At 50.4% G+C, this 140,689-nt stretch overlaps 7 protein-coding genes across 7 annotated transcripts in view; 1 reads left to right on the forward strand and 6 right to left on the reverse strand.

Annotated features, from left to right (window-relative positions):
• Nucleotides 14,618–27,840, forward strand: LOC100525573 (keratin, type II cuticular Hb5-like). The gene is given in 9 exon segments (XM_013984607.2): nt 14,618–15,040; nt 16,787–16,995; nt 18,405–18,465; nt 19,373–19,468; nt 20,660–20,824; nt 21,065–21,190; nt 22,556–22,776; nt 26,652–26,683; nt 27,668–27,840. Coding segments are annotated over 9 exon segments (1,485 nt in total). The 3' UTR covers nt 27,820–27,840.
• On the reverse strand, nt 33,594–41,112 carry LOC100524022 (keratin, type II cuticular Hb5). Its single transcript, XM_003126159.5, is given in 10 exon segments — nt 33,594–34,588; nt 35,038–35,069; nt 35,825–36,045; nt 36,451–36,576; nt 36,831–36,913; nt 36,916–36,994; nt 37,921–38,016; nt 38,141–38,201; nt 38,735–38,943; nt 40,581–41,112. Coding segments are annotated over 10 exon segments (1,521 nt in total). The 5' UTR covers nt 41,001–41,112; the 3' UTR covers nt 33,594–34,394.
• On the reverse strand, nt 52,741–61,374 carry KRT84 (keratin 84). The gene is made up of 9 exons (XM_003355397.4): nt 60,788–61,374; nt 59,386–59,594; nt 58,726–58,786; nt 58,169–58,264; nt 56,934–57,098; nt 56,690–56,815; nt 55,966–56,186; nt 55,173–55,204; nt 52,741–53,832 (listed from the first exon to the last, which is right to left on the reverse strand). Exons 1-9 carry the CDS (start codon nt 61,337–61,339, stop codon nt 53,513–53,515), a joined length of 1,782 nt encoding a protein of 593 aa, XP_003355445.3. The 5' UTR covers nt 61,340–61,374; the 3' UTR covers nt 52,741–53,512.
• On the reverse strand, nt 71,200–86,418 carry KRT82 (keratin 82). The gene is given in 10 exon segments (XM_005652548.3): nt 71,200–72,527; nt 72,530–72,550; nt 73,112–73,143; nt 73,484–73,704; nt 75,714–75,839; nt 78,771–78,935; nt 79,854–79,949; nt 80,556–80,616; nt 83,543–83,751; nt 85,948–86,418. Coding segments are annotated over 10 exon segments (1,542 nt in total). The 5' UTR covers nt 86,353–86,418; the 3' UTR covers nt 71,200–72,321.
• Nucleotides 90,414–102,024, reverse strand: LOC100621351 (keratin, type II cytoskeletal 5-like). The gene is made up of 9 exons (XM_003355393.5): nt 101,499–102,024; nt 99,516–99,724; nt 97,088–97,148; nt 96,188–96,283; nt 94,629–94,793; nt 93,829–93,954; nt 92,871–93,091; nt 92,013–92,047; nt 90,414–90,624 (listed from the first exon to the last, which is right to left on the reverse strand). Exons 1-9 carry the CDS (start codon nt 101,976–101,978, stop codon nt 90,437–90,439), a joined length of 1,581 nt encoding a protein of 526 aa, XP_003355441.3. The 5' UTR covers nt 101,979–102,024; the 3' UTR covers nt 90,414–90,436.
• On the reverse strand, nt 103,891–115,018 carry LOC100525745 (keratin, type II cytoskeletal 75). The gene is given in 10 exon segments (XM_003126168.5): nt 103,891–104,580; nt 106,574–106,608; nt 108,227–108,447; nt 108,576–108,701; nt 111,030–111,194; nt 112,008–112,103; nt 112,722–112,782; nt 113,720–113,934; nt 114,426–114,578; nt 114,581–115,018. Coding segments are annotated over 10 exon segments (1,653 nt in total). The 5' UTR covers nt 114,923–115,018; the 3' UTR covers nt 103,891–104,341.
• LOC110260665 (keratin, type II cytoskeletal 6A-like) overlaps nt 135,446–140,689 on the reverse strand; it is a 5,433-nt gene continuing 189 nt past the window's right edge. The window contains exons 1-9 of the mRNA XM_021091687.1: nt 140,281–140,689; nt 138,855–139,069; nt 138,452–138,512; nt 138,199–138,294; nt 137,908–138,072; nt 137,310–137,435; nt 136,331–136,551; nt 136,079–136,113; nt 135,446–135,964 (exon numbers count right to left, since the gene is read on the reverse strand). The exon at nt 140,281–140,689 is cut by the window's right edge and continues 189 nt beyond it. Of these exons, the coding sequence (XP_020947346.1) occupies nt 135,723–135,964; nt 136,079–136,113; nt 136,331–136,551; nt 137,310–137,435; nt 137,908–138,072; nt 138,199–138,294; nt 138,452–138,512; nt 138,855–139,069; nt 140,281–140,689 (1,570 nt within the window). The 3' untranslated portion in view covers nt 135,446–135,722. The remainder of the gene's footprint in view (nt 135,965–136,078; nt 136,114–136,330; nt 136,552–137,309; nt 137,436–137,907; nt 138,073–138,198; nt 138,295–138,451; nt 138,513–138,854; nt 139,070–140,280) is intronic.

A 140,689-nucleotide genomic window follows, 5' to 3' on the forward strand; every position in this document is an offset into this window, starting at 1 on the left:
AGCAGCCGGACAGGCGGCCTCCTTCCACCTGGGCTCCAGGCTGGATTGGCCCCTGCCCTCACCGTGGGCTATAAAGGCTCTAGCTGAGCCCCAGGCTTGTTCAGGGGCCAAGGCCTGCGCACCGACCTTCACACGGCTGGCCTGTGCCTGGAATGATGACCTGCCCGCAGCTCCAGGCTGAGATTCCTGCCTCTGTCCCTGGAGCTGCGAGCACCTCTGGGCCTTATTCATAACTGTATGGTTTTCAAGTGGCCACCTGCTGGTCTGCCTGGCCTCTGACCCTCGGAGGCCCTGACACTTGTCATTTCTTCTTGCTTAAATATCCATGGACCTTTGTTTTGAGATTTTTGTCTCTTCCTCATGGATTTTTGATAAACAACTCTGTAGTGAACATTCAAAGATAGATCACGCCCATATCTGCTAATTTCTTTCTTTCTTTCTTTTTTTTTTTTTTTTTTGAAGGCTGTAGGTTCCCAGGCTAGGGGTTGAGTTGGAGCTGCAGCTGCCAGTCCTATTCCACAGCTACTGCAACACCCGATCTGAGCCACGTCTGTGACCTACACCACAGCTCATGGCGATGCCGAATTCTTAACTTACTGAGAGAGGCCAGGGATTGAACCCGCATCCTCATGGATACTAGTGGATTCATTACTGCTGAGGCACCAAGGGACCTCCGTCTACTAATTTCTTTAAAATAAATTGCTGGAGGTTGAACCGCTGGGTTTGAAAGGACTGTCCTGGCCGGGCTGTGCCAGTCTACCGCCTGTTGGCCGTGGAAGTGGGGAGGCTGCTGCGGTGAAATAGAGGATCTGAGAGTCAGGCAGTGTGGCTGCAAATCCCATTTCTGGCTCTGACTAACTACGTGACAAGTGAGTCCATTTCTGAGTCCCTTGTGTCTTTGTCTGCGATGTGATGATTAGAACATTGGTTTCCTGGGCCTCCGTGAGGGTGGACTGAAATGGGGAATGTGAACCTGCATCGCCTGCGAGCCAAGACGGGGACTGCTGCGCCTTTGCCTGCTTTGTTCTCCAAAACCTTGCTGCCTCCAGGTTTGCCTTCTGGCCTTGAACTTGGAACACACTGAGTCCTGTGGACTGGAGCTGATAAAACGTGGCATCTTCACATACTCCACAACTGTCCCTGTCCTCCAGGAGCTGACCGCTTAGTCGGGTAGATGGGTAAATAGGTACAAGTTCAATGGGTGGTAGATGCAGTGGTTTTTCAAGGCAGTTGGGGATTGTCGATTTCCTCACCGGGTGAGCCTTGTCTGTTTCAGGGGAGGAGCGCAGTGTGAGCTGGTGCCATCACTGGAGGCTCTGTAGGAAAGGTCAGACTTGACCTGGGTTTTGAAGTTTAGGAAGAAGTTAGGGAAGACGGAAGGGTGAGCCTTGCCAGGAGGAGAGTGGCTGAAAAGCACAGGACTATGCAAAGGGCTGGATGAGCACTGGTGGAGCTCAGAGGACGTCAGACCTAAAGGATGTACTTCCAGTGAAGTTCATCCAGTGACGCCTGGGAGGAAGTCAGGGATGCCCACTTTCAATGCCATGCCTGACAAGCCAGAATTCCTGGCCAGGAAAAGACATACATGCAACTATGAGAAGAGAGAAGGCTGGCATTATTTCTAGACAATGAGATGAGCTACAGAGAAACCCCAATACAAATCAACCAATAAACTCTGGAAATAATAGGATGAGTAGAGCAGTGCTGCTAGTTACAATGTCAGCTTAGCAAATTAAAAATGTTTTTCTTTCTTCTTTTTTTTTTAAGGGCTGCAGATTTGGCATATGGAAGTTCCCAGGCTAGGGGTAGAATAGGAGCTACAGCTGCTGGCCTATACTGCTGGCCTCTGTGACCTATGCTGCAGCTTGTGGCAATGCCAGATCCTTCATTCACTGAGCAAGGCCAGGGATAAAACCACATCCTCACAGACACTGTGCTGGATTCTTAACCCCCTGAGCCACAATGGAACTGCAAAAGTGTTTTTCCATATGAGTGACAACCAACTAGAAAATAAGAAGAAAAATGAAGATACTATTCCCAAGAGTGATAGAAACAGTGCAGAAGCTGTGATATAGCAACAAAGTATGCGTATGATCTTTGTGGAGAACAGCGTAAGACTCTATTACAAAAAAATACAAGAAAGCCTGATTAAGTAGAATTACATCATATTCAGAAATAATTTGACCTAACGTCCTCAAGATATCTGTTTCCTCTAAATTAATGTATAAGTATAATGCAAGAAACTTCCAGCTGAATTTCTTTTGAGGAACTTGATAAAATTAATCTAATTTTTATGCGAAAGGATAAAATCCATTTATAATAAAGTGGGTTAAGAAAAAGGAAAGCAAAGAGATTGAGAATTAGAGATTCAGAATAGTAAAAAAAAAAAAAAGTCTAGTTTCTATGTAGGTCCGGTATATGGACCATTGGAACAGAAGAGAGAGCTCAAAACAGACCCTTTAATGTAACATAAACTTGGTGTTTGATGATGGTGGCAACAATCAAAGGACTATTTACTCAGCTGGTGAGAGTAGTAGAAATAGACTTATTGAATGAAAAGCATAAGGCTGGAGTCCAGTTTGTACCATATGCCATGGGAGACCTCAGATGCCCGAAAGGACTGGACATAACAGTTTAAAGTATAGGAGCTCCCGTTGTGGCTCAGGGGTAGGAACCTGACCTGGTGTCCGTGAGGATGCGGGTTTGATCCCTGTCCTTACTCAGTTGGGTTGTTTCCAGCATTACTGCAAGCTGCGGTGTAGGTCACAGATGCAGTTTGGATCTGGCATTGCTGGGGCTGTGGTGTAAGCCAGCTCTGACTTGCCCCCTGGCCTGGAAATTTCCATATGCCACAGGTGCGGCCCCCCCCCCCCAAAAAAAGAAATAAATAAAAGATAAAAACATAAGGCACACAAAGAATATGTAGGAGAAAATCCTTGTGACTTAGGAGGTGGGGAAAGACTTCTTAAGCAAACCTTAAAAATCAAAACAACACACACAGAAAATTCAAACCACAAGATAAGAAATTGAACAAGATAAGAAATTGATTGACATGATCACATCAAAATTAAGAATTCTAGTTCTAATTCTAACAATGTAAAGAAAAAGTTAACAGAGAGTCAATAGCCTGGGAAAAGCTTAATATCTACAGTACAAGTGCTCCTGCAGAACAAGTGAAAGACCGGAAACGCAGGGGAAAAGTAACCAGTGTCTGCATAGAGAGTCCCCCAAAGGAAACGACCAAAGAGCCAACAAGTGCATAAAGGATGCTCCTGCCAGCCCTTGGAAGATGCAGACTAGAACCACGAGGTAGCTTTGTGCCATCAGAATGGCAAGGATTAGAAAGTGGGAGCTACCAGCTGTGGGTGGAGAGTTGGGAAGATGGGGGCCCTTGTACATGGGGATGGGAAGGTGGCCAGTGTAGACGTTCTGGAAAGCGAGGTAGCATTATGCGGAGGATTTGGGCCTGCGTAAACCCTAGGACCCAGAAACCCCACTCCAGAGGGAAGCCCAACCCCACATCTGAGAGCAGATATCATGCAAGCACAAGATGGTTCGTGGAGGCGTTGTTTCTGGCAAAGGATGTGGGAGGCAGCCTGGAGGGCAGAAAAGATGATTAATGTGTATTAGGGAAGTTGGAAGCCACAAAATCCATGTACTTAGTGTTGAATTAAACAATGTCAAAATCATACCATTTATGTAAATAAAACAGACACCCTAGGAATTCTCTTGTGGCACAGCAGGTTGAGGATCTGGCATTGTCACTGCAGCAGCTTGGGTTGCTGCTGTGGCATGATTCGATCCCTGACCCAGGAATTCCACATGCCATGGGCATGGCCAAAAAACAAACAAACAAACAAACAAACAAACAAACAGACTCTTTACAAAAGCACTGCTACTTCACTATTCACAATAGCCAAGACAGGCAAGCAACCTAAATTTCCATAGACAGATGAATGAATAAGAAGATATGGTATATATACACAATGGAATATTACTAAGCCATAAAAAAGAAATAAAGCCAGTTGCAGCAACATGGATGCAACTAGAGATTATCATACTCAGTGAAGTAAGTCAGAAAGAGAGAGAGACAAATATCATATGACATCACTTATATGTGGAGTCTAAAATATGGCACAAACCTATCTACAAAACAGAAACCAACTCGCAGACATGGAGAACAGGCTTGTGGTTGCCAAGGGGTTGGTGGGGAGGGAGTGGGCTGGGCTGGGAGTTTGGGGTTAGTAGATGCAAAGATTACATTTAGAATGGATAAGCAATGAGGTCCTGCTGTGTAGCACAGGGAACTATATCCAGTCTCTTTGGACAGATCATGGTGGAAGATAACAAGAAAAAGAATGTGTATATGTATATATGACTGGGTCACTTTGCTGTACAGCCGAAATCGAGACAACGTTGTAAACCAACTATACGTTAATAAAAAATATATGCAAAAGCTCTGTTACTTACTTTACACTAATAAATACATATTTAGGGACAACATGCTCTACAGTGGGTGTCTTTGACGAAGAGAATGAGAGGAGGGATTAGAAATGAGGGAACTGATGAATGAAACAGAGAAGGGGCTTCTGTGGGCTGGTGAGAACACTGTGCCAAGAACCGGTGAGTGTGATGGACTCAACTCTCTGCCCAGGAGGTCCGAAAAACAACAACAACAAAAAAACCCAAAAGTAAAACCAAGAAAGTGGAAGGACCTAGGAAATGAGAAAGAGAGCTTCCTTGGGGCCAGCCTGAGGACTGGGCTGAGGAGCCTTCCAGGCGAAAGAGCCTTTGGTGCCTGGGGAGATGTGTCTTGGAAGCAGACTTTTAGGGAGCTGAGACTGTCAAGGCATAGGCAGGACCGGAGGAGAAAAGCCTGGTACACAAGTTCTGTTAGGAAGTTAACACATGGGGGTGATGGCTGCAGGTGGCCTGGGGAAGGTACATCACAGGGTACTGAACACTCAGAGGGAGGCTGCTAGGAGAGTGAGAAATCCAGGCAGGGCAGAGCCGGGAAAGCCACACTTTTTATCCATCAATCTGGGAAGGCTTCCTGGAGGAAAAGGGCTTTCCCCATCACGGCACTGGGGGCTTTTGGAACCAGGCTAGGGTGCCCTCTAGTGGGGAAGCGTGGTAGTCCCGGCAGTCCAAGAGCTTCTCTTAGGGCACCTCTGCCCCAGAGCAGTGACTCACACAGCCGCATGGGCTTGTCTGAACCACAGAGCTCAGGGTTTCGGTCTGTGAAATGGGTTCTACGTCGTGCAGGTGTGATGCAGCTGGACGAAGTCCTGGAACTAGACAGAAAAGGGGCAATTATAGGTGTTTGGGGGCCAAGTTTTCCTCCTAAATGACTCCTGAAATTTCTCCTTCTCTGGCAAGTCTTCTGAGTTGTTGGAGTTGGGAACTCTGGAGGACACTGGGTCCCATGGTGCCCTCTGGGCAGCTGGCTGCCTCCCTGTCTCCTGGACCAGGTGGGGCAGCCCTGGAAGTGGCCTTTAAGTAGAGCCCAAAGCTGAATGTCCTATAGTGCTTGTGGGTAGAGATGTCTCACGTGTCCCCTCCACACCCACCTCAAGAAAGACACCTACCCCAAGAAAGACACCAAACCTTCCCTTCTTCAGGACTCCTCACAGGTGCCCTTGACCTCCATGGGGTATTGTCTTGGCCAGCAGTGTCCTTCCAGCAGCAAGGGGGCTGAGACCATGCACTCTTCCTCCTGTGTAGTCTGAGCAGCAGAGGGCAAGGAGGGGCCACGGCTCTGGACACTGTGTGTCTGTGGGTGCTGCCTTCGGGTTCAGGAGCTCCTGGAGTCTGCGAATGGGCTGTCCCTGCTGACCACTGCCCCTGTCACAGATTCAGAAGTAAAACAAATGCTGATTTTTAAAGCTACTAAGTTTGGGGGAGGTTTATTACACAACCATAGTTACTGGAAGAGACATCTTGGCTGGATTCCATAATTTGCAAACATTCTAGATTATTAGACTTTTTTTTTTTTTTTTTTTTTTTTTTTTTAGGGCCATAGCTGCAGCTTATGGAAGTTCCTGGGCTAGGGGTCAAATCAGAGCTGTAGCTGCTGACCTATACCACAGCTGTGGCAAGGCCAGATCCTTAACCCACTGAGCGAGGCCGGGGATCAAACCCTCATCCTCACGGATACTACTTGGGTTCTTAACCCGCTGAGCCACAGTGGGAACTCCTCGATTATTAGAATCATCTTTATCCAGAATTTCAGATATTTTAAATTTACCGTAAAATTTCAGCTTTAAGCTCTGCTCAAACCCTCTTTTCTCTTCTCACATCTAAACTACCTCCCCAGTGCCCGGCCAGCCCGCTTATGGCTCTCATAGCTTGGCTTGGTGGGGCGGTATCTCTCATCACATACTTCCACCTCCTCCTTTTTGGAGCTTTTCAATATGTGTTGCACCAGGGGGAGGTATTGTCAAGAGACCCCTACCCAGGTGGCAGCTGGAGGGGGTGCAGGTTCCATGACCATCTCTGTAGTTGGGTGGTAGCCCCACAAGCCTGGCATTTGAAGATTGAGGTCTCCCAACACTGGTGCTGCCTTGAGATGCTTGGCCACCTCTGCTCTCCACGCTGCTGGGTTCTGGCAAGAGTGTGGCCCTTCCACTCAGTTGTCCTCCCAGACCATCTTTGGGGTCTGTGACCATGACGACCCCATGAGGCCGGGCCCAATAAGTAGCTGCCTTAGAACCTGGGAACTATCATCCTTTTTTCACAGCTTTGGGACTTGGCTGACATTCTAGGGCCACACACACAAAAAAATGCACTGGATCCCCATTCCACATGCAATATCACGGTGGATACCTTGGTTTATTTGTTTATTTATTTTCGGCCTTTTTAGGGCTGCATGTATGGCATATGGAAGTTCCAGGGTTAGGAGTCAAGTCAGAGCTGCAGCTGCCGGCCTACGCCACAGCCACAGCAATGCCAGATCCGAGCCACGTCTGCGACTTAACCCACTGAGCGAGGCCAGGGATCGAACCCTCATCTTCATAGATGCTAGTCGGATTCTTAACCCGCGAAGCCACAATAGGAACTCCAATACCTTGGTTTATTGCAGGTCTGTCTCATAGCTCTTTAATGGCTCCTTCACCCTAGAAATCAAAGCAGCCCTTGTCTCCATCTCCGGTCAGATGCAGGAGACTCGATTCAGTTCCCCCAGGCTGTCCTCCTTCTTCCCCAATGATGTGATGTCGCGAGACACGTTTCTACAATCTTTTCTTAGCCTCTTTGCTTCTATTTTCTATGCTGAAAACTCCACCTTGTCCTGCTTTACTTTACCCCGTCTTCTTGCTTGAAAAACAGTCGCAGTGCTGGTACATGACTTAAGCTTAAGAACAAAGACCTAAAGGCATCAGTTACTCATAGGGTCCGCTGAATGAGGACTTAATGCGTTGGTCTAGGCACGCAGACCTGTGCAGATAGGCACGCCGTTTGCCCAGCATGATATGTCCTCTAAAGAATATGAGGAAGATGAGCCTCATGACCCCAAGGGGTTTATGAAGGGTCGTTAGCAGGATATGCATTAGCAAGGAGAACAGAGGTGCAAACCTAGGCACGCCCGGTTGCTACAGATAGGCACGCCTTCTGCAGAAGCACGACGGTGATTCTCTAGATGCTATGCATAGATAGCTGACGCCAAGCTTCCACAATGCTAATGATTGTTAAATGCCTAAAGGTCAGAATAAAAGCTTAATCAGCAACCGGCGATGCAACTTTTAAAATAACTTAAAAAAACCTTTATCCTGCACTGACAGCCCCCTCCTCACTGGACATAATCCTCAAGAGCACAAGAAAAGCAGTGTGGTTTCTTGAGGTGGCGCTCCTGGTCCCTGAGACCTTGAGTCCCCCGGTTCCCTCCTTTATTTAAGATAAATGTCTCTTTGTCTTGTTTTATGTTAACTTTTCCCCTTAAGTTTCACAGCACTGGTTCTTCAGCCCCAACCTGCTGAGCTGGTCTTGGCGCTGTGATATTCTTCTGATGACTCCAGGCCCCAGAAGCCCTGCTCCTGCCCCCACCCGCCCCCGCCGCCCCCCAGCCTTCAATAGAACCGTGTCTCGGCCCTTCTCGCCCCCATTCCAGGTTCTTATTCTGCGCTGGGCTGTCTATCCTCTCCCCATCTCTGGATGTCTCACTTAGCTTGAGAGCATCTCAGAAGCGGGGATCCAACCCGCAGGCAGGAACGTTCTGCTGATCTGGAATTGTGACGGAAAGAGGGGTTAGCTTGAGTAAAACTTTAAATACTTGAAGTTCAGCCCCAAACTTCTGCGCGTGTGGAGACATTTCTGTTGCTGATCCTGTTACATTAAAGTGCATCGCATGCGACATGAGGTTGATCCCATGGCTCAGGGCCACAGGGACCCCGGTGCCATCCTTCCTTCTGCAGAGTCGGGAATGGCTGAGAGAGCAGGTGTGTGGCTGTCCTTGTGCCCCACGACCAGCTCAAGGCCTAGACAGAACTGGCAATTCCAGCTCCCGGCTCTGAAGCCAGGGATCTCCCCCCCCGCCCCCGGAGTCGCTGCCTCATGTCACAGCAGCTGGCAGAAGAATGTAGCGCCTCTCTAGTGTGATGCTGGTTCACAGACACGTTTAATGAGACCTGCATACTGACCCCAGGAATAACTTGTCCCTGTGCCTAAGGACCCCATGGTCTGAGCTATTTCTCGTACACATTGGCGACTGTTTTGTTTTTTGTTTTCTCTTCTGTCTTTTTGTCTTTTCTAGGGCCGCACCCACAGCATACGGAGGTTCCCAGGCTGGAGGTCTAATTGGAGCTGTAGCCACCGGCCTACACCACAGCCACAGCCATGCCAGATCTGAGCTGCATCTGCCACCCACACCACAGCTCATGGCAACGCCGGATCCCTAACCCACTGAGCGAGGCCAGGGATTGAACCCACAACCTCATGGTTCCTAGTCGGATTCATTAACCACTGAGCCATGATGGGAACTCTGTGGCAATCGTTTATTGAGCACGCAGTATGTCACTGAGCTGAGTGCCCCTATGACTGTCACATCAAGCCCAGGCAGGGCTGGGATCAGTGTCCAGATGCTTAGGGAAGAGCAGAGGACATGCTCTCACCCGCTCTCTTGTCTTTTTTGCTCGTTCCTGCTGCAAAACTGCCCCTTGCCTGGAGAGATTGTTTATATAAGACCCCAGGGAGATAGAGTCTTCTTTATACAGGGTGCCTGGTTGGAAAGCTTTTTTGCAGAGGCATTAAGTGCCAACCATCATCCCTGTGGCAGGTGGGGGACATGCTGAGTGCTTGCATTAAACCAGGAATAGGGGCAACTGAGGACACGCCCAACCTCTGCCCGCGCCCCGGCTCTCAGGTCCAGCCTCCTCAGGACAGCCAGCCAGCCTGGTATGAGGTTTAGGACACTGGCCTTGGGCACCAGACAGACCTGGCTCTCCCCTGAGTTGTAAATTCCCCGCTTGTTGGGATGCAACTCAGGACTTAAAGAACAGTTGATTTTATACAGGAGAAATAACTTTTTTTTTTCTTTTTTTTTTTTTTTTCTTTTTAGAGCTGCACCTGCTGCATGTGGCAGTCCCCAGGCTAGGGGATGAATCAGAGCTGTAGCTGCTGGCCTATGCCAGAGCCACAGCAACGCCAGATCTGAGCTGCGTCTGTGACCTACACTGCAGTTCATGGCAACACTGGTTCCTTTAACCCATGAGCGAGGCCAGGGATCAAACCCACCTCCTCACGGATACTACTCGTGTTCATAACCCGCTGAGCCACAAAGGGAACTCCCAGAAGAAAGAGTTTCAATGGAAGGGGAGAAAGTCTCCCTGTGAAGACATCAATAAAAAACCCCATGGAGTTAAGGAAGGAGGTGTTTCAGTGAAAAGGAAAGAGGAAAAGAAGCCAAACTGGATGAAAGCAATCATCTCATCCGGAGGATGGAGGCGATGCTGTAAAAATGCAGAGTATAGGACTTGAATATTGTTGAGTCAAGGATTTCATGTATGGGACACCTGCCAGGTGCGTAAACAGAGATGCTCAGAGCAGAGTGTCTGTGATTCTTGGGGTCCCTCCTCGACAGTTCTGTCTTCCCAGCAGAGGAAACCATGCCTTCCTGCCTTCCTGCTCCAGGAGGCTCTGGTTTGTGGTGTGACAGTAAATAAACCTATAGGGGGAAGAGACCTCGCCCCTTGCCATTCCACGATGGCAGCGGAGGAACATTTCTGAACATACTCATCATTTACCAAGCTCTAGAAAAGTATAGTTTAAAATTAAATTTCAAGAAATGATGGTATGGAAATTCCCATTGTGGTTCAGTGATAATGAGCCTGACTAGTATCCTTGACGATGCCGTTTTGATCTCTGGCCTTGCTCAGCAGGTTAAGGATCTGGCATTGCTGTGAGCTGTGGTGTAGCCTGCAGATGCAGCTTGGATCCTGAGTTGCTGTGGTTCCTATTGGACCCCTAGCCTGGGAACTTCCACATGCCAAGGGTGTGGCCCTAAAAAGCAAGAAAGCGGAAAAAAAAAATCGTAGGACTATGTACTCAGAGACCCTATGAAAGAATAGAAAAATGAAATTCTGACAATATTGTCACAAATAATTTTAATGAAAAGAGAGTTAAGCATTCAAAGAAGTGAATGTTGCTAAAGAGAGAGGGATTTGAACTCAGATTTTAAAAGGCTACCGTCACAGTGATTTGAAGGCAGGTCACATCATTTCAATTCCAAAGACAGAAAAGTAGGTTTGCTCTTATTTCCCCCAAGCAGTGCTTGGGGCAAGAAGCAGCTCAGATACACACAGGTAAAGAATGGGACATAGTAGGGAATAGGCTTGTTGGTGGGGAAAGAAGGCCCAGCGTCTCACTGCCCATCTGTCTGTCTGTCTATCTGTCTGTCTATCTATCGACCATCTATCAAATAAGTATCTATTATCTGAGTATCTATCAACCTGTCATCTAAGTATATCTATCGATTGATCAAATAAATGTTTATCAATTTATCTAAATATCTATTAATCTATCACCTGTGTCTATTATCAATCAATCAATTTGGTAAGTAAGTATCTATCTTCTAAGTGTCTATATCTATCTATTATCTAGGTGTCTATCAATCTATCATCTAAGTATCTATCAACCAAATAAATATCTATCAATTTATGTAAGTATCTACTATTAATTTGTCCTCTGTCTTCTGTCTGTCTGTCTGTCTATCTATCTATCTATCTATCTATCTATCTATCTATCTATCTATCTATCTACCTATCTATCAATCAATCATCCCACTAGTGTATTTAGCATGGGACCAATGGTGTGATGGGTTCTAAAAGATTCCAGACAAAACAGGAGGCCCATGGCTTCCCTTGGAAATGTTAGAAGGCATCTGGTCCAAGCGTTGCCTCTTCAGTTGAGAGCACCGGGGACCCGAGAGGGTAGGTGACTCATGCCAGGCTGCAGAATCAGCAGAGCCAGGATGAGTATTTGGGGGGGCTGACCTTGGCATTTTCCTCACTGCATCACTGCTTTTCTTTGTTGTGAAAACAGGTTTACCCCCACGAAAGCATGGAGGCATCCTTGAGTCCCCCCCTTCTTTCACATCTTATATCCAATCTGCCAAGAAACCTGGTTGGCTCTTTCTTCCAATCGCATCTAAAGATGGTCACTTTCACACCTTGCAGGGCTTCCTCCCCTGTACACTCCTCCACCTGGGGTCCTGCAGGACCCACGGACGCTTCTCCCTCCTTTCTCTGTTGCCTCCCTTGCTGTCTGTGTGTTTGGGGATCATTTAACACATCAGTGCATGTGTGTCCTCTGCGCAAAGCCTCCCCAAGCTCCGCACTGTCCTCAGTAGGAGCTGAAGTCCTCGCGTCACCCACTGGCCCCCAGGATCCCTGTATCTCCCAGACTCGCCTACGCTCACAACTCCCTCTTGATCCTCAAACCACACCAGCCTCCCCACTCCTGGACCAAACACACCAGGCCTGTTCACACCTGGGGCAGCTTCCCTGGCTCTTCCTCTGCCCACGTGGCTCGTTCCCTTATCTCCTTAAAAATCTGCTCTCTGTCACCTTCTCAGACCACCCTGTTAAAACTGGCCCCCATTCTCTCCACTCTCCTGATTCCCCTTGTCCTGCTCGTTTTCTTTTTTCCACAAGACTTATCATCATCTAATATATAATATATTCGTCTATTAAGGTTATTGTCGGTCTCCTCCCCAGGAATGGAAACTTACAAAAATATGCATCTTTGTGTTTTATTCTTGGATGCATCCCAAGCTCACAGCATCCCAAGCTCCTGGCACGTAGGAGGATCTCAATAAATACTGGTCGAGCGTTAAGCAATGTGCAGAGACCAGCACGAGGCAGGCCCCTTCCAGAGCATCCGCTTTGAATTCTGGTTTCTGTTTTGCTTCCCTTGTTCAGTGAGTCCACGTGGAGAAGCAATGCAGCCTTCTAGCCCAGCAGTCCCGGTTAGTGTGGGAGCTGTACCAGCAAGGGAGGCGGCAGCTGTGTGGCCAAAGGAGTCAAAGACTGGAGTTAAGCTGTTTCCGTAAGCTTAACTTACAGAAACAGTTTGTGGGGTGTCTCTGCATCCTATAAACTTGGTCACCCTTGGGGCTCTGTCTTCCAGAGGCAGAAACTGGACCCTCATCTCAGACCCATGCTCCTGGGGCTCGTCCTGCTCCCTCTGGATCCATCCTTGCCCATCGAGTGGGATTCTATCCTCTGTGCTTCCTGCTGTGAGGGGGGGTGCATGCATGGAAGTGTGTGTGTGTGTGTGTGTGTGTGTGTGTGTGTGTGAGAGAGAGAGAGAGAGACAGAGAGAGAGACAGAGAGAGACAGAGAGAGACAGAGGGAGGGAGAGACAGAGACAGACACAGAGAGAGCGACAGAGAGCAGAGAGACCTTATTCTCTTTTCTACTGTTTGGCTCTTTTCTTGTGCCCTCTCCCCAAGCCCATTTCCTGAAGAGGGAGCTCCAGAAGGTCATACCTTCTTCTTGGCTTCACGCACAGAGATTCTTACAATGAGCTCTTTCCTCAAGGACTGGGGAGCTGAGAGCTTTGGCATCATAGTAGTCAGGGCTGCCTGCGGCGTTCTCCCGGAGTTCCCGCTGTGGTGCAGTCGGTTAAGAATTTGACTGCAGCAGCACCGGTTTGATCCTCGGCCTGGCGCAGTGGATTAAAGGATCCAGCGTTGCCATAACTGCGGCACAGATTCAGTCCCCGACCTGGGAACTTCCATTTGCAGTGGATATAGACATTAAAAAAAAAAAAAAAAATCCAGTGGCACTCTCTACAAAAGGCAGGTGCTTTCTCCCCCAAGTCCCATTTCCATCCTGCTCTTCTGGGCTGTGGCATCTTGGGAGGTGGGATGGGAGGCCAGGGCTGAGGACCTTGATTTTTCCAGGGGTCTCAAGCACTGGGCAAGTTCTCTGGTGTCGAGCTTGCGTCGTGGCTCCGCCTGGCATCCCCCTCCTCTACTCTGTCTGCCGGACCTTCCCTTCCTCCAGGACCTGCCTTGCCGCCCACCTCCGTTGGACCCCCTAGCCCGCCCTGAGTGAGCGGCCTTCCTCAGAAAGCCAGGAGCACTCCTGTTGCCTGACTGGTCCTCTTGCCTTCTCTTGCCCTTGACCCTTCCTGCTTCTATCTGGTCTCCCCAAGGAATCCAGATTCCTCAAGGTCACCTCTGTCCACCCCCCTCCTTTCCCTCAGTATCTGGATCTGGATCTTGCTCTGGTGGGACTTTAGCTCTTGCCCGAGAATGAAGGCACCTCCTCCAGGCTGGCTCCCGGGCCTGGCACAGTGTGGAGGGTCAATTGTCGTCCAGGGACTGGATGGAGAAGCTCCTATTGGCCATGCCCTCTGGTGTCCAGTCCATTCAATGCAAGCAGAGCTTCCTGAGGACCTGGTATGTGCTGATTCCCGTGAGGCTATAAAAGCAGATAAGGCACGATTTCTGAATCAAGGGGGCACTACTGGCTCCGATAACTCTACTATAAGACGGGATGACACTGTGCAGTGAGTGACTTGCGTGACCCTGTGATCACCTTCCTTCTGCTGTTGGAAGGGAAGAATGGCGGGCCAGCCAGCAGTGAGTATGATGCCAGAACCTTCAGCAGCAATGGGGAAAGGCTTGAAGGTGTCCACTGGTCATCCTGAGGGATGCACCAGGAGTCCTGGGCTCTGCCTGGAAGGACGGGCTGCCCAGGGACCTTCGTGGGACACGGGACCCTTGGAGTCTCAGGAAGGTGCCGGCCCAAGTCTCCTCTTGCCTGTGTGGGATAATGAGCTCAGGTCTGCTCGCCGGGCTGGAGGGGAATTGGGGGCTTCTAGATGTGTCTAGACCTGTGAGGTTGAAAGGCAGGGGCAGGTTTATTGTGACACAGGGTCTCCCTGATACGCCTATTAAAGGAGGCAAGTTCCAGCTTTCCTCTGGGTCTGCCTAGCGGGAGATTCCCACGCTCGTAAATGGCCTTAATAACTCTCTTGCCTTTTATGTTGTCGGGAGGCCTGTCGTCTGCCTGATAAAAGGCAGGAGCACGTGTGGTCTCCAGCATGGGACCTGCTGTCCTTCCGTCCTCCCCGCGTCCCCATCCTGGTCCCCCACACTGGCCTGCTGAGCAGAGGCATGGCGAGCCGTTCCTGTCACATCAGCTCCGGCCATGGGGTCAGGAACTTTAGCTCTTGCTCGGCTGTCATACCCAAGCCTGAGGCTCACAGCTTTGCTGGTGGCCTGGCCTTCTGCAGGGGCAGTCCAGGTGGCCCTGGCTACAGGCGTCTCGAGGGCTTCAGCAGCCAGAGCCTGTGTGCACTGGGGTCCCCACGGATCGCAGTGAGTTGTGCATGGCCTCTCTGCAGCGGGGGTAGCTTTGGCTACCGGGCAGGGGGCCTTGGTGGCCCCAGCCCGCCCTGCATCACCACTGTGTCCATCATTGAGGGCCTCCTCACACCCCTCAACCTGGAGATCGACCCCAATGCCCAGTGTATGAAGCAGGAGGAGAAGGAGCAGATCAAGTGTCTCAACAACAGGTTCGCTGCCTTCATTGACGAGGTGGGTGTCTGGGTTGTTTCCTGGGGCTGTGGCTTAGGAAACGTAAGGGCCTTGGAACCCAGTGATGGACTGAGGTCCAACACTTGGAATCCTGCCCTGCTGTTGATTAGCCCCGAGCACACGGACCCTGAATCAGGGTCTTGATTTTCAAATGTTGCCTAGAGACTCCAATGCAGTCCTGGATGTGAAACACCCAATGGAACCAGAAACACTTTCTGGTGCTCAGTGTGTGTCTGTGGCCCCATCTTCTGGATCTCAGCCATCACCCAGTAAGGGGGTAGGCGGCCTGGGTATCTCTGCTTAGGCTGGTGTCCGACCCTCTCCTAGAGGAGATGGTGCCATTCTCAGTGTGGGCAGGGGAGCCAGGACGCAGGGGAGCCAGAAGCTCCCTTCTTCTTCCATCCTGGTTGAGAGACTTTGGAGGAGGCTGAGAATTTCCAGGACTTCAGGCCCAAATACCTTCCCTGACTCAACACTTACACAGATGAAAGATAGAGAGTTGAGGTGTTTGTGTGGTGGCTCAGCAGGTTCAGAACCCGACTAGTATCCATGCGGATAAAGAATTGCTCCCTGGTCTCCCTCCGTGGGTAAAGGATCTGGTGTTGCTGCAAGCTTCGGTGTCGGTCACAGATGCAGCTCGAATCTGGCGTTGCTGTGCTGTGGTGTAGGCTGGCAGCTGCAGCTCTGATTCGACCCCTAGCCCGGGAACATCTCTATGCTGCAAATGCAGCCCTAAAAAGCAAAAAGCAAAAAAAAAAAAAAAAAAAAAAAAAAAAAAAGACAGTGACTTGAGAGACTTAAGGAGGAGAGCCATGGAGGTGCCATTGAACTGTACTTCTCTGATGTTGCAAGATTGCCCGTCTATGGTCAGAGCGAGGCAGAGTCACAGGGGCTGCCTTTTTTCATCGCTGCCATAAAAGTTCACAAATTTAGCAGCCTAAATTCACACAAATTTATTACCTCATGAAGCCAAAATCAAGATGTCAGCAGGGCTGCATTTTCTTCTGGAAGCCCTGGGGAAGACTTTCAGGGGTCAGGCTTTGGGCAGAACTGAGGTCCGTGTGCCTGGGTGACCCGGGTCCCTGCTCCTTCCCTGGCTGGCTGCTGAAGGTTTGTCTCAGCTTCTAGGGGCCATCATGTTCCTAGACTCATGGCCTGGTCTCTATCTTCAAAGGTGATGGAGGTCCAGAGCTTCTCGTGGTTCGGATCTCTCCTCTGCCTCCTTCTCCTAAGCATTTCTTTCAGTCTTCTCCTTTTCTTGTCAGCTTTAAAAGGCCCATGTGATTTCCTTGGGGCCACCTTAATTTTTCAGGATACACTCTGATTTTCAGATCCACCTGCAAAAAAAAAAAAAAAGGCAATAAAATGTCCTTTTTGCCATGTAATGTGACATTTTCATAGGTTCCAGGGACTGGGCTATGGGCATCCTCGAGGGTCCATTTTTGGGCCTACCCCACGTGGTCTGGGATATTTTCGCAGGATCAGATGTTAAGTCATTCCGTACAGCATAAATTAATCACAAATAAATTGCATGCTCTTCCTGGGAGAAGGGATGGGGTGATGTTGGTAGTTCCTTGGGGAACAATTGTGACCTGCCCTTTCTGACTTTGCCAAATAATGTGGCCTCTGGGGGAAGGTCATGGGATCTGAAGATCAGGGGCCATCCCCAAGGGCAGAGAGAGCTCTGGGGGACCTGGCCCCTCCGGGGGCTGCCCCTGAGTCTCTTTCTCCCACCCTGGGTGGCAGGTGCGCTTTCTTGAGCAGCAGAATAAGCTGCTGGAGACCAAGTGGCAGTTCTACCAGAACCGAAAGTGCTGCAAGAGCAACCTGGAGCTGCTGTTCAATGGCTACATTGAGACGCTAAGGCGGGAGGCCGAGTGCGTGGAGGCTGACAGCGGGAGGCTGGCCTCCGAGCTCAACCACGTGCAGGAGGTGCTGGAGGGCTACAAGAAGAAGTGAGTGTGGCTGGGCTGGAAGTGGTTATAGATGTGGGGTGGGTCTTGACTGGGCTCACACAACTTTCCTGGAGGTGGAAATGGCTGAAAGTCAGGGTCATTCCAGGCTACCTAGTAGGTGGTACTGCTTTATCGGTCTGCTGTATCTTTGCTTTAGCTTCCAGCTCTTGCAGCCCTATCCTGGCAACTGGGCAAAGATTTTCAGGGAAGAAGAGCTCCCAACGTGGGAGAGGTGGGTCACACCATCCAGGGCACAACCTGACCCAGAGATGGAGAGAGAGGAACAAAGGAAGCAGGAGAATGGCGAACAGTTGGGCTGGGAGTCAGTGCTAGGATGGGTGGAAAGGAGAGGTGCTGGGAGAGAGACCTTGAACATGATCTGGCCCGTGCCATTCAAGGCATCTGATGACCCTGGATAATTTTGTTGATTCTGCAGATAAGTCATCTTGTTCTGCAAGGCTCCGCAATTCAAAGGCCCATGTAAATCTCTAGTCTGGCTGTTACCTAGTTTAGATTCAGTGGGTCCCTGTGAACTTGCTCTTCTTTACCTGGTAGGTACAGACAGAGTGCAGGGTAATTTTGGCATAATCTGTCCCGATAACTTTACTGGGAAGTAACTGAAATCCTGGTCTTGGGAGATCAGGCTTTACTGTCCAGATGGGTCCAGCAATGAGTTTTCTCTTCCCCTCGGGGAAGGCAAACTTGGACACAAATTCCGTTTGCCGGTGTCAAGGTCTGTCTCCCGCTCTAGGGGTGTGAGGGCCGGTGATGACAGGGCTCAGACTTTATAGCAGCCCCAGTTACCCCTGTCATTAAAAACTTGTGAAAACCGTGCTCTGGGAACTCTGATCTTCCTTGTCAGACTGGGCCAGGGCTGCTCCAAGGATAAGAGCAAGGGAACAGGCCAGACTGCTAGAGGAGGGCTGTGGAAATGCCCCCAGTGGTCTGGGCACTGTGGGCGGCTTCCATGAGTTCAAGGCCTTGGATGTTGGGGGAGGGGGGATGACCGTCATGGGGCGGGTTGGCCCTTGTGTACAATTTCAGGGTCGAAAGACTCCCCTGCCCCGGAGCATCTGTCTTTCGCTCATCCCACAAATATTTACTGAGTGCCTGATCACACACCAGGCAATTTAATCCGAGATGCAGAGAGATTCAATGCCTCATCTGAGGGTTTGCAGTGACATCAGCCTCCGTTTGAACCAGAAACCAGGCACCTGGACTCCGTACCCAGCATCCTTTTAGTGGGTTCTTTATGGCTGAGAAACAGAAGTCCAGAGAGGCCAAGCCTCTTCTCTGAAGACACACAGAAAGTCAAGGGCTGAACCAGGGAGCCATGAACACCTAGGGCTCCCCTGGCCAGCCCAAGGCCCTCATCCCCGGGGACCTCCACCTGTGCCCTCTCTCTGCAGGTATGAAGAAGAGGTGGCTCTCAAGGCCGCAGCTGAGAATGAGTTTGTGGTGCTGAAGAAGGTGAGTGACTCTTCCCACAAGGGGAGGAATTACATCTTGGATGCTGGATGCTCTGAGGCTGGGCATCTTGCCAAGGTCACAATAGTCTGGTTGTGGCAGCCAGGCCCTCCAGTCCCCTGGCAAAAGGAGGCTGGCCCGTGGGTCTGGCTGTTAAAGCCAGCTTGGCCCCGGTGCAGGAACCCAGACTAGGCTGATGGAGGCTTCCGAAGAAGGGACCTCATCATGCTGCTGTGTGGCTTTTTGCAAACTCCCTGATTAGCTGAAAAGGTCACTTTCAAATCATTTTCACTCTCCTGAGGACATTGCCTCCCAGATTGGGAGGTGTTGACTTGCTAGTGACTGGATGAGCTGTGGCCTCATTCAGTGCAAATACAGATGAAAACACCAGAGGGAAAATCTGCTGATGGTTTCCCTGTGGCTTCAGGATGTCCATGCTCTTTGTACATAACATGCTGACCAGATGCCTTATTTGTTAGCAACCACGGAGCAGAGAGAGGGCTGGTAGAAAATCTGCCAGAAGAGGTGTGACCTTGGCCTCAGGCAGGAGAGTCAGCTGCATGAGTGTTGGGTGGTGCCAGATCTGGGTGCCAAGGACCACCTGCTGGGGACGTGCACCCCTGGCTCTGCAGCCACCACGTGGTCGTGCTCTGTGGGCTTGGTGGCAGCAGCCTGACACCTCGGGCTGTCGTGCTAAGGCTCCTTGCTCCTGCAGGATCCCCAATTCTCGAGGAGCTAGAGAGAAGGGGTCAGGCTTCTCTCCACTTCCTATTCCATCGAGGGGTCCCACTGAAGTTTATGTGATGGGAGAGTGGGGGGCTGGGGGATGGCTTCAAGGTTCCCTACAGAGTGCAGAGGTCCAGGGGCACTGAACGTCCCTGTGCCCTGCTCTCCTGTGTGTCCCCTTCAGGACATCGACTGCGCCTACCTGCGCAAGGCTGACCTGGAGGCCAACGTGGAGGCGCTGAAGGAGGAGATGGGCTTCCTGCGGTCCCTCCATGATGAGGTGAGTGTCCCTGTCCATCTCCGGAGGAGCAGGTGGGGGAGGGGACGAGGGGGGGTTTCTTGGTTTTTCTGCCTGGTTCGAGGAAAAGTTTTACCTTCCTTATTCTTCTAGGGCCTTAACATTCTTTCCTTTTGGGACCAGAGGAGGTTCTTCTCTGGTTCAGGTCTCCTTTCAAAATGGAAATGGGTCATGCCCTTCGTTTTGGGGATCAGCATATACACGAGACCATATATGAAATATACATAACCAACAAGGACCCACTGATTGCACGGGGAACTACACTCAGTGTTTTGGAATAAGCCATAAGGGAAAAGAATCTGAAGAGAAGATAGATATGTATGTCTAACTGAATCACTTTGCTGCACACCTAAAACTAATACAACATTGTAAATGAACTATATTTCAATTAAAAAAACCCCAAAACAAACAAATGAAAAATATTCGAAAGACTGTGATTCATTGCCTGTCTACACAGCACAACGTGAAGATTTGCTATGGATATAATAATCGTATCTTATTAATTTGGGTAGTGTGAAAATGCAATTAGAAAACCCAGGACTCTGAACCTATCTGTAATCTGGTGCATTAGATTTATGCAGATAGTCACAGTTGATCTGGGTAGTTTAGGCCCCAAGTGGAGGGATCCAGTTTGTCTCTATCCCTAGAAATCTACCTCTGTGGATTCAGGCATTAGTGGAATTCCTCCTTATTCCTTGCCTTGAGGTCAAGGTCCAAAATCTAGCCTTTTATTTAAAAATTTATTTTTTATGTTTTATTTTTATCTTTTTTAGGGCCGCATCTGTGGCATATGGAAGCTCCCAGGCTAGGGGTTGAATCAGAGCTACAGCTGCCAGCCTACACCACAGCCACAGCCATGCCAGATCCAAGCCACGTCTGTGACCTACACCACAGCTCACAGCAATGCTGGATCCTTAACCCACTGAGTGAAGTCAGGAATGGAACCCGCCTCCTCATGGATACTAGTTGAGTTTGTTAACCACTGTGCCACGATGGGAACTCCAAAATCTAACCTTTTAGTAAAGCGGCACTTGAAAAAATGTCCTGGCTTGCCAGGAGTTTTCTAACTTCTTTTCTGAAGTTTCAGCGTTGGGGCTGTTTTTTGGATTATCCGCGGAGCTGGGAGTCAGAGGGGGCTTTGGAGCGGAAGGCCCTGGTTTGTGTCCCCTACAGGAAATCTACCTCCTTCAGTCCCAAATCTCTGACACGTCGGTGGTGGTCAAGATGGACAACAGCCGGGAGCTCAGCATGGACTCGGTCGTGGCCGACATCAAGGGTCAGTATGACAATGTCGCCAGCCGCAGCCAGGCTGAGGCCAAGTCCTGGTACCAAACCAAGGTGAGCTGGAGGGTCGGGCTGCCCTACAGGGCAGAGAGGATCCTCGGGAAGCTGGAGCTTCCCCTGGAGATGCACCCCTGCACTCAGGGGGGCTGCTGCGGAGGTCTGGGCAGAGCAGGGGCAGCAGGCGGGACTCTCCAGAGGAACAGGGAGCTGGCTCTGCGTAGCTGCATCCCAGCCCCTTCTTCGGCCACCTCGAGATCATCAGCTGTTTCCCCACGTCTGTCTCCCAACCCGCAGTGTGAGCAGTTCAAGGCCACGGTGACATAGCAGGATGAGACCCTCCGCAGGACCAAGGAGGACATCAAGGAGCTGACCCGTGTGATCCAGAGGCTGACGGCCGAGGTGGAGAACACCAAGCAGCAGGTCAGCGCACTGCTGCTGCTGCGGGTCTGCTTTCTGCTTTCCTCCCGCCTGGAGAGGCTGCTGCTAACTTAGGAGAGGCTGCTGCTAACTTAGGAGAGGCTTATATTTTAACCATCAGCATCTGAAGGACCAACAGCGCACAGGATGTTTAGGGAGAAGATTCATCTGTCTGCCTTTGAATTCTGCTCTCATTGTCCTCCGTGTCCTTTCACTGTTTCTCTCTCCTAAATACACCTTAGACCATATGGTTTAGGGTTGTGCTTGTCTCCTGCTTTCTCTGTCCTCGCCTCTCTCTTTCTAAAAATGGAGGTATATTGATTTTCAATATTATATTAGTTTCAGGTGTATGATGCAGCGATTCAAAATTTTTATCTATTATGCTCCATGTAAAGTTATAAAATATTGGGGATGCTCACTGTGAATTTGATGTGCATTTCCGTGAGAATTCGTGAGGTTGAACCTTTTTTCACATACCTGTTAGCACTTATATGTCTTCTCTGCAGAAATGTCTATTCAAGTCCTAAGCCCATTTTAAAAACTGGGTTATTATTACCATTGTTATTATTATTTTGTTTTTGAGCTGCAGGAGTACCTTACGCGGAAGGAACTTACAGAGGGAGGAGCTCTATTTAGTGTGTGGGGTGTTGTCATAGGCATTTCTCCCTACACGCTGACCTCAGTGGGCCAAAGAATGAGACCCTGGGCAGAGGCCTCTGAAACCCTGGGCTTGGCACTCATCAGCTGGGTAGCTCAGCGCAAGTCACAGCCTCTCTGAGACTCAATTTTTTCATCTGCATAATGGGAATAATGATGCCTGTTCTGACAAAATCAAGAGTAATGTCAAGGTCAAATAAGATAATATTTTCCAAGGCACAGAAAGTGCCTTGGAAACACAACAGTATAAAAATAGAAGATAATATCACAAATTACCTCATATTAGCAGTAGCCCTATTCTAGCGCTGATATTTCCTCTCCCTAAAGGCTCACTATGGACTTGAGTTTTACAACAGTGGTAACGAACCCAACTAGTATCCATGAGGACTCGGTTTGATCCCTGACCCCACCCAGTGGGTTAAGGATCTGGCATTGCTCTGGCTGCGGTGTAGGCCAAGCAGCTGCAGCTCTAATTTGACCCCTAGCCTGGGAACTTTCATATGCTCTGAGTGCGGCCCTAAAAAAGAAAAAAAAGAAGAAAAAAAAAAAAAAGAAGGAAGCTCTAAATGGCTGTGATTTCCCTGCCAGGTTCATTTAACAATGGACCGTTTTGAATGGAGATGAACTAGGATGACCCAGGTCAGGGAGACCCATGAGAGTTCCCACGCCCACATCTTTCTTAAGCTCCTTCCCGCCCCTCCTTCCCCACAGCGCTGCAAGCTGGAGGCCAACGTGGCCGAGGCAGAGCAGCAGGGCAAGGCCGCCCTCAATGATGCCCACTGCAAGCTGGCGGACCTGGAGGCCGCCCTGCAGAAGGCCAGGCAGGACATGGCCTGCCTGGTCAAGGAGTACCAGGAGGTGCTGAACTCCAAGCTGGGCCTGCATGTGGAGATCGCTACTTACCGCAAACTCCTGGAGGGCGAGGAGACACGGTGAGAACGGGGCTCAGGGCCTCTTCTCATCCCCACTTCCGGGGAGACAAGGGCCTTGTTGACGAATCTCCAGGCAGAGAGCTTTCAAACAGGGAGGTCGCTGGAGACCTAGAGAGACCAGCCGTTTCCCCATTCCCAGATAGGAAGAAGCTGAGGCTCCGGATAAGGGAAGGGCTCATCCAAGAACGGCCCTAGCCTCCTGGCTGGCGTTCCAGGGAGCTTTCCCCTCCTGCACGGGGACCTCCCGCAGCTCCTAATGCTCATTCCCAGGCAACTACTTGACCTGCTGGTTGAAAGGATGTTTTGGTGGTCACATCTCAGGGGGTTGCGAGAGCTGGAATCATTCAGAAGATTTGTGAAAGGCCATTGGATTGGGGATGCGCTGACAAGGCTTCCTACCCACCCAGAGAGTCGGGTGTCCGGGACCAGCGAGTAGAGCCTCCTTGCCCAGCTGGGAAGACCTGAATCCATCCTCTGGTGATGGGGTTCAGTGTCCCAGGGACGCTGTCATGGGCTTCTCAGGGGAGGAGGTAGAGTTGCTGAGGGGGGCAGAGGGGTCAGGAAAGGGACAGGACACTTCAGGCTGTACTGACAGTTTGAGCCAAGAAGCGATGCCAAGTGAAGTCAGCAAGGGAGGATTTGCAGTGTGGGTTTACCTCTCGGATGGGGCCTTGGCCTCTCGCCTTGAGGTACCACCTCATTGCAGTCTTCCAGCTGGGTCCCATTGTGGGGAGCAGGCTAGCCTGGGGAGTAGAGTATAGAGGTTAAGATCATGGGCTATGATGGAGTTCTTGTCGTGGCTCAGCTGGTTAAGAACCTGACTGGTATCCATGAAGATGAGGGTTCGATCCCTGGCCTCGCTCGGTGGGTTAAGGATCTGGCATTGCCGTGAGCCATGGTGTAGGTTGCAGACATGGCTCGAATCCCATGTTGTTGTGGCTGTGGTGTAGGCTCACAATTCAACCCCTAGCCTGGGAACCTCCATATGCCACGGGTGCGGCCCTAAAAAAAAGAAAGAAAAAAAAAAAGATCGTGGGCTGTGAGCCAGATCACCTGGGTTCAAATCCCAGCTCTAGCTCAGAGCCTCTATGGTTCAGTGTCCTAATCTATGAGACAGACAATCAAAGAACCCACCACTTCAGGCTGTTGCAAGGATTCACTGAGTTACTGGGACGTAGTAAGTGCAAGTAGGAACCGGTGATTATCAGAATGAGACTCTCTCTAGCCAGGGTGGCCATCCACGGAAAGTTTCCTTACTAACTTGGTTAGGGTTAAGAATCTGACAAGAGTGGCACCCAAGGCAGCTGGCTGTGCTGCTGGATTTGCACCACAAATCATGGTACACTTTTCTGTCCATTTCCTGAGGCCTCTGGATAAGCCACCAGCACTGTCTTCTCCTTTGCACCCATAAGCTCTTAACCCACTTGCCAGCATGCAGGGAGGCACTTGGCATCCTTTCATTACTGTAATAGTCACCAGCATGTTAATAACTCAATCATACAATGAATGATGCATTGTTCCCTATGCGTGAGGTTGGAAAAGGTGGTTTAGTATATTGTCTTTTGCGTGGCATTTTTTTTTTTCTTTTTAGGGCTGTATCCATAGCATATGGAAGTTCAGAGCTACAGCTGCCAGCCTACACCACAGCCACAGCACCTCGGAATTTGAGCTACATCTTCGACCTGCACCACAGCCCATGGTAACACCAGATCCTTAACCTACCGAGTGAGGCCAGGGATTGAACCAGCATCCTCAATGGGCCCTCCCTGTTGTCCTTTTCATGACCTTTACCTCGTGCATATGGCATGTGTAAATGGATTATGTAAGTCATGCTTGTTGCAGAAAATACAGAAAAATAAGAAAATAAAAGCAGGTGTAATCACTCAGCTTGGAGATAGCTGCTGCCAGCATTGTGACTCAACAGGTACCATAATTGGCTAGAATATTCCAGAAGGGCACCATTCTGAGGCTGTGGCAAAACCAGCTTCATGTGGCAGGAAGGTGAGCCAGAAGCATATTTCCCCTGAGAAGCTGTGGAGGGGAGAGGAGCTCTGAGTCAGGCCAAATGAGTGAGAGTAGAGTTTTGCTGGACTGGAAAAGTTTTGAAACTGGACTGGGAGTTAGCAAAATGGGGGGAGAGACATAGAACAGAAAATACCGGTGGGTGCGAGGGAGCTGGGAGAGTTTATGGAGAGTGTAAGATCTTGGAATAAATGTCTCATCATTGTGAGGTGTTTCCATAGTGTTCACAGCAAACACTTACCTTGGAATTACTGTTCGCCAGGCTTTTTATGCACAGAATTTGCAAAAGTCCTATGAGGTGGTGTTACCATCTCCGTTTTATTTTTATTTTTATTTTTTTGCCACATCTACGGCATATGGCCCATGGAAGTTCCCGGGCCAGGGACTGAATCTGAGCCGCAGCTGTGACCTATGCCACCGCTGCAGCCTAGCCCACAGCTGTGACCATGCCAGATCCTTAACCCACTGTGCCACAGTGGGAACTCCACCATTCCCATTTTATTTATTTATTTATTTTGATAGGCAAGACATAGATTTATTAAAATAAGATGCTTGTGAGAGAATGCAAGGAGGCTTTGCCCATTCGCATTTTACAACTGAAGAAAATGAGGCACAGAAAAGTTAGATGACTTGCCCAAGGTCACCCAGTAGGTAGCTCAGACAGGTTTGAGCCAAGGTGGTCTGTTTCTAGGCTCTGAACCATGAGGCCTCCAGCCTCCCTTTGAATTCGTCAAGTCGGGCACATGTGTGAGATAGCATTTATTTGTTATTTGGTCTTTTTAGAGCTGAACCCATGGCATATGGAGGTTCCCAGGCTAGGGGTCTAATCAGAGCTGTAGCTGCCAGCCTATGCTAGAGCCACAGCAATGCCAGATCCAAGCCACATCTGTGACCTATACCACAGCTCCTAGCAATGCTGGATCCTTAACCCACTGAGCAAGGCCATGGATTGATTCCACGTCCTCATGGATACTGGTTGGGTACCTTACTGCTGAGCCACAATGGGACTCCTGAGATAGAATTTAAACCACGGGATTAAACATGGACCCATTCGGTTGCTGAGCAAGCTTCTTCCTACCCAGCAGTGTCCAGTTAGGCAGCAGGAGCTCCCATCACCTATTCTTTGTCTTTGCTGGAATTTCTAGGACCCCACATCATCCCACCCAACCCACCCCTATCTTTTAGTACCCTAAGTGTCTGTGGCTGAGAAGCAAACAGGGCACACTGTGGCCTTATGGATCCTGCAGGCTAACATTGCCCTGTCCTTTGGGGATCCCAGGAGGCAGTACTAACACCGATGCCATCTGCAGATAGGCAGGCAGCTGGCCCCTGCCCCTCATCTCTCCTCCCCTCCTTCAGGATGGAGGAGAACTGCCATGTCCAGCCCTGCAGGGAAACAGGGAATCCTGGAAGAGGGACGGTGCAGTATAACAGAACACGCAAGATGCTCACGTTGAGAAAGTGGGGGACCAGAAGGCACTCTGCTCCGCAGAACAAAGGCGCCTAGGCTTTAGCCCACATGATTTTCCTTAAGGAAGGTGATGAGATTATTATTAGTGGGATTAAGGAGGGCGACAAGATTGGTGAGCAGGGACAGGCATAGGCAATAAGATTATCTTCTTAGTGGTATCATAGGAGGTATCCTTAGGACGTAGTGCAGCTGTTTCTAGAATAGCATGGTTATTACATAAGTCCTTTATCCTGTCTTGAAGGAGACTCTGTCCTTTAGAACTCTGTCCATAGGTATGTGTCTTCTGCCGAGTCCAGCTGTTCCGTGGTCTCCAACAAAGAACAAGCCTGCCCCGGGAGCAGAGGAACTAGGTTCTAACCACTCACTCTCTTCTCCCCTGCAGGTTGTGTGAAGGCGTGGGCTCGATCAACATCTGTAAGTTTGTGTATGGGGGGCGGACATGATTCTTTGGGTGTCAAGGGTCTTCATGTCAGGTTGCATCTAGCTGGGGACTGAACCTCTGTCCACTGGGCACTGAGTCAGGGAGATAGGAATGGAGAGAAATGGATGGTCCGAAACATCCGGCCCCTCCATGGATCCTTCTGGAACACCTGTGAAGCCTAAAGGGGCAGATTCTGACCCCCTAACTGGTTCTTCTAAAAGCAACCCAACTCTTTCAGCTACCCAGAGTACTCCTCAAGTGGTCCAATATTTTATGAGAAAAAACCATGAGATGTATATGGTGATCAGATGGGGCCACTGAAGGCATCTCTTAAAACTCTCTCTTTAATAATTCAGTGTGTATACAGACCTGAGCCTAGAGGTCTATCTATTCCCTCACCTTTCCAGCAACCATATTTCTAGAAGATTCCTCTACTGCGATCAATCAGTTTTTGCCTAACGATTTCAACATTTCACCATTAGTCACGTAGAATTAGGTGTCCGCCTCGCTAACCACACTCCTTCAGGAAGAAGATGGTGGTGGTTTTAGGTTTCCCTGTAGTTTTTTTTTGTTGTTGTTTTTTGTTTTTTTGCCTTTTTTTTTCTAGGGCTGCTCCGCACCATATGGAGTTTCCCAGGCTAGGGGTCCAATTGGAGCTGTAGCCACCAGCCTATGCCACAGCCACAGCAATGTGGGATCCGAGCCGTGTCTGCAACCTACACCACAGCTCACGGCAATGCCAGATCCTTAACCCACTGAGCAAGGCCAGGGGTCGAACCCGCAACCTCATGGCTCCTACTCGGATGCGTTAACCACTGAGCCATGATGGGAACTCCTAGATTTCCCTGTAGTTTAGAAAGATTTCATGTCACTGGCCCCCTCCGTGGATGAAGAGAGTTAAGTCACTGGTTCTAAAAAGAATTCTGGGTCGCATGATCTGGAATGAAAGAGTATTCTGACCTGGCATCTCCTTACAGGTGTAAGCCACTCCCAGGGTGGCGTGGTCTACGGGGGTCCCGGTTCCACGGTCCCTCGTGGCCTGGGCAGCATGTCCATCAGCAGTGGTGCCCTCTGTTCCTCCTCTGTAGTGGGGGCCTGTTCCAGTGCAACATCTGTGCAGTTTGCATAGTGGTGGGTGGGACTCTGGATGGATGGGGTCTCCCGGGGGGTGAGGGTGGAAAGTGGGGAATGGGGAAAACTTGGGTTGCTTAGGCCCAAATGTCAGCTTAGTGATGGTCCCTTACTGGGAACTAACTCTCCAGTGTCCTCATTGGGGTTCTGATTTACTCTTTGAGACCAAACCCTGGGTTTGGCATTCCTGCCAGCTCCACTGGGCTGCCCCTCCCTGTGGTCCAGGAAGGGATGTGAAGGCTTTTTGAAGCAAATTGCATAGTCATTTTCTTCCCCAACTAACTTCAGGTCAGCAGACATTTACTGAGTGCTGATTGCACACCAGGCCCTCAGGTCAGGGACCCGGGTAGGGGATGGCAGTGTGTGGGTTCACCCCTGTGCTTTGCCCTTGGACGAGGGGCCGTGCATGTTCCCTTAACACTGAGCGGACAGCAGGGAAAGTGGAGCTGGGGCTCTGGGGAGCCTCTCCTTTGATCTGAGAGATTGTATGTTTCCAGAGCATCTCCAGATGCTCTATGTCAGGAGATGACATATCCCCAGATGCTCTCTGCTCATTTCCAGATGCCTGTGTCAGGATGGAAAGACTGAGGCTAATCTACACACGTTTCTTTTATGGGTGGTTTGGAATTGTATTGTGTTTCAGTGATTCCTGCGTGGCTTCTTTTCTCTTTTGGGGTGCGTGATTAAAAGTCCATGGCAAAAGTTTTCTCCTAGTAACCAAGTCCATGCCTGTGCCCTTCGTTTTTCTCCCCAAATGTTGCTGTGCTTCTCCAAGTGTGGTCCGTGGACTACCACCAATGTTGAGATTCCCCAGGGGGGTGGTGGAGGGACTTGTTAAATAGGCAGATGCAGAGCTTTATCCAGAACTACTAAATCAAGAATTCCTGGAGTTCCTGTTGTGGCTCAGCAGGTTAAGAACCCAACATAGTGTCCGTGAGGATGTGGTTCGATCCCTGGCTTCACTCAGTGTGTTAAGGATCCAGCGTTGCTGCAAAATTGCATCCATAGATTGCAGACCAGGCTCAGATCTGGTGTTGGTGTGGCTGTGGCGTAGGACCTAGGTGGACCCCTGGCCCAGGAACTTCCATAAGCCAAGGTGTGGCTGTAACAAGAAAAAAAAAAAAGGAATTCTGGGGATGAGCCCAGGAATCTGAGTTTAAACAAACTCCCAGGTGATTCCTTTAAGAACTAAAAATTGAGTCACTGGTTTGTGTGGGCGGGTCAGCTAATTCTGGCAGATTCTCACAGGATCAGATTCATCTTTTTTGCATTTCTCCTTGGACATTGTTAACAGGTCAGAGCCAGTCTGGGTCACTCCCACTGGGTGGAATGGGGATGAAGACAGGAAAGAGGAGAGGGGAATCTGTGTTCACAAGCCTCTGTTAAGTGTCTGGCACATCATAAAAGTATTTCATTCATGGCTCATGGCAATAGTACTATCTTCATTTTACAGATAAGGAAATTAAGGCCCAGAGAAGTTAAGTAACTTTACCAAGGTCACACAGCTATTCCAAGATTTAAACTGGAGTCTAGGGAATGTCACTCTTCATATACTTGCCATTGCCTTGTCTCAGTTGTTCCTTGGGAGTAAAATCCTGGCTCCTCAGAATGCTCCTGGATGAGGGGTTCTAACTGATCCTCCTTTACTGATTCTTCAGAGACAAGGGATGGGAGGTGACATAAAGGAACCTCCTGGAAGCATTTGTAGAAACATCTCCCCACAGCCTCTGCTCTGAGAACCTTGAACAGACCTTATTATGGGGCGGTTTACACATGCCCCTTATGTGAGAATCCAGAATTAAAACTCAGATTTCTGCCCTGATGGCCTGGACAGAGACGACTCAATGGGGAACTCTGTCTCCAGCCTATTCCTGGACTAACAGGCCCCAAGAAGTCCCACCCACCAGGGAAGTTCGTTCAGAGTCCCCTCTGATGCAAGGGGGCGCCTCGATGTGATGAGATGGAGAGAGGGGTTTCTGGTGGGCAGCCTTCTTTCACTTGTTTTCAGGAAGACCTCTTATTTCTTCTACCTTATTTGGGATTGAAAAAAAAAAAGGATAGTGAAAAAGACCTGACTGGGTAGAAGATAATTTTGCCACAAGCATACACATCTGATCTCAAGACATAGCAAAACCTTGGCGTGGGTCTCCCTGGCACTGCCATCCCTCGGATGCTTTCAGAAGCTGTCCCCAAGAGGCACCTTGGTCCCCTGGGACCCTGGGAGGACCTAGATCTTTTTTAGTGTGGTTCCCCCCTAGTCTCAGCCTCCTGGGCTTAGAGGGTCCTGCAGGGGCTGCGTCCTGGGCACAGCACAGTCTGGATCCCACCACGGTCCAGCAGGGGAGAGAAGCAGGTTCAAAGGGCCACCAGGTCTGCTCTATGGAGCAAAAGGAGTTGTACCAGGCACCTGGCACCCCAGGGTAGGGCTGGGGAGGGGGCGGTGGTAGAAATGGGGGAGGGTCTACCTTTTGTTCCGACGGTGATGCTGGAGGATGTGGATATACATAGTTGTGCTTCTGGTGGTTCCTTTTTTTTTTTTTTTTGAACGAGAAAGGTTTATTGCAAGACCATGCAAAGAAACAAGTGGCCCTTGACCCTCCCCATCCCCAAACTCCCTGAAGTGTTTCAACAAAACATTTTTATTTTTATTATTATTTTTTTTATTTTTATTTTTTTTGCAACAAAGCATTTTTAAATGCCAGGTGAGGGCGAGGTGTCATCCTCTGAGGGTCGCCCCTGGCCACTCCTTTCCCTTGCTACTCCCCTCTTCCCTTCATGGTCCCCTAGCACCAAGGGAATAAGAACAAGTAATGCAGGAGTTCCCGTCGTGGTACAGTGGTTAACGAATCCAACTAGGAACCATGAGGTTGTGGGTTCGATCCCTGGCCTTGCTCAGTGGGTTAAGGATCTGGCATTGCTGTGAGCTGTGGTGTAGGTCGCAGACACAGCTTGGATCCTGCGTTGCTGTGGCTCTGGCGTAGGCCGGTGGCTACAGCTCTGATTCAACCCCTAGCCTGGGAACCTCCATATGCCACAGGAGCGGCCCTAGAAAAGGCAAAAAGACCAAAAAAAAAAAAGAACAAGTAATGCAGACCGTCACCCCAGACTCCCAGAGGGTCCCTGCCCATGTCCAATTCCACTCCAAAGAGGGACACACTTTGTGATCTCCTTGGTCTTGGGTTGATCTGCATTTCTCACCTTGCTTGGCTCGGGTAACAGCTCCAGGTTGTATTTCCTGAGATCCCAAGGACTGCAGTGGGGATTGGCGACCCGGGGAGTGGGGGGGGGGAGCAGGAGAAGGAGCGGCCTGGGGGTGGGCATTTGTGAGGATGATCCAAAGCAGAGGGGATTTGAGACTCGGTGGAGGTCAGGCGAGCACGTGGAGAAAAAGCCAACGAGCCGGGTGTTCAGGCAAGAAGAAAATTTATTAGAGGGGCAAGGGAGAGGGTGACGGACCCTTGAGAAGAGCCAGTCCCTGCCCTTCTCATGGGGCCTTCTTATACCCCGAAGATGGGCAATTGGATTCCTGGAGGCGGGGGGAGGTTAGTTTCTCTTTCGTCTGCAGCTGGACTCTGGTGGTCACGTAGTCATGAGAAAGTCAGAGGTGTGTGGTGTCCCACGGTGATGGGATTGGAGGGTCTTGGAGTCTTGGAAAAGTGGGCACCAGCGGTGAAAACAGGATGTCGCTTGAGCAAGGTGGAGAGTCTCATGGGTCAACAGAAAGAGCCGTTGCAACAATGAGCTCCCATGTAGCCCCTAACAGTGGAGGAGGGCTTGCAGCCTCTGAGAGGAATGGAGGAGACTCCAAAGCCCAAGCTTACCTGACTTTTTTTTTTTTTTTTTTTTTTTTTTGCTTTTTAGGGCCGCACCGTCCACATGTGGAGGTTCCCAGGCTAGGGGTTGAATAGGAGCTATAGCTGCCAGCCTACACCACAGCCACAGCAACATGGGATTCGAGCTGTGCCTGAGACCTACACCACAGCTCACGGCAACACCGGATCCTTAACCCACTGAGAGAGGCCAGAGATTGAACCTGCATCCCCATGGACACTAGTCGGATTCATTTCTGCTGAGCCACAATGGGAACATGGGAACTCCCCCATTTTTTTTTTTTTATAATAAAACTTTAATCCTCAGTTATTCTTGAAGCATACTCTTTGCTTTCTGCAAGGAACAACTCTTTTATCAGGAGAGCACCGTGGCAGCCCCAGAATCCTTTGAAAATAGAAGCGCTTGCTCTGCATTTTTGATGTTGGCTGCCAGGAGGGTTGGGTAGAGGTTTCATTTTTATAAGCTGATGGCACCTCGGGCTGCCATGCACACAAAGCATGGAAACTTATTAAAAACCTATTGATATCTCCCAACTCCTGGCTGTTTGACTTATCAATGCGTGGTGTATTTGGGGGCATCAGATTTGGCATTTTAGTTATACTTGGCCCAGAACCACGGTACCATCAAGGTGATGTCCCCAAGCACAGACTCAGTCCAGCCATCCAGAACTGCAGGGAGTCGCAGAGCTGGAAAAGGCTTGTCTCACAGATCCCCAGACTGAGGCCCACAGCATGGAGGCCACGTCTTGCCCAATATCTTACTGAGACCAGGCAGACTTGATGCTCAAATTTTGACCTCTTAACTTTTCAACTCGGAAATTTAACCTTCCCTATAAACGGATTCCATTCCTAAATGGAATGTTGGTCTATCGTGATTATAACCATGCTCTCGGGGCACAGAGGTGGGAAAATGAAGAGGAAACAGCAAGAACCTTGGGAGGAGGTGCATCTGGTATGGGCCGGCAAACCTCAAAAAGCAACAGCCCGAGCACTCTGGAGATGGAGGCGCTGGCAGCCTCCAGTGGAATTACAACCCTTTGGGCCTGAAACGAGGATTCCTCAGAATGCATAGGGCCTTAACTTTCCTCCTGGGGACAAGGTGGGGAAGAGGGCAGCAGGGCCGGCCGGCAGGGGGACATCTGCCTGGACTAGTGATGGCCAGTCTGTTCTAATGGGGAAATGGAGCTGAGTCCAAGAAGACGGATGCCTACAGCTCCTGCTCTACAGCTACTCGAGTTCATCCAACCATTCCCAGCCTGATATGTTCTGGGGCCCCATCCTGGAATGCAGTTGGGGGGTCAAAGCCAGGAAGAGGGACTTCCTGCTCTCCAGGAACTTCCACTTGATCCAGTGTCCAGATGCACCCAGCGACCTCCCTGGCTCCAAACCACAAGGGGAGCACTGAGATCCTCTGGATTTGAGGCCCTGCGGGGCAAGAGGAGATGTGTGTGTGGGGGGAGGTAAGCAGGGAGAGAGAGCACTGAACAAAGGCAAATGGGAAGAGGGGTGTGGGATGGCCTGTGTGGCCACGTGGGACGGTCTCGGGAGGCCTCAGAGGGAGGACTTGTCTCCATGGGGTGGAGCCTGCGTCTGGGAAGATTAGCATCTGGGTTGAAGGGTTGCACAGGGCTAGGAGCAGGTGGGGAAAAGGACTGAGGGCATACACTGGGAACTGCTTTGAACCAGGTGGTAGGGATGAGTGCCAGGAGTTTGGGATGTGGTGTGCTGGGGGTGGGGTGCGTGGGGGTGGGGAGAAAGTGGTCACGTGGGAATCTGGAGCTATACAGTCCAGGCCTGAGGGGCACTGAGTGGGAGTCAGGCTAGGGAGGTGGACGGGAAGAGGCGGAATCACTGGAGAGTTGGGAAAATGCGGCTCGGGGCTGGGAAGGACTGGCCACCTGGAGAGGGTCAGAGCGGAGACATTATTGTTCACAAGATCATGTATCTTTGCATCGCAGCAGCATTTATTGAAACACAGATCAGGACAACCCAGAAGGCGAGGCACCCACAGACAGTCATAACAAGAGGGAGACCCAGGAAGTGGCCTAACCTTCTCCATCCCATCCCCTCCGCATTGGACAGATTCCCTCTTGCACCAGCAGGGGGCGATCTGGAACAACCATGGAGTTTTCTTTGAAATGTGTCAAGGTGCACTGAATAACAAACCTGTCCAAAGTCAAAAGAATTCTCCCCATAATGGGCCTCTCAACTGGGAGGTCACAGGAGGCATTTGGCTGGAACAGGTTAACTCAGAAGAAGGCAGCCATTCAGAGGGACAAGCAAAACACAAACAAAAATGACCAAGGGGCAAGTGCTTCCTTCCTGCAAAGACCTTCGCAGCTGGGAGAGGGGAGCTGCTGGGGAGGGTGGGTTCCTTCCTGATTATCAGGTTGTGGGAGGCCTGGCTGGATGGTTAAGCTTATTCCTTGTGCCAGGGGAAGACTAAGCTTCCATGATGTCCAGCCGCTTCAGATGACTGGTAGGGTCCCAGAGAGCTTGGTGAATAATACAAATTGGCCGCAGGTATTTAGAAATCAAATCAGAGTTGAGTGACAGGGCCAGGAATGGCTAACTGAAGCCTGGAAGAGAACCAGGAAACAACTCCCTAAAACATGAGAAGGTGGCGGAGAGCAGCGAAGGGTCTTTCCCTCATGGGAACACATGGAAGATTCTGGAAGCAAGCACACCTTTTCCATTCACACACCACTCTGTGCTGGGGGGACACAGGTGCGGCCTCCTGACTCTATGCAAAGCGAACCGACCGGCTGCTCCCGCAGCTGAAGCTGGAAGCGCGGGGCTGACAGGGGGCGCAGGAGTCGGGCGCCATCACCGTGATGCTGCCGCCGGTGGCCACGGGGCCAGAGGTAATCTGGCGGCCCGGGGTGGTGCTATAGGTGAGGCCTCCACTGCTGACTCCGCCGCGGGAGCTGCTGACGCCTGTGGGAAGAGAGGGGACATGGAGGGCTCAATGGCCTGCCATGATGTCACCAACCCCAGGGCAGGTCCTAAGCGGCTCCTGTATTACAGGAGCTTTCTCCTCCTCGAAGGGATTTAGTGGTTCACGACTCAGGCCCTGTTCCTCGCGGCATCTCAGCCCTTCTATAGGGCAGCGGGGCGAGAAGAAAGTGAGGGCCTCCAGACCCAGAGGGGCCAAGCTGTCCCATCCTGTTTCCCTGGCCTGCAGTTCACAGATACACCAGTGGAGGGCGCTCAACTCTGCCTTCGGCTGAGTGCTCCCTGTGAGGAGCGGGAGCTGGGGCTGATGGGGGCATAAAAGTTCTCCTCCCAGGCCAGGAACATTCCAGGTTCACAGGGTTTGGCTGTCAGGTTCAGATTCGCCCACGAACAGAGTCATTTTTCTAGGAGGGTTTCAAGCAGGTACTTACAAACGTTCACGGAGCCCACGCCTTCGCACAGCCTATGGAGAGAGAAGCTCTGTTAAGGCTGGGCCCTGAGTTGGGGTCTTTGAGGCAGATGGTTGCTTGGGCACAGGGGGGCCCTCCTGTGCACAGATCCAACCTCTGAGAGGCAAGACGCATTCCCCCAAAGTCTGCATTAGATGCTCGCTTTCTTTCTTTAACCATTTTCTGACCACAGAGACAAAAGACCCTCTGCTTTTCCGCAGAGGTGGGTCAGATGTTGAACTCCACTGGCTGCTTCCAATCTCAGTGACCCGGCCCGCCCTGGATAGCGCTGATCAGGCTCACAGAAAGGAGGGTTGAAGCTAACACAGCAGCGGGTATGAACGGGCTTGGGGCCAATGAAGAGCTGCAGCACAGAGTGTCCTTACAAAGCACATGCCTTCTGGGCAGGCCAGGCTGCAGCCTCCGGTAAGAAGCTACTAGAAGGATGATTTTAGAGGCACTGGTCTTGGGTTCAGGGCTTGGCTCTTGGGCTTATTAGCTGCGCGGCCACAAGAAAGTCGTTGAACACTGGGCCTTATTTCCTTGTCTTTGGATGGGAAAAACAATACTTACCTCTTTGGCTCGTGAGGATTAAAATGATCAGTTAGCACAGGCCTGGCGCATAATAGCCTTCAGTAAATTATTGTTGAAGCTTGGCCTATTCGAGCAGTGAGCAGAGATGCAGCTCACACTTGGGTTCAGGGAAATACACTCCATAGAGGACCAGGGCTGCCTCCTTCTAGACCCCCAGTGTCTTCCTTAGCCCCACCTGTGCTCCTCGCCCTCCAGCAGGCGCCGGTAGGTGGCGATCTCGATGTCCAGGCCCAGCTTGGAGTTCAGCACCTCCTGGTACTCCTTGACCAGGCAGGCCATGTCCTGCTTGGCCTTCTGCAGGGCGGCCTCCAGCTCCGCCAGCTTGCAGCGGGCATCGTTGAGAGCCGCCTCGCCCTGCTGCTCAGCTTCAGCCACGGCAGCCTCCAGTTTGGCCCGCTATGGGAAAGGAGATATGAGGATGAGGATGAGAGAGAGAAAGCACAGTTTGACTCACCTGAACTGAGGGAACTGGGGGAGGGCTTCCAGAGAAAAGGTAGGTTAACTACCTAGGACGGGTAGTTAATGGGACTATGAACCTGAGTGAGGAGATGGGCATTTTTCACCATCTCTCCTTGGTTGGTTGTTGCTGGGTGGCCAGAGAAGGGACATCAATGATATGGCTCATCCCAGCTCCAGTGCTGTGTGAAGTGGCAGAGCCCCTGTCACTGCTCAGGACCCCTGCTTTCTCACGGGCACACTGCGAAGCTTGATTAGGGCCAGGTCTTTGCTCTTCTGGGGGGCAAAGGGCCCAGTGCTGCAGTCTGCCTGTGCTGGGTATTCAAGCCCTCCTGGAACGCATACCTGGCACTTGGCATTTTCAATCTCGGCTGTCAGCCTCTGGATCATGCGGTTCAGCTCGTTGATCTCCTCTTTGGTGCGGCGCAGGGTCTCCCCGTGCCGGACCACCGTGGCCTTCATCTCCTCACACTGGGGGAAGCAGAGATGTGCTCAGGATGGGACACCCCATTCATTCAGGACAACATGGATGATAGTGCAGGTTGTGCAGTGCTCAGCCTGGGCAACCATACATGGCAGCCCTACTCTGCCACCCAAATGGAAATCTGTCCTTTTCTTACCATCCCTAAAGATCCAAATCTCCAGACAAAAGAAAGCTTTGCTAACATACACCTTCCACCCTTCCCACTGCCATGTCTAGGAGGCAGGTGTCCTAGGCCACTCACCTTGCTGCGGTACCAGGACTCAGCCTCAGCCCGACTGCGGCTGGCAACATCGTCGTACTGAGCCTTGATCTCGGCGACAACACATTCATGTTCAGGTCCCGGCTGTTGTCCATCTTGACGATGACGGAGGTGTCTGAGATGTGGGCATGGAGGATCTGGAGCTCCTGGGGGGCCAAGAGCCAATGCTTTTGGTTCTGGTGCCTGGTCCTGGCCATGTACTCACCCCTGGGGTCTGTGTCCACTCCCTGGAGGGGGCACTGGTCATGCACAACACATGACTCCTACTCCCCTCTATTTGCACACAGCTGCATCGTAGGACAATAAAGCCAGAAGGGGCTCTGGAGGCCAGCTGGGGACAGTCCCCGACTAACAAATGGGGAAACTGAAGCCCAGTATGTGATAAAGGCCCGATTCAAAGTCATTCATTAGGGAGAGTTCCCTCCGTGGCTCAGCAGTTAATGAACACAACTAGCATCCATGAGGACGTGGGTTCAATCCCTGGCCACCCTCAGTGGGTTAAGGATCTGGTGTTGCCATGAGCTGTGGTGTAGGTCACAGATGCAGCTTGGATGTGGCTGTGGCTGTGGCTGTGGTGTAGGACGGTGGCTACAGATCCTATTGGAGCCCTAGCCTGGGAACCTCCATATGCCGTGGGTACGGCCCTAAAAAGACAAAAAGACAACAACAAAAAAGTCATTCAGCAGGCATTGAATGCTAGGACTTGTGATCTGTCCAGGAATTAAGACCCTTCTCTAACTGGAAACCCCTCCTGTCCCCCCCCGCCTCCCATCCCTCCACACATTCGCTTTCATATCCATGTAGAGACCAACATACAGGCACACACACTGCAACACACAGGCTCACAGGTGCAGAGAGGCCCAAATGCTCGTGCACACCACAGCCCTTGGAACTTGTGTGCACGTGTCTGTGACAGGCATGCAAGACACCCCATTACATGTGTGTACATGCATGTTCCTTACATGCTTCCATCACTCGAGGGGCAAACATGCACACGACCACCCTCTTCCTCCTCCCCGGGTCTCCACGCCTCCCCTCCCCGCTTCCTGGCTGGTTGGCAGGGCCCCCTCACCTCATCATAGAGGCGCTTCAGGAAGCTAGACTCCTCTACCAGGGCCTCCACGTTGGCCTCCAGGTCTGACTTCCGCAGGTAGGCGCAGTCCACATCCTGGGGGGGGGGGGGCGTGTGTTTGGGGGGGAGGCCCAGGGAAGGTTCCTGTGGGGGGTGTGGTGACCTCCCCCACCCACTGGAGGGTGCCCCTCCCTCCTGGCCCCATGACCAGCCCCCTCACCTTCTTTAGAACCACGAACTCGTTCTCTGCCGTAGCCCGGAGAGCCACTTCCTCTTCATACCTGGGCGTGGGGGAGACAGGGGCGGGAGCTGAGAGATCAGGGCTTGGCAAGCATCCCAGCTCCGGGGCAAGCTCTTCTGGGGGGTCCAAAGGGATTAACTCTGTAAACGTTTTCCTGTCCTCTCTTTGGTCTATCTTGTGTGATGTTCGTTTGCTAGCCCTGTCCCAGCCTGGCTTATTCCACCCCAGCGCTGCTGCCTCTGCCATGAGATCAGGCAATGCACACTCTGTCCTCCAGGGACAAAAATCAGCTGTGCATCCGGGATCCAAAGAGAGCTGGTGTCTCAGACAGGGAGGAACAAGAGAGCTGTAGAACCCCGCTGGGTTTCCTTGCTCCCCCAAAGCAGCTCTAAGACCCACTGGCCTCCAAGCAGTTGAGAAACCTACCGTCCACCCTCTTGGGAACTGGGCAGCCCGGGTGGACAGACGCAGGAATCTTAATGAAGGTGCTTCAAGAGGGTTGTGGGCGGAGCCTTCCAAACCCCGCCCCCTCCTGTTATCACCCCCCCCCCCGGGGGGGGGTGTCCCACTCACTTCTTCTTGTAGCCCTCCAGCACCTCCTGCACGTGGTTGAGCTCAGAGGCCAGCCTCCCGCTGTCGGCCTCCACGAGCTCGGCCTCCCGCCTCAGTGTCTCGATGTAGCCATTGAACAGAGGCTCCAGGTTGCTCTCACAGCAGCGCTGGTTCTGGTAGAACTGCCACTTGGTCTCCAGCAGCTTGTTCTGCTGCTCAAGGAAGCGCACCTGCAGCCCAGGGTGGGAGAGAGAGACTGAGCTCGGCGAGGAGCTGCGGTCCCTGAGAACTCTCTTTGCCTTGATGCTCTCAGAATAGGGCCGTCAGAGGACTGGATAGCTGAGCCCTGGAGTGCCTTCCACTCAGGGAGCCCTGCTCCCAGCCCCCTAGAAAGGCACTGAGGGAGTGACTGCCCTTGGACTTGAGGTCAAAGGTCTGATTCAGGTTCCAGGTCTGCCACTGTAAAGGAGCAGTTTTTAAACTCTGGGTGTTTGCTTTTCTCATTTTTAAAACAGAGGTGATAACAGTACCTTCCTTAACGTTGTGGAGATTTTACAAGTTACTACATGTAAAGTGCTTAGAACAGTTTCTGACCCACATTAAGTGTTCAAGCAATTTAACTATGACCTTAATTACCAGTTATACTTCATTTATTCATTTATGCAAAAACACTTATTGAATATTTACTCTGTGGTGCCAGGGATTACTAAAATGTGTGCACGTGCATGTGTGTGCGTACACACACACACACACACACACACCACACACACACATCTTTGTCTTTGTATGTATCAATTTCATTCAATTCTTCACCACGTTAAGATATTATTTCTCCCAGAGTACAGAAGGGGAAACAGAGACCCCAAGGTGTGAAATGACTAGCTCATCATCTCATAATTAGTAAGAGATGGAGTCAGGATCTGATGTCCCCTGAGTCCCCTTTACCTACCCAGCACAGTTGGTCTGAGCAGCCCACGAAACTCCCTCAGCCTCAATTTGCTATTCAAAAAATGGAGATGATAATATCTGCGCCATTGGGTCATTTTGAGGATTAACTGAGATCACTAAAGAGTAAGTGATAGCAGGAAGGTGTCTTCTGTTGCCTCCTTGCCCTCATTCCAGACCTCAGAGTTGGATCCTGTCTCCTCTGCCAGAGTGAGACCTTGTGGGGGAGTGGGGGGGGGGGGGGGTGGGCAACATGAAGGGAGAGGCAGAGGTGGCCTCTTTGGAGGCATCCATGGCAGTACGAGGTTTCTCACATTCTGCTGGGCCTCTTTCCCCATTCCCAGCTCTGCATCCACGAAGGAGGCTGCCAAGCCTGGTTGGTTCATTGTCACCCTTCCCCGCTTACCGCTGTCCTCGGGAAAGAAGCTAATAGCTAACATTTATCAAGCACTTACTATGTGCCAGCACGTTTCAGGCATAAGCGCATTAATTCTCACACCAAGCTTACCAAGCGGCTTCTGTTATACAGACAAGCAACACGCGGCGGAGGGGCGGAGCCAGGATGGGGCTGCAGCGTGGCCCCAGCCACTTCCCCGGGGGTCCCATCACCTGCCTCTTACGCTCCCCACCGTCCCCCACTCTGCCAGCACCCAGTGCTCCGTGTTTCAGCGGCCGCTCTGACAAGCCCACGTTGTCCCGCCTCGGGAAGCACACACGCTTTAGACCACAGACTCCGTTTCTGGACCACACTGGGCCCCCGGTATTCTTTGCTGGATTCGGGTGAGAAAACGATCCTTCCGCCTGTTTGATTGGTACCTCTCTCCCTCTCCCGGCTGCGATGCTGGCTCCCCTACAGATTGGGACCTTCACGAGGGGAGGGCAGCGCTGGGGCCATCTCTGGACCATCCCAGGCCTGACTGACCTTGTCGATGAAGGCAGCAAACCTGCTGTTGAGGTTCTTGATCTGCTCCTTCTCCTCATGCTTCACGCACTGCGCATTGGGGTCGATCTCCAGGTTGAGGGGCGTGAGGAGGCTCTCATTGACGGACACGGTGGTGATGCAGGGCGGGCTGGGGCCGCACACGCCCCCGGAGCGGTACCCGAAGCTGCGGCCACCGGAGCCAGCGCGGAAGCCGCCCACTGCTATGCGGGGCCCACAGGAGCCCAGGGCGGAGACGCTGCGGCTGCCGAAGCCCGTCAGTCCCCGGTAGCAGGACACCCCTCGGTAGGGGGCGGCGCTGATGCAGCAGCGGCTGCCAGTTTTGGGGGCCACAGCCGAGCACGAGCTGAAGGTCCTGGTGACCCCACATCCCTGGCTGATCCTGTAGGAGCGGCACGACATGGTGTTGGTCTGAGCGGATGGAGGCTGAGTGAGCGGGGATTTCGAGAGTGGCAGATGCGCTGCTTAGGAAGCTTCTGGCCCCTCTGATCCTCGTTGGTCCTTTTATTGGTGGGGAGAGCTGGGGTTGGCTGCATGAAAGGAGTGAAAAGCCATTTTATGTTGTTTATTGGCTTGGGGAGTTTGCCAAGTAACTCCCCAGGGACTCATCTTAAAGGTGAGCTCAGTGGCGACTCCGGGCCTCCGTAAACGTATTGAAGATGTTATTAGGTATACTATGTGTTTGCACTTTTCATCTTCAAAGCTCGTTTACATACATTAGGTAATTAATTTTCTCTCAGTCTCCTTGTGAGATGGCCTCAACCCACACCCGGAGACGGACTTGAAATCCCCGGCAGTCTGGCTGGGTGTGGGATAGAGGCTGGGGCCGCGGTCCCCAGGGAGAAGTTTGGGCGGGGGCGGGGGTGGGGTCGGGGTGGGGGGAGGTCCCAGGCTGGTGAGACCACCAGGGGTCATTATCTCGGTCCTCCTGGCTCCAAACGGGATACATTCTCAAGGAAATGGTGTTTCAGGGGCTGATGGATCAGGCGAGCCCAAACCTACTCAGGCAGCACTGGTTGGAGGTGGTTCCGGTCCAGAGGGTCATTTTGACCACATTCCCAGAGGGCTGGGGCACATGGTCTCTTAGAATCTTTTGGATTCCAGCCTAGACGTTTCTATCCTGGAGCCTTCATTTCTCACCCACAAAACTGCAAACCACTCACCTCTCTGTGGCCACAACAATGGCCCCTTGTGGATAATGAGGAGCCTCCCTTTAGCCACTTTCTCCCACTTGGCTGAGAGGCTGGGAGAACCCTGTCCTGGGACAACCCAGCTGCTATGCGCTTGCTCTGGACACCATCCGTTGGCTGTTTGAGAAGAAACGGGTCCTTTGAGTCTCAGCCCCAAGACCACTAGCCTGGAAGGGGGGGAACTCATCCTGTTTGTCACCCCCAGAATTGTCACCCCTAGAAGAACATTCAGAGACAGGGGTGGGAGGAAGGTGGCTTTTCTTGTCCAAGGACACTGATTTCTTGGGAGGAGAGGGGCTCTGGAATCCTGGTTCCTTCTAACCTCCTGCTTCTCTATGTGTCCTGGGGCTGCTTATCAGGATAATGATGGCTATTCTTTAATATTCATTGAACACAAAGAGAATGTGATCTTTTCCCCCAGGGAGGCCAGCCAGGCACCTGAAGGGTTAGGAACTTCAGAAGGAAGAGCAGAGGAACTTCCTCTGAGAGTCACAACCCCTCCAGGGAGCCTCCCAGAACCAAATGCTGTCGTGGTGTCACCATTCTATGAATCCTGCCTCAGATGCTCCATGTTCTGTCCTGGCTCTGCCCTTGTCCCATGGCCAGACCCACGGAGGTCATTGCCCAGCAGCAGGCTGACTGTCTTCTCTCTTCGCATCCCACACCTGTCCTTCTGAGCAGGGCAGAGACTTGGGGAGGGCAGGGGCAGGTGGCCTCACCAGCTGGCCCCAAATAATCTTCAGATCATAGTCACTCATGCTGAAGCAGCTAGTTTAGCAACCTGGATGATGGCATCCAAGAGGAAACCTGGTTTAAGTTCAGCTTGGACACTGCCTAGCTGTGTGGCTTTGGGGAAGTTCCTAACTTCTCTGAGCTTCTGTTACATTGGCTGTAATGGTTTTTTTTTTGTGTGTGTGTGTGTTTTTTTTTTTGCTTGCTTTTTAGGGCTGCGTTTAGGGCATATGGAATTTCCAGGCTAGGTGTGAGATAGGAGCTGCAGCTGCCGGCCTACACCACAGCCACAGCCACACCAGATTCGTGCTACATCTGTGACCTATATCGCAGTTTGTGGCAACGCTGGATCCTTAACCCACTGAGAGGCCAGGGATCCAACCCACATCCTCATGGACACTATGTTGGGTTCCTAATCTACTGGGCCACAGTGGGAACTCTGTGGGATTCATTCTCATCTTCCAGTGTTGTTGGGAGGTTTAAGTGGACGGCACACAAGAATGTGCTTAGAGGACCAAAACCTTCTGTATAAAGGAAAGGGACCCTTGCTTTCTGTTAGAAATACCCCTCCCACCCCCTGCACCCCTCACCCAGCAGAGGGTGGGCCTGCGCCTTGCCCCGCCCGCCTCCTATGCACATTTATGATTTCTTTATCCTTTCAAGGCTGCTTTTAATATTTTCTCTAACCTGATTTCACTAGTATAAAAATTCGGGGGTGGAATCTGGGGAGCACAGGAGATGGTTTCCCAGCCACCACCCTTCAGTGGGGCCCTGCTGGCCTGGGTCCAGAGATACGTTCTTGTGTCTTGGACAGTGAGCTCAGTGGCAGTGGTGTAGACCTAGAGTGTATGGTGGGGTCAAGAGAGATCCAAGCCCTTAGAAATGGAGGGGGGGGGCAGTGAGCATGGGAGGTGGATGGGTTCCCCCCTCCCCACTCTGCCAGCCTGGAGAGCCCCTTTCTCAACTCCTGGAAGCCTCTACTCTCTTCAATGGTTGAGAAGAACAGAGGACCCATTTCTGCCTCTTGGTAGCAGAAGGGAGTGGAGGCTTTGTCCCAGAGGGACGCTCCTGTATCAGCTGCCCACCCCCTCCATGTCCTCAATGCACACGCACATGTGTGTGCACTTGCACACACACACACACACACACACACACACACACTGGCACACACACCGAAGCCTCCACTCAGCTTGGGCCTGGGCACTGAAAATGTGGGGAGGAGGGGGAGCAGGGCAGAAGGGAGATCTGGGAAAACCGCACTGCTTTCAGAAATAAGCTGCCCATTCAGGAGCAGGAGGACTACTTAGATGGAAGGTGTGAGCCCCTGGGTGGGTGTAGCAGGAGTGAGGGCCGGCCCCGCCCGGTGCAGGGATGTGCTGGGTGAAGCTGACATCACTGCAGGTAGTGGCTGCTTGGGGAGACTGTCCACGTGGTGCTTCGGATTGAAAGGGCTGGGCTGGAGAAGGAAGCTGAGCCTTATGGGACTGTTCCCAGGTCGCATGGGGCAAGTAAGAAGCTCACGGACCAGGCCATTCTGGCATGATGCCCCCCGGCTCTGTGTTGACCCACAGGACCTGGGTCTGTGCCACCTGCTTCTACCCACGGGAGGTCAGAGAGCCCAGAGCCCCAGCCCATCTCTCCCCAGCACCCAGCACGCTGCTTAGCGAGACCAGAGCTTTGTCTGGGTGCTGGGGTGGGAGCTGGACCTCCCTTACTGGCCTCCTCCTCCTTAACTGCCCCCATGTGCCCTATGCATTCCCGCACCCCTTTCCCTATGCTCAAGTCTTCTCCCCGGTCACGCCTTTGCCTGGAATGTCCCAGAGCAGCCGGCCACCTCTTCCAGGAAGGCTTCGTGGACTAGTCAGAGGGAGGCTGTGATTTCTCCTCTGCTGTCTCAGCACACAGCTCATTAAATGCTCTTCCCAGGGCTCCCCAGGTTACTCCAGTTAGCCCCTCCCACACCCTCTCCTCCAGGGCTCTGGCATTCATCACCTCCTTTGCTTGGTCCTGTCCTCTCCCGCCCCCACACCCAACCTCTGGGAATGAACCCATGGTCCTCCCATAATTTAAAAACTCCCGGGAGGCCACTTCTTCCAGGAAGTCTTCAAGAGCTAATTGGGCGAGCGAGGTTTTTCTACTCCACCCGGGAGTCTCAGGCAGTTTCTATGACTCCCTCTGAATTTCTCCGTTCCTGGGATCCAGCTCTTGGGGTTCCCCAGAGGCCTCGTCACTCACACTCACATGAGTGGAGGAGGGGTCTCTCTCCTCCCTTGTGTGGCCTAAGTTGGGATGCTTGCTGGGGGCACGTGCTCGTCCCACCCCAGGGGCTCACCCCCTCCCTTTCCTTCTGTCCTCTCTACTGAGTGCTTAGAATCTCCCTGCTGCTAGCGGGGCTTCCTGGATTAGCCCAAAGACAGGGGAGTTCTGATACCGTCCTGTCTTGCCCTGTCTGCCCTTAGAGCTGCTGCCTGTTAACCTTTGCAGTTTTGCTTTTTTTTTAAAGGGCCGCATCCACGGCATATGGAGGTTCCCAGGCTAGGGGTTGAATTGGAGCTGCAGCTGCCAGCCTATGCCAGAGCCACAGCAACGCGGGATCTGAGACTCATCTGTGTCTACATCACAGCTCAGAGCAATGCCAGATCCTTATCCCACTGAGCGAGGCCAGGCCGGATCCTTATCCCACTGAGCGGGAATGGCAACCTTTGCAATTTTGAATACACGTCTGCCTGGGTTCTCAGGGACCTTCTCACTCTCATTCCAGGCTGACTGGTTCTCTGGGATTGACCCTGACCACTCCCCATGGGCAAGGCCAGTCTTGAGCAGGTCCTTGGTTGCTACCCCTGCAGTTTCCTCAATTGGGCATCGCCCATCACCTTTGCTGGTCTTCTCCACACTTTTATTATGCGCTCAGATCTATGCCACCTCCTGGTGCTGGGACACAGCCCTTGAGGGGTCTTTTAGCCCAGTGACACTTTCTCTGGCCTTTGCAAGACTTGGGTGTGACTCAGGAGCCTATTTGAGAGGAATGAGGTTGGAGCCACAGGGAGGCGCTGGAGGAACACCAGCCCCTCCCCAACCGTCTGGGGCCCTGCACTGCCTGTCCCTGTCATCACCTCTCTCACCTCATCCCCGTGCTCTCAGCACCCACACTGGTCTCCCATGGCTCCTAAGACGCACCTGGGCGCTCCTGACTCAGGGCCTTTGCACTGGCTGGCCCTTGTGCCCTGAATGTGCTCCCCTCTGCCATGTGGCTCACTCTGTTGCCACCTGTGGGTCTTTGCTCAAATTTGGCCTCTCAAAGAGGATTCCCTCTCATTTCTTCCAAAAATGGCAACCTCTCTTCTCCCTCCCAGAGTGTGCTCCACCCACCTTATTTTGCTCTAATCTACTTTTTTCCCATAGCACTTAACACTTTTTCTTTTTTTTTTTACACCACCGCCACAGCATCACAGGATCCGAGCCACATCTGCAACCTACACCACAGCTCAAGGCAACGCCGGCTCCTTAACCCACTGAGCCAGGGATCGAACCTACATCCTCGTGGATACCAGTCTGGTTCGTAACCCACTGAGCCACACTTAACACTTTCTAACACAGTCTATGATGACTTGTTTATTCTATTTCTGGATTATCATCAGTTCACCTCTCACCCCAATAAACTCCATGGAAGTAGGGATTTTGTCTGCGTTGTTCACTGATGGTTCCCAAACACTCAGGACAGTGTTGGAAATATAAGCGCCCGGTAAATACTAAAAATTTTTTTTTTACTGTAGCTGATTTACATTAGTCTATCAAATATTTGTTGACTGGTTGAATATGTAAATGAATGGATATCTTGGAGACTTTGGATATATTATGTTTGGCAGAAAATGCCACCTGTGCACAGCCTGGCCCTTGAACTCTGTGGAGCACATTTAGTTTGAAAACCATGGGGCTCAGAGCATGGCTCTTTCCTGCTTCGGGCCTGTGATTTTCTGAGCATCTGTGGAACAAAGACCAATAGAAACAGAATGGTGAAAACTGTGTGATGGTGGGCTGGTCAGTGAGGGGTGGATTTCTTTTCTTAAAGTTGCTAGCCAGTGTTGCAATATTTCATCCTAAACACAATTTTGGAGGGGAAAAAAAAAGTTTTTAAAAGACTCTTAGCTCCCCGGAGCTGCCATATCTTATCAGGGAATTGAACATCCCTTCTCTTCCAGGGAGCTGAGGAAGTTGGCAGCCAGCAGAGGGCAGCAAAACCCCACAGGTAGCCCCACAGAGGCTCGGTCCTGCCAGGTTGCAGGAGCAGAAAGGCTAGGGAAGCTGCCTGCCTGTAATCTCCACAACTCTTTGAAACAGGAACTGTTTTCCCATTTTACAGATGAGGCAAGAGGCTTAAGATGAAGTGACAGACAAAAAAGCATGGTGGAGACAAGCATGGGTTCTGGAGTCAGAGTGCCTCTGCTTTGACCTTGATTTTGTCATCTGTCCAAAGAGAAATAAAGTGCCTGCTGCAAAAGATTGTTGAAAGAATCACTACATTAAAACATGAAATGCACTTGGAACACTGCTCAGTTCAATCCATGTTGACTATTAGTCTCGCCTGCTATTCCCTTTGGTCTCATAGCTGTGAAGTAGAGAACCTGGGATTTGAATGGGGGTCTGGCCACATCCGAGTCCACAGGTTTGAACCTGGTGTTATCTTTGGGGGAGAAGAGATGTCCTAACACCACTGCGTCTCCCATCCGTAAACATTGTATACATTTCCATTTATTTAAGTCTTCCTTGAGGTCTTTCATCATTGTTTTGGAGTTTTCGGCACACAGATCCTTTTTAGAGGCTTATTCCTAAGCATTTCATTTCGGGGTCCTTTTGTGTATGATACTTAAAAATGTTTAATTTCCAACCATTCTTTGCTAGTATAGAGAAATGTGATTAATTTTCATATATTGACCTTATATCCATTACCTTACTAAATTCTCTTATTGTTCTAGTAGGTTTTTTTTTTTTTTTTTAAGCTTCTTTGGGATTTTCTGTATAGAAAATTAGGTCTTCTGAAAATAGAAATAGTCTTATTTTTTCTTTACAACCGACTTGGCTTTTGTTTGTTCTTGCCTTATTTCACTGGGTAGGCCAGCTTCTGTAACTCCAAGAGTGGTGTGAGCTGATCCTCTTTATCTTTTCCTAGTGTTAGGGCAGAAAGCATTCAGTCTTTCATCATTAGTATGTTGCCAGCTGTAGGGTGTTTATTTATTTATTTATTTTTGTGCCATTTCTTGGGCCGCTCCCGAGGCAATGGAGGTTCCCAGGCCAGGGGTCGATCGGAGCTGTAGCCACCGGCCTACGCCAGAGCCACAGCAACGCGGGATCCGAGCCGCGTCTGCAACCTACACCACAGCTCATGGCAACGCTGGATCGTTAACCCACTGAGCAAGGCCAGGGACTGAACCCGCAACCTCATGTTCCTAGTCGGATTGGTTAACCGCTGATCCATGATGGGAACTCCTAGGGTGTTTATATTTGTCTTGCTTTTTTTTTTTTTCTTTTTTTGGTACTTATTTATTTCGTAGATACCATTTAGGTTGAGGAAGTTCCCATTTATTCCTAGTTAGTTTTTTTTTTTTTTTAAATCACTAACAGATTTTGAGTTTGGTAGGATCCTTTTGTGCATCTATTGAGATAATCATATGATTTTTTCTTTTCAGTCTGTTGATGTCATGAACTTACATTAATAGATTTTTGAAAGCTGAACCAGTCTTGAGTGCCTAGGACAAACTCTCCTTGTCCTGATGTGTTTTCCTTTTATTTGTTGCTGTTTTCAGTTTCCTAATATTTTTGTTGATGGTTTTTACATTTACATTCATGACAGATATTGATTTGTCATTTTTTCTTTTCTTATTATGCCTTTTCTGGTTTTGGTATCACGGTGATGCTGGTCTCATAAGAGGACTGGAAGTTTTCCCTCCTTTTACATTTTCTTAAGGAATCTGGAATGAGGAGTTCCCGTCGTGGCGCAGTGGTTAACGAATCCGACTAATGACCATGAGGTTGCCGGTTCGATCCCTGGCCTCGCTCAGTGGGTTAAAGATCCGGCATTGCCCTGAGCTGTGGTGTAGGTTGCAGATGTGGCTGGGATCCAGTGTTGCTGTGGTGTAGGCTGGTGGCTACGGCTCCAATTCGAACACCAGCCTGGGAACCTCTGTGTGCTCCTAAAAAAAAAAAAAAAAAATCTGGGATGAGTTTTTCCTTAAATGTTTATCAGAATGCAGTGAAGGCATTGGGCCTGAAGTTTTCTTTGTTGGAAGATTTTAAACTACGCAGTCAGGTCAATTCCTTTAGTAGAAATACAGCTATTCAGATAAGACCGGCTTATTTATGGGTTTAATGCAAAAATGCAGGGCCCCCGTTACAAATTATTATAATTATTATTTTGCTTTTTAGGGCCACACCCACGGCATACCGAAATTCCCAGGCTAGGGATTGAATCTGAGCTGCAGCTGGCAGCCTACACCATAGCCACAGCATTGCTGGATCCTTAACCCACTGAGCAAGGCCAGGGATCAAACCTGCATCCTTATAGATACTAGTCGGATTCGTAACCTGCTGAGCCCCAACAGGAACTCCTTAAAAATTATTAAGAATTTCAAGATGATAGCAATAGTTATTAAACCATGTGTGGGGACTTTCTACAGTTTGGGACCCTTTGCGGTTGCCCAGGACACACACTAAGAGTTCTGGCCACAGTTCTGATGTGTGGTGTGTTGTGTGGGTGCAGTGGGGGGATTCCCTCACCAACAAGCAATTCTTGGACCCTAGCTGGGCATCCCACAATTCAACTCACTTCTAACACTCTCCTACCTGGAGACAGCAGCAGATTCTACAGGTAAAGGATTCCGTCCTACAAGACCGCCCCCCCAACCCCGTTTTAGATGCCAGCTGCAAGCCCAGGTATCAGGTAGACTCCTGGCTCTAGATTAGAACTTTCAAAGACCTCCAACTTGGGTTTGATGTATTTGCTTGCGCAGTTAACAGGACCCAAAGAAACATTCTACTTACTCGAGGACCAGTTTATGATGAAAGAAATAACTCGGGAACAGCCAGATGGGAGAGAGCATAGGGCAAGAAATGGGGAAGAGGGCAGAGCTTCCATGCTCATTCCAGATGCACAACTTCCCCCACAACTCCATGTATTCACCAACCTGGAAACTCTCTGGACACAGTCCTTCTTTTTTTTTTTTTTTTTTTTCTTTTTAAATGGAGGCTTCATTACATAGTCATGATTGACTGATTCAACCTCCAGCCCCTCTCCCCTCCCTGGAGGTCTGGGGTTGGGGTGGGTGGTGAGACTGAAAGTTCCAATCCTCCAAACACATGGTTGGGTCCCTTGGCAACCAGCCCCCATCCTTAAGTGTCTAAAAAGGGCTTTATTGATATCACAAAATGCAACATTGTCACTCATCACTTAGGAAATTCCAAGGGAGCTCTGTGCTAGGGAGGGGACACAAAACAAATATGTATTTCTTATTCTAAATCCACATCACTCATGCCCAGAAGCATCCCTGTCTGGGTTATCTGTTTTTTTCTTGAAGGAGCTTTGACAATTTGTATCTCTAAGGAATTGCTCCATTTCATCTAAGTTCCTAAATGTATGGGTTTTCAGTTGTTTATAACATTTTTTTTTTTATTATCCTTTTGATTTTGTAGTGCCTGTGGAGATATCCCCTCTTTTTTTTTTTTTTTTTTTTTGGCCACACCACAACATGCGGAAGTTCCTGGGTCAGGGATTGAACCCACACCACAGCAGCAGTCCAAGCACTGCAGCGACAATGCTGGATCCTTAACCCTCTGCCCCATAGCAGAAACTCCCCTCTTTCCCTCTTAAATTGATATTTCTCATCCTCTTTTTTCCCCACCATCAATTTGGCTAGAGTTTTTCCAATTTTATTTTTCTTCTGAAAGAGGTAGTTTTTGGTTTCTGGGTTTAAAATTTTTTGTATTATTTTATTTTATCTTTTGGTCATGCCTGAAGCATGTAGAAGTTCCCAGGCCAGGGATCAAACTTTCGCCACAGCAGTGAACTGAGCCACCACAGTGACATTGCCAGATCGTCAACTTGCTGAGCCATCAAGAAACTCCTGTTTCTGTTTTTTCAGTTTTTAATTTCTGCTAAGAACATCTCCCTTTCATTCACTTCAAATATGTTTATCTTTATCTCATGGAACATAGTTATAATCGTGCTTTAAAACTTTGTGTGACTACTCCAACGTCTGTGTCATAGTGCCCCACAGTCTCTTGAACAGGGGAAATTTAATATAGATAATATTGGGAGTTGGAGTCATGAGGGGTTGGCTAGTGAGAAATCAAGAGACCTCTAAAGAGCATAGGAATGACAGGTGTAAGGATCAGCCACTACCATTAGGCTGCGCTAGAGATCCCAAGGAAAAGCCATGGCCGAGATGCAGACCTTGTTCAAGAGGTACAGCCACTGCTTACGGGATTCCAGGAATGTCACTTGGTGTCACACCAGTGGAGCTTTCTGGAAACCCACTTACCAGAACTTACCAGAAATCCACCCTCTGGGGTGCTGTGGAAAGCTTTGCATGAAGAAGTGTCTTGCTGAAGACACCCTGCATGAAACGGCCCAAGGCTGTCACTGGAGGGGCCGCTGCTTTCACTGCACCAGCCTGATGCTATAGCAGCCACCTGCACCGCAGGAACCTGGAGCCAGGGAAGCTGCCCAGAGAGCACAATGGAAGGAAAGTCCCCTCCTCCGGCAATGTCTCTCCCATGTCTGTTGAAGTACCTACTGACAAGACTTAACATCGTTCCAGCTGGCAAAAGAAAATCCTTAAAGGGACCAGGTCCATTTTCACAGAGTAGGCAACAAGGGTGAGTTTGGAGCTGAGTCAATAAAGAGATAACTGGCACAGGGCAGACATGGGTCTATTGGAGGAGAGCTACAGATGGGGCCATATGGTTGTTGCCGCCTGAGGATTGTGTATGACTGCACGAGGTAGATGGGGTGGGAAGTCAGAAGCCGTTGAAAGTAGGAAGGCAGGTGGTTGGTGAGTCCAGGGTCAGGCAAGCCTTGGACTGTGAGCAGAGAGCGCCTGTAGGTTCTCAGGTTGCTAGCTGAGGTCTGGGAAAGGCGGACTTCAGAAAGATGGAAGATGTGCTTCATGCTGTCTAAGAAGGCGGGGAGGCAGGCAGAGCAGCAAACAGTCACTGCTCTGAGATATGTGCCTGAATGAGGCTATGCCCAGCCAGTGCAGTGTATTTCTACCCTCTGTCCTGTCGTCAGACTCAACTCCGGGCCCATCCCCAAACTGGGCACACTCTCTCCATCCACTTGATTTTTGCATGTGCCGTTGCCTCTGCTTGGGACACTTCCTCCTTAGTATGGCTAATTCATCATCCTTACCTCTCTGCTGGGACATCACATCCTCCAGGAGGCTTTTAATGATGCCCCAAGTTTGAGCTGGGTCTCTCCTCTGTGCGCAGTAGCGCTGACTCGACTCTTAACTCAGCACTGAGCATATTGAGTCGAGATCGCTTGTTTACTTGTCTATTTATCAGGCTGCCCTGTAAAGTCTTTGAGGTCCAAGGCCAAATCTCACTTACTGTTATTTTTCCCGGCAGACCTGGCATGTAGCGGCTGTTTGCTGAATGAATAAACGATGAGAGGCTGAAAGTGGCGTACATGGGGAGGGGATGGTAAGGGTGTACTCAGGGGTCATACACCATGTTAAGAAGTTTAGGCTATTTCTGGAAGGCAAGGGGGAGCCACTGGAGGGCTGTAAGCAGGGGAGAGCCATGATCCGTTTTCTGTGTCAGAGAGATCTCTATAGCAATAACACAGAAATATGTTGGACAGGATCAAGAAAGTGGACAGAAAGACTAGGAGGCCCCTGCATGATCCCAGAGGAACTGGGGAGGCATGGACCCTGGGGAGCTGGTGGAAGTGTTGGCCTAGGGGCTGGAGGGCAATGCGTTGCGAGAAGCAGGTGGCTTGGCACTTGTTTTCATAGCTATTGCTGTGTCTCCTCTTCCTCGCTGAGCTCTGAGCCCCTCCAGGGACAGGCCTGAGCCCTCTTTCCTTGGGAACCTCCTCTGTCCCAGACACCACCTCTGCCCTCTGCAAGTCCCTGGCGGGGGGTGGGGGGTGGGCTAGTGGCGTCTAGGCGACCATGTCCCCCATCTTCAGCATGATCGAGAAAGAGAGGCCAGAGTCCTAGTGATGTCAGCATGGCAAGTTTATTGAAATCCCATCAACACAAAGAGCAGTACGAAGAGGGACCCGCCCCAGCCCAGGCCTCCCTGGAGCTTACAGACACAAACCCTCCTGCAGGGGAAAGGGCTGGGCCTCCCTCACACCTCCAGCAGGGGTGTGGGGGTGTGGTAGGGCCCACCTCTCCATCAGCACCCACCCACCGCATGGACTCACAGGCCAGGGTTAAACCACCAACCCAGGAAGAGAGGCAGCCAGCACATGTGCCACTCGGAGAAGACCCATCTCTGGGGATGCAGGGATCCCTGGGGCCAGCAAAGACGGGGGATCCTTCTGGGTCAGGAAGAGAGGGAAAGAACCTTCTCCTGCCAGGGAAAGAAAGGAAGGGGAGGGAGGCAGAGGACAATGGGCCGAAGACATCGGCTGTGTGGAAAGTCCACCCTCCACTCTCCATGTTCATCCAAAGCTGGGATGCGGTGGTGCCAGACGCGTTCATTTGGCGATGCAGTGTTCCTTTCTCCCCCAACGCTCTGATTTTTGAAATTGTATTGAATCTGCTTTTCTTGAGGCTGTGGGACTGGGTGGCGAGCAGTAACCCAAAGGAAGGAAACTGGGAATCGGGGAGAAGTCAGACCGCAGGACACGGGCCAGGCAGAGCAGCCCTTGGCTTCTTGGCAGGAAGAGTAGGGAAGAGCGGCCTCGGGCCAGAGTCAGGGCACGCGGGGGACAGAAGCGGGAGGTACGGAGACGGTTCCTCTGGGGCGGCGGCTGGCTGCACTCGGCTCTCAGTACTTGGTCCGGTGGGAGGTGGTGGTGGACACGAAGCGGACGCTGGCACCGCGGCTGCTGCGGCCGCCGCTGCAGCTGCTGAAGCCGCCCTCGGTGGGCAGCGGGCAGGGGACGCTGGGGGCGCAGGCCTCGCCCACCAGCACGGAGCCCCCTCCGCAGCCCGCGCTCACCCGGGACCCGCCCACGCTGGAGCTGCAGAAGCCGCTGGTCCGGATGCTGCTGCCGCCGGAGAAAGCGACGCCGCCGCGGGAGAGGCCGGAGCTGGTGACCAGGGCATCAGGCCCGCACACCACGCCGCCCCGGGAGCTGCTTACGGCTGCGGGAGGGAAAAACCATCATCAGAGAGGCTGTCTCATCGACTGGGGGGAGGCAGGCGGGGTGGGCCGGTGGCTTCAGGGGGCGTGACCTGGGTCCAAGTGGTTCCTACTCTCTACACAGTCAATACCCATTTCTCTCTTCCCTTGTCCGGGGACTCAAAGACTGGGACTCCCCTAAAGTCAAACATTCAGACTAAAGGTGGGAGAATTCAGCCTATTCCCCAGGTTATTGGCGTAGAGCTGGCAGCCGACTGTCAGTTATATGGGGCCGAATTAGGGTTGGGTTATGTGGGCAAGAAGTGAGCTGGATTATGCAGCAGCTGGAGCACAGCCTCCATCAAGCCAGGGGCTTCTCTTCCAATTCTATCATGCCCCTTAGTGGTCCCCACATTGCCCCTCACCCCCGGAGCCCCTTGTCAGTTCCTCCTGATCCACTGATGGCTCTGCTCTGCAACCCCCCCCCCCCCTCGTTTCCTTGCCCCTCCATGACCCAGCACCTAGTCCAACTCAATCTTGCTTAGACCAGCCCTCCATCGGTGGAGAGCTCTCCCTTTCTCCTGTCTCCACTTACCAGAGTCCTTCCTGCCCTCTGTGACCCAGCCAGCTTAGCACTCAGCTCCCCACCACAGCTGTGTATATTTGCACTTTTGGATCAGAAATCTGGATTTGAATTCTGGCTGTGCCGCTAACTAGCTTTGTGACTCCTGGCAAGTCATGCATTTTCTCTGATCGAGTAAAAGGAGGATGCCCTTGTCTAGTCCTCACCTGTTCCCCGCCCCCCTCCCCCCGGGGCTTTGAGGGTTAGGTTGACAGTGGATAGGATTCCTCTCTAGAAGAAGCTAATTCTGAGAGCAGGGGCTGGGGCTTGCCTTCACTGCGTCTCTACCCTGCAGAGCTCAGGACAGACTCTGCATGCTATGGGCTCAACTGATACTTTGGCGGTAGCGGCGGTAGCAGCAAGGGGACTTGCGTTCAGCCTTGTCCCATCCCCTGCCATCTGGAAGGGAGGGAACTCCCTGGCACAGGCCTTTCTATTCTTTCCCTGGTCTTTGCCCTCGAAGGACAAGGCCACTCAAAGCAAAACAGCTGACTCTCTTCCAGAACCCTCACGCCCACCAGGCCCTGCCAGCCTTTGTGATTGCTTAGCTCTGGGGAGGCAGGCTCAGACTTCAGCTAAGGGGATGCTCACTGTCCAGGGGCCAGAGGGTCCCTGCTGCCCTGGCTGCCATGACCAGTGCAGCCATGGGCTTCAGAACCCCTGTGTGGGCTTGAGTTTATAGGAAAGTTGAAGGGCCCTAGGAGAGAAATGTGTGAAGAGGAAAAGACTGAAGGTTCTTACATATGTCTACTGGTCCAACACCTTCACAGATCCTGGAGAGAAAAAGAAGCAAGTCAGTTGACAAGCAGTGTTGCTGAAAACCTGTGTACTATCAGAGGGTCTACTTGGCTGAGGGGACCCATGGACCAGTGATTCTCTTCCTTAGCTACACGAGCATCTGGGAAGTTTTGAAAAACTCCATGTTCCTAGACCCTGCCCTCAAACTATTGAATCAAAATATTTGACGAATGTCTTCTTTTACTATTTTATTTTATTTTACTTTATTTTATTTTATTTTATTTTATTCCTTTTGTCTTTTTAGGGCTGCACCCTTGGCATTATGGAAATTCTCAGGCTAGGGGTCAAAGTGGAGTGGCAACTGCCGGCCTGCGTCACAGCCACAGCAACATGGGATCAGAGTCACATCTGTGACCTACACCATAGCTCACAACAACACTGAATCCTTTAACCCCCTGAGCAAGGCCAGGGATCGAACTCGCATCCTCATGGATACTAGTCGTGTTCGTAACTGCTGAGCCATGACGAGAACTCCCTTCTTTTACTTCAATTTATTTTTAACACGCTAACCAGTCAAGTAGAACTCCCTGAGATTATGGTTCAGACTGTCTACAAACTTGCACTTAGAGGCACGTTAGAGCCATCTTCTAATCCCCTGCTATGGGCAACTGACTAGGGTTTTCGGAAAAGGTACTGCTACCTCTAGAGAGTGCCCATGTCAGCAACTCCTCACCTGGTCCCCATCTCCGCTCAGTCTTTCTAAATGCTGGACGTCTGCAGCCCTGAGAGCACTTACCGGATCTCCTCGCCTTCTAGCAGGCGCCTGTAGGTGGCGATCTCGATGTCCAGGGCCAACTTGACATTCATCAGCTCCTGGTACTCACGCAGCTGGCGCGCCATGTCCTGCTTGGCCTGCTGAAGGGCGCCCTCTAGATCTGCCAGCTTGCTCTTGGCATCATTGAGGGCCGCCTCGCCCTGCTGCTCCGCCTGGGCCACCGCGGCTTCCAGCTTGGCCCGCTGCAGGGAAGGCAGTTTGCATGTGGGCTTTGGCACCACCAAAGGGGATCCCCAGGTGGGGCTAGAAACACTGCCCCCCTGTGGGTGGGGTCACAGCTTGGTGCCAAGGCAGAGATGGAACCCATGTAGACTGCTTTCCTCATCCTGTAGTTTGAGGTCGCCAGGAGGTGGAATATTCTTTTCTTCAGTTTCCATCCTCACTGATTTTTGCACTTACTGATTTCTGCTGCTCTAGGATGCAGGGGATCCAGCGTATAAAGCCATTCTTTCTGCCTCACCTGCCCCTCTCAGTCAGCCCCAGGTCTTTCCTTCTATATGGGAGACTCTCTTTCCCTTCCATGTTTTCCTCCTCCAGGAAGTCTTCCTGGACTAATTCCTCCATTTCTCTTTCTGGGTCCTGGTGGGCTCCCCCACATCACATGACTCGGGCTCCCCAGAACTTCAGGCCCTGCCTCCCCAGAGCTTGGGACCCTCTGGACCTTTTTGTCTTTCCCTTTGCCCACCTGAGCCTTGGCGTGCTCGATCTCTGCCTTCAGCCTCTGGATCAAGCGGTTCAGCTCATTGATCTCATCACGAGTGCTGCGCAGGTTGTCACAGTGTTGGCCAGCTGTCACCCGCATCTCCTCATACTGGGGGTGGGGGTGGGGGAGAAGGGTTCGAAGGTTGGGTCAAGTCCACAGCCCACTGTCATCCATGAGTCTTACCCCAGGGCTTCCCACACCCCTTCCCCGGCACCTTCCTGCCCACCTTGGTCTGGTACCAGGACTCAGCATCAGCCCGACTGCGCCTGGCAATCTCTTCATACTGAGCCTTGATGTCGGCGATGATCCCGTCAACATTCAGGTCCCGGCTGTTGTCCATCTTCACGATGACGGATGTCTCTGAGATGTGTGACTGCAGCAACTGGATTTCCTGTGTTGGGGGATCAGCGAGACAAATGGGCTCAGAGTCCCATCATTGGCTGAGGCTCTACCAACAGGGTCCCAGGGAAGTGAAGTCAGGAGAGAGAGCATCGTTTGTTCGTTCAGGGCAAAGCAATAGAGCAGATCATCCAAGCCAAAGGCAAAGAAAAAGATGTGGCCAGACCCTTTCCATTGGACTTTAAACCCTTCTTATACACTCAGAGACATCCCTTTTAATACCCTAATTTGCTTAGGGGACTGTTAAAACCATGAGGGCCTAGGGGGTTGGTGGAGGGGAGAGAGAGCCCTGCTAAAGGATAAATTTTCCTTTGGATAACCCACACAGTGGCTGCGCCACTCACAGATCATTGAGAACCAACAATATTTTAGAATATGGTAGTCTAGGCATTCCTATATCCCAAGTCCTTAATAGAACTGGGGGTGGGGGGTGGGGAGGGCTGGGAACTGGCCTGCAGGTGAGGGTCCCAGAGGGAGCTTACTTCAGCCTTTCAGCTCAGAGCCAGACATTCAGATCTGATTGGCTCTAACCAGACCAAACCGTCCTTAGAAAGAAGCAAAAGCTAGCTAGTTCATTTGACAAATCAGGTAACCATTTTTCTTCCATCTCCTAGCAAATCAGTTTCTCAGATTCTTCTCATTGGTAGACAGGAAGAGACCTTCCTAGAACCCAGTCTTTACTTATTTATTTATTTTTGGCCACACCTGTAGCATGTGGGCCAGGGATTGAACCCGTGCCACAGCAGCGACCCAAGCTGTGGCAGTGACAATGCAGGATCCTTAACCCTTAACAAGAGAACTCCAGACTCCAGTCTTTAGATTGGCCAATAAGGAATTGGCTCATAGATCCAAGGAGCTTATTCTAGACCTAAGTCAGGGCACGAAGAAGCCTGCTCTCCTTACCTTCTCCCTTTGTAGATCAATATGTAGAGGGTATAGATTTGATGCGAGGAAAGATGTATGATACCAAATGTTAGAAAATACACTAGTCCAGCAAAGCCCCCAGGGAGTCCACGCCATGTACGGATCTCCTTGGATGGCTCAGAAGGAGTGAACCCTTACCGCCATGTATAGGGTTTTCAGGAAGTCAATTTCCTGAGTCAGGCTATCCACGTTGGCCTCCATATCAGACTTATTTAAGAAAGCTGAATCCACATCCTGCATCAAAGAGAGAAGGATAAAATGCTCATGACTTGTGCACTGTTTAACCTCTTCACCTAGAGGAGATGGGTAGGAAGATCAGGGATCCGCACAGGGCCAGGCCAGGTGGGATGGCTGGGAAGGTCCTTGGGTGGAAATCCAGCTTAATAACTCTTCTCCTTCTCCTTCACACAACCTGAACCCGCCAGGGATGTTGGACATTTCCTGATGCTTATTTAGAGGCAAGAAATCTGGATCATCCAAGACTCTTAAAAAGTCATCTTTTCAGACCTCTGCTTTCATGAGACCTAATCCTAAGTAATTAGGGGCCAAGTCAGAACTTTGAAGGGAACCTGTTGTGCCTTAGGGTGTCCGCTGTGTGTGAGTAGTCACAGGGCTGCCTGGGCAGCATCCTGGGGTCTTGAGAACATTTTCCTGGCTGGGGGAGAAGTTTGCCTGGGCCTATGTCTCTCTCTTACCTTCTTCAGAGCCACGAACTCATTCTCAGCATTGGCCCGGAGCACCACCTCCTCTTCATACCTGGATGATAAGGAATAAGAGAGTAAATTCTCACTCTGAACTGAGAGCCAGTTATTCCCCAGTCATGACCTCTTGCGACCTCTGTGCTCCATCAAGCCTGGCTCCCGTTGCCACCTGCATGTTCTCATCCACTGTGTCCCATCTTTACAGCCTTTTATGAGTCAGTGGCCCTCAGTTTCTCTAAATCACTTTTACTTTCTCAAAGTGGATGTGGGGTTTGAAAATCTGAACTTTTTCTGTGCTCCTTTGCTGGAAAATCCTTAGGGTCTTTGCACCTGACCTCAGAGGAAGTGGGACCCAACTATGGCTGGACCTGGGCACTGTTCTCAAAACCAGGGCTCCTTTTTCTGGGGTCGATTCACTCATTTCCACAGGGGGATTAGGGACAAATCATAATCAATTCCAGTTCTCCTTTTCCTCAGGACCCACAGAAGGAATCCTTCTCCCATACATATCAGAGCCCCACCCCTGTCTTCAGGCTGGGGATTGAAACCAGCATTCAACCCTAATCCTTTCAGTGGCTCTCATCTGAGTTTGGCCCCTGCTTTGGGGACCAGCCCATGCCCATCCTTGGTCAGTGCTGTGCAGAAGCCACTCACTTCTTCTTGAAACCCTCAAGGACATCCTGCATGTTGTTCCTCTCAGCTTCTAACCGGGCTCGATCGCTGCTCACTACATCCAGCTGGTGCCGCAGGTTGGTGATGTAGTTCTCAAAGAGGGGCTCCAGGTTGCTCCTGGTACCTTTCTGCTCTTGGAGGAAGCTCCACTTGGTCTCTAGAAGTTTATTCTGCTGCTCCAGGAAGCGCACCTAAATCCACAGGGGCAAAGACATGGCAATGGAAGCACTCCATAGAGTCACCTCCGTGTCGGCTAGTTGCTCAAATGGCCAGAGGTGACTTAACACGTGGTGACATTGTTCCTTCCTCTGTTGACTTGCATTCCTCCTCTAACTCAGTAGGACCCAGCAGAGCAGGGCTATGACCCCTCCTCGTGCTCAGCCAGGCTTAGCTACAGACAGAAGCTTTTGAACCCAAGCTCTTCAGTACCGTTTTCCCCGCAACCTTCTGAGGAAGGTGAGGGATGGTTGACTGGGAAGTTGGAGATTGAGTCTGCCTGAGCTGAGGTTTGCCTATATCTGAAAATGGATGTCAACCATCCCTGGCAGGGAATGAGGAGCAGAGTAAAGTACATTTGAGGTGGATGTGCATTAAGTGAAAATTTCACATCATTGGTCACACCCATCACCCCAGATACCCTATCCACTGAGGCTGATAGAGCTGGAGGAGAATGTAGAGAACATTTGCTCCAGCCCTCATTTCAGAGTGAGGAAACTGAAGCTCACAGGGTTGAGTTCCTAGACCCAGACACAATCAGAGCATCCATCTCCGTGGAGACATGGCATCCGGGATGTCAGTTCCACCTCTATATTCCTCACATCAACCTGAAGATCACTGACCACCAGTGGTTGTTCCAAGCTCTTTCCCTCCATCTAATTGACTCTGCTGAATCTGGATACCCCACATGGGAGAGGGGTATGAATCCTTTGTTTTATACGAAAACGACTCAACTCCATTCTCCATTTCCTTAAGCTGGAATGGCTACCCAGCCTCAGGAACTATGAAAACTTCAAGAGAGCATGAGGAGCTCAAAGGATAAAACCTCTTAAATCTGGACCAGCCAATACCTGGTGAAAGATATTTCTAAGTGACTAGGTGGAAGGCCTTAGTTTGTCCAGATGTCTTTAGATTTAGCTGGATGGTCTCCCTCCTCCAGAAGACACTGCCACTGTTTTAGTCTATTCCTCCACACAGTGCTTCTCAAACTCATCCTTGCTTTGCCACAGAACAACCCAGAAATCATACTGCCATGTCTTTAGTTGATGTCTGAAGGATCTGAGGTCAAGGTCTATGCCCCAGCATGGACCAGGTCTTAAGGGAAAGAACACCCCAATGCATTTAGCTCTCACCATCCCAGACCCAGAGGCTGGGCTGTCCCACGTACCTTGTCGATAAAGGAAGCAAATTTGTTGTTGAGGGTCTTGATTTGCTCCTTCTCATCCCTCTTCACCCTCTGGGCATTGGGGTCAATCTCCAGGTTGAGGGGGGTCAACAGGCTCTGGTTAACAGTCACTGCTGTGATAGATGGGGCTGCTGGCACTCCAATTCCTCCAACTCGGTAGCCAAAGCCAGGGCCACCGAAACCATAGCCAAGGCCACTGCCAGCTCCAAATCCCAGACCAACACAACTGCCAGACCCAAACCCCAGACCAGCGCCGCTCCCATCACCATAGCCAAAGGCCATCCCACTGCCAACACCAAAGCCAACTCCACAGCGGATGGGACGAGGGCCCACGGCTGCTATCCGGGGTGAGCATGATCCAAAGCTGATGACACTCCGACTGCCAAAGCCACCAAGACCCCGGAAGCTGGGCCCACTCCTGCAGGAGACAGAGCTGGTCCGGAAGCGGTTCAGGTTCTGGTGGGTCATTGCTGAGCAAGAGCTGAAGTTGCCCACACGGCGACCAGAGCTAACTCTGTAGGAGCGGCAAGACATGATGGCTTCCTGCTTGAGAGCAAAGCGGAGCTGCAGAGTGGGGTAAGCTGAAGCTGGGAGTCCCTCTGAGGCTAGTCGATCCCTCTTGCCCCTTTTATGTGTGTGGGGATCTGAGGGTTGGCCCCATAAAAAGGAAGAAAAAGCCATTTGGAAGCATTTATGAGCTTGGGTAGTTAGCAGAAACTCTTCATGCCTGTAACCTACTTCACAATGAGCTAATCTCAGACACACCTATTCTCCTCAGGATCAGGGCCATAACATCCAACCTATAAACATTAAAAACATATAAATGCATAAACATTATGGTCCTATTTTTCCTGCAAGTCCTCAGTAATTGCCATTATGGGGACATTAATTTGCTTTGGTCATTAATCCAATAGACTTTCCACTTTAAGTGTGGCTAACCACCAGAAAGTTAGGATGGCAACAGCTCCAGCGAGAGGCTTGTAAGGGAGGCATCTATATAGATTCAATCCCCTACATAGATGAGGGGTGTGCGGAAGGGAGGCAGGGTCTGCATAGCTCCAAGTAAGAAATGATGAGCCTATAGCTTATTGCATCCCTGTAGATGGATTAAACAATCCAGAAGCCATTTGCCGTGTTTTATCTATCCTCTATGATCTGGTTTCACTTTTTGCATAAGAACTGAATAGTTAGTAAAGCTCATTTGGGTTAGTGTAGATACATGTCTGATTTGAGACACTCCAAGTAGATTCATTCATTCACTCAATCATTAATTCATTCAACAATTACCAGGTGCCCACTCTATTCCAGGTAATGTACTTGGTGCCAAATGGACAGAGATAAAAAAGATGGTCTCTATCTTCACGGTGGCAGAGGGAGATTAATCTTGAGGACTTCCACCAGTCAATACTTTTGTGGCATAATTTGAGGCTGGAACATGCAATGATGTGGCCTTATATCTGTGTGGAAAGCTAACCACACGATTTTGAGCTCCCCCCTCCCCCAAATACACATTAAGGCTGATCTACAATCCTGTCTGTACAGGTTCCTTGCCTTCTTGATGAATCTTTGGTTAGGATGGAGAGACACAAACCAATAAGCAGCTGGGTGGAAAATGAAAAGTTCTAAGCCACTGTGTATTGATATCATTGTTATCAATATTCCAGATATTTCAGGACCCAGAGACAGGTGTTTGCCTTTTGTAGTCTAGAGAATGACATGATGTATCCTGTTTGTCTGTGCCTGGGGAAAACGTGTGTTTGGATGCTTACTTGGGATTCTACTTGGAAGGATATGTGCTTTTGACTGGAGCTATCCAGCTCGGGTCTTCACTATTCTCTTCCGCTCCAATCTCTATACCTCTTTCTTTTCCTTGTCTTACTGCATTAACTAAGATTTTCAGTTTGGTGTCGAAAAGGGAGCATCTTTGCCTTAGTCCTGATTTTTAGTGAGAAAGCTTCAAGTTTCTCGGCAATAAGTGTGATGTTAGTTGTAGTTTTGTTTTTTTTTAAATCAAGTTGAGGAAGTTTTCCTCTGCCCTAGTTTTACTACTATTTTCCATAAATTCAGCTATCAGGTGTATTTCCAAAGAGAGAAGAAGCAGAAACATAGTTATAAGAGAACGCTTCTTGGGAGTTCATGTCGTGGCTCAGTGGAAATGAATCTTAGTATCCATGAGGATGCAGGTTCCATCCTGCCTTGCTCAGTGGGTTAAGGATCCTGAGTTGCTGTGAGCTGCAGTGTAGGGTGCAGATTCAGCTCCAATCTGGTGTTGCTGTGGCTGGGGTGTAGGCTGGCAGCTGTAGCTCTGATTCGGCCCCTAGCCTGGGAACCTTCATATGCAGTGGGTGTGGCCCTAAAAAAAAGAAAAAAAAAGAATACCTCTCATGAAGATTGCGCAGAGGCTTCCATGTTGCTAAATTCAGTGCTCTGTTCTCAGCCTTCAGTTAACTTAGCAGGATTTGACATAGTTGCTCATTCCCTTCCCTCAAAACGATTTCTTCTTTTAGTTTCTAGACACCACGTTCACCTGATTTTCTTTCCGTATTATCGACTGCTTCTTTTCAGTCTTCTCAGCAGGCTTCTCCTCATATCTCCAGCCTCTACACACCATAGTGTTCTTGGGCTCAGCCTTTGTATCTGCTCATGTCTTTATCTACACTTGTTCCCTTGGTGACATCATAGAGCCTCATGACTTTAAATGCCATCTATCCACTGATGACTGCCGAGGTGTATCTCTACCCTGGACATACATTCTGGGCCCACATATATATTTCGGTCAACATCTCTATCTGGATATCAATGAGGCACCTCAACTTTCATCTGTCCAAAACCGTTCTCCGGATCGATTGTTCCTATGAAATACATTCCACTTGCCAGATTCACTATCCCTGCCATAGTTCAGGCCAAAAATCTGGGAGTCATCTTTTATTCCTCAGCTTTTTCCATATCCCACATTGAATCCATCAAAATATATCTGGACTTCTACTGCTTCTCACCACCCCGCTGCTACCATGTTGGCCCAAGCCCATCACTCCTCACAGGGTCTCTTGAAGTGTTCTCCCAGCTAGTCACTCTGCTTCCTCCATTGCCCCTTCTGTCTTTTCTTGACACCACAGTCAGAGCGGTCCTTTAAAAAACATGGCAGGTTGTGCCATTTCTAAGTGAACTCCTTCCAGTGGTTTCTCATCCCACTCAGAGTAAATGCCACACAGGATTCTACACAGTCTGCCCTCCCTTTTCATGAACCTCATGTCCTTCTGTCCAGCCTACTGCTTACCCTGCTCCAGCCACCTTGGCCTCCTGTGTGTCCATCAAACAGGTAGGAAAACTGCTCACTTTCCCATTTGCTTTTATTTTTTTTTCCCTGTTGGGAGCTCTTTTCCCTCAAATAGCTACATGGCTGAGTCCCTCACCTCTTCCAGTTCTTTGCTCATAGGTCACCTTCTATTTAAAGCCCTCCCACCGCCTTCTTAGCACTTCTTACCATCCCAGATCCCCTCCTACATGGATTTACTTATTTATTGTCGGCTTTCCCATATAATATAAGCTCCGGGCACTGCTGTCTATTTTTTTTTTTTTTTTTTTGGCTATACCCGTGGTATATAGAAGTTCCCAGGCCAGGGATTGAACCTGTGCCACTGCAGAGGCAACACCAGGCCCTTAACCCACTGTGCCACAATGGGAACTCTTGCTGTACTTTTTTTTTTTTTTTCTCCTCTGTGTCCCCTGCTTGGGTGAGTGGGGCACATGGTAAGCATGTTACATAGTTTTGTGGAATGAATGAAGACCCTGCAAAGATTAAAAGCAGGAGGAAAGGGGGAAAGAAGCAGGGGGCCAAAAAGAAGAGGAATTTGGGCATTTGGCTTCATAGGTATTTCAGGAAGAGGAGACTCCAGTTTCCAACATGGACAAGAATGTCCCTGAAGGTGATGATGGTGCAGAAACTCAAGAGCTCAGTGGGGCCCCACCCAGTTTGCCCTGCAGCTCCAGCCTCTTGGGGTGTGAGTCTGGCTGCTTGGAGGAAAGGGCGTCCCCCTCCCCTGAGGTCAGGCAAGTGGGTCCAGGAGACTAGGAAGGGGACTGAGGACACCTGTGGAGGGGAAAAGGTGAGGGGAGCAGGAGAGATGGCATGGAGGACACCGCAAGTATGCTGGGCTGGGGACAGAAGACTTGACCCAGCCCTTGGAGTCAGATGGACCTGGGTTCAATCCCAGTGTTTTGTTTTGTTGTTTTGTTGTTCTGTTTTTGCTTTTTAGGGCCACAACCATGGCATATGGAAGTTCCCAGGCTAGGGGTCGAATCAGAGCGGCAACTGCCAATCTACACCACAGCCACAGCCACATGGGATCCGAGCCGCACTTATGACCTACACTACAGCTCACAGCATGCCGGATCCTTAAGCCACTGAGCGACACCAGGGACTGAACCGCATCCTCATGGATACTAGTCGGATTCGTAACTGCTGAGCCACAACAGAAACTCCTCAATCCCAGTTTTGTCACCAGTCCACAGTGTGACCTTGGCTAGTGGTGCCGCAAGGGTTCGGCAGTGGCTGTCTTTGGGGGAAGGCAATAAGGGGTGCTTGTCTGTAGAGAACGTAAAAACAATGATACATCCAACTAAAAGTCTGTCGCCTTTTATTATCACTGTGCAAATGCGTGCTCTCCATGGTATACCAGTGACCCAAGGAAATTGTTTAACCTCTCCAAGCCTCAGTTTCCTCATCTGTAAAGTGGAATTATAACAACTGCGCAGGATGTCAGGGTTACACATGAAAGTGTCTGGAGTGGATGCTGTGTGGTGCCTGGCATGGTTATTGTCCTTTATGTCTTTCCTTTGCTCTCCTTCCTCCCTCCATCCATCTTTTCTTCCCTCTGCCCCTTCCGGTCTCTTTTTTGCCCAAATCCCCTTTTCACTTCTAAGCTGTCATCTCTGTTCCCGTCCAGCATCCCACCTCCCTCCCGCTCTGGTGGCTGTGGCCTCATTTCCCCACCAGCCATTTCTGGGGCTGCCCCGCGTCTCAGGCTGGGCTGGGTGGGGTGGGGGTAATTGAGCCCAGTCAAGCATAACCCCTGTCCTGGGATGAGCTGTCGCCATCAGCCGTTTATAGTTCTGAGGCATTATTTCGCCAGACGATGCATAACACAAACTCAGCCGTTTGTCAGGGGGTGGCAGGTGGGGAGATGGGAGGAGCTGCCCTGGAAACTCTGAGCTGGGGCTTTTGCTGCTCTGACAGTTTCTTCTTCCTGTTGGGAGTCAGGCTGGATGTAATCCTGAGATCTGCTGGCTGAGCCCAGCCTCGGCTCCTCACTGAGCTAATGTAGACCCATTGCTGGCTCATGGAGATGCTATCGGCATGGGGGGTGGGGAGGGCTGCTGAGGTTGGGGAAGGTGGGGAGGAGGGTTGGGAGGGGAGGGGGCTGTCCTGGTTGGCTGAGCAGAGCCTGGGAACCCTGGGCATGCTGCGACTATGCGTGAGTGTGTGTGCGTGCACGTGTGTGTGTGTGTGTGTGTGTGTCTGTCTGTCTGTCTGTCTATCTGTGTCTGTGTATGTGTGAGCGTGTGGGAGGGAAGGAGGCGGACAGGGAAATCCCAGGTGATGAAAAGCCTCTGCAAAAAGCCGCCTTCTTCAGAGTGTTTCCGTTTGGCCAGGGGACAAGTTTGGGCTGGAGAGAGGCACTGGGAGGTGTTCAAGCTGAGACCTGCCCTGGTGACAAGAGAAGCTCAGGAGTCCCGCAGCAGCAGGAAGGAGATGATGGGGAGAGGCTGAAGCCTTCCAACCCTGTCAGACTAATGATGCTTGGACAGAATCTGGACACCTCCCAGGACAGACAAACCACCCCCTGCTTGGGCGCATCCCACCCTTTCAGGCAGAATGATTTTTTTCAGGTTCAGCCCAAATGCCTCACCTGCCTACACAGTTATCACCGTCAGGGTGAAATGATGCTGCTTGTAGGCGTGCAGGTCACTTTGCTTCAACAAACCTTGCTGATGTGAGCCCGGCATCTAGGTTAGGTGTTGGGACCTTCTATCGGACTTGGTAACCCTAAATTCTCCTCCTCTGCTCACAGTTCCATTTCTTTCTTTCTTTTTTTTCTTCTTTTTTTATGGCCACACCCAAGGCATATGGAAATTCCCTGGTGGGGGATTGCATCCAAGTCGTAGTTGCAACCTATGCCACAGCTTCCACAACCCTGGATATTTTAACCTACTGTGCAGGGCTAGGGATCAAACCCACAGCTCCACAGTGACTGGAGCCACTGCAGTCGGATTCTTCTTCTTCTTCTTTTTTTTTTTTTTTTTTGTCTTTTATCTTTTTAGGGCCGCACCTGTGGCATATGGAGGTTCCCAGGCTAGGGGTTAAATTGGAGTTTTACCTGCCAGCCACAGCCACAGCAATGTGGAATCTGAGTCGTGTCTGTGACCTGCACCACAGCTCATGGCAATGCTGGGTCCTTAACCCACTGAGTGAGGCCAGGGATTGAACCTGCGCCCTCATAGATGCTAGTCAGATTCATTTCCACTGAGCCACAACAGGAACTCCTGCAGTTGGATTCTTAACCCACTGCACCACAGTGGGAACTCCCACAGTTCCATCTCTGCTGCCATGTCCCTCAGTCCCAAGTCGAGAGTGGCATTAGTGGGTCCTCTTGGGGCCGCTGATGGGACTGGAACTAAGAAAGGGTCCTGGGGAGCCTGGGGGAGAAGCAGAGGGCACCTGAGGGAGGGGGCAGTGGGGTGAGGAAGGGCCTCCTGGTGAGAAGAGGGACCAGGAAATGGTAGATATTCTGGGGAGACAGATGCAGAAACAGGGGGCTCCCTTCTGGGTCCTCCTCCACTCCCCAGGCCTCCTTGGGCCGTACTCCATCTGTCCTCACGGGGGCGCTCTGGAAAGGGCTGGGATCTGGATTCTGGAGGCCCAGTGGATGCAGGAGGCCTCACGCAGACGGTTCTCCCTTCCTCCCCAGGGCAGGGCTGGGGCCTGAGCCTCCCTGTAATGCCAGCACCCAGTGCAGGGCGGGTCCCTGGAGAAGCTCAGGAGATGCTTCCCTGCGTGAGTGATGAACAGCCAGGCCACCACCAGGAGGCACTTTCGTCCTGCCTGCCTGGAGTCCCCGTCTCCCTGGGGAGACAGGGAGGTTGCGGGCAGGGCTGCACAGCATTCAGGGGGATCCCCTGGTGGAGGCCCTGGAGGGGCGCCCCAGGGCCTCTAGCTCACGTCCAGGTCTGAGCTGGGGTGCCTCACTATTGGACTGTGTCTGCCTTGTGGGTGGTTCCAGACAGGCCTCCCTCCCCCAGGCGCAGCGGGAGGTGGGGGGCAGGAGGGGCTGGACCACTTGGAATAGGAATTCCCAAATCGATGGTGGGCAAGCCCACCTTGCATGAGGATGGGGGAGTCTTTCCCCCTCTCCTCCTTTGCTCCCCTGAGGTGTTCCTGGGCCTGGGGTGGGTTGTCATCTACGGGTAGAGGGTGGGCGGGCTCTTGGAATCTGGGCTTTTGCTGACTCCTGGCCAGAGTGTCTCTGTAGTTTCTAGAGCTTTAGTTTTTTTTTTTTTTTTTTTTTTTTGTCTTTGTTGTTGCTATTCTTGGCGCTCCTGATATGAGTTCCAGGCTAGGGTCAATTGGAGCTGTAGCCACGCTACGCAGAGGCAGCACGCAGGTCCGGCGCGTCTGCACCTACACCAGCCCGGCCGCGGATCGTTACCACTGAGGGCAGGATCGACCGCACTCATGGTTCTGTCGATTGTTAACTGCGCACGACGGATCTAGAGCTTTAGTTTTAATCAGCGAGGAGCTTGGATGGCTCTAGGCCTAGGTCCAGAGTGACAGGGCTTCAAGTGGGAACCAAGGCTGTGAGGTCACTGTTCCGTCCCCTCCTTCCCTGGGTGTGGATGTGTGTCCCTTACATGGCCGGCCTCACCTGCCTGACTCTGCGCACTCAGGCTCACAGTTGCTGATCCCTAGCCTGTAGCCCCCTCTGTGTTTCCTTGCTTCCTCTCAGTCCTGCTGGCCTTCGGGCTCCAGCTTGCCTGCCCCTACTCTGGGGACTCTCCCAAGGCCTGTGACTAGGGTAGGACCCTTAGTCATGTCCTCCTTCACAACAAACCTTCATCTATAATTTCTTTTTATCTTTTCTTTTCTTTTTTTTTTTTTTGGTCTTTTTTTGCCTTTTCTAGGGCCGCTCCTGCAGCATATAGAGGTTCCCAGGCTGGGGGTCTAATTAGAACTGTAGCTGCCAGCCTACGCCACAGGCACAGCAATGCGGGATCTGAGCCACGTCTGTGACCTACACCACAGCTCACGGCAACGCCGGATCCTTAACCCACTGAGCAAGGCCAGGGATCGAACCCGCAACCTCATAGTTCCTAGTCGAGTTTGTTAACCCCTGTGCCATGATGGGAACTCCGCATCTATAGTTTCTTGTTCCAGGTCTGCATCACCGGCCAGGCTGCAAGCCCCAAAGGCATGCCCTGGGCCCAAGGCCCCATTTTTTAGAAACAGCTTTATTAAGATGTAACTCCCATATCATATAATTCACTCACTTGAATTGTGCAATTTAGTGATTTTAGTATATTCTTAGATATGTACAACCATCAGCAAAATTGATTTTAAAAATTCTTATCACCTCATAAAGAAACTTTCAGCTGTCCCCCGCCCCCCTGCCGTCTTCTCCTTCCTGCAGCCCTAGGCAAACACGGATCTACTTTCTGTCTCTGTGGATTTTCCTAATCTGGAATTTCATACGAATGGAATCACAGAATATGTGGTCCCTCTGTCTGGATTCTCCATATTTTTCTTTCTAGGCCTGCACTTGTGGCATATGGAAGTTCCCATAGGGGTTGAAATGGAGCTGCAGCTGCCAGCCCACACCAGCCACAGCAATGCTGGATTCGAGCCACATCTGTGACCTATGCAGCAGCTTGCCACAGCACTGGATCCTTAACCCACTGAGGGAGGCCAGGGATCAAACCCACATCCTCATGGACATTACATCGGGTTCTTAGCCTCCTGAACCACAATGGGAACTCCTGTCTGGCTTCTTTTATCTACCGTATGTTTTCAAAGTTCATTCACATTGTAACCTGTATTGGGACTTCACTCCTTTTTATGGGTGAATAATATTTCATTGTGTGGAAAAACCAAAATTTGATTATCCATCCATCCATTGATGGACATTTGGGTTATTTCCATTTCTTGGCGACTGTGAACTGTGCTGCAATGAAACTTCACGTACAAGTTTTTGCATGAATGTATGTTTTTCTTTCTCTTGTGTATAAACCTATGAGTGGAATGGCTGGGCCACCTGGTAACTCTGTCTACCATTTTGAGGAAAAGCAAGATTGTCTTACAAAGTGGCTGCACCAGGTTACTGCCCCCACCATGGATGGGCTCGAGATCCTGTGTCTGCTGTCCCTCCTGGTAGATCTGCCCTGACTGGGGCTGCCTTGTTTACCACTGTGGCACCAGCCCCTGGGTGGCCTGACCCATAGTAGGTGTTTGATAAATATATCGAGTGAGCAAGAACATGAGCGGATGGGCCCTTTGGACTCTGTTGCCTGCAGATCTGTAATCCTTGTCCGTTCAGACCCTGACCTTGCAATCTTCTCTGGGAACCTCCCTCTGACCCCTTGCTGGGCATTATCATGAGTTGCTTTTTCTTGTCGCTCCCATCTTCCTGGCTTTCATTACTATGACTCCTCTGTGGGGCAGAGTCCCTCCAGGGTTCACAGGATGCATAGTCATTTCTGTATAACCAGCTTCTAATGCAGGCTTGGCACAGGAGCCATACCCTGAGTGGGTATGGCTTTGCCCCAATGCTTAGGGGACAGGAACCACAGGGGGTAGTTTGTGGTGGTGGGAGGGTCGTTATAGGGGATCAGTGAGGCAGCAAGGGAAGGTATCAGGACCCCACAGAGGGTGGAACCGATGCCACCAAGTCTCATCTCTAGGTCCCTCTCCTTAGCTGGGCTGCTGCCCATCTTCCCTGCTTTCCCAGGCCTGTACATGGTACACACAGTCCAGAGGAAGGGAAGGCAGAGCCCGGGCTTGGAGGCTGCTAAGTACAGATGTGATAGGGGGTCCCATGGACTTTCTCTAGGACACGTGCCAGGGACCATGTGGTAGGGATGCCTATGGGGAAGAGACCCGTGGTTTTCAATGTGCAAGTGACTTGCATGCTCTTGGGGTGCGATGTGCAGGTTTTAAGCGTGATCTGTATGGATCCGCATTTATTCCACAGGCTACTTTCCCATCACTCATATGGGGTTTTCCATTTTGTGTAATAACCTCCATTTCCGCTGCCAACTCCCTGATCCTCCAGCCCCCAAAGGCTGTTCATCAGTCTCCCCTCATTGCCCTTCACAGAGCGGGGTGAAGAATCCTGATTCTGGTAGCCTGTGAACAGTCAGTTTATTGGGAATAGACAAGCCCAGAGGCTCATGGCAGAGACATGGATCCCTGGGTGGGTGAAGCTTCTGCAGGTACAGTGCTGTGCAGGGGTGAGGGGATGAAGGGGGACTCTGGGGAGGTGGGGTCAGCCCAGCACCTCCTCTTCCCCCAGGGCCCATGAGCCAGAGCCCCCACGTCTGCTGAGGGAGCCCTGCATCACTGGAGCCAGGAAGACCTGTTTATATCAGACCCAAAGCAAAAGGAACTCCAGGGAGAAGGAGCAGGACAGGGTAGCCAGGTACAGGGGGTGGGGGTGGGGTTTGATCCCATTGAACAAATAGTGTCAGCTCTTGATTGTCCCTTTGTTCAGTAAATACTCCCTGTCCTTTGCCTTTGTGCTGGGCATTTCTCAGCCATCAGGTGCCAGTGTGAGCTCAGGAAAAAATATGTATTTTCAAAAGGGCAAGTGCCACACACCTGAGCAGGTAAATTTACTGCCCAAGACCACTTCTTGATTCTGTGTGCCTACCATTGGCAGGTCCCAAGTGATCCTGAAATCCTGGCACTTGGCTTTGGGATTCGGAATGGGATTTTGAGGTATCTCCTTTTGATACTTGCAATCATGCATGTATTAGGTGGGCGTTAAAAGGAGTTCACGTTTCTTAGGTGCCTGACAGCGGAGGTAAGAGAGATGGGAAGTGTCGGGGGTGTGGGAGGCTGGATGTGTAAGGAATGTTCCATGAGATCATCCACAAAGCGGACTGTGATGTGATGTGTCCCTTTGGCTTTCTCATGGGGAAGAGAAGGGCTTGGGGGCCTCTGCCCTTCTCTTGGTCCCCCTAGAGCCTGACTGTGAGCATGCCAGGGATTCAGGGTGGGGGTGCCTTTTCTTTCTGTGCATCCCACCCCTACCCCAGGGCCTAGCTCGGGGTCTGCACACAGCTAAGTGAAAAGTGACCCTTGGAAATACCTGAGCGGCAGCTCCCATGAAACCCAATAGAAACCTTCAGTCAGTACAGGATGGCGGGATTTTGGAAGAGCCTTGTCTTCAACCCTGGTGGGAGGGCAACAACCCTGGCTGGGGGCTGGTGCCCTGTCCCCTGGGCTTCCAGCTTCTGGGGCTGTCCTAACACTTGTGGCAGGAAGGGCTGCCCCCAGTCCCGACCTTCACGCTGGAGTTCCGCCCACTCCCACAGCTGAGCAGCCCCTGGGGCTCGCAGGGGATGTAGAGTTCACCGGTGCCCACGATGCTACAGCCTCCGCTGCTCTTGAGGACACTGGGGCCCCCTGGACAGTACACGGGTGTGCTGACCACGCACGGCTCGTAGAGGACGCGCCTTTGGAGCTGCTCACAGCTGCAGGAACAGGAAGGGAGGCTCAGGGCCCTGCACCGTGGGCTCTAAGGACCCTCCCTGAAACATCTCAACCAGGCCCTGTGCCTACCTGCTGCCACTCACCCCTAAGGACACCCCCGTCCCAGCTACCAAAGCCACGTCTCCCACACCAGCCACATTAACTGCTGGAACGTTCCCCACGTGTTTCTCCTCTTTTCCCTAGAGCTCTATCTTCTGCGTCACCCTCTCTGTTTCTATTTGTCTCAGGCTGCTTCAAGTCCTCTTTCTCCAGAAAAGCATCTCTCTGTCTCTACGGTTCCTGGTAGCTTCTGGGATCTGAAGCACCGGGACCGTGCTGTGTGTCTGCTCCTGGTTCTGACTCCCATAGACTCAGGTGGCCCTGAGGGAGAGCCTCTCCATCTGCCAGGAGCTCCCAGGCAGACAGAACTCTTCCTTTGGGGTGGGAGAGGCACGCTAAGGTTCGGGCAGGAGTGGTGTGGTCTGTCTGTACTGGGTCGATCAGCATCCAAGACCCCAGCTCCGCTCCTCCCAACGCCACCCCATGACGGCTCATTTACTTACAAATATTCACGGGCCCGATGCCTTCACACAGCCTGGGGATGAGAGGAAAAAAGAAACACAAGGGAACTCACATTATCACTGGGTCACCATGCTGTACAGTACAAAATTGACAGAACAGTGTAAACCAGCTATCATGGAAAAAAAAATAAAAATCATTATTAAAAAAAAGGAAACACAAGAGAACTGCATCAGGGAACAGGCCAAGGACTGCGCGGCACGCCCCTCCTCCTGTCTGCCCCACGGATCCTGTCAATGAGGAGGGTCTGCAGACTGCATGCCGCTGTGGATTCTCCACCGCTGTGATGGGCAGCGGCAGCAGCAGCAACCAGAGGGCAGGAGAATAGACACACCTGGAGCCCATCCTTGACTTACCTGTGCTCCTCGCCCTCCAGCAGGCGCCGGTAGGTGGCGATCTCGATGTCCAGGCCCAGCTTGGAGTTCATCACCTCCTGGTACTCCTTGAGCAGGCAGGCCATGTCCTGCTTGGCCTTCTGCAGGGCCTCCTCCAGCCCTGCCAGCTTGCACTTGGCATCGTTGAGGGCCGCCTCACCCTGCTGCTCAGCCTCAGCTATGGTACCCTCCAGTTTGCAGCGCTGGGGAGAGAGGGAACAGAAAGGCATTACTGGGGGCCCCGGAGTCCTGGGCTGACTCTCAGAAGAACATTGAGAACATGGTCATTGTGAGATAATAGGAAACAATATATATTGTCTCTGCCCTGGTTCCTGGCACAGAGATCCCCCCCAAACCTTGTAATTTCCTAAGTGATAAGCACACTAGGAGCATCCTTTGTCTTAACATTGGCCTTTGACTCTAATTTCTGACACAGAGTCCCTAAATCCCTTAAAATTTCCTGGGTATTGGCAATGTCTTTGTTTTAATAGGATGACACTAGGTGGGCTTCTGGGTGGGGGCTGGTCACCAATAAGGCCAAGCCATGATTAGAAGCTTGGAATTTTTCAGCCCACTCTGCCATTCTCTGGAGACAGGAGAGGGGCTGGAAATGGAGTTAATAATTGATCATGCCTATGTGAGGGAGACTCCATAAAAATCCCAATAGTAGATGATTTGGAGAGCTTCTGTGTTGGTGAACAGGTATAGGCCTGGACATGAAGCTCCATCCCCTTCCCACATATCTTGCCTTAACCATCTCTTCCACCTGGGTGTTCATCTTTATCACTTATCATATCCTTTTATAATAAAGTGGTAAGTTATGTGAGCTACTCCAACAAATTAATGGAACCCAAGGCAGGGGAAAGAGGAGTGTCATGGAAACCTCTACTATATAACCAATTAGTCACAACCTGGACTTGGGATCGGCATCTGAAGTGGGGGCATCATGTGAAACTTGGGGGCCAGGCCCTAAGCTGTGGGATCCATTGCTATTTCCAGGGAGTGACATAAATGAGTTAAATTGTAGAATACTCAGCTGGTGTCGCAGAGCTGGTTGGTGTAGGAAAATCCTCCACACCACTGGTGTCAGAAGTGGGAATGTGGGGCTTTCCCATTGTGGCGCAGTGGAAACGAACCCAACTAGCATCCATGAGGAAGTGGGTTCGATCCCTAGCCTTGCTCAGTGGGTTAAGGATCTGGCATTGCTGAGAGCTGTGGTGTAGCTTGCAGGTGTGGCTCGGATATGGTGTTGCTGTGGCCATGGTGTAGAACGGTGGCTACAGCTCCGATTCAACCCCTAGCCTGGGAACTTCTGTTTGTCACAGCTGTGGCCCTAAAACGCAAAAAGTGAAAAAAAAAAAAAGTGTGAATGGGGTTGTGGGAGAGGAATGGAGGGACACAGGAGGAAGAGTGAGTTTTCCTACAGTCTTGGTTACCTGCCAGATTCAACAGTGCTGTGGGTTTCACCCTAGGATTGTGACATTTGGTTCCTCTGAGGGCTTGGGCCCAGTTCTCCTGGCTATAATACCTGAGGAGATATGAGAGTTTCACCTTAGATATGCCAAGAAATTTCTTTGTGGCTAGTAGATTTTAAGCTCCTGCTTGGTTTCCACTAGCCTAGGAGAATGGAGCCGTCTGATTTTATGAACTCTGCAGAGTCACCTTGAATTTCAGGATCGTAGAATTACAGAATCTTGGTTGGAAGGAGCCAGGAAAGCATCTTTTCTTATTTTTTTTCCCCCTTTTAGGGCTGCACATGCAGCATATGGAAGTTCATAGGGGTTGCATCAGAGTTACAGGTGCAAGCGTATGCTGCAGCCACAGCAACACAGGATCCGAGCCGCATCTGCAACCTAAACCACAATTCATGGCAACACCAGATCTTAACCCACTGAGTGAGCCCAGGGATTGAACCCTAATCCTCATGGATACTAGTGGCTTCGTTACTGCTGAGCCACAATGGGAACTCCCGGAAAGCATCTTTTCTATACTCCCATTTACTGGAGCACCCTTGCTGTCTCATCTGATGAAAGTAGGTCCCTTGCCTCTGCTGGGGGTCAGCTCTTGTAGAAAGGGCTGTCTCCTTCTTATGGGAGGTAGCACAAGTGTATTCCCTCTATAGCAGGGTTCCCGGCGGGGGTGGGGGACGGATGGGCATGCCCCTCACAACCAGGACCAGCCTGTGATGGGGGTCAGCCTGTGATGGCCTCACCTGGGCTTTCACATTTTCAATGTCTTGCTGCAGCCGCTGGATCAGCTTGTTCATTTCCAGGATCTCGTTCTTGCGGTTGCGGAGGTTGTCACAGTGGTTCCCAGCTGTTAGTCGCAACTCCTCATACTGCCGGACAGACTGGGAGGTCAGAACCTGGGCGCTGCTCTGTGGCCCCTCCCAGCCCCCTTTCCCCACTGTCTTGAGTCTCTTCTCGCCTGATTTCCTGGCTCAGGTGCTCTCTGGATTCTTAGGCTTATTCTGTTGCCCTTCCTGTTCCATTGCCGGGCCGTTTTGGGGTCCTTTTCCAGGTTGCTCTTTATTCCCTTCTTACCTTTAACCTTCGGGCTTATTAAATTCTCTAAGCTCCAAGCTCCTTCCTCTGTTTAGGAGTTCTGTGTCGCATCCTTTTCTCTCTGCCCCAGAACTTCCCTCCCTTTTGCTCCATCCTGCTCTGGACCTTGGGGGGGGTGGTTTCTGTGCTCAGCCTGGGGCACCTAACAGACCAAGGACTGAGGAAGCAGCAGTCTGCCCCCCAGGGTGAATATGTTTGCACATTCTCATTCAAAACAATTGAAAACACAATGCAACATTCCTCCCTATCTTGGCTTAACACTTTTTTTTGACCTTTGCACTTTGGATCTAATTTCTGAATAGTATGTTATGGATTACATTAATGGATTTAAAAATATTAGCCAGCTTTACATTTCCTGCATATAATGGATGGGAGTGTTTTGCATAGAAAATGCAAAACAAGGGATAAACACAAATTACTCTCTTTGGTTATTGTGGGAAAGCCTGTAGTGCAATATATCCATTTTCCTCTTCTTCAAACAGAAGCCCAGATAAGAGATATTTCTTATCAATGAGGTTTATGGCCATTGCTTGGTAGGGCTTCCAGGAAAGCAGTTTAAAGTCAGGGATGACTCAACTGGCATGTTCCTATTGCCCTCTGTTCTTCCTTCTGCCTGGAATGATCATGTGATATTGGTGGTATTGCAGCCATCTTGGTACATGAAGACACCATGAGGATAAAAGCAGTGTGTTAAGAATAGCAGAATAGAAAGCTAGAAGGAAGCTGTGTTCCTGATGGTGACTTGGAATGCTGGTGTTACTCTGGACAGTCTATTTCTGTACTTCAAGATATTTGAGAAAAAAGTAAAAATCAAATTTGTTTTAACTGGGAATTCCTGTTGTGGTTCAACAGAAATGAACCCAACTAGTATCACTGAGGATGCGGGTTCAATCCCTGGTCTCACTCAGAGGGTTAAGGATCAGGCATTGCCATGAGCTGTGGTAGGTCGCAGATGTGGATCAGATCCTAAGTTGCTGTGGCTATGGCATAGACTGGCAGCTGCAGCTCCCATCCGACCCCTCTTCTGGGAACTTCCATATGCTGCAGGTGTGACCCTAAAAAAGACCAAAAACATTTGTTTTAACTACTATTATTATTATTATTGTTGATTTCTGATCCTCATAGCTAAATACAATTTTTTTTTTTTTTGTCACACCCATGGCATGTGGAAGTTCTGGGGCCAGGGATCAAACCCATGCAATAGCAGTGACTAAAGCCACAGAAGTGACAACACCATATCCTTAACTGGCTGAGCCAACAGGGACCTCCCAAATGCAATTTTTAAATAATAAAGTTATCTTCTAGTTCTGACTTAGGAGGATGGGAAACTGTGTTGTTTTCCTTGAGGCCACCACAGTGATGGGTGGCTCAGGAGAGCAACCAGAGGAGGGGACAGCCGGAGTGAGCCCTGGCTGTGGATGGGCCAGAGACTGAGTCATAGGCACTGACTCTAGGCCAGTGTCTGATACCTTGATCACCAAGAATTTCCAGACAAAGTCAGAGCATTGCTGGGGGCACTCCCGGAGAGGGAGGGGTGGGAGGCATTGCCCTCAGTAAATAGTCCAAAGCACTTTAGCACAGCTCAGCAGCTCTGCCCCCCGTGTCTCCAGCCTCATTGCCTTCATGGTGCTTCCTGGCCCGGGGCACTTCCCTTTCATCCTTCTTTGGCCTGGCTCCTGCTGGCTCCCGCTGGCCCTCAGCTGGACGTAGGCTGCCCCCCTGCTCTGTGTATTTCGATCCCACTTGGCCTCCAAGATCCGATCAAATGCCAGAGCCTCTGCCTTTCCAGTTGCAATTTATTGCTTCCATCCTGGTCATACTCCCTCAGCCTGCTGCTCGACTTCCGCTACCTCGTATTTCTGTTTGGTTGGCAACAGGTTTCTTTCCTGTGGGCTGTGATCTCCTTGAGGACAGGGATGGTCTGACTTCGTATCCTGTGGTATCACGCACCCCAGGAAGGCCACCCTTCCCTGGCACCCTATTAGAAGCCGTTGCCACCACACTCCCTACGCTTCACTCTGACTTATTTTCTCTGTAGCATGTGTCTAACTGACATCCACGGTACTTCTATTTTGTTTATCTGTCCCACCCATCCTCTAGAATAAAAGTGACATGAAGGCAGGGATGGCTGTCTATCCTGCTGGATCTCTGGCATCTAGGAAGGTGCTTAGCAGGATAGATGCTCAGTAAACAGTTATTAATGAGTGCGCGAGTGAATGAATGAATGGTGTTTTTCACAGACGGGGCAGCTGAGACTGAGATGATCATATTTGTTAAATCAAATTGCCCTCAGGGGCACCGACTGCCCTCCCGGCAAGCCCCTAATTACCTAAATCTGGGGTTACCTTAATCACTGTTTTGGCTCTACCATTAGCAGCCACTCCATGCCATTAGCCTCCTCCCACGCCTTGAAGCCTGGAGCCCTCTTTGCCATCATTGCCAATGAGCACTCCTTGAAGGCTCCTTAGAGAAGTGCTTCCTGAGAGTCTGTGGGTGAACAAAGCTGGGGAGCTCGGATGACAGGCCTGGGGGGTTTCTCACTCACCCTGTGGGGACCTGGCCTGGGGCCAGGCAGGAACAACAGGGGCTGGGGTTTATGGGCTGCCTGTCCCTATTCGCTCCTCACCCACTTCCTGGGGGAGGGTGGGTCTGAGGTTCCCCCCGCACCACCTGCCTCCCGCCACCGCGCCCTTCCTGGGCCTTACCCGGCCCTGGTACCAGGCCTCTGCTTCCGCTTTGCTGCGGCTGGCGATTTCGTCGTACTGGGCCTTGATCTCGGCAATGATGCCATCCACGTCCAGCTCCCGGCTATTGTCCATCTTCACGATGACCGAGGTCTCTGAGATCTGAGACTGGAGCAGGCAGATCTCCTGGGGGAGGGGGCCGGGGGTGAGGCGGGGAGAATAGACGGGCTCTTTTGAGGATAAAGTGGGGTTGGGAGGGAGGAGGACAGGCGGAGGTCTGGCTCTGACCTTCCCACAGTAGATTTGCCTGGGCTTTGCTTAGCGGTCCTGGCCTTCGATCTCCAACCTGCTCCTCATCCCCACGCTCCACGTACACAGAGACCCAGGATGCAAGGTCCGGACTTCTGGGAGGCTCACTGCCTGAGAAGCAGCTGTCTCGCACTTCTTCAGGTGCTCCCTTTTTTATTTATTTGTTTGCTCTTTTTTAAGGGCCAAACATGCAGCATATGGAAGTTTCCAGGCTAGGGGTTGAATTGGAGCGGTACCACAGCCACAGCAACACCTGATCCGAGCTGTATCTGTGACCTACACTGAAGCTCGTGGCAATGCTGGATTCTTTCTTTCTTTCTTTCTTTTTTTTTTTTTTTTTTTTTGTCTTTCTAGGACCGCACCCATGGCATATGGAGGTTCTCAGGCTAGGGGTCTAATCTGAACTGTTGACGCTAGCCTATACCAGAGCAACAGCAATGCTGGATCCAAGCCGTGTCTGCGATCTACACCACAGATCACAGCAACACCAGATCCTTAACCCACTGAGCGAGGCCAGGGATCGAACCCGCAACCTCATGGTTCCTCGTTGGATTCATTAACCACTGTGCCAGACGGGAACTCCAACACTGGATTCTTAACCCACTGGGCAGAGCCAGGGATCAAACCCACATCCTCATGGATAACAGTCAGGTTCATTACCACTGAGCCTCAGGGGGAACTCTAACATGCTCACTTTTAAGTCAGCTTGTCCTGAAAGTACCTACTGACAGGAGCTTTCCCACCCTGTCCTCCCCACAGCACTGTCCCCTGGCTGACACCTGTAGCTGTAGGTACCTCATCATACAGGCTTCTCAGGAAGTCGAGCTCCTGGATCAGAGCCTCCGTGTTGGTCTCCAGGTCAGCCTTTTTCAGGAAGGCCGTGTCCACATCCTGCGGCCAGAGCAGTGACAACCATAACCTAGGGCCACCCCTTCTACCAGCGGGGCCACCTCCCAGGCAAGCTGGGGGCAGGCAGGTGGCAGGTACAAGTCCCACTGTCCTCAGGCCCCCGTGGAAGTGAAGGGGTGACAAAGCCAAGGATGCAGAGAGGGGTTCCCAGCCCCAGGACCCCACGCCTGGGCCTGGCCTCCCGATGGGGGAAGCCTGAGGGAGTGGGGTTCAAGGAGCTTGAGGGCAGCTCCTCAGAGCTCCCCGTGTGGACCCAGGACCGGGAAACACCAAGCTATTAGAGGGAGCATCACAGTGGTTTTCCTCTTTGGGGATGTGCATCAGAGTTTTGTTTTTGATTTGGCAATTGCTGCTTCTCCAGCTTCCTGGGCAGGTGCAAAGACAACCCTTCACACGAGCTGGGAGAAGGAGGCCAGGCCACTCACTGCCCTTCTGCAAGGGGTGGAGCCTGGCCCCCCCTCTCCCAGGGTTGAGGGGCTGGCACCGGGGACTGCAGGCACCTTTGGACCCAGTTCAGGGCTGAGTGGCCCCAGGCCTGCTGGGCCAGCTCAGGGGGGCCTTCTCCCTCTCTGGGCCATGTTTTCTCACCTTCTTCAAGGCAACGAACTCATTCTCAGCACAGGGCCGCAGGGAGAGCTCCTCTTCATATCTGGTGGCATGGACAGGAAAGAAATGTTTTAGCTGCGCTTGGAAAGGTATTGGCATCAGTTGAGGGTAGGAGCCTCTGTGGGTAAATGTGTCTCTCACTGACTGACGGCCCCAAGGAGGCTCCAGGCCACATTCTCTGGGAAGTCCTTCTTTTTTTTTGTCTTTTTAGGGCCGCACCCACAGCGTATGGAAGTTCCCAGGATAGGGGTCAAATCAGAGAGACAACTGCCCTCCTACACCACAGCCACAGCACATGGGATCTGAATCGAGTTGTGACTTACACCACAGCTCATGGCAACGCCAGATCCTTAACCCACTGAGCGAGGCCAGAGATCGAACCCTCAACCTCATGGACACCAGTCGGGTTCGTAACCGGCTGAGCCACAATAGGAACTCCTGGGAAGTCCTTCTTAAAGCTACCTTTATTCTCTCTTGCTGCTGAGGAAGCTTACTTCATCCAGTGGTTTCCCCTGGGGAGGTGGTGAAGAGGGGGCTGCCTGCTGCTGGCAGAGCTGTCTTTCCTGAGTGGTTCTGAGAATTGGCTGCAGTCGCCGAAATCCCAGCCAACCCTGGGCCCCTTCTGGCCAAGAGAGTTCTGAGCCTGGGCTGTGCCTGGAGCTCACTTACAGAGGTAGCAATTACCCGCTTTACCAGATCCTCAGAGACAGCCCGGCTACTTCCTCTAGGCTCCACGGGAGCTCCTCGCCCACACACTGCCCCCCAAGGCAGTGGAATCGGGGTCAGGGGGTTCCGTCTGCCTGGAATGACTCAGTTTGATGAGCAGTTCAGTTTGAATGGTTCAGTTTCGAACCATTCAAAAGCTCCCTGTGCTTCCTGACGCCCATTCACCAGAACTCTGGCTTGGTGCAGGTGCTGGACACCGAGCCTGCTGCCTGGGTTTCAATCCCAGCTCTGTCCCATGCTAGTCATGTAACTGTGGGCAAATGACTTTGGCCATCACCCAAGTTAACATCCGCAAAGCACCAGGCCAGTGCCTGGTGCTGGAGAATGTGTGTTTGCTCTTATTGCTAAAATACCATCTACTCTCAGCCTTCTCCTGTTGCCACACCTTAAAAATCCAAAGTCGTCATCTTGAGCTGCAAAACAACTCCTGCCCATCTTGTGTCCTACTCATCAGGAAAAGCATCACCCCTGCTTAGAGGGCTGGCCTCACCCCACCCTCGACCTTGCCACATCTTGCCCATCACAGTCTGTTTAAGTAGTCTCCTCTTGTTTGACATGGTCTGATCCTTCCTTGTCACCTGCTCCTTTTCCATATCCTTTTCTGAGGTCTATTCTGGACTCCTCCTTGATACGAAACCACTGGAATGAAACATAACCTTCAAGGCCCTAAGCAAAATGACACCTCCCCCAGGAAGCCTTCCTGGGTTCCTTCTGCTCTCTCACTCCCTTGGAATTCCTCTCTCTTTGTGCCTTGTAACATCTTGTACCTGTTGGTGCGAATGCGTGGAGGTCTGTGCTGACTGGACCGGGGCATCTTGAGGGAAGGAACCAGACTTTCCCAACTTTATCACAGCCACACTGCCCAGCACAGCGTCTGTCCCCCAGAAGGCATGTGGCTGACACCTGCAGCGTGTGTCCCCTGCCCTGCTTCATGGCTTCATTCCACTGAACCTCGCTCACAGCATATTCACACTGTCTCTTGTCAATGGAGATGCAGCTCTTCTAACCCTTCCCCTGCAACACAGGAGATCCATCCAGGCCACCCAGGACCACGAGGCCACTGATCTGGGCCTTAGCTTCTTGCAAGAAGCACTGAATCTACTGGCCTGTGAGCTCCTTTAATGTATGCTTATCATTGAACTTCTGCTGTGTGAGTCGGGTCTGGAGCTGCCCTTCCGGAGGGCAAGTCTAGGCAGCTACATAACCTTAACCACAAAGAACTGAAAGGGAGATAGGGAGACAGGAAGTGATGGTAAGAGTGGGTGGGGGCTGGTGGTGATGACTTCCGGCTGCTGTGATGGGAGGAGGCGGAAAGACAAAGGGGCTTATCAGGAAGAAGGAACTGTGGAAGCCCAAGCTGGGACGGAGGAGGGTTTGGGGATCTCTTTGGGGAATAAGAAGTGTTCAGGATCTGGAGAGCGATTGATGGAAGCTGAGGCAGAACTGGTGGTAGGGCAGAGCCCTGGAATTCCGGGAACGGCAGGAGAAGACTTGTTTTCCATGAAGAGAGGAAGGAGGTGGTGGGAGGGAGATGAAGACAAATTCTCTATTCTCTAATAACTTAGATGGGAAACGACACTGAGAAAGAACGGATGTATGTGTATATAAAACTGATTCACTTTGCTGTACCCTTGAAACTAATGCAACATTGTAAGTCAACGGTAATCCAATACAGAACATTTAATCTTGACACAAATTCTAAATTGAGACTTCCTTGGACATACTAGACTTAAAATCAGCCTGCCTCTCAACTCTCTTGCTGAGAACTCTCTACTTTCATTTTTATTTGCCTGCTTGTTTTGCTGTTTGTGGTTTTTAAAATTAGCTGTGTGGCATTTTATTTCATTTTTTTTTTTCTGTGTCGTATTTGAGAGTAAAATAAAACTCCTAGATTTTATTTATGATTCTAGACTGCAGAAAATCTGTCCATTTTGTAAGTTTAAAATTTTCTAGTTGGATGCAAACAAAACAAAACAAAACAAAACAAAACAAAAAAACAACAAAAACCTCCCAGTAAAACAATTACCTAAAAAAAAAGACACAAGCCCCCAATCTCAGCCCTCCTACCATGTGCCAGGTGGGCATCGTCCTCGATGTTCTGCCTACATTATCCCACATAATTGTGCTCCCACACGGTGAACTAAGTTTTCGGCTTCCCACTTAATAGATGGGACATGGGCGCCCAGATTGTTTGTCACTTGCCCTAGGCACCCCCCCATGAGGTGGCAGCAGAGCAGACTCACTTTTTCTTATAGGCCTCCAGCGTTTCCTGGACACTGCAGAGTTCCGACTCCAGCCGGGCCCGGTCCCCGGCCACACAGTCCAGCTGCCTCCTAAGAGCGCAGATGTAGGCCTCGAAGATGGGCTCGATGTTGTTCTGGCAGCACCTCTGCTGCTGCATGAAGTTCCATTTGGTCTCCAGGAGCTTGTTCTTCTGCTCCAGGAACCGGACCTGCCGTCAAGAATAGGATGTCATGGAGGGATGGGGACCACGGGGACCGCAGCTGGCGAGGCTAAGTGCTGGTGGTGGGGGCAATGGAGTCCGTCTGGACTCCCACTTCTGACACACTTCTGCTTCCTGCTGCCAGGGGCTGTGTCTCTGTGTCTCCCCTGCCTGGGGCACCTCATGGGACCCCACCTCCCACCCAGGGTGGCACATTGCAGTGGAAATAGCGCTTCCTCAAGAGGCCTGGCTGTGTCCTCCTACCAGCCCTGCCTGCCTCCCCCGAGCCCTGTAACTTGGCATCTCAGCCCTTCAAGCCTCACTTTACTGCCTAAATGTCCCACTCTCGGTCCTATGGGGAGATCTTTGCACACCTTCCTACTAGTGTAAGCTGGTGTGTATGCCGGGAATTGGGGTTTCTTCGATGAGAGCCCAGGGGTGCTCAGGGGAGAAAGCTCAAAGCCTTGGTCCTAGCGCCCTGAGCAACTCTGTCCCATCCTGCATGGCTGAGTCAAAACATGTCCCTGTCACAATGATGTGGCCGGCAGCTGGCCCACCTCCTTTATTTTCTTGGCTTGGAAACTGGGGTTAGGAGAAGCTGAGCGATAGCTGGGCCATAGTCACTGGCAGGGGACATGCGGGCTCCAGTCCTCACCCTGGGATTTTGCAGCTTGCTCACCGTCTCTCAAGAAAACGGTGGAGAGAGTAACGTTGCCCCGTGTGTGTCAATGACCACATCACCAGGAGGCTCCCAGCCTCCCAGAAGGTGCTGTGATGTACCTGCTGTCGGGCCCATGTGGTTGGAATGAGTTTACAACCACAACTTAATGAGATTTCAAAGGCTTTTAACAGTTCCCACGTACTCAAACTAGTTCCTTTAAGGAGCACTTTTGCATAGATTACTTCCTGTCATTCTTCCACCATCACTGTCCCCTCCCCACCCTGGGCAGCAGGGTCCCCAAGGCTGGGGGGTAAGTGGTTTGCAGAGGACCTCAGGGTGACAGTCAGGAATGGAGCCAGTACCAGGGTCCAGATCTCTTGACTGCCAGCCCAGGACTCTGCCCTGAACTTGGGGTCACCAGAAACATTAGCTCAGCGCTTGGCATGTATCCTCACCCCAGGAGCCTCCCTGGGGTCTAGGGACAGGCCAGGAGCAGCTGAGGTGACAGGCCAGTTCAGTGCCTTCCAAAGGCAGCATCACCCTTTACTGAAGCCCTTCAGAGCTGTGGCTCCAGGGTTGACAGATGTAAGATTTTGGTCATGGCTACTTTGTGTCCCCAGCTCTGGCTGCTCCACCTTCTCCTCGTCCCAGCCTGAGCTGATGGCATATTCCAGGATCACAGTGCCAAAGGGTCACTTCAGCCCCAAGGGTCTCAGAAGCTGGTTCCTTTTTAAAGGCTCATCAAGAAAGGCAGGTGTCTGTCTCTTTGGTTGCTCCTTTCAGTATATAGCATTGCTTTGGAAGTTCCTCCTGTAGTCTAACCTCAGGCCCCCTTGGTGATTTTATCAGATGATATCCAGAGAGAGAGGACATATTAAAAAAAGGACTAGCAAGGAGTTCCTGTTGTGGCTCAGGGGTAACCAACCTGACTAGTATCCATGGGGATGTGGGTTTGATCCCTGGCCCCGCTCAGTGGGTTAAGGATATAGCATTGTCGTGAGCTCTGGTGTAGGTTGCAGACATGGCTTGACTCCCTCGTGGCTGTGCCAGTAGCTGCAGCTCCAAGTCGATCCCTAGCCTGGGAACTTCCAAATGCTGCGGGAGGCCCTAAAAAGCAAACAAAAACAAAAACAAAAACAAAACATGATCTAAGGAGGTTTCAGTGATTAGGAGTGAGAGGCTAATGGATCCACCATGACGTCTTTTTTTGTGTGTTTGTGTGTCTTTTTAGGGTCAAGCTTGAGGCATATGGAGATACAGGCTAGGGGTCTAATTGGAGCTATAGCCATTGACCACCTATGATACAGCCACAGCAATGCCAGATCCAAGCTGCGTCTATGATACACCACAGCTCACGGCAATGCTGGATTCTTAACCCACTGAGTGAGGCCAGGGATTGAACCTGCGTTCTCATGGAAACTAGTCAGATTTGTCTCTACTGAGCCAGGATGGGACCTCCCCACTATTGTCAGTCTCTCCCTGCTCCCCTGGGGCAGCTACAAGGCACTAACTGCCTCTCCGGACCCTTGGGCGAGCCCTCTTACCTTGTTGATGAAGGAGGCAAAGCGGTTATTGAGGCATTTGATCTGCTCCTTTTCATCCCTCTTCACCCTCTGCACCGACGGGTCGATCTCCAGCTCGAGTGGGACAAGCAGGCTCTCATTGATTGTGACGGGGGTGATGCAGGCAGAAGGCCCGCAGGCGGTGCCCACTCGGTACCCAAAGCTAGGCAGGCCACATCTGGAGGCGACCCGGGGCCTCCCAAAGCCCACATTGCACAGGCTCCGGGAGCCGAGGCAGCCCAGGGCACGGAGGCCCCCACTGCCCCCGGGCCGGCACAGCCCCTTGCTCACTGCATAGTGGGTGACCATTCGAGGGAGGACGGCAGAGCAGGAGCTGAAGCTCCGGCTGCCACATCTGGAGCCCTGTTGGAAGGAGCGGCACGACATGGTGGGAGCAAGAGGCAGAGAGACGGGGCCCTGGCAGAAGGACGGAGGTGGGAATGATTAGGTCAGCTCAGCCTCATCCTTTTATCTGGTAAGGGATGCAGCGCTGAGCTGGGCCAAACCCCCAATCACCATGAAATCAGGTTAATGAGCTTGGCATATGGGTAGCTGCTAAGTATCGCAGTGGATAATTAGGGTAGCAAAGAGCACAGAGTGGGAGCCAGTGGTCAAGGCTGGTGGGTCCCATAAAAATCCTATTTGTCCTCTTTCCTTGTTTATGGGGGTGATGAAAGGGGCCAACCAGACAGATGTGTTTGGCCAATTCCATGGCTCAGCCTCAAGGAAAGGGAGAGTTGGGACTACATACCCTTTCATGGTGGGAGGTGGAGATGAATTATATACCCTGCTGCTCTGAGATTAGAGGCCAAATTAGATGTGCTTGAGGAGGCTCTAGTCCCCCAAGGCTGTTTCTATGTTTTTCTGTGGATGCTCCAGGTCTAAGCACCCTCCAGCAGCTCCTAGGTGGTCCTGAAAGCGCCCAGCGACGGAGGCTTTGGGCGTGAGAGAAGCCTCCCTAAACAGGCTGGGCCCTGGCCCTCCTCAGGCCAGCCGGGGTCCTGGCTCTGGTTCAGCCACCCCCTTTCCTTCTAGGGCTGCTGAGCTAGAAGTCTCCAGACAGACTCCTGTCTCCAGAGCCTGGTTAGTCCTGGCTGGAAGGGACTCAAGTAGAGGTGCCTTGCGCTAGAGGAGGGGAGGGGTGGACACTCTTCCCACAACTCTTTGGGCCCTGCATGGCTGTGGGCATAACTGACACCATCTTGGCCTGTACAATTCCTCCTGTCCTTCTGCCCACCCCCCAACTCAGGACTGTACTGTGTGGGAAAGTACTTCCCTGTCATCAAGGGCTTTGTGGTTCATAGATACTGTTTTCTAATCATTGGGTCCAGATAGCCCCTCTGCTCTGTTAGTCCTGTGCAACCATGAAAACCTTCCCTGACGTATTCCCGGAGCCTGTGACTTACCCATTCATAAATTTTGACTTAGAAATGCATGTCCTATTTCCAAGCACTGACCCCCACCCTGTACCCCAAGTTAACTATACAATTGTCCCAAGGGTCCTTCAGGGGTACAGAGTGCAGCTTCGAATGCTTCTAGATTGTTCACTTGATCCCACCCCAGAAGTAAGTTACATGGTTGTAAATTGATCCCTTGATTATATGGAGCTGCCTGCTTCATTTTTTTGTCTTAAGATACTGTTTCAGTTCAATAGGTACTTTTCATTCCCTCTATCCTCCAACAGCACCCCCGCCCCAGATGGGGATGGATGTCAGGTATTAGGTCAGGGTTCCTTTCCCTATCTCCCTGCCTGAGTCTCCCTGAGGTGGACAGAACTTGCTCTGGCCCAAGAAAATCTCTGGGGATGGTGTTGCTTTTAGGAGTTGTTCAGGTGGATGCAGGATACAGTCTTTCTCTCCAGAACCCAAGTCACAACTCTCTGGAGATGCTTGAAGCCCTCTTCCCGTTGTCATCTCTCCCTCTTTCCATCAGTCCCATCAGTGAAACCACTGCTGTGACCAACTGGTCTTTCCCTTCTGCCCTGTGACCTTTTCCCAGGTCAAAATCAAGTCAACATTTTAATAGTATCATTTATTAAGTGCTTCTTCTGTGTTGGGAGCACCCTGTGCTCTACACCTGCTATCTCATTTAATTCTTCTGGTGACACCATGATGTAGTTTCTATTTTATAGATAAGGAAAGTGGGGACCAGAGTGGTTAGATAACTCCCCAAGCCACATCACTTATCTGAGACAGACTGGGATCCAATCCATCCTTTTTGATGTCACCATGACTGTTACCTTCTTTCTCAGCTTCCCCACCTCTGGATTAGGAGACTGGAACACAGACATTTCTTGTGCCTGGCAATTCTCAGTCTAAGTGTGACATTGCACACTGTCCCCTTATGCATTGCCTTGACTTTGGGTCCTGGAATGCTTGGGAGGGAAGACCGGGGCTTGGAGAGATAAGGGGTAGAACAAGAGACCATAGCTGATGATGAGAGGCAGAGTAGGCGGGGGTCCTGTGGCATGGTGTCAGGGGATTTTCACTCTGCCCTAGAGTAAGCATTGTGGGTGAATGGCACCTGCTCACAGACAACTCCATTTCCAAGGTCATCCTCTGAGCGTGGGATAGGACATAGACTCAGTCAAGACCTAGAGAGCTCGGTGACCTTTTATTGCAGCGATTTCAGGGAATTAGGCAGGCACAGGGAGCAGGCAGTTCAGAAGGGTTTGAGCTGTCGGAAGGGGAGTGACATTTTTTTCTGAAATTGTGACCTCTCCTTGTCCTGATAGGAGCAGCACGGCAGCCAGGCTCTCTTGCCTTTGGAGTACATTTTGGTCTCAACTACATGGCAGATGTCTTGAGGGCTTACAGCTCTTTGGACTCCATGGGGAAACCACCCCGTGAAGGCCACTCGAAAAGATCTCTGTGTCTCCCCCACTTCCTTACTGCACCGCCACCCCACCTCTGCTTCCTTCAAGGGGCTGAGCCACAAACCCGTTCAGGGGGAGGAAAAACAACCCCCTCTCTCTTCCGGGTCTGCTGTCTTGGGCTTTCCGTGTGGGCAGAGAATCTGGTGAACTGCCTTAAAAGAGTTTGGTTCTGGCCAGGGCTGGGGATAGGCAAATCCGCACTGTAGACATTTCAGAGACAGAGAGATAGAAAAGGAAATGTTGAGAGATTGAGAACAGGAAATATACTGCCAAATGGATGACTGGGAGAGGAAGAAAAGAGAAATAAAAGAGAGGAGGGGAGAGGATGGAGAAAGGAGACACACAGGGTTAGAAGAGGAGGAACAGAAAAAGAGAGCGGGGAATTCCCATCATGGTGCAGAGGAAACAAATCTGACGAGGAACCACGAGGTTGCAGGTTCGATCCCTGGGCTCGCTCAGTGGGTTAATGATCTGGCATTGCTGTGGCTATGGTGTAGGCTGGCAGCTGCAGCTCCAATTTGACCCCTAGCCAGGGAACCTCCACATGCCTTGGGTGTGGCCCTAAAAAAAGAGACAAAAGACCAAAAAAAAAAAAAAGTAAAAGAAAAAGAAAAAGGGAGTGAGGGTGAAGAAGGAGGTGGAAGGCACAGGGTAAAAAGGAAAGTAAACCATGGCTGAATCAAAGGCAAGCGGAAACTCTGGTGCCTGGAGGATTTTTTGGAAGGACTGCTTCCCAAGGCAGTTCTAATACAGGCTGATGGGGTTCCTTTCTTTGTTGTGTCTGTTCCTTGATGGTCTGGGGCTATCTTTCCTTCACTGTCACGTGAGCCTGGCTTCCTGCTGGCTCATCCTCAGGACCTTTCTGATTGGGATGGCAATTTCAATATGGTCTTGAACAAGGCGGATGTGGAAGGGTGTAGCTCTGGACTCTTAGGGAACGTAGCCCCAGGCCACAGGGAAGTGTTGGGTTGTGGATAACGTTGTTCCATTCTAGCTTGAGTAATCGAATTGGTCATATTTTGAAGGGCATTGATTTCTCGTTCAAATATTCGGACGTCAGGAGGGGGCTGGGGAAGTGGCTGGAGGCCCTGCAGGGAGGAGAGGGAGGGCAGTGAGGAGGGACTCTGTGGGGAAGGGTTTGCCACATTGTCTCAGGCGAGGGCACCTGCAGGAGAGGTGTTCTGTCGGTGGTGGGAAAGCAGAGACCTGAACTGCACTCAGCTTCTCTGGGGGCACTAGGGTCAGTTCTAAGCAGCCCCCAAGAGGACTGTGGTCGCAGACAATCTGGGTCAGACAGGAAGAAGCCACTGCAGGGAATGTTCCAGCCCAAGTCTTGGCATATGGCATTTAGAACAGTTGCAATGGGTGCCCGTGGACCCTGGAGGGCTCTGGGATGACCAACAAGTGGGGAACTTTTGCGAGGACCTGTCTGGAGGTGGAGGGATGGACGAGGACTCGCAAGCCACTTCCCTGCTCCCTGTGCCTTCCATTGATTCTGTGCATGGGGGTCAGCAAAGCGGTGGGTCTTAGGGCTGGGGTGGGGGCGGGGTGTAGAGGGGAGGCAGCCGGGTGGGGATGGGGGTGCAGGAGGGCCCTTTAGCTCCTGTAGCTCCTGGTGGACGAGGTCTTGGAAATGATGCGCATGCTGGAGCTGCTGCCGCTCATGTTGCGGCCGCTGGTGGAGCTGAAGCTGCCTCCGCTGCTGCCGTAGCTGAGGCCGCCCCCGGTCATGCAGAGGCCACCGCCGCTGCTGTAGCCTGAGCCCCCCGAGGAGGAGACCACGGCTGTGGAGAGAAGGCACAGAACCCACTGGCAGGCTCCTCCCGGGTGTCTTGCCCAGGGGCTCCCAGGGGACCTCGAGACCGCATCACACGCTGCCTCCACGTACACAGGACGTGGCAAGGGTCAAAGCTTTCCCAGCTGTGACCACACTGGTCTCCTCATTGGACCTGAGTGGATGCCTTTACTGCCATCACTCCCAGAGTTCCTGCTGTTGCACAGCGGAAATGAATCCGACCAGGAACCATGAGGATGCGGTTTTGATCCCTGGCCTTGCTCAGTGGGTGAAGGATCTGGCATTGCTGTGAGCTGTGGCTCCAATTAGACCCCTAGCCTGGGAACTCCATATGCCATGGGTGCAGCCCTAAAAAAAAAGACAAAAGACAAAAAAAAAAAAAAAAAAAGATCATCACTCCCATTGATAGAGGGGAAAACAGAGGTGCCAGTGGGCTGCCAAGGTCACATCTGCCAGAAACACAGGCTTTGGGGCCCTGTGCTCGTCCCTCTTCTCTACCTGGGCCTCCCAAGCTGGTGGGGCATGAGGCTCCATATCATGTGTGGGGATCCTTGGCTCCCAGCCGGGAGGGGCCCGGAGGCCATCCAGGTGAACACCCTGGACTGGAATCCCCTCCGCTGTGTCACCCTGAGGCAATTCTTCAGCTTCTGCTCCAATCCCCTCAGTGATGGGGAGCTCACTGCCTCGGGGTACAGCTCTCCCAGCCTGCCAGACACTCGAAGACACCTTTCGCCCTCCCCTCTCAGTGTCCCTTTCTCCAGGTGGAGCATCCTTGTTCTTTTTATTCATTCATTTACAGCCCTATCCTGGCTATCCAGCCTCCCTTGCGTGGTCTGACTCAAGTAGGGCTAAGGGAACTCCACCTCCCCCTGCTGGGGACATCATCGCGCTCCATGGATGCCGCAGGAGCCTGCTGGTCCTCCTGCGGGATGGCTCCCCCCGCCCCCCGACTTCCCTCCTGGCACCTGAAGCCAAGCCCTCCTGCTCTACTTGTCCAATTAATTTGCTTCAATTCTAAATGCAAGTCTTTAGCCATCGGCTGTTGGATAGCCTCTTGTTAGTAGTGCGAGTTTGAATTCCTGCCAGAACTAGTTGAGAAATGAAATCAGGCATTCAGACTGGGAGCCTATTGCTCTGTCCTGTAACTGGTGTCCTTGGACCTGGGTGGAGCATTTCTGTGACCTCCTGGGGGAAGTCACCATGAGCCTCTCTTCATCCCCCTGAGGTCAAGGACCAAAGAAGACAGGGATCCCTAGGAGGATGTTAATGGTGTCCCGCCCCAGCTCGCTCACTCTCTGTTCACCAAGTCCTTGTTAGGGATGTTATTAGTTTCCGTTTTACCTCCCACTTTTCTATCGTCCCAGGACATTTACTCACAGATGTTCACGGGTCCGACGCCTTCTCCTGTGAGTCTGTTGCAGAAGGAGAGAGAAAGACACATTTCATTTGCTGAGAAGTTGGAGAGCCCTGGGTTCTTCATATTCAAAGCCATAAGCACAGAGGGTTTGCTGTGTGCCAGGTACTGTGCTTAACAAGCATTTCAGGAGTTCCTGTTGTGGCTCAGCAGAAACAAATCTGACTAGTATCCATGAAGATGCAGGTTCGATTCCTGGCCTCGCTCAGTGCGTTGAGGATCCGGTGTTGCCATGAGCTGTGGTGAAGGTGGCAGATGTGGCTCGGGTCTGGTGTTGCTGTGTCTGTGGCATGGGCTGGTGGCTACAGCTCTGATTCGACCTCTAGCCTGGGAACTTCCATATGCCTTGAGTGTGGCCCTAAAAAAGCAAAAAGCAAGCAAACAAAACCCCATGTGTTTCATTCATCTCATCAGTTGTAGGAAGCTAGTATGGATCCCAGCACAGAGATCAATCAAGATATTATAGAGAAATGGGGACAGGGAGGGGCAGTCAGTAGGCATCTCTGGGCAGACACGGAGCCCTGGAGCCTCGTCTCAAGTGCGACCTCATTTGTTACGGAGCCTGGGCAGAAATGGCCCTGCCAGTGACTCTCCGGGTAGTCATGGGCCACCTCTTCCTGACACTTTCACCCTGGCTCCTGCTCTGGGTCCCACAGGGGCAATGGGAGGGAGCAGCTGCAGGACGCCTCCAGAGAACAGCTACATTTGAATCCCATTTCGGCCCTGGGCATATCTATGTGGGGCCTGACACTATGGGGCTCTTGGCCTCTGTGTTCTGGTAACATCCATTTGAACCATGGTAGGAGGAGAGGGTCGCCCACCTGCACTCCTCGCCCTCCAGCAGCTTGCGGTAGGTGGCGATCTCGATGTCCAGGGCCAGCTTGACGTTCATCAGCTCCTGGTACTCACGCAGCTGTCGCGCCATGTCCTGCTTGGCCTTCTGCAGGGCGTCCTCCAGCTCGGCCAGCTTGTGCTTGGCGTCCTTGAGGGCCAGCTCCCCACGCTGCTCTGCGTCAGCAATGGCAGACTGGAGTGTGGCACACTGCCGAGAGGACACAGGCATTTGTGCAATCATCCACGGGGAACGTAGCAAGGTGTGGGCTTTAGTTTAACAAATAGGGAAGAGCTTCCTGAAACAGACTTCATGCAAAGGAGGATGGTACTTCATCATCTTTAAAAAGAAGATTAATCTCTGTTCCCTTTGGATAATCTGTGACTTAACCTGGAATGGAGAAATGATTTTGAAGGGGGTGTCCTTTTCAAGGCTGAACTTCTCTGGATTGTGGGTAGGTAAAGTGAGTCAAAGATTTGGGCTTTCTTTTCTTTTCTTTTTTTTGCTCTTTAGGGCCATACTTGCGGCACATGGAGGTTCCCAGGCTAAGGGTCGAATCAGAGCTACAGCTACCAGCCTAGGTCACAGCCACAGCAACGCCAGACCCAAGCCTCATCTGTGACCTACACCACAGCTCACGGCAATACCAGATCCCCAACCCACTGAGAAAGGCCAGGGATCGAACCTGCATGTTCGTGGATACTAGTTGGATTCATTTCTGCTGTGCCACAACAGCAACTCCTAAGTTTTGTATCTTTCCTAGAGGAATTGGTGTCGGGCAGATCTCAGAAAGAAGGCCCTGATGTCCCCAGGGGAGTGGGAGGCTGTCCATTTACATTCCTGGATGGTCAGCCATCTGGGGAGGCTTCGCGGACTGAATGAAGACAGGCCAGGTCTGCCCAGAGGCAGGGGCATGGATGGGATGGCCCCTGGGGGCTCAGCCCTACCTGCTTTTTCAGGTTGTCAATCTCAGAGCGCAGCCTCTGTATCACCCGGTTCAGCTCAGAGATCTCCATCTTGGTGGAGCGGAGGTCGTCCCCGTGCCGGCCGGCCGACCGCTGCAGCTCCTCGTACTGGGAGCAGGAGAAGCAGGAGGCAGGGATGGTCAGGCCAGAGGAGAGAAGGCGGTGAATTCCCAGGGCCCAACAGGCTCCGAGGTGCTGCCCGGGGGCACTTCCTTTTGCCCCCAGCCCTCTCCATCACTCCATCTCTTTATCACCTCTTGGCTCTGCCCTTCATTCTCCATGTCTGCAGGCTCCACCCACAGCTGGCCCCTTCCTCTATCCCGCCTTACAGGCCTCTTCTCCAGCACCAGACTTCTCACTCCCACAAACTCAGCATCCTGCAGAGTTGCCTGTCACTCTCTGATTTTAAAGCTTTTTCATACCTCTTTTCCTTGGCACTAGGTGTCATATCCAAGGGACTCCCTAGCCCACCCTCCCTCTCTCACCCCTGCTGGCATTGGTGGCCATCCCTCTCCTCTCTTCTGTAGGGCATTGGAGGTGTGTCCATCCCTCCCCCCACCCGCCCCCATGGCAGAAGGACAGACCACCTCTTGCCTTTGTCTGGCCCCTCCCCCAGGTCCTGATGGTGCCATCTGAAGAGTGCTCAGAACAGAGGGGGAGCCCCAAGCTGAACTCAGATCCCTTTGACCCCATCTGACTGGGAAGACAAGGCTCTTATCTAATCCGCCTTTGAGGCCCCAGTTCTCTACCATTGTTTCCTGAACTTGACCTTGATACCTCACCTTGATCTGGTACCAAGACTCAGCCTCAGCCCGACTACGGTTGGCAATGTCCTCATACTGGGCCTTGACCTCGGAGATGATGCTGTCTAGGTCCAGCTTGCGGTTGTTGTCCATGGACAGGATCACAGAGGTCTCGGAGATCTGGGCCTGAAGCTGAGCCAGCTCCTGTGAGAGGGCCCAGAAGGGAGAGCTGAAGCAGGGTGTGTGTGTGTGTGTGTGTGTGTGTGTGTGTGCGCGCGTGCACATGTGCATCTATGCATGTGTATTGGGAGACTGACCAGGCCCGCAGAATAGACTTGGCATCGAGGACCTCACTAGCACCCTTAGGATGGAACAGCCAGCTTAGGTCTGAAAGGGAGGTCACTGAATTTATCCCCATTCTCTGTCACCACCTCATCTGCACAGAGGGAGCAGCATCTCAGGTAATTCTCCAGAAGTCACTCCCATTGTCAAGGGCATGCATCTTGCTGTGACCTGTCAGTGCTGTGATGTCTCATATTCGAGAAAATGCAGCCTTTCGCCCCAAATAAAGACATTATTGTGGGAAAGAAAACTGAGTCAGAAAGAGCCAGAGAGATGTGCTGCGTCCAAGCCCCATTTCCCAGCTTTGCTCCGCCCTGCTCCTCGGGCATGGGAAGTGAAAACCAGCTCGAAACAGCAGAAAGACCTGAAAAATTCAAGTCTTGGATTTGCCAAGCAGGTTAGATAGCATCTCTGTGTCAGAGGGACTAGTCATCGTGCTGCTTCCCAGGATTTCTGTGAGCACGAAATGCATTCATGTCCGCCAAAATGGGTTTTGAAACAGAAAATGCACAATTAATTTGTTAGGGATTATTTTTCAAAATCATCTAAGGCAGGGGTTCCCAAAATGTGACCCTTGGACCAGCAGCATCAGTACCACCTGGGAACTTGATTAAAATGAAACAATTTGGGCCCCACCCTAGTCTTCCTGAGTCAAGACTGGTGTTCTAACAAGACCTCTAGAAGATTCTGATGAGCTATAAAATTTGAGCTCAAATCTATGTAAAAATACCCCCTTTCTTTCTTTTTTGGTTCCTGCATTTCCTGTTTCAAGAAATTGTTATTTTTTGTTGTTGTGATGCAATTTGTTTTTTTCCAAATAGTTTTTCCTTGTAGCAGACCTAGCTGGGTCAGCCCAAAGGTTTGCTATTCGGAATTGGAAGCCAACACCACCCTGGTGAATAAGCAGAGAAAGCGATGCCTTTTTTTTGCCCCAAGTCTGTCAGATGGTCTTGGAAGCCATTTGAAGACATAGATCCATGTTCCTGCTCCCAAAACATGGCCAACTTCTGTTGGGCATCAAACATGTGTAACCTCATGGGCGTGTCATCTGTCCTCACCAGGCCCAGCTGCAAGACTCAGTGCACCTGCATTCCCACCATAACATCTCTGATCCCATCTCTACTACTCCCCACTCGCTTACTCCACTCCAGCCACCTGGGCCTCCTCCTTGTGTTCCTGGGTCCTCAATTCCTTCAGGTTATCACCCATTACTGACTGGGGGTGGGGTGGGGAAGGGTGTACCTGGCACCACTTACCGCATCGTAGAAAGCCCTTAGAAAGTTGATTTCGTCCATTAAGGCTTCCACCTTGGCCTCCAACTCCACCTTGCTCATGTAGGCGGCATCCACGTCCTAGGCACAGAAGATGCTGTCACTCTGAGTACCCCCCCTTCCTGGGTCAGCCAGCCCCTCCATCTGTGAATGAGGTCAGAGAACTTCAGCTCCCCAGGTGAGCATGTTTCTCTCTCCCAGGCCATGGCTGGAGTGGAATTTACAGGGGCTGCAAACTGTGTGAGGACCAGGACACTCAGGGAAATGCCCGCCTGCTCATCAGCGGGTGCCGCGTGGAAGCCCTCCCACGTCATCATGTGGTGAGGACCACCCATCCCCGGGTCTCCCCTGTGTCTGAGAGGCTTGCCCTCCTCCTCAAAATCTGCCCCTCCCTCCCCTTCAGACACAGATGCTCTGTTCTTCCTCCTCCAGATGAACTCCTGAGGCCGGTCCTCCCCCTCCCTCTGCCCATCTCTGCTAAGCAGAAAGGTCCATGGCTCCTGGACCTCCTCTCCTGGAATTGGTCCCCATCCTGTGTCCATCTCAAGCCTGACTTGAGGTCCTACAGACTCATCTCAATGCAAGACCCCGTTTGCCTCCCCTCTTCCTGTACCTGACTCCACCTGGGGAGGGGGCAGGGGTCATGATTTACACTCGGGACTCTGGTGTCCTGACTGGCTTCTAGTTATCTGGGTAACCTGGGGAACATTTATTTAACTTCCCTGACCCTGAGTCTTCTCCCTCCTAAAGTAAAACCTGCTTCCAAGATTGCCTGTGCCAATTAAATAAAGCCTTGCCTGCAGGGCTGCTGGCTTAGGTGACAACTGTCACTCCCAGAAGGGGCCGCCTGGGCCCAGAGTCAGGAGGGAGCACCTTCTGACTCACCTTCTTGAGCACCACGAACTCATTCTCTGCCACCGTGCGCCTGTTGATTTCTTCTTCGTACCTGTGGGAAGGATGAAGCGGATGGGTGCTGGGGGTGGGGTGAGGTCCCGTAGTGAGATGGCAGGTGGGATTCCAGAGCAGACTTGGAAAATGGGCGGCTGTGGCATTGCTCTCCCCAATCCCAATTCCATCAAACAACCACCCCGTCCACCTGAATCCCAAACTCAGAACAGGGGCAACACAGAACCATCCCTCATGCCTCCTGAGGTGGCTTTCTCACAGCTCTGCTCCTCAGAGGTCCCGTGAAGGGGTGCACATGCTTCCTTTTTCCCCCGTGGTCTCACCCCAACCCAACCAGGGTGGTCATGAGGGGAGGAACAGAGGACAGAAGAGGCAGGCAGCCTAGGCCTGGGCCGGCACCTGCACCCCGTGGCTCCCTCACATTGCCTCACTCTTCTGCTCTCAGCCACGGACCCGTGGCCTGGGGAGCAGAGTCTTCAGGCTCGTAAGATACCTCCCTCTTTTCCCTCCATCAAGTTTTCTCATCTTCAGTTTTCCCTTAGGCAGTAAGCTCCCGCTCCCTTGGGTTCCCCCTTCTATCCACCCCCACCCCCCCGCCAACTGGTCTCTGGGAAGGATGTTTTACGTCTACTCTGAATAACCCATTTCCCATCCCACCTCCTATTGGGATCTGCCAATCCCACCCTCTTGGAGGCTCTGGATGGCTGGGCTGTGGTTTGGGCTTTATCCCTTCCATCTACCAGCTGAATAACCTGGGAAGGGTCACTTGACCTCTCAGAGGCTCTTTGCCATCTATGGGTCATCTTATTATTTTTTAAAACCACAAAGAACTATCCCACATGGCATGCATAGCCAGAATCTCCCCTGCTTTTATCTTTCTTCTATTGTCCAGTAGGATCTGAGAAAACTCTTTCCTGCGACACCATCTTCAGAACTGTGCTCTCTCCTAGGTTCTCTGGGACAACTGATTTGGGTTTCCTTATTAAGTCTTCGTGGTGTCTTTTCATTAAATCTGACCACTGCACCTAACTCCGTGCAATTGTCCTTCTGCATTCCCAGTTCACAGGGCCTCTGCCAGAGGGCAAGCATCACGAGGCCCTGCACGGACCTCTCAGACACCTGCCACAGGAACATCACAGTCCTTTAACCAGGAGCACATTCTCAACAGATCCCCCCACCCCGTATCCCTCCTCTGTGCCTCTTTCCTTCTCAATCTTAAGCTTGTGTCTCCTCCTCCAGGAAGCCTTCTTGGATTGAAACACTATTTTCCCACATTTGCATGATATTGTAAATTGCCCATCTGCACTTGCTTCTCTTGTCTATGTTTGCATCACTACACAATATATCTAACCATCAATACAGTAAAAATAGCTAGCATGTATTACGGGCTTGCTTTTGTGCCAGGCACCAAAAAAGCAGTCTATCAAGTGAGTACTTTGGATGTGAGTTTTGGTTTAATATTCTCCCTCCCCCATGAAGTGAGTACTGTTAATATCCTTTTTAACAGACGAAGTAACTGGGGCTTTGAGAAGTTAGTCTTCTTTGGGTCATTGATCCAGTAAGTGGTTGAGCCAAGATTATAACATCTGACTAGATTTTGCAGTGCTGCTCAGGAGAACGTTCAGTGATGATGGAAATACTCTATGTCTACAACCATTATGGGACCCATTAGTCACATGGGATGACTGGGCACTTGAAAGTGGCTAGTGTCACTGAAGGGCTGACTTTTATATTTTATTTAATTTTCCTTAATTTAAACTTAAATAGCCCCATGTGGCTACCATGTTAGTGCAATTCTAAAAGCTGGACACTCACTACATTATACAAATAGGAACCAAAATTTATTTTGTTTGGACCAAGAACACTAGAAATAAATTAAAACAATAAAAATAAGGAATTGTTCATATCTATAGGCACTAACATGCTATTATGTTTCATGGTGTGTATGTGTGTCTGTGTGTGTGTGTGAAGTTCCAGGGAGAAGGCAGGAGTTATGCCTCTTTTTTCTTCATTCTCCAGCCTTGGCCTGGGTTAGGTTAGATACATGTACATTGCATAAGTCAGCAATGGGGTTATGTTGAACAAAGGTGAGCATGAGATTCTGGGGGCTTGATTCATAACTCATGGGTTGCACTTATATAAGCTTGGATGAGTCAGTTACTATCTCAGAGCCTTACTTTCCTCATCTGCAGGGTTTGCAGAATCACACATACCTCGCTCTGCGTGCCCATGTTAGTTATTGTCTCTGAGCCCAGCCTTTCCCCAAAGCCTCAGCATTCTTGACTGCAGGGTCCCAGTTCTTTTTCTGAGTCCACCTCCTTGCCCTAAGTGTGTATCCTCTTTCCCGCTGGGCACTTCTGGAGCGTGGGGCCTCCCCTGGAGCCTCAGGGGCTGAGCCCCTACTCACTTGTTCTTGAAGTCCTCCACCACGTCCTGCATGCTCTTCAGCTCTACCTCCAGCCTGGAGCGCTCTCCCCCCAGGCTGTCCAGCTGCCGCCTCAGGTTGCTGATGTAGGCTTCAAACATAGGCTCGATGTTGGCCCTGGTGGTTTTATGCTCCTGCAAGAGGCTCCACTTTGTCTCCAGGACCTTATTCTGCTGCTCCAGGAACCGCACCTGCTCCCACCAGAGGTAAGAGATGGTGAGTGCTTCCCTGCAGAGCAGCCTCCCGGAAGAGGGCTCTGGGATACTGGACTCCCAACAGTGCAGGGGGTGGGGGACTGCAAGACCTCAGGGGTCCAGGTGGCAGGCCCCTCCTCCTCATCATGGAAGGAGCCAAGCCAGTGTTGATGCAGTGAGTCTGGAGACAGGCGCTGGCTTGGTTTGGAGGTGGGACAAGTGAGGAGGGCCAGAGGGGCTGGAAACCCTCTGAATACACCAAACCATGCTGATGCGTGGCTGCTGAAGAAGAGAACACACTGCCATGTTTCTGAGTGGGATTTCAATTCCTTTTAAATTGGCAGGAGGTTCTTGGTAGAAAATTCAATCCGTTTTCTTTCCGACCTGGTTTCTCTAGATCTAGAATCTGGACTCAGTGGCCCGCACACTCCAGGAATGCTGGAATGGGTCACTCTAGTCACCCTGAGAGGACCTGGGCACAATCCCAGCCATGTCCCTTACCAGCTGTGTGGCCCTGGACAAACCCCTTCTTCTCTCTGCCCTCTTGGGACCCTGTGCTCTTGTGCTACTATTTTGGTTTGTTTGAATTGAATTGCCCTCATCTGCTCCTCTATCTGGGAGGTAGAATTGGGAAGAGGCAAAAATCATTCTCCCTAAAGAAATCCTTCTGTTGGAAGTGGCTGGGGGACCACGGAGTCCCAGAGAACAAAGGAACAAAGGCTTCAAGACTTTGGGATGGGCAGCGTGTCTACAGAGGGTCTTTAACAAACATACCCCACCACCCACCTTCTCTTCCATTGTCCTGGATCCCAGTCCTCTGCAGCCACATCCCATGACCCCATGACCCCTTCAAATAAACCCAGGAAAGCAGGACCCACAACTTTCCCCTCAGAGCCAGGCTTCTGGAAATCTCACATCTGTTGCTGCAAATGCCAGGCCACAGAGGACAGGAGTCATAAAGGCCTCAGCTGAGCTTTTGATTCTATTTATAGTTTCAAAGTCCTGGGTCTATAGCACAAGGAAATTCTTAGCTTGTTAGACCTGCCGGGGACTTTAGGGTCCATCTGTCCAACCTAACGGAGGCTGGAGAAGTTAAGGATGCTCCTAGCAGGAGAGCTGAGGATGGAGCCTGGGCTGGTTGCCTCTTAGTTTGGCCCTCTTTATTCCAGACTCCAGGCATGGAGCTAAACAGTCCAGATCCTTGAACTGGTTTTTCCAAGGCATAAAAAAACCCAACTCAGGGATGAACTGACATTAGTACACCTGTTTCTTTTTCCAGAACTGGGGAAATCCCTCAGGTTGACAGCAGGAGGGACTCAGGGCTGAAGTCATAGCTTCCCTCAGACCAAAAAGAAAATCTGAAACACTGAGTACGCCCACTCGCTAACCACGCCCACATCACTAGAGAGGTTGCTATAGGACTTGTCCCTGTTAACTGGCAGGCAAAAGTGACTCCAGCCCACTTTTGGGAGCTGAACTTGTAAATTCCATTCCTTTATCCCCTGCCCTCCAAACGAATTCCTTTTTGTTATCTACTTCTAAGCCAAGTACAGAATCACTATTCATGAAAAGAGCAATGGCCTTGCAGTGGATCAGACAGCTCTGGAGTCTGCAGATGGACATTTTGCTCATCTCATCAAGGTGGGAAATCACCTCCCCCTCCACCCTATTAGCAGGGGTGCCAGCCCCCAGGACCTTGGAAAAGCACAAAAAGCAGAGATCCCCCTGGGCACCAACTGCTTTCCTGATGGAGACCCCACCAGCCTCTCACCTTGTCGATGAAGGAGGCGAACTTGTTGTTGAGAGTCTTGATCTGCTCCCGCTCCTCCTTCCGCACCCGCTGGAGGGATGGATCGATCTCCAGGTGGAGGGGGGTCAGGAGACTCTGGTTGACAGTGACCTCCTGGATGCCCCCAGCTCCAGTCATCATCCCACCTCCAAATCCATAGCCGCTGCAGGCTCCCCCAACCCTGTACCCTATGCCCCCGAGACCCAGCCCATAGCCAGCACCTCCTAAGCTGGCCCGGCCCGACCGGTAGCCGCCACTGATGGAAATTCTCTTGCTGCCCCCAAAGCTGTGGAGGCTCCTGGTCCCGAAACCGCCCCCGAAGCCACCCCCAAAGCTCTTCCCGCCCTGGGACACAGAGATGGAGCTGAAACTGGGCCGGCAGCCTGGGAGGAGGCTGGCAGAGGAAGCACTGAAGTTCCGAGAGCCCCCTGACTTGATGGTGACAGAGGAGCGTTGGGTCATGGTGGGAGCCGGCGCCAGAGGGTGAGAGGAATGAAAATGTCAAAGAGATGAGGAGCCGTTCAAGTCTAGGTCTCCCCAGCTCTCCTTGACTTTTATCCCTTTCAAGAACTGGGCTTGGCCAGAGAAGATCAAAGACCACGCTGTTGAGTTCATCTCAAAGGCATGTCTGGCCACGGCCCGTCTTCCTGCCCCGCTCATCATTGCGGGGGAACACCCCACACAGGGCAGGACCAGGCCTGGGTCCCGAACTCCCCTGCACCCGTAGCCCCCCTCCCCATCCAGGTTCTCAGCCACACGCTGCAGACACTCCCACTGCTTCCCATGTATCTCTTCTCGATTTCCAGGTCTTAGACTCTGAACCCAAGCACTTGACTATGCCTTTCCCATCACGATCACTTTTAAAGGAAAAACCCCATTTATTGAGGACTTAATCTGTGCCAGATCATGTTCAGGTCAGTCATAAGCATTAAATTATTTGATTCTTTTTTCTTTTTCTTTTCAGGGCTGCGCCTGCGGCATATGGAAGTTCCTGGGTTAGGGGTGGAATTGGAGCTGCAGCTGCCGGCCTATACCACAGCCACAGCAATGTGGGATCCAAGCTGCATCTGTGACCTACACCACAGCTCATGGCAACACCAGATCCTTAACCCACCGAGGGAGGCCAGGGATCATGCCCGCATCCTCATGGATACTAGTTGGGTTCTTAACCTCTGGAGCCACAACGGGAACTCCTCTTTGATTCTTATAATAAAGTTGTGAGGTTGCATGAGAGCTACGATAAGTAACTCCTTAATACTTGTCTTCTCATAAACTTCACACAGTGCCATGGAGTAGCTATTATGCTTGTTTTGCACAGGAAGCCATTGAGGTGCAGAGTAGATAAGAAACTCAGGACTGCAGGTTACCGGCTCTGAATCACCATTCCTCACATTGAAGGAAGAGAGGTGGCTTGCCCAAGGCAAGGAGCATATTCAGGATTTCACTCCAAATTCCCGTCCTTCTCCCCCTCTTCTCCGAGGTTTCATCCCCTGGTCACCCCTGGGGATCAGGGACACACTCTCAGTGTCATTTCTCTCCTTTGTGCCATCCTCTCCTTCCCAACCCTTCTAAACTCCAGCCCCTGGTTTTACACTCATCTTCCCACATCCCTCATGGTCTCTCCCTTCCCTGCTGCTTAGTGTCCTGCTCCTTCATTCTGGCTGTGCCTCAGATCCCTGGTTCTTAGCGCCCACCAGTTCCGAGCATGGTACCAAGCTCCGAGCCCATTCCACACCCTCCAAGCCCACACCAGCTTCCCCCACTCTGGGCAATGCCGGGGGCTCAGGCCTGATGGGAGAGGTCCAGAGACTGTAAACGCCCACATTTTTACTGTAAACTGTAAAAATGTGGGAGCTGCCTGCAATTATGGGCCAAAATGGCCCCTCTGCTGGGTGGAAGCATCACCCCCAGGGCTGCCTTTTAACTCCTCTCCTGGCCTGTTATTTCCCAGCTCAGGTCTGCAAGTTGGAAGCTGTCAGGGAACAATCGGCCCTTTGCTGGCAGAGGGCTGGGCCGCCCACCCTACGTCAGTGTCCTCGGAACCCAGTCTGGGCTTGGGAGGGAACAGCATTGCCCTGCATGACATACAGAGTGGGGAGGCTGGGCAGAGCTTCTGCCCAGCAGCTTGGGCTTCTCAAAGAAGGCATCTTAACAAGAGATGGGAGGAAGTGGGCAGAAGCTTGGGAAGGGATGCTCTGCCCTCCTGCCCCTCCCATCTTCCCAAGCCAGTCTTCTTGGCACTCTGAGGGAAAGGGGAAGGTCTGGTGCGTTCTGAGCCCTCCCTATGTGGGGCCCCATGCAGGGTGGAGGGTGGGAGGAGAAGGAGGATTGCTCTGTGTTCTATCACATTCCAAACAGAGGGCTGGACACCAAACACATTACACATGCATTTAATAGACACAGTCCAGGGAGGAAAGAGAGGGAGACTGTACTCCCACGCAGCTCATAAGCACTGTGAGCCAGGTGGGTTGACATCGAGATGGCACAGGAGACACAGACTGCTCATCACTGCATCGGAAGGGAGGGAGAGGGGCGGAGCTGATGGGGAATCTCCAAAAGACAAGCCTACTGTGAATTTTGAAAGAGAGAAGGCTTTGGCACTGAGCGGTACCAGGAGCCATCTGGGGACTGTTGGGAGGGCAGAGGCTGGCTTGGGCTGGGGATCGGGGTTTAGCTGGAATGCCAGGCTTCCCAGCAGCACAGGTGGGCCTCTCAGAAGGGAGATGTAGGAGAAGCCCCCAGGTGAGCAGGAGCAAGTGCAGACAGGCCAGGTGAGTTGGAGGATCTGGCTTCAGGGCAGTGCTGAAGGTGAGGGGCGGCTGCCCTTAGTGCTTATAGCTCTTCCGGCTGGAGGACGTGGTGGAGACAAACTTGACGCTGGAGCCACTGCCCCTGAGGCCCCGGCTGCTACTGGCACTGAAGCCAGAGCCCCCCAGGCTCGTCCCCAGACTGTGCCCACCACTAGTGGTGAAGGAGTAGCCGCTGCCCCCACTGACGCCGAGGCTGCTGCCACCAATGCCGCTGCCAGCTCCGTAGCCACTGGAGATGGTGGAGGTGACCACGGCTGCCGGAAGAGAGGAGATGTTATCAGACCAAGGGCAGGAGAGGAGACCCTTGGGGCATCGGGGCTAGTGCCCCAGAGTTTACGGAGTGTGGATGGTGGTTTGCCTCATTCCAATTCTCTTGCCCACTTCGTGAGGTCACTGTCCTTCATCTCAGCCTGGTTTTCTCTGCGCCCCAGCGTCAGGCATCCATCAGGTCCCAAATGGCTTGCTGCCGCCCTTCTGCTCCTATTTGCTGTTTCCCTTTTCCTTCCTGTTCTGGTCCACACGCTTTCCCTTTGGATTCTTCCATACTCCCCTGCTGCTCTGTCCCCATCTCCCTCTGTGGCCCCGGCTCTGGTGTTTCCCTTCCTTCTGGGAGCTTGTAGGAAGGCATGTATGCATTTCCTTTTGTGTCCCCACTATAAATTCTCTGAATCTAGAGCAGGGCTGGAATATTCTTTCTCTTTTTCTTTCTTTCTTTTTTTTTTTTTTTTTTGCCTCTTCTGAAGCCTTTGGAAGTTCCCAAGCCAGGATCGAACCCGTGCCACAGCAGTAACCTGAGCCACAGCATCTGATGATGCCAGATCCTTGACCTGCTAGGCTACCGGGAACTCCAGGGCTGGAATATTCTTGACAGACCAAGTGACAAATGAACCAGTGGCCAGGCAATTCTGCCCTTTTTCTTCCCTAACCTGCTCTTTTCCTAGTTTTATAACCACCCATCATCTTAGTCCTGATCCTTAATACCTGTAATGAAATCTTACTTGGAAATAGGATCTTGGGGATATAATCAGGTTAAGATAACATCATTAGGGTGGACTCTAATCCATTCTGACCAGAGTCCTTATTAGAAGAGGGAAGAGGTCCATGGGAGGACAGACACCCAGGGAGATGGCCACATGAGCACAGAGACAGAGAGGGGCGTAATGTGAGGCACACCAAGGATTGACAGCTGCTGCCAGAAGCTGGGGAGAGGCATGGAAGGATTCTCTCTAGAGGTTTCAGAGGGAGTATAGTGCTGCCAGCATTCTGGTTTTGGATTTCAGAACTGTGAGATGATCCATTTATGTTTTAAGCCACTCAGTTTGTGGTACTGTGTTGGGACAATCTTAGGAAATGAATACAGTCTTTTAGGTGCTTTCAAGAGAAAGGAAAATTTAGAAGTTATGCCATGCATTCCCAAAATTAGCTTTGAGGGTGTCTGGAGCCACTGACAAGGACTTCTGGGAAGGAGGTCCCCTGGGTCGTTCAGAAGGATCTGTCTTCTGGAACCATTGGTTAATGTCATCGATTGCTTTGGTGAATCCTGCATCAAGGAAACTGAGCTGACTTGTAGACCATAAGTTGTAAGAGTCATCTCTTGGCCTCACGAGGCCAGCACTGAGCTCCACTAGTGACAACTTCTGTGCTTAGCTGTCTGTGGCTGTGCCAGCTTGCTAACAAATGCCCCTCCTGTTTCTGAGCAGCTGCACCCAACTGCTGGGTCTTGAGCTCCCGCTGCTTGTCAGCCTTGGTGGGCTTTCTGCATTTATACTCTGCAAGCTGAGAAGAGCGGTGGGGCTTCTCTGGGAAGGGGCTACCTAGCGCCTAGTTCTAAAGTCCTAGTGCCCAGGGTAAAGTCTCCCTTCAAAGGCTGTGGGCAGACAGGAGTTTTCAAAAATCCTGTCTGCACTGAGCACTCAACTCTGAGCTAGACTGACTGCCCCAGCTAGAAAGGTGTGGAATTCTGGGAGGTGGGAGGGGTAGTGAGTGGGTCTTTCCAACCCAAGCAGAAGGATTACAGCAAACCTCTCATGGCTCCCTTCTGGGGAGTCCTCTCACTTGCAAAGAGATAAGAATGGTGACATTAAAGACTCTCCTAACACAGCTCTTTTTAATGCATTCAGAGGCTCAAACCCTCTCAAAATGAATCTCATCAATGGGATCCCCTCCAATGCCCTGTGTGTCCCCCCACCACCCAGGCTCTGACACAAGCATACACTCCAAATGACACAAGAGGAGGGTCATACTCACAGATGTTAACTGGAGAAACCCCCTCTCCACTCAGCCTGTTTGGGAGAAGGGGGGAGAAGGAAGGTTACCATGGTGTCCGACAGCTTGTGGGCATTCGAAACAACATCTTGAACATTGTTTTAAATGCATTTTTAAAAAAAAACCCTTAATTATTTTTACTGCAGAAGTAATGGAGGTTGAATTACTTAAATTATTTAAATATGAGTAATATATTTTTACTGTTATAAAAATAGTAATCTAATCAATGAAATAATGCAGAGTTTGAGGTTCATGGGAGTAAAACCTGCAATCTCAGAAACACATTTTTGGCGTAAACTAGGGAGACATCTTAAAAAAAAGTTAAAGCTGGAGTTCCTGTCATGGCGCGCAGTGGAAATGAAACTGACTAGGAACCATGAGGTTGCAGTTTTGATCCCTGGCCTCACTCAGCGAGTTAAGGATCTGGTGTTGCCGTGAGCGGTGGTGTAAGGCTGCAGACGCAGCTCGGATCTGGTGTTGCTGTGGCTCTGGTGTAGGCTGGCAGCTGTAGCTCCGATTCGACCCCTAGCCTGGGAACTTCCATATGCTTCAGGTGTGGCCATAAAAAGAAAAAAAAATAAAGCTAATCACATGTTAGTGTCAGTTGGAAAGGCAGGGCTGTCATAGAACAAGAAGATCTCTCTTTCAACAATGCACTATTGTCATTCACTGAAGTTATTATAGGTGTGGAGATGAGTCCGAGTCACAAATGTAACAAGACCAATCATCAGTCTATCATTGTTCTACCAACTGGAGTAATTTTGCATCCTGAAGACAGAAGTGGCATTCATTCATAAACACAGGCTTAGAACATTGAAGACTGCTACCTACCTGTTACCTACATTATGCCACTGAATTCTCTTAATAACAACCCTATTAAGTAGATATTATTATCTCATTTTTACGGATGGGGCAATTGAAGACCAGAGAGGTTACCTCATGATCACAAAGCTGGATTTGACACCAAAGCCCATATCTTCGGCCATTAAAGTAAAAGATAGCTAACATTTATTGACCACTTGCTGGGTCCCACACATTGTCCTGAGAGTTAATGTGTAGTCCTTTACTTTAATCCTCTTGATAACATGTAAAATAGAAACTCTGGTTATCTCCATTTTACAGGTGAGGAATGGGAGATCAATAACTTGCCTTCCGTCATACAACTGGTAATTGGCAGAGCACAAAGCTCCCAGTAAGCTTTGGGGATCACATGACCTGGCCTCTTTATTCTGTCACTAAAGAAATTGAAGTTCAGAGAGGGGATACTCACTTTCCCAGGCTTACATAGATAGTTAGTGGTGGACCTGTAAGCCCAAATCCTAGGATATTTTATCTGCAGCCCAGAGCCTTTCTTACCACAAATGCAGTCCCACAGTATAACCAAATTTTTCCTTTGGTAGAATTTGATTACCTAGATCCATTCAGGTCCTAGATTTCTATGGATGCTCAAAGTAGTTCCATCTTAAATATGGGAATCTAATGATGATTTACCTGGAAGAAATTGCATCTGCATTCTTTGTCAGAGCCCAAATCTACCTGCTTTGTGCTCCTTTCCCAGGCAAGAAGGGGCTTGCATAAACCTGAGCTCCCAGGAATGCCAGGCAGCTGGGGTGGGGTTGGTGCATCTGCCCTCACCTGCACTCCTCTCCCTCTAGCAGCTTCCTGTAGGTGGCGATCTCCACGTCCAGAGCCAGCTTGATGTTCATGAGCTCCTGGTACTCGTGCAGCAGCCGTGCCATGTCCTGCTTGGCCTTCTGCAGGGCATCCTCCAGGTCCACCAGCTTGGCCCGTGCATCCTTGAGGGCCAGTTCTCCACGCTGTTCTGCGTCGGCGATGGCTGTTTGCAGGCTGGCGCACTGTAAGGAAAGGGGGAAGCCATTAGCCTTACAAGAGTCTGGATCCTTCTTAGGTAGGAGCCCCACAAGTGTGGCCGAATGACCCAGGAGTGAGTGTGTGGGGAGCTCTGGGCCCTCCCAAAATGTACCTGCTTCTTGACGCTGTCGATCTCGGCTCTCAGCCTCTGGATCATCCGGTTTGTCTCAGAGATCTCTTGTTTGGTGTTTCGGAGATCGTCGCCGTGCCGCCCGGCTGTGACCTGCAGCTCTTCATACTGACAGAACCGGAGCAGAGTCGGTCACCCCCTCAAATGCCGGCCTGGGCACTCCCCATGGAGTGCTGTCCCTCGGGGCCCTGAGCGGGCCCACCCACCGCTGATCATTCACAATTCCCTTGCTCCCTACTTCTTCTTTTTTAAAAAATCGTTATCATTTTATTTTTATGTTTTGTCTTTTTGGGACCACACCTCTGGCCTATGGAAGTTCTCAGGCAAGTGGCGGAATCTGAGCCACATCTGCAACCTACACCACAGCTCATGGCAATGCCGGATCCCCAACCCACTGAGCAAGGCCAGGGATCGAACCTGCATCCTCATGGATGCTAGTCAGGTTGGTTACCACGCTGAGCCATGACCGGAACTCCCCTTCGCTCCCTTCTTGAACACATCTACCTGCCAGGCATGTCCCAGACTCTGGGACTATCATGAAGAGCATAATCGGACTCCTGCCTACAGTTTATTGGGAAAGATAAATAATAATCGTATTGGCATATTAGCAAATGTATAGTTCCACACTGAGATAAGTATCCCTTAGGAAGTGAACAGAGGCCTATGAAGGCACAATAAAGGAATCTGATCTAGACATGACAGTGGGGGTAGGACAGGCAGGGAAGTCTTTCCAGAGATGGAGAGGCTCCAAGCATGGGAAGGAGTGACCTAAGTGACGGGGTTGGGGAGAATATTCTAGATGAGGGAAACAGCCTGTGTGTGAAGACCCTGGGACAGGAAAGAGCAAGAGAGCTCTGAGAGTAAGACACTGTCCTTGGGGCATTCTTGGTCATGGGGCATTCACCCTGATCAAGTATGACCATGAATTTTGGTGACCCTCCGGACAACAGTGCTGGGAAATAGGGAGGAGATGGAAGGAACCAGTGCTGAATGGAGCCCAGGCTGCAGAAGGCCTTGACTTTGTAACAGAACCCTCTGTCTTGGGTGGCTCTCCGTTTAATGGTGCGCATCCAGGACACACCCATTTGGGAGCAATAAATACACTCTGTGTCCTCCAGCAGAACAGAGAAAACCTCTACCTTTCCCAAAGGAAGAAAAACCCCTGCCTGTGTGAAGATCTGTCCAGCTTTGAAGGTGCTGAATAGCTCAGCCCCTTAGTTTCCAGACACACACATGGTTAAAAGGAACAACCACCTCGCCAACAAAAGGAATCTTTCACTATATATTTCAACCACTCCTCCTAGGGTTAAGTGCATCCCACCTTCACTAACCACCAAAGGACTGCTTCTGCCCTTGCATCCCGGCACTTGACACTCTGCTTCCTTTCTATCCCGTTGCAGGGATAGGTAGGGACTTAGGCAGGCCCAGAGCAGGGCAAGGATGGGAGCCAGCTTGCAGGTGAGCAGCTGCCCATGAAAAGCATTTGGCAGAGAACCGATCTCATGGATTGGATCATTTGGGCTACTACAACCCTTAAAGCCAAACTTCTAGCCATATGCAGCTTCAGGCAGCAGCTTATTTTGGTCACCCCAACGTCCTTATTTCTAGTACAAATTCTCTTGCTCAGCAAAGCACTCATTTCTGCCTTCCAGCCCCACAGGACCACGCATTCGGCCTTAAACACCTCCTCGCTCCTTGGCAATCTTTTTTCCTTCTCTGCTTCCAAAACAGACTGAAAACCCTCTTATTCTTGGAAGTGTTTTATTAATGCTGTCTTTTCCTCTTCCGTGACTTTTCATTCACTTCATGGCCTCCCAGAGTTTGGGTTCCTTTTACAGTTTACTTATTTACAACTCTGCAGTCCCGCTTGGCAGTGGTAATTCTGTCACCAATCAATAAACCCTTTATTTTTATTTTGTCTTTTTAGGGCTGCACCTGCAGCATACAGAATTTCCCAGTGAGGGGTCCAATTGGAGCTGTAGCTGCCGGCCTATACTACAGCCACAGCAATGCCAGATCCTAGCTGTGTCTGCAACCTAAACCACAGCTCAGAGCAATGCCAGATCCTTAACCCACTGAGCAGGGCTGAGTCCTCCTGGGTACTAGTCAGGTTTGTTACCACTGAACCACAAGGAGAACTCCCCAATAAACCTTTTAGAAACAATGTTATGACTGTTTCTTGTCTGTTTCAGAATTTACCCATTCCCCAACTACTTGGTAAGGGATGTGGGAACTGTGACTGTCCTTTTGAGCATTCAACATTGCCTGATCACATATCAGTGTGTAAGTGTAGTAACGTTTTCACATGCACTTCAAGTTAAGTTTTCATAGCATCAAAGACACTTCTGCCAGGTTGGAGGAAACATGGTCACACGTTTCCCAAGGCTTCAGAGAAACTCTAGCCCTGGAACCTACTGTGGAGCTGCTCACACTCACCTTGGTCTGGTACCAGGACTCAGCCTCGGCCCGGCTGCGGTTGGCGATGTCCTCATACTGTGCTTTGACCTCGGCGATGATGCTGTCCAGGTCCAGGCTGCGGTTGTTGTCCATGGACAGGACCACCGATGTGTCGCTGACATGTGTCTGCATTTGGGACAGCTCCTGCAGGGCCAGCAAACTCAGTGTCATTGCAGCATAAAAAAGAAGGGGTCTTGAAATCACATGGTTGACCACCTAGGTCAGAAATCTCTTCTTCGACCTCCCTGGCAGGAATTTTCCAGCTCTTCTCATGCCAGGCTTTAAGGGGTCCCATGCCAATCCCCAAGGAGTTTCTGGGTCATAGATCAGGGTGATGGGTGCCCCAGCATCCTTTCTCAAGGTTCTCCGCTGTGCTTTTGCCCTGAGGTTGAAGGATGGGTAAGCAGTCTATGAATTCAGATTATAACAAGTTGAATACAACATGTGATTCATATGCCAGGATTAAAGTTTCTACAAGATTGGGTGGGTTTTAGAATTGCCTGTCCCCCAGTGTGACTTCATCACTCTCTACCCCTTCCTCCCCTTTCTCAGACCCAGGTCTCTGCCATCAGAGTGGAAGTGTCCAGAATGAGACATCTTCAGAGGCCAGAAGCACCCCAACCAATAGGCTGAGGGGAATCTTGCCCTTTGAACTTTTCTGGGAAAGGGAAGGGAGAGGTGGGTCTTGATTCTTTGGGAATGTTACCCAATGACCTGAGATTTTAGGAATCAACATTTTCTCCTTGCTAGGCCATGGGGTTGAGGGGAGAAGCCTTGGAGCTGGGTGGGGTTGAATATGGCAGGATTTCAATCAGTTCTTCTCAATACCCAAGCCCTGGCTTGGAGTATCTGGGGCACCATGCCAGCTAGGGCACTCTATGGATGACACTCTGCAACGTCCTTTTCTTTTCAGGCTCCAGACATAGGCAGGAAAAAAAGATATTTGCAGGCTCTTACTGCTTCAAAGAGCATCTGCAAGAAGTTGATCTCATCAGTCAGAGAGTTGACCTTGGCCTCCAGCTCCATCTTGTTCATGTAGGCAGCATCCACATCCTGGAAAGACAGCACAGGATGCTCCACTGAGACCTTGGCGCAAGAAAGCAAGCCCAAAAGAATATGGGGAGTCTCCTTCCTGAACTTTCTAGGTTGGATTTTAGCAAACTCTGCACTGGGGGCTTGGGAGTGGGGGTGGGTGATTGCTGGGTTTCCTGGGCTAACAGAAACCCAAGTGGGGTCACTGGGGCCATAAATGGGGTGGGCAGTTTACGGCAGATTTGAGCTCTCCAGATCTTCTTAAGTTATCATGATGTCACTTTTCTTGGGTGGCCCAAGAGTCAGTCATCCCACACTCCCAGATTCGGGCTTTTTTTTTTTTTTTTTGTCTTTTTTTTAGGGCTGCAGCCACAGCATATGGAAGTTCCCAGGATCGGGGTCTAATCTGAGCTACAGCTGCTGGTCTATGCCACAGCCACAGCAACACCAGAACCGAGCCACATCTGTGACCTACACCACAGCTCACGGCAATGCCGGGTCCTTAACCCACTGAGTGAGGCCAGGGATCGAACCTGAAACCTCATGGTTCCTAGTCAGATTTGTTTCCACTGCGCCACAATGGGAACTCCCCCCAAATTCAGTTTTGAATCTTCTTCTTTGAGAGATATGTCCACGAACCTTCTTCAGAGCTACAAATTCATTCTCGGCAGCCGTGCGCTTGTTAATTTCATCCTCATATCTGTAAGCACAGAGGAGAGGGGGCGGGCTGTTGAGCAAGGGCTTGATTGAACTCTTCCCAGGCTGAGGAGGACTGTACTGGTGTAACAACAGTTAAGAGACCTCAAGTCCTACCAAGCTCTTCCGCTGACCTGTGTGTGACTTTGAGTGATTCACTTAACCTTCACTTCTCCCCCTATAAAAAGGGAAATAATTTCTTCTGCCAGGGATTTTTTTTTCTTTTGTAAGACTAGAAGGTGAGCATGGAGCTGATGGGAATAAAAACATGTACTTATGCAACTCCATCATCTTAGAGGTGTGCAATGCCAATCTCTAAAAAAATTTTTTCTTTTGCTGCCTCCAATACCTGCTGGAAGTGTGGGCTGGACTTTGTTCAGGACCCTGTTCTGGTCAATTTTGACATATTTTCACTGAACCTCAGGGTATCCACTTAAATTGAGCTTTTGGTGTGTAGGGGTTGCTCTAACTCAGAAACGAAGGGTGAACCAGCTAAGGGGTTGGCAAGGACCATCCTTTCTGTTGAATACCTCACCTACTGCAGCCCAGGGGATGGCCAGTCAAACTTGCCTCCGCAAAGGAGGGTCCAAATGCTTTTACTCTAGTGTGCATCTTAGAAATGCAAGCATCTCAATATCAGAGCCGACATCCAATGGAGTTAAATAATAAGCTGACTGTAAAACAAGAGATTGCTTTCCAGAGGCAGGATGTTTTGTGAGATGGCAAAGCTATCCCTTTGTGGTTATGGAGATAGATGAGAATGGGCTTCTTGTTAATAGTTATACATGAGATGAAGATCCCTTTGTTACCCCACATCTCATGGGAAAATGACCTCAAATCCTAACCTCCCCAATGTGAGTTTTTGCTCTTTGGCACCCCTTTGGTCCTCATAAAGGGTCCTGGGATGATTAAATGTGACCAGAAGGGTCTCCCACTCTCACCTGACTTTGAAATCTTCCACGACATCTTGCATATTCCTCAGCTCAGCGTCCAGCCTGCCCCTCTCAGTGGTGACATTGTCCAGCTGCCGCCGGAGGTCATTGACATAGGCATCAAAGAGGGGCTCCAGGTTCTGCCTGACAGTCCTGGTGCCCTGCTCCTGCAGGAGGCTCCACTTGGTCTCCAGAACCTTGTTCTGCTGCTCCAGGAACCGCACCTGGGTGGGAGAAGAAGAGAATGAAGTCTGGAGAAAGTGGGGAAGCAGAGCCAGACACCCCAGTTGATAAGGGAGAGAGGAAGAAAGTACAATTTCCACCTGATGCCTATCTGCCAATGATATAATTGACAACTCCAACTCAAGATGGGAAAGCCCTTGAAGCTTCCCTGATGTTTCAGAGGCTCCACAGAAGCAGCAGCAGCAGGGTTTGGAGCTCTGGATGGGGAGCCTCCATTCCCTACTCATTCCCAGGCTGAGTACTCTGGGTTAGGTTAGTTAGAACTTCGTTCTTCCCTCTGTGTTGACAGAACCAGCTGGCAGGACTCCCCAGGCATAAGAGGGGAAATTCCAATGGGTCCTGCAGAGCAGGCTGGTGCTACCCACTGATACCTCTGCCCCTGGGAGATGCTTGTTGAGCAGGTGCGCTTTCCCAGGGAGGCCATTGAGTGAGTGCTCCCCAACCCCATGAATCAGATGAGCCCCCGCCTTACCTTGTCGATGAAGGAGGCGAACTTGTTGTTGAGGGTCTTGATCTGTTCCCGCTCCTCTTTCCGCACCCGCTGGATGGTGGGATCGATTTGTAGGTTGAGGGGAGTCAGGAGACTCTGGTTGACCGTGACCTCTTGGATGCCTCCGGGGGGCAGACGGAGAACCCGGAGCCCACATAACCCCCTCCAATCCCACCCCCGTAGCCAAATCCACCGCTGACCCCAAACCCGCCACTTGCCCTGCCACCAAAGCCGCTTCGGAAGCTGCTGCCACACCCACTGATGGAGACCCTCTTGGTCCCCCCGAGGTTGTAGAGGCTGCGGCTTCCAAAGCCAGCCCCAGCGCCACTGATCTTTCCCAGCCCTCCGCTGCCCCCAGGAGAGCGGGTCACTGAGACCGAGCTGAAGCGGGAGCGGCTGGTGGTTGGGGTGGTGGCGGAGGCGGTGCTGAAGCCCCTGCGGCTGCCGGTCTGGAAGGTGATGGTGGACTGCCTGGACATGGTGGCTGGGAGAGGCTGGCTAGGAAAGCTCCTGACCTGGGTGCGTGAGGAGGGGGATGGAGAAGACAGGGCATCTGGGGAGCCCCGAACCCCCCGGGCTTTTATGTTCCTCCAAGGGGGCGGGGCGTGCTCATGCCAGCCTCTGATGGCATCCTCTCGGCATCTGCATCCACCAGCCTTGAGCCCACACTCAGCCCCCCTCTGCAAATGGTGGAAAAGCTGCTGGTTGGCTGCCTGGCTTCCCTCCCCTCCATGGAAACTCCTTTCCAGTCGCAACTTGATCAGCAGTTGAATGAGAAGCGCCTTAATTGCCTTCAGTCATGTCCTAATCTTGCATCTCATAATGGACTCAGAAAACACTGCCTCATTTCTAAACCGCTCTCTTAGGCCTGGGACCAACTCCCTCCTGTCCAAACATCTTGTGTCAACCCCTGTGCCTGCGATTCACTGTTTCCTGTCCCTTCCTCCCCTTTGGTGCTCATCTTCCTCTGGAACACTTTCTCAGCAGTTAATTCCCCCGGGGTCCCCCTCCCACCCCCGCCAGCCGCAGCCCAAGCCTTCCCTCCAGATCTTGAAAATCCTGCTCCACATTCCTCTTTCTCAGGGATCCACCGCCGTCTTGATGGCCCCTTTATTTTTCTCTGAAGCTGCCATCTCTACTGTGTGGGTCACACACGACGTTCTGGGGTGTGAACGTGTGCCTTTGTACAAGTACATACGGTCCTGTCTACTCCTGTGGAATATGACCCTCAAGGCCGAGCCCTCAGCCTGTATGAGGGTGAGACGATGAGTTGGAATCCCAGCCCCGTTGCTTCCTAGTGGTGAGACATGGGACTCAGAGGAAGATGAGCACCTAATGGGGAGGAAGGGGAAGGAAACAGTGAATCGCAGGCACTGTGGTTGACACAGGGGGCACATGGCACCAGCCGTGAAACTTCCCTGGGCCTCAACTTGGGTGTCTGTGTAGGGGGGTTTGTGATGACTGTCCATGTGGGAAAACAGCTTTTGCAATACCGAGGACATGCAAATGCTTAGCCAGTGTTTGTTGAGTCTTCGCTCCTGATGTGATCAGGTGTAGTGAAGGAAGTGCCAGCGGGCTGTCCCTCCTGAGGCAAATCCTGTGGGGATTCGAGAGAAGCACAGTAGTCGTTCTTTAATGACAGGCTTGCAGTCTGTTGGGAAGATAAAATGGGAGCCCATTGAGGAACTTATGAAAAGGTTGTTTGCAGCAAAGCGCTGTCTCCCGACTCTGCTTGAGGCTCCCTTATTCTGGAAGCCTCCCTGACTGTATACTCCTCCTGCTGATGGCCAGGGATTCCAACTCTTGAATCCTTCCTCAAAAGGCCGGGGGACTTCCCTGATGGCTCATTGGGTTGAGGATCCAGCATTGTTGCTATGGCTGTGGTCACTGCTGTGGCGTAGGTTCGATCCCTGGCCCTAGATCTTTTGTGTGCCATATGCGAACACACACACACACATACACACACACACACACAAATCCCCAGTGGCTGCACTGAGTAGAGGACTTGTTCTCTTCTTCCCTGTTAGTCTTGTTGATGAAGTCCTCCAGCCCCCATCAGTCTAAACTGATAAGAAGTCTCCAGGGCTCCTCATCCCCTTTCTTCTGCATCACCTCCCCGTCCTTACCACAGGGGGAATCAGACAGAAAAATGGTCACATCTTTTGTCTTGCAGACTTCTTGCTTCTTGTGAGAAGGATGAGAGAGTGAGAGAGGAGCTGAAATGGATTCAGTCTGTTTTGTGGATGAAGAAATCTAGTCCCTCAATGGTAAACAGAGGAGACCGACACTGCCCAGCGAGAGAGAGCCAGGTCCCTGGTCTCTCCACACAGGTGCCCTTTCAGAGGTGCAGCTGATGGGTTGGCAGATGCTCATCAGCCTGGAATGGCTTGGCACTTGAACTGGCGGTTCTCTGTTCTCTGCGCTACTTCCTTCTTGGGGCTGAGGCCAGGGGGCTGGGCCTCTCCTCCCTTGAGAGATTGTTTGTGAATCTCAGTTTCCACAGGGAACCCGTGAATCATAGCTTTTGTTGACACAGGCCAGGAGGAGCACAGCAGTTCTCCCACCCAGTTGCTGATGTGCCCAGGTCCTAGCTGGGGTGGCGCCTGTGTCTGGGGTGGAAAGAATAATTGTCTGTGTTTTCTGTACTCATTGTAAGATTATCTTTCTCCCAGAAGAAGGGAATCTTGTTTCCTGAGTCATGTTGAGCAAACTTTTCAGAGCTTTCCGTGGAATAAAAGTTGGTGAAGGATCAAGGCTGGGAGTACCTTAGCAAGAATGTCCATGGGAACGGGGCCACGGCAGCTCTTGGCCATCAAGCTTTCTGCGTGGAAGCTGCTCCAGGCTGCTTTTCCTCCTGGGTCAGGCCTTTCTTTCCCAAATCCTTTCCTGGGAGCTAATTCCATTGCCATGTCATCCTATGTCCATTCTCATTGCCCCCGGCCATCACCTCTTGTTTGTGGTTGCCCACATTCTTCCTTCCCTCCCTCCTCTCTCTAATTTTTCTACCTGGACTATTGTTTCCAAAGCTAGATTGTCTTACTTTCTGACTTTGGTGAAAAAAAAAATGGAAATAGCTAAGTCTTACCCTCTTAGCCCCTTGTCCTTCTTCACGTCACCTTCTGTGATCTTGGATCTTCACTGTGAACTTCACCCTGGTGGACCCTGTATACATGAATGCCTAGGACATCCTGGTCTCCCCGACAGCCTGTGTGCCCACCCACTTTGAAACCTCGAAACTTAGAGACTGTGAACACCCCTGTTTTCCTTCTTGCCAACAAGATATTTTATTTCGATTTTAACCTCCTTAATAATTTTGCTTTGAACTCTCCCCCAAGAAGCCCTCTCAGATAAACTGTGCCCAAGGACCAGCCCCTTCACACTTGTTCCCTGAGCAGGCCTGTGCTTGGCTTGCTCACTGGGTGTGCTTTTTCACCTGAATTGGCTTCTGGGTTCATCTCTGGGTTGGGCATGCCCCTCCCCACCCCCCGCCCTGCCTCCTGGCACCCTACATAAAACAGTTCATAGGTTGTCTAATTTAAAGAGCTTTATGGAGTTCCCACTGTGGCTCAGCAGGTTAAGAACCCAACTAGGGTCTGTGAGGATGCAAGTTCGATCTCTGGCCTTGCTCAGTGGATTAAGGATACGGTATTGCCATGAGCTGTTCTGTAGCTTGAAGGTGCTGCTTGGATTCCGAGTTGCTGTGCCTGTGGTGTAGGCTGGCAGCTGAAGCTCTCATTTAACCCCTAGCCTGGGAACTTTCATATGCTATGGGTGCAGCCCTAAAAAATTAAATTAAAAAATGAAGAAGAATGTTATGAATGTATTCCTTTCTACTCTCCAAATCTCCTGAGTCTCTCCAATCCTTTGTGGATGGGTCTATCTGGGAGGAGGTTTCTTGAGGTTTGGGGAGTGGTGAGTTTAAAAGCTATGGTATGTGATCTGGTGCCCAAGGCTGGGAGTGCCAAACCCCTCTACTTCCCTGTTCCCACCACCTCCTGCTCAGGGTGTCTCTCTCATCCTCAGAGGTTTGCTGAGGCCCTTGGCTGTGGTGGATTTCAAGGATACTGGGCCTGTGGGGGGGCAACCAGGGCTTGAGGTTGGGGGGAGAGGGGAAGAAGGGTTGGAGGAATGCCTCCCAAGGCTGAGGGAGTTGGGGGGGTACACCAAGGAGCTTGGGCTTCCAACAAGGTCAGGGCCAGAAGAGGGAAGGCTAGAGGGCACAAAGGGGATTGATCATCCTCTAGAACAGGCTGGCCTGATGCTTAGTCAGAATCCCTTGGCCCAGTGTCCAAAGACTCAGGCCCCAGCCACCTACCTCCAGCCCCTCCATATGCTAGTCCTCTCAAATGGCCCCTTCTTACTGTCTCAGGGAGTCCTGCCTCTAGCTACTAACTATTTACTAGCATCTGCTAGATCCCAGATGTTTGTTGGTCTTGGCACAGGAGATACAGCAGTGAACAGAGCAGACGAACTCCTTTCTTCCTGGATATTACACTGAAAGAGAAAGGGGACTGAGGCTGTTTGGAGGTGCAGTCATAACCTGGGTCTTACAACTCTCAGGAACTGAATATACAGAAGACCATTCCGTGGTGGTGGTACCCGAGATGACCCATCAGAAACATTCCTCAACCTCGACTGGTCATGCTGGGCTGCTGACTTCCTCAACGTAAGGCATCTCTAACAGGTACAGCCCAGCCTGCCCCCTCAGGGGTCAGAACCTCCACCTCAGAGCCTCCTTGGCTCCTACATTCAGTGGCAACAATTTCCTCTCAAAAGGGATTAAACATGCCACGTGACCTCAAGGAACCACTGAGGTTCAGGACTGGGAACACGGACGTGCATCTTTCACTGGGGCCCAGATTCGATGGGCAGGTATGGTGCCTGACATATGTGGGCAAGTGGCCCTCAAGTCCTCTTCAGCCAATTTCAGCAGCAGAATGGGGTGCTCTTTCCATCCAAACTTGTGCTTAAGAGAAACAAGATGAAGTGGCCCCTGCCCTCCACCATCTAGAGCTTCAGACACACTTGACAGATATGCACAGACCATGTGCAGACAGACACATGAACACGTGTCTTAAGAACGTTTACAAATTGATGATTGACATGTGAATGGGGTGTTGACTGGGAATGTCAAGGTGGAGGGGTGTAGTGAAGGAGCAGAGTCAGTCTTTAGAGCTGAAGGAGCCTTAGAGAAGAGAAAACCAAGGGCAGGAACCACTGAAGGCCACACAGCCATCTGGTAGACCAGCCAGAGCTCCCAATCCCATCTGATGCTGCCTTTGGTGGAAGCCTCCTTCACATCCTAGAGCTGGGGGGGAGAAGAGCCCCCTATTGCCCAGGAAGCACAGTTGGTGTTCTTCCTGGAGGGAGAGGGTGGTAGAATGCCAGTGTCTCAAGGGCCCTTGCAGTGCATCCCCATAAAAATCACCTGGGGGGATTCCAATGTGTCTTGGCCATCTACCTCTGTCCACTTTAACAGCCTTCCCTGACCTCAGGAGCGGGGGCCCTTGTCCCAGTTTCTCTGGTTGGTGCTGAGGGAGAGCTGCCAAACAGGGAGAGGAAAGTGGGGGAGGAATGGGATGCCCTGAGGCTCTTCCTGAGCTGTCTGTGAACAGAGGTACACAATACCTAGAAACTCTGGCAAGGTAAACATGGCATGTAGCCACAGCCTGGTGGGCTGGGTGATACTCAAGCACCGAGGGAGGCTCTTTACACCATCCCACTGGCTCTTTGGCTGCTGTTGAGGCTGGGTGTGCATGTCACCAACTGGGAAGTAACAGCCATAAGCATCAACCTCACCCCTGTGCTAGGCTTGGCACTTCTTCATGTCTCATGAACTTGGACATCAAAGAAACACTTTCCTCCTTCCTTCTTTCTGTTCTAATGCTCTCAGCTACAGATATTCTGACATGAGCCTTCTGACAAGACTCATTTGCTCATTTAATCTTTCAACAAATATTTGTGGGATTACCAATGTGCTTGGTGCAAGGATATGAGAGTGAAGGGGGTCCCATCACCAACATTGCTTCCGGGGAGCAGATCATAGAGTGATGTGGTGTCACCATATGGATAGGAGTAGGCATAGGATTGTGCAGGGAGCTCTGACACACCTTCCAGGTGTCCAGGAGGCTGGGCCATGACTCTGGGGTCTGAACCCTAGGCCCTTGCTTGCTAACCTCAGTTCTGCCTTGCCTATTTTGTGGATGAGGGGAGTGAGGCCCAGAACCCCACAAGAAGTTGAGAATAAATTTGAAGTTAGGGCTCTTGTCCCCTGTCCCCTAGCACAGGGCTTGTGCCCACTCCACCTTGGTCCCTGCTGTATTAAAGGTACCTATTCCATATGTTCCCACCCCAAGGGGCTTGCTGGACTGTGAGGAGGATAAAACTGACCTAGGTGAAACCATACGAATCATATAAAGTGGCATATGACAGAACTAAAAAATACGAAATTCAGACAGTGAGCAGCATGACCAATTGCAGGATGGGTGTTGAGGATTGCAGACAAGATTTGCTCTCCCTGTTGGCTCCCAAGGCCACAGTTTTGGGGTACACAGAGGATATGGCCTCCTGAGTGCAGGAGGAGAGGTGGGGGGAGCCAGCTGTGTTTAATATTTCTTATGGATAAATCACAGCATGAATCCATCCATGGACCTTTGAGATGAGATTGCCTTGATCTGCTGAACACACACCCACATACCTTGTCTGTAAAGCCATCTTCCTGTCTGAGACCTCTTGGAGATGCATCATTTACATGGGTATTTCCATAGGCAGGAGCTTCTGCATGTGGGGCTATATTTTCCACCACCCCCCAGACGGTCAGGCCCATGGGGCATCCAGCCTTGGCCTCAGAGTCCCTGCCCCATTCTGGACTGTCTGACACCCAGTTGACCTGTGGCCACCAAGCAAGCACCTGCTGATGATGAGGATGGTGACAATGACAACTGTGTTGGAAAAGCCAAGAGCCATTAAGCTGGGAGCAATTGACTCAAGGAAACTGGAGAACCAATAGTTCTTCGTGCTCTGATTCAAAAGTCCAGACACAGAGGGATGAAAAATCAGTACTCATTATTGCAAAAGAGTTCATCTCTTTGAAGAAGGACTTAGGAGAGGATCCTTCCAAGTGGCCAACTCTCCCTATGTCCACTCAGAATACAGTTGATTGAGACACAACTTCCCAGGAGGGCTTCTGTGGAGAAGCCCTCTGTAAAACCAGGTGTATTGCTGGAATGTGGTGGGATGAAATTGGAAGAGACCAGTGCCACATCTGTGACGCAGGTTACACTGAGCAGCCAGGACTTTGCTCTCAACTTCCTTCCTGGAAAAGGGCTCGAATGGTGTATGACCCCACAGCCAGACACCTCAGTGCCCTCTGTGTGATTCTTTCCCATGGATATTCTGGATATGTTCCCCTCAGGCCAATGAGAGACACTAATTCCTTTTAAAGAAATGCTTCAAAGAGCTTTCCATTTGCCCTGAGCGCTGGCTTGTTAAGCAAGTGTTGGCCAACCTGGAGTGAGCCCAGAGACTCATGAAAATGATGAAGGAATTGGGAAATAGGAGGAGTGAGGAGAGGACAAAGGTATTACGCTAGGAGGCCAATCTGTGTCTTCATCATTGTTGTATCCACTGGGGAATACCCTTCAACCTCAGCAAGAAGAATTCAACTCAATATCAAAAGGCTCCTCTAATGGCAAACAGGGAAATTCTCTCTCCAGGGATCTCTCTGGAATGATATAGAGGGTGTGATTCCACAATAAATGGAGTTCTTTTTGTTTGTTTTGTTTTTCTGGAGCATTTAATGTCTCTGTGAGATAAGTACCTAGGTATTCTATCTGGATAAGGTTGTTTAGGTATCATGGTATTTTATAGGTTTTGTTCTAGAATATGGTTTCCCTACATCTTTTTAAAATTTCTCTTCATTTGAAAGAACTGACACTTGCTCAGCCTCTCTGAAATTGGGCCTGCCATTTACTCATATACCTTCATACTTTGCATGCATCAGCCTTGCCTCTTAACTTATGTGGTGTGTGTGTGTGTGTGTGTGTGTGTGTGTGTGTGTGTGTGTGTATGGGTGTAGTTCTGGCTCTGCCAGGTGAGAGGAATTTTTTCAAGGGTAGGCACATGATTCAGTTGAATCCAACCTGCACTTAATAATGCACCTACCTTCCTTTAAATGATCTGTGGTGTCCAGAAGCTAGCTCTGTCACAGGTAACTCTACAATGAATTGCTGAGTGACTTTGGTGGGTTGCTGAGTGACACAGGGTGTACATGAGCAAATAATGAAGTTTGGAAAACATTTTTTTTGAGACAAGAGTAATATACAGGCTCAAGATAACCAACTTCCACTCATTGTTACCTCATCACCAAGGAATAAATGAGAAGGCAAAGTAGGGAAAATAAGGTTGCAGAGACTGGTAAGGGCTCTCAGGAGGAGGAAAGACAAAATAAAGCTTGGATAGATTCCAGACCTGGGGGAGGAGGGCGAGGGACTCTGGGCCAACTTGGGCAGACCGTCATTCATCTTCCAGTGTGGGTTGGGTTTCTCAGGCTCAAGGGCAACATTGCTTGGCATTTGCCCTCAGTGTGGGGTATGTCACCAGCTGATGTCATGAACCAGCAGATCCCCCATTGAGATAAGGAGCCCACTCCCGTGTCTGCCCCTAGCACCCCAGCACAAGAGCGTCTCCACCAGAGGGCGAGCAAAGCCAGGAAGGGCTGGGGTGGTGGAGGAGGCCAGGTCAGTCCTTCTGGGTCCACACTTGTACCTCTGCCCATAACCAAAGCGAGAATGGATGGAACCAGTCCGTGGGTGAGACCACACCTCCCTAGCACTGGGCAAGAGTACAGATTATGAAAGGAGGCAGGTTGGTCTTCGGATCCTGGCTCTGCCTCCTTCTTGTTACTTAATCATTAGAAGTGAGATAAAGTTTAGCAAATGTTTGGGTACAGGAATCAGTAACTCATGCACTACCTTTCAGTAATTAGAAAACATGACAGAGAAGAAGGTGTTCTAATTCACAACACAAAAATGTAACATCCCTAGGGAAACCTAATGGCAATAGCAGTGACAAAACAAAATGCACAAGAAATAACCAGAAAACATTGAAAAAAATGAGAAGAAATTGCTGTATCAGAAACCACCATGATAACTATAAAACATTAATCAAGGAAATTAAAGAAGATGTAAAGAAATGGAAAGATAGTCCATGTTTCTGGATTGGAAAAATTAATACTGTAAAAATAGCCATATTACCCAAAGCAATCTACAGATTCAGTGAAATCCTTATCAAATTACCCATGATATTTTTCACAGAACTAGAACAAAATACAATAATTTATATGGAACCACAAAAAAACCAGAATTGCCAAAGCAATTCTGAAGAACAAAAACCAAGTAAGAGGCATAACTCTCTCAGACTTCAGGCGATATTACAAAGCCACAGTCATCAAGACAGCGTGGTACTGGTACCAAAACAGACATACAGACCAATGGAACAGAATAGAAAATCCAAAAATAAATCCAGACACTTATGGTCAGTTAATCTTTGACAAAGGATGCAAGAACATAAAATGGGAAAAAGATAGTCTATTCAGCAAGAATCGCTAGGAAACCAGGACAGCTACAAGCAAATCAATGAAACTAGAATACACCCTCACACCATGCACAAAAATAAACTCAAAATTGCTTAAAGACTTAAATATAAGAAAAGACACCATCAAACTTCTGGAAGAGAACATGGGCAAAACATTCTCTGACATCAACCTTATGAATATTTTCTCAGGTCTGTCTCCCAAAGCAACAGAAATAAAAGCAAAAATAAACCAATGGGACCTAACCAAACTGACAAGCTTTTGCATAGCAAAGGAAACCAAAAAGAAAACAAAAAGACAATTACAGAATGGGAGAAAATAGTTTCAAATGATGCAACTTACAAGGGCTTAATCTCTAGAATATAGAAGCAACTTATACAACTAAACAACAAAAAAGCCAACAACCCAATGGAAAAATGGGCAAAAGACCTAAATAGACATTTCTCCAAGGAAGATATACAGATGGCCAACAATCACATGAAAAAGTGCTCAACATCCCTGATTATTAAAGAAATGCAAATCAAAACTACCATGAGATACCACCTCACACCAGTCAGAATAGCCATCATTAATAAGTCCACAAATAACAAGTACTGGAGGGAGTGTGGAGAAAAGGGAACCCTCCTGCACTGTTGGTGGGAATGTAAGCTGGTATGACCACTATGGAGAACAGTGTGGAGGTACCTTAGAAATCTATATGTAGAACTACCATATGACCCAGCAATCCCACTCTTGGGCATATATCCGGACAAAACTTTCCTTAAAAAAGACACATGCACCCCGATGTTCATGCAGTTCTGTTCACAACAGCCAAGACATGGAAACACCCAAATGTTCATTGACAGATGATTGGATTAGGAAGAAGTGGTATATACACAATGGAATACTACTGAGCCATAAAAAAGAATGACATAATGCCATTTGCAGCAACATGGATGGAACTAGAGACTCTCATACTAAGTGAAGTAAGTCAGAAAGAGAAAGACAAATACCATATGATATCACTCATATCTGGAATCTCATGTACAGCACAAATGAACCTTTCCACAGAAAAGAAAATCATGGACTTGGAGAATAGACTTGTGGTTGGGAGGGAGTGGGAGGGCTTGGGAGCTTGGGGTTAACAGATGCAAACTACTGCTCTTGGAATGGATTTACAATGAGATCCTGCTGTGTAGCACTGAGAACTATGTCTAGATACTTACAACTGGAGCATGACATGACAATGGGAGAAAAAATTATGTGTACATGTATGTGTAACTGGGTCTCCATGCTGCACAGAGGAAAAAAAAAGTGTGTTGGGGGAAATAACAATAAAAAATAAAAAAGAAACCAACATGAAAAAGAAACCTTCAGTAATGACAATGGTATGGCTGCACAAAGAGATGAATGGAATAGAAGAGAAAATATGTGAATTTAGCATGGAATAAAAGTTGTATTTCAATGGGGGGAGAGGAGGAGGATATATTTTTATGTAATTAAAATGTACAAAAGGGAAAAGAACATTTACCCAAATTCCTACTCCTCAGAATCAACCACTATTCATATTTTGACTTACGTATTTGTTTTCACTCTTTTCTCCATGTTAACGTTGTTTAATAAATCACATACATAATAAATAAACACAATTTGTCATTTAGAACAATCCATGGCTCAAGTTCTGGCTAAAATGGCCAACTAGCTGTACTGCTCGCTCTCTCTCCCAGGATCAAGACTGAGTAATTAGAGAGACACATAAAAGCCATGGGTGCCAGGAAACACCAAAGATGACTCACTCTTGTGAGAAACCCCAGGGGTGCTCAAGGCTGTTTGAGCTGATTTGTGTGGGGGCAGGTGGGTGGCTGTAGCCTGGAGATGTCCCTGAGGTAGCAGGGAGGGGGCGGTTTGGAGGGAAAGATCTTAGGTGTGTCCTTGCCTATCGTCTGCCCCTTCACAATAGACATTTGGAGCGGCAACCCAACCACCAGCGCCCTTGTCTGTAGTTCAATATGTCTGTAGTTCATAGGAATGGTTGTCATACTTAGCAAATAAAAATATAAGATATGCTGTTCAATTTTAAATTCAGATTGACAACAGATATTTTTTTAACATAGGTAATTCCATACAGTACTTGAGGCACAGTTCTGCTAAAATATTTTTGTTGTTTACGTGAAATTCAAGTTTAACAAGGCATCCTCCATTTTTTCAGGTGACCCTATTCATAGATGGCTGGAGTAGTAATGCCTGGCCTGAGTGTCAAGCTGCTGACAAGTAGTGGCCTTCACAGACCTGGTGACTCATCAGATCCTGACTCCAGGGTGGCCAGGGAGACACGTATGTGACTTTTTTGGTATGGAGCTTCTCACTTGGGGAGGGAGAACCAGAGCCTGAGCCTGGTTCATTGGGAGGTTTCATCCCAGTTTTTGGGATTTTGTACAGCTTGGCCGTTCCTAAGCTCTGCTTCAATCATGCCCTTGATTCAAACCCTATAGCTACATAATAGCCGTATAGGGAGATCACCAGTCCCAAGAAGTCTCCCCCACTAGGCTTCTGCCTAGTGACCTGGTCAACAGCAAGACCCTTGCCGACCTGTGGACAACCATGGAATAAGGCTAGATTGCAACTTGATATGCGACCAAGGCTGAGGGTCTCTGCTGTGGCTTCGAATTAGCAAAAGGTATTATCACTGTACTGATTATTTGTTCTCATGGAAATTTTTCTTGCTTTTTATTCTCCTGCACACAGATAGGACCTGGTAGGAGTTTCTGTCATGGCTCAGTCGTAACAAACTCGACTACTATTCATGAGGATGTGGGTTTGATCCCTGGCCTCGCTCAGAATCCGGCGTTGCTATGAGCTGTGAAGTAGGTCGCAGATGAGGCTCAGATCCCGAGTTGCTTCGGCTGTGGCATAGGCTGTCATCTGAAGCTCTGATTTGATTCCTAGCCTGAGAACTCCCATATGCTGCACCTGTGCTCCTCCGCCAAAAAACCTGAAAAAAAAGCCCACAAACCAAAACCCAAACCAAAAAACAAAAAACCCCCTCCAAATCAGATAGGACCTGGTAGAGAAAGCCCGATTCTAGAATGAGCTTGAGTAAACATGGCTTAAAAAATTGAGAGTCTCTTTCTTTCTTTCTTTCTTTCTTTCTTTCTTTCTTTCTTTCTTTCTTTCTTTCTTTCTTTCTTTCTTTCTTTCTTTCTTTCCTTTCTTTCTTTCTTTCTTTCTTTCTTTCTTTCTTTCCTTTCTTTCTTTCTTTCTTTCTTTCTTTCTTTCTTTCTTTCTTTCTTTCTTTCTTCCTTCCTTCCTTCCTTCCTTCCTTCCTTCCTTCCTTCCTTCCTTCCTTCCTTTCTTTCTTTCTTTCTTTCTTTCTTTCTTTCTTTCTTTCTTTCTTTCTTTCTTTCTTTCTTTCTTTCTTTTGTCGTTTTAGGGCCGCTCCCACAGCATGTAGAGTTCCCAGGCTAGGTAGGGGTCCAATTGGACACTGACAGCTGGGAAGATTTGAGTAAACCTCTAACATCTATTTTGCTTGTTGAAGTTTGTATAGAAGTTTACACTGAAAATGGCTTTTGGACAGCCTATCACAGGAAGAGTATGTTCCCAGCCAGGACCACCTCTCTGCTAATCTGAGTGCCGTGTGACAACAGGGACCATTTTTCTATCTCACTTTTGCCAACAGTACTTCAAAGAAAAGTCTCTAAATGACACTATTTGGAGGTTTTTAAAATTTATTTCATTGACTTTTTTGACAGCTTCATTTTGTTTCAATGTTATGAAGAGATAATTTATAGACAGTCAAATCCACTGTTTTTAGGTGTACAGCTTTATGAATTTTAACCAGCATGTGTCAAGAGGAGTTTCTCAGTGGAAACCAAGTATCTCTGGGTAAAAGGAAATCCATGGCAACTCATTCTGCACTATGTGACTGTAAATCCATCCACCAAGATTTGGGGATGCGCCTTTTCTTTACTGCTACTTTTGATTGATACAGCTCAGATGTTATGTGGAAGCAATAGCTTTGTGGCAAAAGTCTGTACCTATCACAGAGAGGGATCTGGCATTTCACCTGCCTCCCATCTAGCCTCTGTTGGGTCAGTGCGATGTTTTCCTGGTGGCGAGTGGGCACGGTGGGGGATGTGTCTGAGGGAGATCAGGCTGGGGACCTACCAAGCCACCAGATGATAGAGGTAGAAAAACAACACCCTCAGTTATCAGATCATGCTTGTATAGCTTCCAAAACCCTGGTTTCCCATTCTTTCCTAATGCTTTTTGAACAACTCCATTTTGAGAAAAAGCCTCCAGTGGCAGAGGGCTGAATAGCAGTTGGTAGTCACCCATCCACAGGATAACTGAATAGCACACGATGTTGACCGACAGAGTTGGGTATGAAGCAAGGTTAGCTGTCAGTGGGGCTGACAGAGGACCAGTGTGTGAGATGAGATAGTCTCAGTACATGACCATCAACACAATCTAGTGCAGAATCATTGTATTAGAAATCTGTTTTAGGAAGTTCCTGTCATGGCTCAGTGGTAATCAACCCGACTAGTATCTATGAGGATGAGGGTTCGATTGCTGGCCTTGCTCAGTGGGTTAAGGATCTGGCATTACCATAGCTGTTGTGTGGGTCACAGATGCAGCTCAGATCTGGTGTTGCTGTGGCTGTGGTGTAGGGCAGCAGCTGTAGCTCTGATTCGACCCTTAGCCTGGGAACTTCCATATACCGCAGATGCAGCCTTGAAAAGCAAAAATAAATAAATAAATAAATGAATGAATGAATGAATGAATGAAAGAAAGAAATCTGTTTTATTCAATGTGACAAAAGAAAGCAAAGAGAGCAGAGAACAATATTATAAGGCTATAACTGCACCTGAGAGGATGCTGTCGATGCCATTTAGGAACACTACAAGGGGAGATAACTTACACATTCTGTGGGGAACTCCCGAGTCCAGCTAGAACAGGTAGGGCCATTAAAATTATAGGAAAGATTCCCTACTCTGTTGGCATGATCTGGTTTGGGTTTGGTTTTCGAGAGGGACAGAGGTCATTTTCTTCCCAGAATCGTAGTGGACCAATAAAACTGAAAATAAGATGAGAACATCAATAGGATGTTGACATATCTTTATGACACTGATTGTTGACCTTCCGATGGTGAATAATGGAAACCTGAGTGAAGTAGGTCTAGACAGAGGAAATGAGGACTTAGCACCTTGAGCTCTAACTCATAAGTCAAGAGATGTCAGAGGCTGGAGAGAAGCAACAACCTGAGGAAAGGGTGATGCATTTGGACAGGGGACCTGGGACAACGTGGGACCAAGAACCAATGGGAGGACTTCAATGCCTTTGGCTCTTCCTGCTGGAGGAGGAGGAGGTGGTGTATCTGATGGTGGAACTGCTTCCCTGAGTGGAGCTGAGACCACTTCTCAGGGCTCTACCACTGCCAGAACTGAAGCCACCTCCAAGGCTGTGACCACTGCTGTAGGAGTAGCCACTGCCTTCACCCAGGCCTAAGCCACTGCCGCTACTGCTGCCATTGCTGTATCACTCGAGATGGTAAACCTCACATGGCCGCTATCTATCTCAGATTGGTCTCTGGATATATGTATGAACTCATTAGTCTCCTGCTTGATGTTGTACAGGTCATCCCTTTGTCTGTCTACCTTGACCTGCATCTCCTTATACTGTAGTCTAGAAGATTAGAGAAGCAGTGTGCATGAGGGGAGGGCAGTGTGTATGAGCTTTCACATGAAAACAATGACTTTCAATTCATTTAATAAACTAATTCCAAATGATGTGACATCTCCTTCAGAAAAAGTAGACAGCCCAAGATTATTTGCTGCTTCACAATTGAATAGTTCTGTTCAATCACTGAACACTTGGTTTTACAATAACCTGGTGATGTCCTTCATGATTCACAATCAGGAAGGTATTGAAGGCAAAACTTAATAGCACAATGTCATTAACTCCTTTTTTCTTCTTTACTCAATAGGCTTCATTATAAATTCTTTGGCTACATGAACTGAGCAACGATGGACCTCTTATGAAATCATCTAGTGTCTTTGTACTCCAGAGTCCATTCAAAACGCCACAGTAGTCAGGTGTCCCTGAGTGTAACCATCTGGGAGGGGCAGGTGGCTCCCCTATTGCTGGTGACTGCTCACCTTGGTCTAGTGTAAGGATTTGATCTCAGTTCGCCTTCTTTGAACGATTCTCTCATAAAGGGTATTGACCTCAGAGATGATGCTATCCAGGTCCAGTTAGGGCTGTTGTCCATGGAAAGGACCACAGAAATAGCTGAGGTGTGGCTTGAGTCTGAGAACACTCCTACAAGATATGGATTGTTAATACCTCTGCTTCCAGTGATGCACCTATGAGCTCAAACTCTCAACTATTCTATCCACCTAGACTCTTAAGCGGAAAAATAAACAACCAATAAACAGGGTGAGGTGCATACCATCTCAAAGTTGGAACATAAGAGATCAATCTGATTGCTAAGGATATTTATCTTGGTTGAAATTCAACCTTATCCATGCAGCATCCATATCCTGGGAAAAGAGGAACAGAGCTGATCCCAGCTCATCCAATATCTTCCAGTTCATCCAATATCTTCTCCCAGGTGTGAGCTCTTCCAGCCTTCAACAAAGGGACATCGACACCCAATCTTGCTAAATCCACCTTCTTCAAGATTACAGACTGCGGGCTTGTTGATTTCTCATTTATATCTAGAAGAAGAGAATGAAGAGAGATGCTTGAGCCAGTGAGTAAAGGATTTGAAAAAGCCTGCCTTGACCCAACATTTTTCATTAAATGAGTAATTCTTTTTTTTTTGTTTTTTGGTCTTTTGTCCATTTAGGGCCGCACCCGCAGCATATGGAGATTCCCAGGCTAGGGGTCTAATCGGAGCTGTAGCCGCCAGCCTACACCACAGCCACAGCAATGCAGGATCCAAGCCGCGTCTGAGACCTATACCACAGCTCACAGCAATGCCGGATCCTTAGCTAACTGCGCGAGGCCAGGGATCAAACCCGCAACCTCATGGTTCCTAGTCAGATTCATTTCTACTGCGCCATGATGGGGACTCTAAATGGGTAATTCTTAAATTGAACTATCAATCTAAGGAGCCTATGAAGTGACTACTTCTCATCTTCTCCCCTAGTGTATATTTGGAAGTCCAATGCACATTTTATTCATTCAGATTTTTCTTAGGCAACAATTTATAATTTTCACTTCCACTGGATATTTTTCCTAAACAATCATGCCCACAACTGGACCTGGTCACTCAATAGACTTGAAATGTGGGCTTTAGGAAACTGAGTTCATTTCTCTCCTATAGTTCACTAGTTCTTGAAGTCCTCCACCAGGCCCTGCTTGTGTCTGAGCTCCAAGTCCAGGCAGCCACCCAAAACAAGAAGAAGTTCCTTTTACCTCCTGAAGTTGTTGATGTGCTGCTCGAACATAAGGACCAGGTTCAGTCTCACAGGCTTGGATCTCTGCTCCTGAAGGAAGGTCCACTTGGTGTCCGGGGTCTCGTTCTGCTGCTCCAGGAACCACATCTGGAGGAAAGCAAGATAGTCATTTGCAAGACATAGAAAGAAAGTAAGAAGTACCGGTATTAGTAGGTGTCCAAGCAGAATGGTGCTGGGCTACTAAGAAAATGTACAGAGGCTCAGACTGGGAGTTAAACTCCCCTGATTTTCCTTCTCAAGATGTGGCAGATCTTGCTGACAAAACTCTCCCACAGATCTTTGAGCTATTCCTGCCCTATACATTATTGTGCCTGTCAGTGATTTTTCATTTCTTCCTCTCTTTCTCTTGACAAGTAGAATAAAAAAATGCAATTTAAAATAGCTTTTACTTGATATAGTGTTTGGGGCTTTTATTTTCCATATATCTCAGTAAAAGGAATGCTAAAAGTTATGTAATGATTAGATTCTAATCAAAACTCCCATTTAGTGCATGTATCTCTTCTAAAACACTCTTAGATGGTCATGTTCTGATTCTAGAACAATCTCTTTTATAAATATTTGCACACCTCAAATGTTTCTTTTTCTCATGTGGTCAGAAATTAATTTTATTTTTCTTTTCTTCTCTTTGTTTTAAATTTACTTCCTATTGAAAAGATAGCCAGAGCACAAGAGCAGGTTGTGAGTGGCCCTTTTTCGGTATCCCATCTGAGACTCTTTAGTGGTCGACATCAACCCATTCCATCTCTGTTTCCTTTATCTTTGCTTCAGTGGTATCAAGAGTTGAGAATTCTTTCTAGGCAGGAATGAGAGACCTTCAAAGGATCAGCAGTTCTAAGTGATTTCTATCACCTTCCGCCTCTCGTCCACATGGATGTCCTGCATCCCAGTGGAAAGCTGGCCTGAGTCCCATCCTCCTCCCCCCCTACCCCTGCTGCCCCCCCCATCCCTGCCTGTTAGGACATTAGTTAGATCTCTAATCTGGGGACTGAAATCCAAGTGGTGCTCCAGGCTCACTTAATCAATAAAGAAGGCAAACTAACTAACTAACTTTCTTTCTTTTTCATTCTTTCTTTTTTTCTCTCTTCCTCCCTCCCTTCCTTCCTCTCTCCCTGTTTTTCTTTCCTTCCTGCTTGCTTGCTTTCTCTCTCTCTTTCTTTCTTTCTCTCTCTCTCTCTCTCTCTCTCTTTCTTTATGCCCCACCTGCCACGTTTGGAAGTTCCTAGGCTAAGGGTCAAATTACAGCTGCAGCTGCTGGCCTATGCCACAGCCATGGCAATATGGGATCTGAGCCGCATCTGAGACCTATGCCACGTCTTGCAGCAACACTGGGTCCTTAACCCACTGAGCAAGGCCAGGGATCAAACACACATCTTCATGGTTACTATGTTGGATTCTTAACTTTCTGAGCCACAATGGGAACTCCTTCAGCTACTGTTGTGGATGGTGATTTTCTTCTATACCAGGAGTTGAAACAGCAACAGTAACAACAACAACAACAAAGCCAAAATAACAAACTGAGAAAAATCACCTCTCCTGGTATTTGCATATTGTCCCTGAGACAGGCTGCTCCTTGACCACTGAGCATGGCTTGCTCTGAACCTAGAGATCTGCCCAAGGTAAATGCTCAAAATCTTCTCAAGAATTTTCTGAGCATGTGTCTTGCCTGGATATAGGCATGGTTATCTAAATTCTCCTATATACACAACTGCTTTTGAAGGTCTTCATTTCCCAAAGATTCTCACTCCAGATTAGCTTCTAGACATTAGATGGTCAGAGGATCTATTGTGTATCTTCTACTGTGGCCTCTTGCCCCAGGCCTCTGTGAGTTTGTGTCTGCCCTGTGGTTTATACTAGCTGTACCTGCTGTTTTCTTGACTGCATTTGGATTTATGTGACACAAGGGTAAGAACCTTGCATCATTTCTTCAGGAATCCCTCAGGCATGTTTGAAGAGACTTTCACAGTAATTTGCAAATAGTCTGTACCTGCTCTTTTTGGTTCAAGATGCGTGGGCTGGGTGGTGGCATGTGGGGGAGGGGAGCAAAGAGGTTTGAGTGGGGCCTGGAAAGTGGGAGGGAGGCTGGAGAAAAGTTTGGGAATAAGGCTGCTGGCTGCTCACCAGGTAGAGGGGAGGGCACATGCTAGGGAAATTGTCACCAAGCTTTGTTATAAATTTGAAGATGTATATTTTTGATTGGGCATTTGGTTGGTTATTGTAAACTTTGTTTTCCAGAGCTCCCACAAAGTTCAGACAGCTTCTGGTTGCTTCTTCCATATTTTCTTGGCAGAAGGAGAGTTTGAAGTTCTCCAGTCTGACATTATCCTAACCACACCCTCACTGTGAGATTTTAATTAGATAAATCTGTATATACAGATTATTTTGCAATCTTCTTATTTTTTCATTGCTGTATTCTATACATTTTTCCTGGTCAGTTATTCCCTTTCTATTATACCTCATTGGTACATAAAAATAGGAATATTAAGTGGCCTTAGATTTCAGAACCTGGTCACCACACTTGCTGCTGGGGAAATTCTGGGCAGAGAGTGAGGGGGTACTCACTTAAGAGGCAAATTTTTTGGTCATGAGGTGAGCACAGAAGGATACTGATACAACAGGATGCAGAAGTATTTCCTCTATGTTATTAAACCCAAGACACTTTCCTTCGTGATGTAAGAGCCTGGGGGCGAGGGAGGTAATAATTGCTGAAACTGGGACCAGTGTGGCCAAAAGGCAGCACAAATGAATGATGAGCCATGCACCACATCTTGAGACTTCATTACACAGTCAGAGAAGTCACACCAGGCCAGGGTACGCCAGAGGGGAGATGAAGGATCACCTTACCCCCTTCGTGAGAGTCTTAGTGTATGAGAAGGTGAGAATTTCCATTCTTATTTTGCTGTGACAATTTAAGAATCCAGCATCTGGGAGTTCCTGTCATGGCGCAGTGGAAACAAATCCAACTAGGAACTGTGAGGTTGTGAGTTCAATCCCTGGCCCTGCTCAGTGGGTTGAGGATCCGGCATTGCCATGAGCTCTGGTAGGTCGCAGACGCAGTTCGGATCCCATGTTGCTGTGGCTGTGGCATGGGCCAGTGGCTACAGCTCCGATTAGACCCCTAGCCTGGGAACATCCATATGCCAAGAGTGTGGCCCTAAAAAGACAAAAAGACAATCAATCAATCAATCAATCAATAAAAGAATCCAGCATCTGAATTTTGTTCATAAGTCTTTGGATGCTGAATTTGACAGTAATAGTGATTAAATTTTTCCGGCTGTGAGGATAGTTGGAAGTCACATTCACAGACACACCTTCCTGCATTTGAACCATTTCCTCGAGATATATTTCTAGAAGTAGAATTGCACTTGAGAAGTATGCACTTTCATGTCCCTTGATACCCCTTGTCAGGCAAGTTTTTTGGTCATGAAGTTAATTCTAAGGAAAAAATCAAATACCTTACTGTCTCATAAAATGTTCTTTTGCTCTGATTGGCCAGACATATCTTCTCCAAATGGGCCTTTAGGGTTGATCCCTGGGGGCTGAGGTGCAGTGGTCTTAGAGACAAAAGAGAGAACTAAGCCATTACTAACTATTACAAGCAATACAAAGAAGTGTATACACGATGATGGACCAGATTCCTCCAACTGCACTAGCCAAACATTTAGATGAAATCCTACCTGGGAAGGCCATCTGAGAATTAGGGTGCCAAAATGTTGGCAGTTGTGATTCAATTAAGGAAGAGAGTGAAATACAAAGGGACTGGAAATATCTTTACTACATGAACCTGCATTTGTTGGATAAAATGATTGAAACCACTGATGACAAATCAAGGCAATGAAATAATGCATTGTATTATAAATCTGCTTTATTTAGCAATTACAAGTGAGCAGAGAACAGAGGAAGCATCACAGGGATCCAGACCCTGTACATCATAGAACTAGTCATTTGTGCTTTCATGAAGAGAAGACTCAACAACTGTAAGATGGGGAATCCTGGACAACTGGAGAGCAAGGGGAATTGCTCGGATCTGGATCAGAACCCAGGCAATGACCTTCCAGTGTTGAGCAATGAAAGCTCAGGTGGAGCAGGTGTTGGCAGAGAGGAGGGGAGGGCACGCAGCAACCTCACATTCTAACGCTAAGAGTAAGAGAAGAAGGAAGCAGGAGAGAGGAAGCATCGGGAGGAGAAGGCAGTCCAGCTGGAGAGGGGGCCAGAGACGTTGTGGGACCAAAAGCACATGGCAGAACTTCAGTGCCTGTAGCCCTTCCTGCTGGAAGAGGAGGAGGTGGTGGTGGTGTATTTGATGGTGGAACTGCTGCCCCCAGAGGAGCTGAGGCCACCTCCTATGGCTCTGCCACTGCCAGAACTGAAGCCACCTCCAAGGCCGTGACCACTGCTGTAGGAGTAGCCACTGCCTCCACCCAGGCCCAAGCCACTGCCGACACCGCTGGCACCGCCATAGCCGCTGGAGACGGTGGACTGCACCACAGCTGTGGAGGGAAGGGACAAGATCAGCACAAGACACGCTGACCCATTCATTCTGCCAGACTGAGTCCCATCAGAAGAGCACAAGGACAAGGGAGGGGGCACGCAAAGCTACTTACAGATGTTGACTTGTCCAACACCTTCCCCATTCAGCCTAGGAGAGAGGAGACACGGCCATCATGAGACCTGAGAGTCACAGCTGGACTGCTGTGCACACCCCTTTGTGAGGAGAGTCCGTGGGGAATGCTCTTCCTAAGTGGTTTTCTGAGGGTAGCATCATGGCCAAGACTAGACGGCCTTCGGCTTGAGCTCGTGACTGGATGTCTTGGCGATGGCCCCAGATGTTTGAGGGGGTTGTGTGAGTTACCCACCTGCACTCCTCGCCTTCCAGCAGCTTCCTGTAGGTGGCAATCTCCACGTCCAGGGCCAGCTTGGTGTTCATGAGCTCCTGGTACTCCTTCAGCAGCCTGGCCATGTCCTGCTTGGCCTTCTGCAGGGCATCCTCCAGCTCGGCCAGCTTGTTCCTGGCATCCTTGAGGGCCATCTCCCCACGCTGCTCGGCATCAGCGATGGCAGACTGCAGGCTGGTGCACTAGAGGACAAGATAAGCAGAGGGAACTAGCAACCTGATCTCCAGAGCAGACTAACCATGGTACCTCCTTCCCACTTCGGAAGAGTTCTGGAGCGAGGACCCTTTGGTCGAGTCTTTGTCGGTTCTGCAAACCTTAACTAGCCTAGGAGAGACTAGAGAAAACCTATGCCCTTCTGTGTGGAGCATCGTAGTGAGGATGGGCTGGTGACTGCTGGAAGATAGCACAGCAGATACAAGATCAGGGGACACGGGACGGAATAGATCCACTGGATTGTTTGGAATGTTGACGGCGGATGCTCATTCGCTTAGGCGATGTCACAAACATTCTCTGGGAGGTGGTGATTTGACATTAAACTGTGGAGACCTTGCTTCCCTTCCAACTCATATTTTTGGACAGTGCTTATTTTGATCCTTGTCTTTCCAAGACTTTCTTTTTCACATTTATTCGGAGTGATTTTTCAGCAATCTTCCTCACTCTTTCTGGCTGGTTCTTTTCTCTACCGGCTTGTTTCTTACATGTGTTCTCTTTTCAGTGCCTCTAGACTATATCTTTGTACCACGGGCCCTATCAGGATTGGGCCCGTCATGAGTTTACTACATGCCCCTTGGCTGAAGTCCTTAGGAACTCACTGAGGGGGTAACTGTGTGCCTTCCTCTCCCTGCTGGCCCCTCAGTGCAAGAAATTTCCCAAATGTGGCTGATGCATGCCTGCTGGTCTAAAAAAAACAATGGTTTAAGCTCCATGGTCCCCACCATACCTGCTTCTTGACGTGGTCGATCTCAGACCGCAGCCTCTGGATCATGCGGTTGATCTCGGAGATCTCCTGCTTGGTGTTGCGCAGGTCATCTCCGTGCCTGCCCGCTGTGACCCGCAGCTCCTCATACTATAAGCCAGAGGGAGAGAGGGTGTTTTACGTGGGCTTCACGTGGCAATGGTGACTGCCACGCATTTAGCAAATTAATGCTCCTAGCTTTCCCACGAGACGTTTTAGGAAAAGGGACACCACAAGATCATTGCTGTTCTACACCCACGGCAGACCATCCCTGCCAGGACCACTGACTGCCTAGTTCACTCCAGGGTCAAGAGTGTTCTGCGTGGTTTCTGAGAACCAGCGTCAGGGTGAAGCCGACACAAAGATCTTATCTACAGTAGCTTTTGTCTTGCCTTTGGGTTCTTTGGTTTCCTAGACTTGGACCTAACTACTGCAAAGATCTCCTCTGTTAGGGCAGGGGGCGCATCGCTGTGAGAGGACCCCAGCTTCCTAGAAGGAGATTTCCCCAGGGAAGTCTGTAGCCATGGTGGCCTTCAAGGAGGAGGCCCAGGGAGGCTTCATCAGCTGCCCCCGCACCACCCACCTTGGACTGGTACCAGGACTCAGCCTCAGCCCGGCTCCTCTGAGCAATGTCCTCATATTGGGCTTTGACTTCAGCGATGATGCTGTCCAGGTCCAGGTTGCGGTTGTTGTCCATGGAGAGGACCACAGACGTGTCTGAGATGTGGGTTTGCATCTGAGCCAGTTCCTGCAGAACGCGACATCCTTAGATTGTCTTTGCCTGTGACATTTACAGACGTACCCGAGCCCAAGCTTTCCATCCCTCTCAGAGTCTCGTCAGAGTGACTCGAGCAAGGTGAGGGGAGATGCTTACTGCGTCATAGAAGGCTCTTAGGAAGTTGATCTCATCTGTGAGAGAGTCGACCTTGGCTTGTAGTTCAACCTTATTCATGTAGGCAGTATCCACATCCTGAGAAAGAAGACCAAAACTGACAGTCAGATGAACCCTCCTTCCCAGTCTAGCCACCTTTTGGTCTCCCTGCTTATTCTTCTCTTGGCTGCGGGCAGGGACCCAGAGTGCTCTCTTTCTGCAAAGAAGCATGAACCCCCGACCTTACTCAGCTCACCTTCTTCAGATTCACAAATTCATTCTCGGCCGCTGTGCGCTTGTTGATCTCGTCTTCATACCTGGAATTAGAAAGGACGAGACGTACTTGAGCCAGTGGTGAAGCTGATACACAACAGACACCCTGGGACCCCAGTCTCCCCGAGTGGGATATCCAAATGGAACTTTCCTGCCCGCAAGCCTAAGAGATGAGCTCTGTGGTCCCGAAATGGGTTATTTCTTTACTCGCCCCACCCACCTGGCTGGCCCTGTTGTTCTTTTGGGTCTGGGTATAGGCAGTGATTTTGGTTTCATTTCCATGGCCATATTTGCCTGGGAATCATGCCCTCATGTGGACCTGGTCATCCAAGAGACTTGCAGTGTGGGCTTCAGGAAACTGAGCCCCCTTCTCTCCTGTCACTCACTTCTTCTTGAAGTCCTCCACCAAGTCCTGCATCCCCCTGAGCTCTGAGTCCAGGCGGCCTCTCTCCCCCAGGATGCTGTCCAGCTGTCTCCTGAGGTCGTTGATGTACTGCTCGAACAAAGGCTCCAGGTTCTGCCTGACAGTCTTGATGCCCTGCTCCTGCAGCAGGGTCCACTTGGTGTCCAGCACCTTGTTCTGCTGCTCCAGGAATCGGACCTGGAGGAAGAGCAGATGGTTATTTGCCAGACGAAAGTTGGAAGAGAGAGATGTGAGTTGCCTGGTCCCCAAGCAGACCTGGGTGGTCTCCGTGAGGCTGGGCTACTCCAGAGCATGTACAGAGACTCAGGCTGCCAGTTGTGTTTTCCTTGACAGCACATAGCTATCACTGGCTATGTTCTTCCTTGAAGTTTTAAGGTACCTTCCTCTAAGGTATGGAGGCTGTCACTGTCTTTCCAAGTTTTTTTTTTTTTTTTTTTTTGGTCTTTTGTTGTTGTTGATGCTATTTCTTGGGCCGCTCCCGCGGCATATGGAGGTTCCCAGGCTAGGGGTTGAATCGGAGCTGTAGCCACTGGCCTACGCCAGAGCCACAGCAACGCAGGATCCGAGCCGTGTCTGCAACCTACACCACAGCTCACGGCAACGCCGGATCGTTAACCCACTGAGCAAGGGCAGGGACTGAACCCGCAACCTCATGGTTCCTAGTCGGATTCGTTAACCACTGCGCCACGACGGGAACTCCCCAAGTTTCTTTTATTCCTCTTCATAAGCACAGTCACAGACTAGTTCACAGTAGTGTTTCTTTGGTGTATTGCACAGTTTTCTTGGAAATTATACCTCCATTAAAGTGTTCCCAGATATGTAGAAACTCACGATCAATTTTGAATCCTATTAATAACTGAATTCCAGTTTATTTTCCCATTCAGTGCATGAGTCTCCTCTGAAACCAACTCCCTTAATAGTCAAAATCTGGTTCTGCAGATTGCGTATCTCTATGGATATGTACTTCGTTCTGAGTCTTTTTTCCCCCTAGAATTTCCTTTTCTCTTTTATTTTCGTTCCTCTTGTTTCCCCCCTCTGTAGGGCTCTAGAGCAGTTTCCACTGTAATTCTGTTTTTAATTTGTGAGACCCTTCAGAAGGTCAGGCTAACCCGTTCCTTGCCCTCCTTCCCTTTCCTTTGCTTCAGGGTTATCAAGAGCTGAGAATTCTTTCCAGGCAGAAATGAGAGACCTCCAAGGGATCGGCGGTTCTGAACGATTCCCATCACCTCCTGCCTCCTGTCCACACAGAGCCTGTCCTGCATCCCAGTGGAGAGCTGGCCTGAGTCCCCTCCTCCCCGTGTCCTGAGTCTCTCCCTGGTAGGACTCATGGGTTGGTTCTTTAGTCTGGGGGCTGAAATCCCAGTGGAGGGCAGGTGCTCCAGGCTCACCTTGTCGATGAAGGAGGCGAACTTGTTGTTGAGGGTCTTGATCTGCTCCCGCTCCTCGGTCCTCACCCGCTGGATGGTGGGGTCGATTTGCAGGTTCAGAGGGGTGAGGAGATTCTGGTTGATGGTGACCTCTTGGATGCCTCCGGGGGGGCACACAGGGAAGCCAGAGCCCCCATAGCCCCCAACAAAGCCAGCTCCACCACCGAGCCCAAAGCCACCACTACCAGCACCAAAACCAAATCCACTCCTGGCTCCACCTCCAAAGCCGAAGCCAGCCCCAACTCCGCCGCCATATCCACCAGCGATGGAGATCCTCTTGGAGCCGCCCAGGCTATAGAGGCTGCGGCTGCCAAAACCAGCTCCTCCACACACTCCAGACAGGCCGCCACTGCCCCTGGAGCGGGACACG

The sequence above is a fragment of the Sus scrofa genome, chromosome 5, assembly GCF_000003025.6.
Source record: "Sus scrofa isolate TJ Tabasco breed Duroc chromosome 5, Sscrofa11.1, whole genome shotgun sequence".
Taxonomy (NCBI): domain Eukaryota; kingdom Metazoa; phylum Chordata; class Mammalia; order Artiodactyla; family Suidae; genus Sus; species Sus scrofa.

Coding starts and splice junctions, on each gene's coding strand:
- LOC100621351 (XM_003355393.5), bottom strand. CDS start 101,978: ATGACCCAACGCTCCTCTGTCACCATCAAGTCAGGGGGCTCTCGGAAC. Junction 97,149..99,515: donor GTGGAGGACTTCAAGAACAA/GTGAGTAGGGGC, acceptor TCCTTCCCACAG/GTACGAAGAAGAAATCAACA. Junction 93,092..93,828: donor TTGACAACCTGAAAAAGCAG/GTAGGGCTGAGC, acceptor TCCTCTCGGCAG/TGTGCCACACTCCAGTCTGC.
- KRT84 (XM_003355397.4), bottom strand. CDS start 61,339: ATGTCTTGCCGCTCCTACAGAGTTAGCTCTGGTCGCCGTGTGGGCAAC. Junction 56,816..56,933: donor AGTCCTGGTACCAGACCAAG/GTGGGCAGGAAG, acceptor CCCCACCCCCAG/TATGAGGAGATGCGGGTGAC. Junction 55,205..55,965: donor CTAGAAGGCGAGGAGATCCG/GTAAGTGCTCTC, acceptor TTTTCTCTCCAG/GATCTGTGAAGGTGTTGGAC.